Genomic DNA, 144,179 nt, shown 5'->3' on the forward strand with positions numbered 1-144,179 from the left:
AAATGTGTGAATTTCAAAAGCTTCTCATTTGACACTCTCTGTGGTTAAGAGACAAGTATTTCAAAGCATGTACGCAGATGCTCAAACAGTCAATAGCCTTGAGGTGCAGCTACATGGTGAAATCTTTGCGTTCCATTGTTAATTGCAAATCAATGAATGAAGCACAGCTCACACAGAGGTCTTTCTCAAACCAAGCAGCTTTCTCTTGGTTAAACTGACGAATCTGCCATTCATATTGAAAGGACTGGATTTCATCGTTGATTAATCACTGAATGTATGAATGCGTCTCTTCAAACTGGGTTATTCAGTATCAGCCAAATAACTATTAGCTGTATTTAGCTGATTATCACTTGTTTAAGTGCACTACAGTATCTATTGCTTAGTCTAACCAACCAGATCTGTATATTATAATGGAAACCATTTTGGATGAAATTAAGCACAAATAAACCCCACCAACAAAAGCTAGCGAGCCCAGTCATGTTCAGATCGAAGTGTTTATTCACACAACAGACCTTTTTGTGCTTCATGGTCTAAACACGTTCAGTCACCACCCTCTGAAACGCGCAACTAGAAAACAAGGCCTGGTTTGAAAACTCACATATTAGTGAAGATTTAGTTATGTTATGATTTTCATCTTAGCAGAAGGGAGCAGAATACGTGCTGTTGGAGACAAGCACCAGGGGCCAGAAATCTCTCTCAAAAACAATTATAAATTTTGTTTTGTTTTGGTTCCTAGCCACTTTCGGCCTTGGTTTGCTTAGTTGAGGAAACTTAATTTCTGGCAATATTGTCAAATTGATTGCACAGACACTATTTGACCTGAACTGAGCTGGATGATGAAATCACTGAAACATCAATGAACTGACTTTAACTCAAAAATCTTGTGTTTACTATTGTCCTCCTGCATTATCGACAAACTATTTTCCTGTTTAATACTTTAAAGCTGCTTTGACACTATCTGTATTGTATAAAGTGCTATATAAATAGGTATAAAAAGGTGACTTGATTTGCTTTGTAATATTGAAGACCTCATGGGAAAAACTGTCGACCTCTTGTGTAAAAGCGATCTAGACCTTTGGCAAACATGGCTAACCCTTAACCCAAAATTAGTTAGGGCAAACCTTCAGAAAGGGCAGCTGAACGTGGGGCAGTGAGTGAAAACACATCACATCCTTGTCATGTACCTCCTTAGGGTACGACCTGACCTTTAACCTTCAGTCTCCACAGAGCAAGCTTTCATTTCTCTCCTCCTTTTTCATTCAGCTTCTCCAAGATGTTTGATTTTTACACACAATATTTTCGTCTGGTGAAACTGACCTCCACAGGTATATTCCAAATGACTACAGGAATGTGCACTCAGAGAAAGAGCTTTTTGTTTTCTTTGGGGGATGACCTTTGACCCCTAAAACAGAAATAATGTCAAGTAAAAAAAAAAGAAACACTGCATGAGGCTCTACTTTAGTCTTGTCAGTCATCCAGGCATGTCCCCTTCACTTAAGTGCTTAAGAAATGTTGCCTTCACATGATAAAACACCAGAGCGAGCCGTACAAACACACAGCTGTCAAGATAAAGCTGTTATTTACAAGACATGATAGATTACTGAGCTAATGATGTAGCGTTTGTGTGTTTTATGAACGTAAATGTCATGTTTCATAATAAGTACCTTGAAGATGTGGCTTTGACAATTCCGTTGACTTACAAACCGAAACTATAATTTTATATATTGCTTTTTATATTGCCCAGATAAAAGCTGCCGCACTGTTGAAGGGTTGTGAGTCATGGTGTACTGATACAGGACTTTCAAAGGTTTGAGGTCAGTAAAAGGATTCATTAAATTCAGTAAAGACATTTATAATGTTACATGATTTCCATTTCAAATAAATCTGTTAATCCTGAAAAATGAAATGTATCCAGGTTCCACAAAATTATTGTGCCACACAACTGTTTCTAACACTATAATAATCAGAAATTTTCTTCAGTAAATCAGCATATTAGAATGATTCCTGAAGATCATGTGACTCTGAAGACTGGAGGAATGATGCTGAAAATACAGCGGAGCATCACAGGAATAAATTACATTTTACAACATATCCACATAGAAAACTATGGAAGCATGTTGACTTTTTTTTTTATCTCTCAATTCTCAGAATTACGAGATATAACTACAATATAAATTGTAACAAAATATTTTTTCCACTTAAAATTGGACTCAGTTGTGCAATTGCAAATTCAAAAAAGTCAGAATTGTGAGAAAAATAGTTAGAAATGCAAGTTTCTATCTCAAAATTCCAGATTTGTAACTCACAATTGCAAGTTTATTTGATGCAATTCTGAGAAGAAGAAAAAAAAAATCAGAATTGCAAGAAAAAGGTCAGAGTTTTGAGATAAACAAATCATTGTTTTTCAGTTGCAGAAAAGGTATTCGATATAAAACAGTCATTTTAAACGTCATTAATACTCCACAATATTACTTTTTTACTATATTTGTGATCAAATAAATGCAGCCTTGGTGACTGGAAGAGCTTACTTTCAAAAGAATTACACATATTACTGACCCCAAACTTTTAAACAGCATTGTAAGTCATTGTTTAATCATCCAATAAGCAAAATCATTAGTTGGATAGCTTGTGAAAGTAACCACACACCTGCTCTCAATAAAATGCATGATTTGATTCATTTTTCATGTCTATATCTGTGTGAGTGACACACAAAAGTTTAATGCTTATGCTGAAGTTTTGTTCTAACTATGCAGGTATTAAACTCACTATTGATGTTTGGCGAAGGAAGAGTCACTAACTACTTGACCAAATGTGCTGTGTGCCCAGATATAATGTTAAAATCAACACTTCTTTCAAAGTGACAGAAACATAAATAGGCATTGAATTTCATCCTACAGAACCCTATGTTTCAATGACCTTGAAGAGCTGTAGAAAATGAGAGAGAAAAATAATTCACTGGCAGAAAAATTCTGAAGGTGTTGGAGAAAATGAAAGAGAAGAGGGGGCATTGGCTGTATCTATGGTTACCTTGGCTTTATCAGTGTTTGTCTTGGATTGCAAGAGCAATAAAGTGAGAAAGAATGCTGAAGTGAGAGCTGTTATTGCATGAGCATTCTTTCACACAGAGTCACCAGGAGACAACATGGGAGGTCCTGCATGTCCCATTCACTCTCTCTCTCTAGTTCCATCTGCTCTACGTTTCATTTACTAATTTCTCATTCAGATGTCACATTTCATCTGTGTTTAACAAGGTCAATATGAAAATAGAGTGCCCCAAATTATGCATATTTGTAGACCAACCCAGAAGATTGCATCACCCTGGTTACTTAAGAAAAAGACAATGCGTTTTGCCATCGTGATAATCTTCACAATTTTATGAATCTTGAAACCTAAATACAAATTGCCAGAAGTAAAAAGCTAACGTATGGGAATAAGTGAAGTGAAACACAGTCACATGACATGAATCTTTATTTTAAATCTACAAGTTAGTAAGTCTGAAGAAGAGTTTGCAAGTGCACAAGTATAAACACAAGGTCTAAAAGCAGGCTAGTGAGTAAATGGGTCTACCTGTTCAGCGTGTTTAAATGTCATGTTTAATCAGAGGTATTACTGATGTATTTCATGTCACAGAATAAACCCCAAAATATGTTGAACGTGTTAACCAGACCTTATTTCAGGCAAAAAAAAATAATAATAATTGATTTCAGGATGATGGATTGGATTGTTTCCTCTTCTTCTTCTTCTTCTGCTTATTTGGGGCTGGGTCGTGGGGGAGCAGTCTAAGCAGAGAGGCCCAGACTTTCCTCTCCCTAGACACTTCCTCCAGCTCTTCCGGGGGGATACTGAGGCATTCCCAGGCAGAGCATGTGCGCGGGGAGTGGGATGTGCAAAATATGGTCGGAGTGCGGAGAAGGATTTTATCCAAAGAGTCTAGGGCATGCACAAATCCACGCAAATTTTTATAGGTTCATGGTTGGCTATTCCTTCCACCGTCCGAAGATATCCCCTGTTGAGGTCAACAGCTTCCCACCTCCAGAGGCACTGTATGGTTTTCCAGGATCTCTTTGAGGCCAACTGATAGTTTTTCTCCATGGCTTCACCAAACTACTCACAGACCCGAGTTTTCGCAGGCTCCAGCCCGCTTGGCCTGCCGGTACCCATCAGCTGCCTCAGGAGTCCCACAAGCCAGCCAGGCCTGCTAGGACTCCTTCCTTCAGCTAGACAGCATCTCTTACTTTCGGTGTCCACCACTGGGTTTGGGGATTGCCACCTCGACAGGCACCGAAGACATTATGGCCACAGCTCTGAGTTGCCGCATTGACAATGGAGGTGGAAAACATGGTCCACTCGGACTCAATATCTCCAGCCTGAGCTTGTGTGGGAGGTTGTGAGGTAACGACTGGAGATTCTGGCTCACCTCTACACACAGCTTGGGTTCTGGAACCCGTCCCTTGAGAGAGGCTGGACTCTCTACCACTCTGGAGTTGCCCACGATGAGAGGCGGCGAGCTGGTGTAGGCTTGCTCAAAGCTCCCCAGCTCAGCCGCCAAGTGTTGGAGTTTACCCCGGTGAACGAGAGGGTCGCTTCCTTGTGCCTTCGGGTCGGGGATAGGTCTCTCACTGTCATCTGTGCTTATGGGCTGAATGGCAGTGTAGAGTACCCGGCCTTCTTGGGGTCTCTGGGAGGAGTGCTGGAAAGTGCTAATGGGGTACTACATAATATTATAATTAGGGCCGGGACTTTAACGCGTTAATTGAGATTAATTAATTACACAAAAAATAACGCGTTAACTAAGATTAATTAATTACAGAAAAAAAAATTCCCGCATTTTTAATAACTTATTTTTGCACCGCGGAACGTTTCTCACTGGACGCATTTCGGCGGACCGATTATACTGGAGCACCAGCTAGCGTTCGCATCACAGTTCGCATATCACCGCAGCAGCACATCGAGCCTCAAGTATCATCTAAACGCAAAACATATAGCAGCTAGCGTGGACTTTACACTTTATGTTGAACTATGTATTATTTTGTTGGTGCAACAGTTTATGTTGAACTCTTTATTGTTTTGGCCAAGGTTATTGAGAGTTGGACTTAGTATGTTATGGCCTCTGAAGCAACAGAGAGATGTTTTCTAATAGTCAGTGTTTCCAATGTTCTGAATGTAATTGACAGTATTGTGTTTTACTTAAAAAACTCTTTACAGAAGGTTCCAGCACCTATAAGCTTCCTGAATTTCTGAAATGTACTATTTCTAAATTGTTTCTAAATATGCTATTGCTACACTTCATGGCAAAAATTGCACTGGTCTGCTAGACTTGGCTGAACAAAAATAAACAATATTTTGTTGCTTAAGCTTATGTAATCAGTCATTATTCAATGGTATACTATAAATCCATGTGAAAAAAATTATTTCTCACTGTTCTCAGGTCAAATATTTATATGCGATTAAAATGTGATTAATTTCGATTAATTAATTGCAAAGCCTCTAATTAATTAGATTATTTTTTTTAATCGAGTCCCGGCCCTAATTATAATCAACTTTTTCAAATGTCTGTATAAAAATAAATAAATCATATATATATATATATATATATATATATATATATATATATATATATATATATATATATATATATATATATATATACTGTATATAGACGTATATATATATAAATAAAATATTTTAGTTTAGTTTAGTTTTAAAAACAAACAATAGCACATACATACACTAAATAAGATAAAAAGAAAACAAAATACAAAAAAATATATAATTATATCTCAGTGATACTACAATAACTGCTGCAGATCAAATGCTTCCATTTGGTTACTGTGAGAAATTGTAAATCCTAGATCCTATTTTGTACGAAATGCAACATTAGAATGTGGCTACAAAGAGGTATTCTAAAAGCCTTTGTGTACTTGTGATGTTTTAAAAATGCTGTCTGGTTAGGCAGCTCACTAGTTTTTGGAGCAGCACAATTTTGTTATTCACTACAGTTGTATGATTCTTTTCCATCTTTTAAAACAGCATAAAGAGTGAGATGCATTCATCTCCTCCACCAGCCCCCCTCACAAGCTCTCTAGGATCTTGTCCCACAATTCACAGTGTGATCCTCAAGATGGGGGGCAAGTTATTTCCTGTGTAACCCCCTGCTCAAGATGTATCATCCCTACACTCGAAGACCATCATCACCGCTATCGCTCCCTCTTTCTCTGTTTCCTCTCTCCCTCCAAAGAGCCTGGAGAATTGAACACTCAGCTATTATTAGTCTGTGAAAGGACAATGTTTGGAGGAGCCATTTGGCGAGATATGGGGTGAGGAGGAGAGAGCGCAAAGGGGTGCCTGCAAGGCTTTTCTTCTCCATTCCTCTCCTCCATTCTCCCTTTCTATTACCCTCCTATCAAGGAGCACAATTGCTTCTCCCTGCACAATAAGAATGTTTTCACCATGGAATGGTAAACCAGGAAGAGTCTTGTGGGACTGTGTTTTTAGTCAACTTGTGTCAAGATAAATTAATTCTTAGATTCTAAACTAAAATCTTCACTTCTCTGGGAATCATAGCTGTTTTTCATGACATAACTGCTCTCATAAGACATATAGACCCCTTACATCTGATCTTATTCAATATAGCCTCAAGCGACTGACTTTGTAAAGTAAAAACACCATCAGAAATATCATAACACTCAGGATTGGTAATGACACGTAGATGTATTTCCTTATGTCATAACATATGAGGATGCTGTTTCAGTGGAGGCATGCCAACTTGAAACATTTATTGAACATTGCACTGACAAATACAAAGTAGGCCAAATCTTTCCAAAAACTGCACATGAGAGAAATCACATGAAACTACAGCCTGTACACTGAGAGAGTGTGACCAAGCACAATGTTTTCGCCCACATCTCACTGAAAACGCAGAAATATAATCTGAGCGAATGCTTGCATTTGTATACATTCTTCAAAGGTGAGAACAGGATATTTATTATCAAACAAATACTTTTGACTCTAAATATACTGTATGTAATACACTGAGACTATTAAATATTGAATGTTCAATTGTTTACTGCTTATTTTTAAATTAAGATCGTCATACAGAACTAATGCACAGACAGAGAAAGATTAGAGATTTAGTGAGCACTATTTCATTAAGGGAACTCTCCCTTTGCTGTGCACATGCTATAATAACAGAACTGTATGCATTTGTACATCAAAATTATTCTCTTTTGAAAAAAAAAAGACAACCTTTATTAACCCTGACATAGTGTTCTGGTGCGTATTTTATTTATTTTTTTTATGCTAGTCAATGCTATTGCGTTGGACTAAAACGTACTGATTTTGCTCACACAGGTTATAACAACAAAACAATTTAGATATTTGTAAAACATTTAAATCTCAAACTAGTTTCCTTTCAATCAGTATAGGTGATATGAACATTGCCAAAATTATCCACAGATAATGTTTTGTTGTTGTTGTTGTTGTTGTTTATTTATTTATTTACTCAAAAACTGAGGTGCATTAGCTCAGATCAATAGGCCTATGATCAAGCAGTTCCAAAAAGCAACACACACTGAAAGAAAACAAGTTGACAAAATGTTTGAATCCAAGAATTGGTGAAAATATTGCATAATAAGAGATTTAAAAGCTTGTTTATAAAAGGCTGGTCATTTTTGACCAGGAACACAAAATGAGGTAAAGGATTTTCAGCACAGCACAAGGGTTAATGATAGTTTGAAATTGATAATAAAAACATTCTATTATAAGCACATTTTTATCCCTAATTCTTTGTAGTTTTGATGTAGTGATGTCTAGATTTACTTGTAGTATACAAGACTTTATTTATTTATTTATTTGTTTGTTTTAAGTAGTATAAACTTATAAAATAATATAATTCACAGTTTATTGGTTTCTACCAGAACTCCCATCCCTACCAAACGGTTTTATTTTGCACCAGGCTCATGTTTCAATGCCAGCCTCTTTCGATCTCATCACCCCAAGGTAGGCGTACAGTGTACAAACAGATGTGTGAGCCAGGGACCCTGATATAGCACCCAGATCAATTTGAGATTGACACAGATACATTATGAGAAAAAATACTTGCAGAATTTAACTCCAAGATTATTTTAGATATTATCTAAACCACTTGTCAAAATCCTGCCAGCCCATAACTGAGGACTGAGATTTGAGCTCAATGCAGAATTTTCAAATTTAAGAAAACCCACAGAATGAGCAAAACATTGGTAGCAGAAAGCTGCTATTTTAATGTTCGCCTTCAAACTAAACACCTTCAACATCCTCAACACTGAATCAACATTTCTCCGCCCTTTAGATAGTCTAACTCCCAAAGCAATTGTTTCTTACATCTTCAGGTTATTTGATGCCTATACAATGTACAGTTGAAAAAAAATCCTCTATATAAAAGGTAAGTTGAGGAAAGAACCTGAATGTTACCTAAAAGTTCAAAACATACTGCAGACTCTTTCATTAATTTATCACTCACTTTTTTCTCTTCATCTTATATGAGGTCCATAGTAGCATTGATTTTTCCGCTACATGCTGTAGAGTTTGTATCAATATCCTCGGGTCCAGAATCAAATCAAGTGTAAGTACTGCTCTTCAGGGGTGGTTAACAATGAAAAGGTCTCTTTATTAGAAATACCATACCAGCCTAACCATGTTCAATCCCAGTCAGTGCTCTCTCATGATGTACCACAACCAGCACTCGAACGCCTCTCTCTCATCAGCAATAATACCGACGTTCCTCCATCTAGTCCTCCGACCAGTCTTGTTGATGGAATGGCAAAGGCCAGGATTATGGGATGATTGTCACATGGCTTTTAAAATCACACATCATGTCTCATGAAATATAAGGATATTCCTGCCTTATGTTGTGTTCTGTTAAGCTCAAAAAGTTGGAATTTCCAAGTTCCTACTAGGGCTTATGTTACATTCATAATAGAATTGAGACTGCCTTTTTATTGTAATTTTAAAAAAAAATGTTTCAAAAAGTTTGAATTTTTATAGAATGCTGCAAAAACAAGTTCTATAACCCAGAGCCACATTTATAAAATGTTGCATATAAACCACCATGATTTATCAGATGTGCATGCATGTGATTCAGAGAAACAAATGTACACACAAAAGAGTGCTCTTACCTCTCTTCCAGAAGTGGAATCTATAAATCACGAATGATTTTGAAATTGTGCACAGCTGAAAGGTTTCAGATCTGTGCTTTGTAAATGACCCCTAATTAATGTCATTAGCATATAAAGGAGGACCTATCTACAGTACACTAACAGAAAAACATGTAAAGCAACCAATCACAGTTTATTGAAAAGTCAGTGCTCTTACAATAACAGACCATCATGCAATGAATAAATCATTAATTCAGGAATATTGTGTAAGTTTACAGCAACAATGGCACAGATCTTGACATCCTTTTGAAAATTCAGCATTTAGTTGATAAGTGATCATCGTAACAGGTGTAAACATGATGGCTTTGAAATCCTATAGAATTTAACCAGTCAAGTGCTTCCTATTTTATTTGCTTCATGCATGGATGTGACATCTGAGGGTGAGACAAAATTCCTGTATGGCCTACAAATTTTCCAACATACTCTACCTGCAGCGCTCTTACAAATGGTGAGACCAACAGACCAACAGAGAGTTCTTGATCTCGAACTACTGATTTTTCAGGCAAGCATTGGATAACAGAAAGCTTTTATATTCTGAAGCTACCAAGTAAAATTTTCCACATCTGACTCTGGATAGAATGCCACATTTGCTTATGACTACCAGTCCTTCTCTGGTGCAGCTGGTTTAAGTTGGATATATTTCAGGTTCTGAGGTGGCAAACATGTTAGCAAAGACCCAGCAATCACCCCATGTGACTGGCTTTGCAATTTTAAGCTTTAGACATGGAGTGAGATAAGCGTGATGTAAACTCTCCTCCCCTTGCAAACCCTTCCTCACGCCGAGCCCAGTATGGCATCTCCAGCCTCATGTGGTGCGTGGACTAATTGCATCAGGCGAACACTTTAGGCCCATTAAAAGGTGTGAGACCCCCTCTTTGGTCCCCAGTTGGAACAGATGGCTTTGGCAGCCTTCAGGATTCTGTTTAACTAATTGCCAGCACTCAGAGGACCCAGAAAGGGGTCCATAACACCGTCACTCCTTCTCGGCGCAAGCCAGGCACCTGGGGGGGAAAGGTCAAGGCCAAGGCTAGGAGCAGGAGGTGGTGAGGTAAATATAGGTGTAGTGCCTAGACACCCGTGGTCCTCCCAGGAGGAAGAGAGGAAGGAAGACTGTTTCAGGAAACAGAGTGCTGTCAATACAGAAACTGTTTTACGATGACACATTGTGATCAGTATGAGGTGAAATCGAAGGCAGGGAGGGGTCATTGAGTTCATATTGTCATACAATTTGAATGGACCATGCATATGCATGTGATACAGCACAAATATACAACCAAACCTTACCAGTACTATGATTCATTAACACACTGCTGTTTGACATCTACTGATGGACAAAGTTATCCTAAAGAAGTACAGATTATATATCATACTAGAAATGTTGTTTATGTCTGAACTGCAATGGTGCTTTAAAATTAAAATGAAATGGAAGTAGAGAACAATCTTTTTCATATGGTGATGTACATAGTTTAATAGGAAAAGAAAGTAGGATGTTTTAATAATAATTTGGTTAATAACTTGGTTAATAATAGTTATGCCATTCTAAGCACCTAAGGTCAAGCAAAATTATAAAAAATATATATACAACAAGAATGAGTAACAAAAGACAAACAGATCCTGTCAGCATTACAAAATTCAACTGCATACTGTACATACGGTAGAGGTTTAATAAGAGCAAGTCATTAAAAATCCTGGGTATAGAGGTGAGTCTTAATACGAGATTTAAAAGTGTCTGTCACTGTTGCAAATATTGGGATGAAGGGCGTTCCATAGGCGAGGGGATAAAACTAAAAGGTTTGCTCCCATGGTGCTTAAGTGTATACGCGGCGACACAAGAGAAATCAAGAATGATGATCTGAAGGAGTGTGTATGTGGAGATGGTCAGTGAGGTATGGTGGAGCAAGGTTGTGAAGTGCCTTAAATGTGAAAAGCTATTTTTTTAATTACTATTATTTTTATCAATGAGATACTGGGAGCCAGTGTAAATGTTGGAGAACTAAAGTGCTGAATAGATGTATCCCTAGGATGAATAAGAATCGCAGTATTATTCATTGCAAGAGAAGGATGGAGATGATTAATATTAAAAAGGACAGATTAATGTTACTTTAAAGGACAGTGTGCTATCCAGAATGACACCTAGACTCTTTTTTACTGTTGAGTTTTAGAAAGTTGGCTGAAGCTAATCTTTAAATTAAGTTAATATCATATTATATCATATTTCCTGAAAATATGGCCAAGAGGGAATAAATAGATTATGAATAGCAGTGGGCCCAAAACAGAACCCTGAGGGACACCAGTACAAACTGTAGTAAAATAAAGTCTTACTGATGAGACTGATGAAAAGAAAAGAAACATTTTGGTTAGTACTGTGAAAGGAATGTTGTGTGGGATTTATATAAATTAGTGATTGCAGTACCATTTAGAATGAACATCCCATAATAATGCCACTTCTACAGATAATGTTGATTAACGATATCAATGTCTATTAAATGCAAGTCATATTCACCCACACATGCATTAATATAAAACTCGATGTGGTTGCATAATGCATTCAGAAATTGACCTCTGAGTGTGTATTTGCAAATGTGTGCATGTGTAGCTGGCTGGCTTTGGGGGCACAAAATGCACAGATTTATTCATTGCCTAATGAATGTGACATTTAGCTGATATTTGCATGCCAAGTGCTGTTGCTTTTGCATGCAAAATGTTTAGCTTCAATTAAATAAGTTGTGACAATTACATACAATGATCCATGAAGTTATATAGTGCAAGTTGCCTGCAGTGGCCTGGATGTTTGTCCACGGAAATTTAATTACAAAGTTGCTAATTAACCAATACAGACTGACCTGCAAAACATTTAAAACCACAAAAACAGAACTTAATATCCAGCCTCTGCAGATTCCCAAGCGATGCCATTTTGTTAAAGTTTCTATGACCTTGAAAACAGGATGCAGGTTGTCACGGTGACCCTCTGTCACATTCTATTGGCCCACTGCTCATCATTCGAAGAGGGAAGATTATAGTTAACAATTTTACCCGGTAACCAGGAGAGTTGCTTGGGTGCACTCCCAGCAGATTTGCTCCTGCTGGCGCAATGGACACATGATGAGATTGTAGGTCAGTCTGAGATGTCGACTTGTGCTGGATCAGATTCTGAGAGCAATGGCATTACTTGTCTAGTGTATATGTCACGGTCACACGGTTGACTGGCAGGCTGCAGAATTACCCACATCTGCTGGTTTCATTTAAGAGGTGTTTAACTTTGTAACTGTGCTAGCCTCCCAACCTGAGGCCTGGATGATCATTTAACACTGAATGAAAAGGGGAAAAAAGTATGTAAACGAAACACAACAAAAAAAGTGACTTTTTTAATGCAAGATGAGTTTGATCATAAAATGAAATTTGTCAAAATGTCAGAACAATTATGAGCAGTATTTAAGAATTCATGCCAGCTCACCTGAGATGGCATGCCTCCTTGAGTTGGTTAATTAATTTTCACATGCATAAATAAACAATATAAAGCCCAATACAGTTACCGAGCTGGTAGCTATTATTCCTGACATTTGGATCCTATTAAGGTACTAATGCCCATGGCTGTGTTTCTTTCAGACTTTCTGCTAAGATCACATTCATTAATGGAAAGGTCTGTCATGACAGTTGTAGCATGCCAAGCTTGCAAGCAATCACACTAATAGGATTTCAGAAAAAAATGTTTCAGTTTCTGTACGTAATTAAATGTGAAGCAAAAAACATTCTGTCAAGACCTCAGGGACACATCTTTGTGTTCAGCTTTGGCTGTGTAAAGAAATATTAGTCCTTGTAGGAAGACAAATTATTATAACTTACTTAGGTTTACACATCGTAATTCATCCATTTCTAAGAGTAATACAGGAAATTGGGTATTGGAATGTGGTATTGGACTTTCTATGGTAGGGAATATGGTAGCACTTTATTTTACAGTCCTGTTCCTCATGTACATACTATGTACTTATTATAGTAATTACAATAACTATGTAATAACTATGTAATAACTAGGTAATAACTAGGTACTAACCCTGAACCTACCCCTAAACCTTACCCTACCCCATGTAGTTACCTTGTGTTACCAGAACTTTCTTAGATAAATACACTGTAAGTACACTATAAATACATGTTAGTACACGTACTGTAAAATAAAGTGCAACCGGGAATATTATGAGACCCTTCCTCATCGCTAAAAAGTACATTTTCGTGTTTATTTTATTTTATTCTATTCTATTTATTTATTTATTTTTCAGACTTCCACAGGCCATATTTAATAATTAACAGGAAAACCTTTTCATTTTCTAAGTACACTTGTTAGTATTGCTCTCATGGGCAACATCACATATATACTCCAGGTGTCAGATGTTCTTGCCAGAATAAATGCTAGACAGTGTTGCACTATGGGCCCATTTGTAGGCCTGTCTCAAGAGCTTTGATATGTGTGTGTGTGTGTGTGAGTGTCTTTGTTAGAGTGTGTGTTCGTCCTCTGGGTGCTGTGCATTGAGTCTTATAGTGTCTCTAATTATCCCTGACCTTCTGGGACATTCTCCACTTTCAATCCTCACCCCTCTGGCTTCTTTCAAAATGTCCTCTTTCTTTCTTTTCATCTCTCTCCTCTTCCTCTTGTTTTTCCCTCATCCTTAAAAATAACCCTCCAATCCCTGCCATCCATTAATTGGTAACATTTTTTTAGGAAGACAAAAGAAAGGGGTTAAGGTATAAAACAGTCCCTCCCAAGGTCAAGGTAGGACACGGGCAGAGAAACACCTGGCTGTTTGGGTGAAAAGTGCTTTTTAATAACACTACTGCTTGTAACGTGTTTGCTGCTGAATCTAAATCCATTATTAGCAACCACTCAGTGCAAATTAATGTAATTACATGTTCAAAAGATTGCAGATTTTTCTTTTTTATATTTCCTTACCGGTTATTCAGTCAGACATCAAAAGCTTTCGGGTTCTGTAGTAAATACATCAAGATGACTAGGAATGGAAGATGCTTCCTTCAATTCCAAAGCAGATGTGCTTCCCAAGACACCCGAAAGGCTAAATAGACTAAACATTAGCTTGAAGTGCTATAAACAAACAGTGCTATTGTGTCTACATTTACCCTTTGCCCCTTCTGCAGGGTTCAAAAGTTCACAAACTCAAACAACCCTTGCAGTGTATCTGAAACATGGTCATGCAGAATAAGGGGCTGGTCACGCGGAACACATCTGTTTTTTGTTTAAAAATGTGAGTGCTCAGGATTTTATTTTTATTTGTAATTTTTTTTTGTGAGGGTCTCGAGAAGTGCTTTTGAGATGTGATGCAATAACAAAAACACACAAAATAGCCAAACTGCATGATAGATAGATATTTTTTTTCATTGGGTAAATTTGTTGTAATTTAGAGTATCCGGACACAGCCACTATGAGTACGTCCTCCCCCATGTTGCTTCTGTAGACCAAACCTGCAACGCTTCCCCACTTCTTGGGTCTTCTGATTTCTCCACTGTTTTGGAGCTGACACTGATCGTGTAAAAGTTGAACTTTTCTTAACTTGACACAGGATCTTAAAAACGTGGCACTCGTGTGTGAGATGCTGCATAAGATACAATAAGAGAGTGCAACGATCATCATACAAATTCATCTAGTGCATTTACATAGAAAATCAATGGAAGTAGCACATTGGAATGGAAAAATGTGTTTTGTGTAAACGGCCCCTAAGGCATTAATATGTGATTTATAAGTACTAATAAACAACCAATATGCTAGTAATATGCATGTTAATAAGCAGCTAGATAACAGTGAGAACTGTTCCCTAAACTAAAGTGTTACCATGCATATCTGCTTCTACACTAGTTTGGTAATAATTGATAGTTAGATGAATCTTTTAGCTAAAACTTTCAGGCTAGAACAATCATCTAGTCCTAACAACAGTTTACTGAGATTGATGCATTTAGAGTGATTCAGCACAACTAGGGACGTTTGGTCATAAAAAAAAAATAATAAAATAAAATGGCTGGCATTTTGATGTTTACTTTTTGTTTCTGCTGTGGTTAAAGGAAACTCCTGTGTTGAACATAAGTTGTAATCAGCACTGAAATCTGACATGAACACAAGCCTAGATTTATCTCCCACACAGTCATGCTGCCCTGAGCAACATTTGATTGTTTAGAAGTTGGTCTTTTTCACCTAAAGAGACTTAAAGGAACAGTTCATGAAAAAAAAGAATTTCTTAAGTTCTATACAGGTAAGATTATAATTTCAGTAGAAATGGTCCAAATTATGCAGAATTGATATCTTTGAGTTTTAATATCTTGGAAAATATGAGAACACTGAATATAAGTATTGAAACAGGAGACTTCAACAATTTATTATTTTACTAATTTGACATTTTGACAGAAGAGAGGGATGATGTGATGAAAATGTGCAGTTGAAGATGTGTGTACTGTACTGTTGAACATGGTTATTTAACTGAAGAGGAAAAACACTATAGTCTGTGTATTTAATGCAGTGTCTGAACATTACAATATAGTTGTACACAACCATGGTATAACCATCTGAACTGATGTTTTCAGAGAACTGCATCCATTATGAACACAGCCAGCAATCCATTAAACACCGTTCATATGAAAATAAATAACCACTGAGAAAAATGCAAACAGAAAGCAAATTGCTCAACACAGATGTTATTTTCTGATATATCTGCCTATGTGAAAATTATGTTTGAGTGCACATGAAGGCAGATGCCCTGTTGAAGATAATAGTCATAACTACAAATGTTCAGTTCCAAAAACAGAGAGGAGAAAAAAAAAAATCATAATGACATTGCCATGGAGACTGTAATTATCGCGATCTGTCTCCACAGATGTGAGGAGAGCGAATGAGTGAGGGCGTTAACACACACGCCGTTGGAAAAGCGGTGAATATAGTGGCCCTCGCTGCCTGTAAACAAGGCTTTCCGTGCAACAGCATCCCGCTCCGAACCACAGCATCCTTCTCACTGGGTTGTCATGGAAACCAGAAGGAGCAGAATACTCTTGAAAGTGTGTTGGAGCTGCTGCATTACAGATGGGTCACGCTGGCCACCGCTGAGTTAGGTGGCCTTCTAACAGTGCAGACTGTTTATGTGCTAGTGTAAAGATATGGAATGATCACTCACAAGCAGACTGAATAATGAAAATGACCAGCTTGTATATACACACACACACACACACACACACACAGTGGCATGCGCAAGTTTGGGAACCGCTTGCAGAGTGTGGATACTTAGGATAGAATATACAATATATATATATATATATATATATTATATATATATATATATATAATCAACACAGTAGCGTGTGAAACCCCTTGCAGAATCTGTGAAAATGTGAAAACATTTTTTTTTTTTTTACAAAATAAGAGAGTTCATACAAGATGCATGTTATTCTTTATTTAGTTCAGTCCTGAGTAAGATATTTTCCACAAAAAAAAAACTATGTTTACATTTAGTCCACAAGATAAAAACAATAATAATAATAATAATAAAAATAAAATAGAAATTGCTGAAGATATTCAAATAACCCCATTCAAACCCTTGGTTCTTAATACTGTGTGCTGTTACCTGATGATCCACGACTGGTTTTTTTCTGTTTTGTGATGGTTCATGAGTCCCTTGTCTGTTCTGAATTGTTAAACTGAGCTCTGTTCTTCAGAAAATCCTCCAGCTCCTTAAGATTCTTCAGTTTTCCAGCATTGTTTGCATATTTGAACCCTTTCCAGCAGTGACTGTATGATTTTGAGATCCGTCTTTTGACAATGAGGAAATTTAAGTGACTCAAACACAACTATTAAAAAGGTTCAAACATTCACTGATGATCCAGAAGGAAACACAATGCTCAGTTTAACTGTTCAGAACAGACAAGGGACTCATGAACCATGACAAAACAGAAAAAGACAGTCAAGGTTCGTCCTGGTAACAGCACACAGTATTAAGAACCAAGGATTCTCAAACTTTTGAATGGGGTTATTTTAATAATTTCAGCTGTGTATTTCTTGTGGACTAAATGTAAACATATGTATTTATTCTTTCTAAATAACTATATGTGAAGCATAATAGAATTTTTTTTTTTTTTTTTTTAGAAATTAAAGGATTGGGTTACTCCACCCAAAAATGTTATTTTTGTCATTAATCACTTACCCCCATGTTGTTCCAAACCCGTTAAAGCTTTGTTCATCTTGGGAACACAATTTAAGACTGTTCAATGTGAGCCAAAATCATCACAATTAAAAGAACCAAAGACTTAAAGTACTTCAGTCTGTGTGCATCTAATTTATTTAATACATGAGTTTTACAATTTGAGTTGAATTACTGAAATAATTGAACTTCTCCATGACATTCTAATTGATTGAGATGCACTGATATGCCAATGCTGTGAATAGCTCAGAAACTATGGGTCTCATTCATAAAACAAATCCATTTATTAAAAACTCATTAACCTCATTTTTTTTTTTCATTACTACATCAAGTTGACAAATAGTGAAACGCGAATAGGTCTGACTTGAGTCTATACTGCCATTTCTACAAGAGCACACAAACAAACTCCAAAAAACAGATGTGTTTTCTTATAAAGTCTGAAATAATATCTCTTAAAATATGTCTGAGCAAACTCAACAGATTTCTCATACAATTTCTCATAAACTGTGATTACACTGACACATATTAGTCTGTGAAAGCTTCAGGCTGGTTTTAACCAGCGGAGGAATATTCCTGTCAGCCACTGCCATTGTGTCAGGAGGCAGCTGATGGCTGGCCTTTTTTTTTTTTTTTTTTTTTATTGACAGGTTGAAAGCTGTGGCCCTTGTGTCCTTAATCACTCCACCTGCATTAATTAGCCATTTCTCCTCTCTGCCAATTAAGCGTGCAAAAAGAAAATAATTCTAATAACTCCGTCTGGGTCCCATATGTCTGCTGCATTCACAAAGCACAAATACTGTTCCTGTTTTCGCTCTTTTCACCAATTAAGAACTGATCAAAGTACTGCTTCATTTGACACAATCAGATTTGGCAGGGGAAAAAAAGCAACTTTTCTGAATAAATTATTTCCTCAGAATAAATAAATATATCATAAAATTAATAAATAAACGAGTGGAGCTCAGTCTTATGCTGCCTTCAAATCAATAATAATAATAAAAAAGTGTTTGGATGCTTGTTTATTTATTTATTTATTTATTTTTTTTTTTTTTTTTTTTTTGCATATTCTTGTATACAAACAAGAAAAATTATTTGCAAATGAAAAAAAAAAAAAGCAAATTACTCAGTTCTAGTATATGTATTTGTAAACTTTGACTTAAAAACGTTTCATATTTTGGGATACTGACATGAATAATCACCTAGAAAGTTATAGAATTCTCTAAAACCAAATGTAACACCTTAACAACTGATTTGATATTTGAATATCTGCCTTAAAATCCCCAAGTTGATTCTTAGAGACTTTCATAACAGATTCAACATGTTTCAGAATTCTCCCCTGAATCGTGAACTCACACCCACATATAAACATTGTTATAAATTGATAAATGTCGACGCTCACACACGTCTGTCTCAGACCAAGGGCAGGGAAGCACACACTTAACCTCCGAATGTAGATGCACCGACGTCTTTTGTTTCTCTGCATGCAGATGAAAGGAAAGACCTCTGAAGGACTTTTAAGACGCAATAGAGCTCCTCCAGGTTACCTTTAATCAAATGCACCAAAGCAAAATGTCTGAAGTTCACACTCAGCCTCATGCTCTTCTACAGTCTGCATCCATCATCTCTAAATAAGTTACTAATAGGCTACTCAATCACTGGAAAATAAGTTTATGTCTGTCAATCAAATGATGCAACCAACAGCCTATCAACTCTTTCATGTATGCAATAATTTGACAGACCTCAAATGCAATCTAGAATACAATAAATCCACATCATTTTCATCAGTGAATCTGACATGCATGTCATCATCTTTCATTTAATAAAAACAGAGCAGCCAAAATGCATTGCTGTAAAGTGTTAGAAACTGTATATGTGGAGGGTTAATTTCACACAGATCAGCTCAAGGCCGACTATGTAAGTGAGAGGAACAATTCCAATACTATGAAGTACAGGAAGTTCTGTCTTAAAAAAAAAAAAAAAAGAAGAAGAAAATGAATTAAAATATTGAAGATTCATTGAATTATTTATTTATTTGTTTATTTTTTACTTTTGATTAATTAATACCTAGAAAAAAATCATAATCATTAAATATTTGATTGGTCAAAATAATATTCTAGGTTAAGCTTAATAAACAGTATCTGTGATGATGTTGTTGATCACAAATATATAATTTCAACTTGTTCCTTGGTTTGTTTTCTGAAGTAGAAGAAGAAGAAAATCTGTAGAGGATTTAAAAGTGCAAAAATGTAAACATTATATTTTATTATTATTATTATTAATTTTAGTTTTATTGTTTACATTTTAATTCTAATTAAACTGGCGCACATGAGCTGTAAAACTGTATAAATACTTTTTAGTTCATTTTAGCTTTTTAGGTGTTGCCATGCCAACAAATAATTAAAACAAATCGTGCCAACAAATTGTTTAAAATGAAATCATGTAAGCACATTTTCCATGTCTTGTCACTATACTATTGAAAGTTTTTTAGTATTTATGAATTGGCCTCATTCCATTATAAGTGCCTCATTTTTACCCAGAATTTTGGCTTTAAAAACAAACTGATGGTTAAGAGATTTGTTTGTTTGTTTGTTTGTATGTCAACATTATGCCACAAATGCTGTTTACTGATCTTCACTTGTACTGAACCTGAAATAATCCTGTAAAACATACATGAATTTGTTTTGAACCATTATGGTGCCTGAAATCTAGTTTTCTAGAAGAAACCTTAAAAATGTAGTCTGACTGGGGAGCAAGGCAGTAACTTGACTGCTTTCAGTTTCAAACATCTTATATGTTTCTTTCTCTCTCTGAGTTACAATACAGGTCCATCTATCACTAGTTTTTCTAATTTTCGAAGAGGATAGAGGAGCCCCAGTCATCTTGCAGAGGCCCTAATAAGAAGCAATGGTTTCCTTTATTACTCCCATGTTTAGTGGCCCAACGTTATTGCATACTGGCCCTCCTCTGTGATGAACTGTCAAACTGACTGCATCCTTCATCCTCTCCTTTTATCTACATGATGGAAGACAGGTCCTCAGCTCCACAACATCTGTGGAAAGCCATACTTGGATATGAATAGACCATAAAAGAGTTCCTGTACCTTTACTGGCCATGCCACTTAAAAATCTGTGATGATTTTAATAAATCAAAACATGAAATGAAAATGTCATCATTATTTACTCAGAGTATTATAGACAAAATAATAATGTTTAGCAGCAGTTCAGAGTCAAGTATCATGTTTGCAATACAAAAGAACCGTAATCAGTCCTTTATGGGAAATGTGAATGTCTCATAGTCTGTAAAACTTTAGCATGATGTGGAAAAAAATATTGGAGTCAGTTTGTTACTTTATTTTATTAGTGTTCATTTATTATATTAAAATTTATAAATTGTTACACATTGTTATATTTTATGTGGTGTCATGATTTACTTTTGATAAAAACAAAGGTTTATTATTGTATGTTCGTTTGGTATTTCATTTATTGTATACACTTTAAATTCGCTTACTGAAGCAGTATGGTGTAACATTTATTTGAAATACATTTATTTGGTAATTTCTACCTTTTGGGCCCTATTTTAATGATCTAAACACAAAGTGTAAAGCACATGGCGCAGATGCACTCAAGGCGTGTCCGAATCCACTTTTGCTATTTTAACGACAAAAAAACAGTTGGTCTAAATGGGTTGTCCCTTTTCTCTTAATGAGTAATGGGTGTTTTTTGGGGCGTAACGCGCAATAAACCAATCAGAGTCTCATCTTCCATTCCCCTTAAGAGCCAGTTGTGCTCGTGCCATGATGAATTTGCTATTTGCACGGCGGAATTTGGCAAGCGCAAAGACATAACGTGTCTCCAAGATGAAACAGAGCTGCTCGTGTGCGAGCAAATAGATCCATGCGATGACTATCCATTATGACATGTAGGCATTTTTATATTTAATTAGCCTACAAAAATTATTATGCATTGCAGTTTTTGAATTTTTTATATTTGCATGTTTGTGTGCTGCTGTGCTTCCCTGTGCTTAATAAGCAGCGTGTACGTGTGTTGCGGACCTGCCTATACTAACACGCTCTTTAAATAACAAAGAAAAAACCTTGCGCCAGACTTTAGACCAGGTTTGAGTTGGTCTATGGCACAATGTATTTTCAGCTCCTTAAAATAGCAATGAGCCAGCAATGCGCCTGAACACACCTCTTTTTTAGACCAGCATGCCCATGGGCGCACAAATGGGGGCAAATGCATTTGCTAATTAAACAACGTGGCGCTGGACTGAAACTAGCAAACACACACGTGCTGTGCCTTACGTCTCATTGCGCCGGGTGATAGGGCCCTTAATCTTTACTCTTTCCTTTCATTCTTCTCATGGCTTTGGAAAACTTGTCTCGGATGTTTCTCTACATCGCTTTTTGTATAACTCCTGGTCGTCGACACCAAGCTTCATTGCTATTTCTTTGTAGGAATTAATGCTCTCTCTGAATCTTTAAAATCTGTCCACGAGTGATCTTACAGGTGTGGATATATCTGTGTAGCTCAACTATTCGACACTCCAGTGTATTTATGTTGCTAGTGACAGAGATGTTGTTCTCTCTTGCCTGACCTCCGTTGAATGAGAAACATACCAGGGGAAAAAATAGAAATAAATCGCATGTCAAAGAAGGTGGAGTTTCAGAACACACCCACCGATTGCGTAACCGCCATGGACCAATAGAAACTCAAAGGTGTTTAGGAGCCGAACAAACTTAACAAACTTATAACGAACTTCGTTTCGGCCTGATTTTGTTCATAATGAGGTCATATCAGTTCGTTCTTTGATTTCGTTTGATGTATATCAGTGCCCTTAATGTGTTTGGAATAGCAATGGGGTGAGTAAATTATGAAAATGATGTCAATTTTTATTCCTTTAAATCTAGGCTCTATGACACATTCTCTCTCTGTCATCCTCTCAGTCTTTCGGATGTGTGCAAATGTCCTTCTTCCTGGTATAAGGTCAGATCTTGCAAGACCTCAGGGGGAGAACCGAATAAAGTACACAATGCAGAGGATTTTAACATGGGAAATGCATCTGCTCCATTATCAGTCTCCTTTGTGCCATGATGCTCTGCCCTCGGTCAGACACACAAACTCCATCAGGGCAAGAGGAGATGCAAGAAGTTTCTCTGTCATGATTGTGCCATTTGAAGAGGCGGCTACACACATCCAATTACACACACACACTCTTTGAAATCTACAGGGGAATGAGAACAAGTGCAGTAAAAATCTGCTCAACATGTTGTTTAGAGTGGCTTGCATTTGGGACCAGATCTGAGCAATTCAAGTTCTGATTAGAGCATCTCACACTTATTCAGTTCAATTCAATTCAAGTTTATTTGTATAGCGCTTTTTACGATACAAATCAATGCAAGCAATTTTACAGAAAATTAAGTTTCTACAATATTTAGTAGTAGCTTATAAGTGGTGATCAGTTTATGTGCAAATGACAGGAATTTTCAACAAAAAAATTATACAAGACATAGTCAACCAGATGATGAACTTTATTAACAGCAATTATAATGTGATTGCATAGTAAGTAGCAATATTTGTTAGTTCTGTTTGCTGATTCATGTTAAGCATCATCTGAGGTCCTCTATAGGTCAGCATCATCTCTTCTCAGGTGTTCTGGATCCAGACTGGAGCTTGTGTAAATCCTAGTTACCACAGGATGCAAATGCTGTGGCAAAACAGAGAAACAAATAGAGACATAATTAGCGCAGCTGCTGTTCCAACAAAGTAAAATTAATTAGTTTAACCCAAGCTATAGAATAAGAATGTGCATTTGATCAGATACAACTGCAGTCACAAATTATGAGATGCATTATTCACAGAGAGTTAAGAGTGAGGCTTTCAGAGAGAAAGAAGGAGTCGAGGGATGACTTGCTAAGTTAGTGGCCACTAACATTTAAGGACTGCATGCAGAACTTATTCTATTGAACGACAATGATAGCATTGTATTGTTATTATAAAATGTGATTATAGGCGTTTGTATTTAGTTTTCCCTGCATTGCTTCCCTGAAACCTATATAATTATCACATGGATCTGTGGAATTCTTGATTCTGATTGGTCAGTTGCGACATTCCGAGGTACTGTATGTTATCACTCAATAAAACCGGTAAAAGCTGATAAAACAGGCTCATCCGGGTAACTGAAGTCAGCCCTGTACTCTTGCTAGGAACAGTTTTTCTTGGTGGAAGCTTTGCTTTTGTTTAGCTAATAAAATTGTAAAACTCAAAATGGTGTGCAGTTATTAAATTATGTCATCCTAGAATTGCGGATTCATTTTCTCATTTCATACAAAAGCTGCTGCTGCCATTTTGCTATTGTTGTATAACACACTGTAATGTATTATTATATTTTTTTTTTAATTGTCTTAAATCTTGTATTGCCTTAATTATTTATGTGGTGAAATGTTGTGTAATAAGTGGTTTGACAGCACCGTTTCCCTGAAATGTCTGTCTAGTTTGAACTTGCTGCTCGCCTGCAACTGCTGTGTTCATGAAAGCTTTGCTTTCAACTCAAATAAACATTTACCTATTTTGACAATATAATGTTTTTTTTTTTTTTATTCTATGCAATATCTTGTGCCATATTCAACTTATTTTGAAGGGTTTCGTAACTCAAAAGAATAGCATGAGAATAGTAAAAACTAGGAATTAATTCTAAAAAGTAAATTATACAGTAATTCATAGTTTTTACTTGCAGTAAATCAGTTGCATTTTTTAGCTTGTATGAAAAAGTAATTTACATTTAACAAATTAGTCTTTTGTTGTTGTTGTTTAGTTTTTACGTTAACCTTTTATGAAAAATTTACATTGCCAGTCTCGGAGCCTGGTTTGCTTCAAATTTTAAATGTATTTTTTTACAGTGACTTTACCCACACTTATACTTTACAGTCTTAAATCATCATAATTTACCTAATTAAATTGAATCATAAAAAAGTTATAAACAGTAAATTTGAAATCCGGTAAACAACACCATAGGAGTTATTTTCAACACTTTGAAAGTGTATATATGAGAACCACCCACAAAGTGTTAATTTAACACTTTCAAAAGTGTTGCCTCATCCAACACCAATACAGTATTAAAATGTGAACACTAAGAGAGTGAAATATCAACACCGATGCAGATAAAAACAACACTATTACAGAGCTGGGTGTAGCTTTGTAGCAAACACTGACAGAGTTAAAATTCTACACTATTCCGGTGTTGACATGACACTTTGAAAAAATGAAAATCACAATAATATACACAATATATAAAAGGGTCAAAATTTACACCATCCTGGTGTTGATAGAACACTTTTACGGGAGTTATTTATGGTTCTGCATTACCTACTAAAAAAAAACCCTAAAAACTAAAATAAACTAGAAAATCACTATGAAGAAAACGTCACTGTCAAGGTTTCAAAACTTTATTTCAGCACAGAGCAAGAAACCATAAATGCCATGAAATTATTACAAATAACAGTCCACGACAATGTAAAAAAGATGGTCATTGCCATAGGACATTTGTAAATCAAATGGCTTGTAGTACATCAATTCCTCAGGTTTTTTGAGTACAAGACAATGCTCTTGTTCAACAACACTGAAAGCATGAAGGTGTTCAATAAACTCTGATTCCATACACGATACCAAAAAATAAATTCCATCCTTAATAAAAATTTTAACAATCTTTCCAAAAACAGGTGCATCATCAACAAACTCTAAGAAAACAACAAGACCACTGCGATACTCAGTACCTTGACACTTTACCCACGGTGTGACCATTACCTCGCTAGAGATATCAATCTGGAGTTGCTCTGAAATAAAATCAGAGTTTTCAAGGTCAGACAACAGCTCATTTGAAACAGGCCCAGACTCAATGCCCCTGATAGTACAGGACTCCCAGTGATAGGCAATGGCTAGCTGGTGTTTTTTTGCAAGCGATTTGGTCAGGTTTTTGAAATTTTTCAGATTTTTCTTAAAAAACCTGTGTTTTGCCTCATACCTCATGGTCCATACATGAATCAATGGGCCAATTTGTCTGATGCATTCAGGGTAGTGAATCATAAGGTGGTGTTTTGGAATTAGATTCCTAGGATACAAATCCTTAAACAACTGATGATGCTCTTTTATCAGATGCTTCAAAAATATTATCATTCCTTCAGAGATGCAAGGAGAAAAGATAATATTAACAATATGTAAGAGCAGCAACATCAAATGCCAGTGCTTATCTCCCACTGGGACTACATCTCCAAATATGAGAGGGATGTTCTTAATGAGACACCATGTCTAACTTGCATTGAGACCAATGTTGTTTCCTGCTTGTTGAAGGCTGACCTTGGTTGGGCGGTTATTTCTTTCTAAAAAGCCATAGTTGAAGGCATACAATCTTTGAGGAATGGAATTGCCAGAAATTAGATTGCAACTCATATATTCAAAAAGCAGTTTCACTTCATACTGTGCAACTCCCTCCAGGATATCATGCATAATATCCAGCACAAAGTTATTAGATACATTAAAGTAAGTCAAGGTATTGAGTATAGAATTTCTTTTATTGTATTGTATTACAATTTAAATTGTTCTCACTGTGCATTTATCTGATTTTTAAATTGTTGAGAAGTGGTTAGGTTTAGGCTCAGAAATGTTTAAATAATAGAAAAAATTAGCAATATATTTCTGTTTGCAATATAAATATAACAGAAAGCGTTCATGAATATGTTTTCATCCATCTGCTGCCCTTCCTGCAGCTGCCAATCATCTCAGACAAACGTTCCTGACCAGGAGCCTGCAACCTCTGATGGACCAGTGCAGCATCATGCTAGTTAGCATGCTAATTACTTGGTTTTCCTACCTCATTATGAAAATGTATATTTTTTCTTGCAAAATAACCAGTTTAACTGTGGTTTTTGTACAAAGACCATAGTAACCAAAGGTAAAAATATGCATGGTCCATTATTATCATGCATAGTTTATTTGAACTATGGTTTCCATACTACTAATCGCAGTATGATTCAAACATTGCATTCGATGTAAAGTTTCACTTAACAAATGCACATAAAAAGTGTGGATAGCAAAAATGTCTTTGTGGTCTTGGCTAGTTTATGCTGATTAGTGATGATTTGGTGCTGGTTTGGTAAATTAACTGTAGCTGGTAAACAAAGATAAATAGTAATACTGTGAAATATTATTACAATTTAAAACCGCTGTTTTCTATGTGAATTTCTGTTGAAGTGTAATTTACTCCTGTGATGCACAGCTGTATTTTCAGCATCATTCCTCCAGTCTTCAGTGTCACATGATCTTCAGAAATCAGAATAATATGATGATTTACTGCTCAAGAAACATGAAGATTAATTTCTTATTTTTCAGAACGTTTCAGATTTTTGATTAACAGAAACTTTAAAAGAACATAATTTATCTGAAATGGAAAATGCATTTTTAATGTTATAAATGTGCTCTCACTTTTAATTAATTTAATACATCCTTGCTGAATAACTATACAAATAAAAATAAATAAATAAATAAAACCAGTAGTTAAAAATGGCAGGTTCATCATCATGTTCAGGGTTCCTTGGCATCAAAAAGTTAAATAATTCCTACAACTTAGCGATGTTAAGGTCGGTCTGAAGATGTTTCACCTCATATCTGATTAACTTCTTCAGGAAAGACATTCCCTTTACTGTAGATCCAGCTGTATGTCAGCAGCTGTTTTCAGAAAAAAACATGCGTGGCAATGATGCACTCATGGACAGATGAGGGTCTGACACAGAGTATAATTAATTCTGGAGTTTTCAGTCAGTGTTGGTCGAGAAGATGGCAGTGCTGATTGGACTGATGACATTTTCACTATATATTACGCTGTCTGCTGTCTCTCTGATAAAACCCATCAATATCGTTAGCCTCTCCATATAAACAGACAGCATCTTACCAGGCTATTCATTTTGCTGTTCGTTTCATTAAAACGGTATACAGGTTGTGTGTGTTTGTTGCACTTTTTAGACCTTATATGACATTTTCTTTGACATTAGCGGTTAATCAGCCAGGCACAAGGCTTTTGTCTCTGAACTACTGCTATTGATCATGAGTTCAGTGAGTTCTCATGAAACTCGTGTTCCTTTGATTCCAAGAAAACATTCTGAAGTGACTCAACAGTCTCACTTAGAGAACGGTTTTCATGGTTTACCTCATAGTGTCTCTCAGTACTTGAAAAAGGTATGACACAACCGGAAACCCATTATGGAAAACACTTAAACAGACTAAAAGGATGGATCCACTCAAACTTATCAAAAGCAATGGGTGACTACTAAGCTATTTCTTTTAGAAAACTCAAACCAGAGTTTCTGGACTTTGGGGAAATGACAACAAGATGAATGTTGCTGGCCTTGCTAAATCTGCCGTTGTTTAAAGGTTGAACCCAAGACAACATGATAAACATCTCATGAAAGATCACCAGCATTCTCCTTTATGTGAACTCCTTGCTATGTTCACACTTTACTCCTTGCTCTGTCTTTCCCCAATCGCTTCTCGTTTTCAAATCATCCTGTTTTTCTTCTAGTCTTCAAAGCAAAACTTGACTCTGTGCTCCAGACACTGCATGGGGCCTATCATCTACTTCGCTAACTGTCTCCAGTAATACATAGCCTCTTTCTAGCGCAGTCTGAATTCAGTCAACAAGATTTAAGAATTGTCCTCGACCCAAACTATGGCATGCATCAAATGTCCCTTTCTAGCTTTCCAAGAGCCCATTGTGTGTAAATGTACGATACAAAAGAGATTTAGTGACTCCATTCATTAGCTTTCCTCATGAAGCATGGGAAAATACAGCCAGAAGCTGCTCTGTAGAGTTTAGGGAAGGAAAAATAAATAAAAAATTTAAATTTAAATAGAAAAATCCAGGTCAAGTGGCAAGCTGGTAATGTTCATCTCCACAAACTAAGTGTAGGTAGTCTACCAGCTCAGACCAAGGTGGTCTTCCAAGTCAAACTCAGCCTTACAAAGTGCTCAGCCAAAGCTAATTAAAAGTCATTTGCTCCTGCTGGCAGATGTCAACAACATCATCTGGTTATCCATTGATGGCCATTCCAAATTATACGTTATGACTAAATTGCATTGTATATACAGTTTTGTTCAAAATAATAGCAGTACAATGTGACTAACCAGAATAATCAAGGTTTTTAGTATATTTTTTATTGCTACGTGGCAAACAAGTTACCAGTAGGTTCAGTAGATTGACAGAAAACAAATGAGACCCAGCATTCATGATATGCACGCTCTTAAGGCTGTGCAATTGGGCAATTAGTTGAAAGGGGTGTGTTCAAAAAAATAGCAGTGTCTACCTTTGACTGTACAAACTCAAAACTATTTTGTACAAACATTTTTTTTTTCTGGGATTTAGCAATCCTGTGAATCACTAAACTAATATTTAGTTGTATGACCACAGTTTTTTAAAACTGCTTGACATCTGTGTGGCATGGAGTCAACCAACTTGTGGCACCTCTCAGCTGTTATTCCACTCCATGATTCTTTAACAACATTCCACAATTCATTCACATTTCTTGGTTTTGCTTCAGAAACAGCATTTTTTATATCACCCCACAAGTTCTCAATTGGATTAAGGTCTGGAGATTGGGCTGGCCACTCCATAACATTAATTTTGTTGGTTTGGAACCAAGACTTTGCCCGTTTACTAGTGTGTTTTGGGTCATTGTCTTGTTGAAACAACCATTTCAAGGGCATGTCCTCTTCAGCATAGGGCAACATGACCTCTTCAAGTATTTTAACATATGCAAACTGATCCATGATCCCTGGTATGCGATAAATAGGCCCAACACCATAGTAGGAGAAACATGCCCATATCATGATGCTTGCACCTCCATGCTTCACTGTCTTCACTGTGTACTGTGGCTTGAATTCAGAGTTTGGGGGTCGTCTCACAAACTGCCTGTGGCCCTTGGACCCAAAAAGAACAATTTTACTCTCATCAGTCCACAAAAATGTTCCTCCATTTCTCTTTAGGCCAGTTGATGTGTTCTTTGGCAAATTGTAACCTCTTCTGCACATGCCTTTTTTTTAACAGAGGGACTTTGGGGGGGATTCTTGAAAATACATTAGCTTCACACAGACGTCTTCTAACTGTCACAGTACTTACAGGTAACTCCAGACTGTCTTTGATCATCCTGGAGGTGATCATTGGCTGAGCCTTTGCCATTCTGGTTATTCTTCTATCCATTTTGATGGTTGTCTTCCGTTTTCTTCCACGTCTCTCTGGTTTTGCTCTCCATTTTAAGGCATTGGAGATCATTTTAGCTGAACAGCCTATCATTTTTTGCACCTCTTTATAGGTTTTCCCCTCTCTAATCAACTTTTTAATCAAAGTACGCTGTTCTTCTGAACAATGCCTTGAACGACCCATTTTCCTCAGCTTTCAAATGCATGTTCAACAAGTGTTGGCTTCATCCTTAAATAGGGGCCACCTGATTCACACCTGTTTCTTCACAAAATTGATGACCTCAGTGATTGAATGCCACACTGCTATTTTTTTGAACACACCCCTTTCAACTAATTCAACTAATTGCCCAATTGCACAGCCTTAAGAGCGTGCATATCATGAATGCTGGGTCTCATTTGTTTTCTGAGAATCTACTGAACCTACTGGTAACTTGTTTGCCACGTAGCAATAAAAAAATATACGAAAAACCTTGATTATTCTGGTTAGTCACATTGTACTGCTATTATTTTGAACAATACTGTACCACTGATATTACGTTATAGAAGTTTCGCCAATGTTTGCATATCCTGAAAGTCTCTTAACAGTATGTAATGGATGGTTTTTTTGTGATGGTATCAGCATTGTCATTGCATTTTCCATTTGATTGGTTATAGCTCAAATGAATGGCTTGAAAAGTTCTGACATATCAGATGGCAGCTTTAGCATTTGCTAAATTAATTTCGTTTCTTTGGGGTCCTTTTGGAAAATCAAATAACGTACAAAAACACCACCATAATGCCATTATTAGGAATGGGAAACTCTGGATTTTCTTTTGGACCTTAGTTTCTGATATTTTGGGGAGTCAAAACTTGTTGGATTAAATTAGTTTAAGTAAATGATCAATATTATTTTTCCATTAACTATAAAAACAGTGTAAAAATGGGATAGTATGGTGCAATTATGAACAATTAAGTTTTCAGCATGGTCATGGATTTAGTAAAAACAAAGCAGAAACACACCTGAAACACCTTTTTTTTTAAGGGGAGTAATGCAATTATGACTTTCCAACTCCCTAATGCAAAAAGTGTACGGTAAAAAAGTCAAAAAGTGCTTTGACCATGTAAGATAAGCTACCACCAGATGTTATCCAGCAGGAATAAAGTCAATCCATATGTTTCAGAAACAACACAACCGCATTAATGTTCAAGATGATACACTCTCATGTTTGCATGCATCTCATTTAGAACATCACTGAAGAAACTTTAGCCTCCTTGGGCCTGCATCTTATTTCCATCTTCATTTTTTTTTCTGCTGTTCTAAACACTTAAAGTACAGTATCTCCACCGCAGAGATAAAGAGAGAAGACATACACAGTAAGATGAATGTCACAACACTTCCCATTTTCCTCTCTGTGCTCAGATAAGACCCGGCACAGATGAAAGCCCACGCTGAAATAAAACAGGGAAGCATATCTGCTCTGTTCTAGATAGCATCTGCAGGGATACACACAGAGGACAGAGCTGTTTAAGATCAATATGACAACTCCGATGGAGATTCTCACACATCTATTCAAAGACGTGAGATGTGACGCCTCATATTCATCAGTCCTCATTGTCAAAATGCATTCTTCAAATCAGCTCAAACACGTTTGCCTTTCAGGAGAAGAAGAAACGCTGCTGAGGGGAGGAAAGAAGAAAGCACAATCCAATGAAATTAAACCGTCCTCTTGTGTGATCTATATCTAAACAAGCACATTGATTTAAGAAATTAAGATATGGAAAGCTATAGAGCTCTTACCCTTTTATCAAAATAGCCAAGGGGGGATTCTCTCCCAATTTCAGAGGAAGCGCAGGAACAATAAAAAGACTCCACCCAATAGAAATCTTTGCCAGAAACTCTCAAAAAAAAAAGTGTTGGAAATGGCAAGAGTTTCCTTGAGGTGAGAAACAATCTCTGGTGATTTATTGCTCTTTTAATGCAGACTTTCAACACGACTGCTCTGCAGCTGAGAGGAAAAACACAGGCCTCGCAGCACTTTCCCTTCCATGAGTTACATAAAAACACTAAAACCCAATCAGGGAGTTATCAGAAAGAGAAAGTCTCACTCCTATCTGTCGTTGGTAGCATATTAATCTAAATTTAGTGGATACCCTGCTAAAATCATCAACCTTAAACCAGTCTGAGCTGGTCTTGGTCCGGGCTGTTTAGGTTGGTTTGTTTTGTTGATTTTTGAAGGACTTCCAGGTTTTTGTCAGCTTGACCGGGGCTGAGAGACCAGAGATCCCCAGTAGACTGATTTAAGCTAGTTTTTCAGGACGGTAACTGCCAGAATGTTATCTTATCTGAGGTGATTTGTGGTCTCGTGTCTGTGTTGAACTTATTAAACACTGGGAGGGTTTTAATTAAAAGTGTTTGACTAAGAGGCTGGAGAAATGAAAGAGAGATAGCAGGTGTTTTGACAAGCTGTAATTATTAGTTTTGGGAGTGAAAGTTTTGAAGGACAAACATTCTTTCAAAGCTCATCTGTCTCTTACTCCAACGCTGATGTGAATAGAGTTGAGTCTTTCCAACTGTTTGCTTTCCACTGGTTATACCGCATTACTGCACCGTCTATTCATCAATTTTCTTCTATTTTTTCCCCTTTTAAAGTAATTGTATACACAAAAATTAAAATTAGAATAGGAAATATTGACTAAATTGTTCTTAAATTAATGCTTTTACCAAAGCATTTACATTGCACTATAAGTATGCGTTTTTATCAGCTTGTGCATTTTCTAGAAAAAAAAAACTAAAGTTGCTTGCAAAATGCTCTACTGTTTGAGCTACAGCATTGTGCTTTTCTTTCTCCATTTTTATAGCTTCATACTCCATGTTCTCTGGTAATATGGAAAACTGCAGTGCGAATTTGCTCCATAATATTTTAGATTATGCTCCACAGAAGAAACAAAATCATGTGGGTTTAAGAATAATGACAATGAACAAATGATGACAATTACTATCTTTGAACACAATACCCATGTGCAAAATAAGTATATTGTTTAACATTTTTTTATTGCTTATAATTACAGAAATACTATGCTTTAAAATTCTGTATTGAGGAACTGAATATCGAATGTTATTTACAATTAAATATATTATAGTTTCAAATCATATTATGTGCAATTAGCTCTTAAATCACCCACTTGAGGATAAATAGTATGATCTTTCATAATTACATCTATTGTCTTTGAAATACGGTCCAAGTATTGTTAAATGTACAGACAAGCATTTATAGTAAACTAATTACTATTGAAGCTTGTACGCCAGGTATTTTAATATATTTGAATATTTAAATTTGTGATAGTTGCAATTTAGTCCACACATAATGATCTTTTGAAATGTAAAGACTAATAGAGTACATTTTACAAGATTATTACTTTTTTAATAAATCCTCATTATTCAATGTGTTATTTGCTGTTTTGCTGTTATGTATATATACACATCAAATAACACATTACAATTAAAATTATAATCAAGTACTTACCTGCTGCATGGTGTGGTTGTAACTGAGTAAATGAACTTTCATGAACTTTTGTGCAAAGTGCAATTTTATGTACTTAAAGAGTGTACTCTCTTGAAGTACATGTGACTGGCCTAATTATTATTTTTTTTTTCCTAAATACATTTTTATGATTTGAAGTACACTACAACTGTTAAACTGTTAATTAAACACAATTAGTGAACAGTCTGGTTGCTGCTCTTGTGTGGGATGTTTCCAGCTCATTCATTGGTTAATCACAGCTGTAGGAGGGACTGAGCTCCTCCCACTGAACTAGACACCATCTGTTTTCTAGTGCCCTATAAAGCTCTCTGAACAACAGAGGGTGATTCAGGATGCTCTGCTCGTCAGTACAGCATCACATGACATGATGCCATAGGAACTCATTGGTCTATGCTCGTCTCCATGGCAACCACAACAAATCCACATTGTTACACTCCCTGCATGAATCTGCAGGAATCACACGCTGCACTAATGTGCTGTTAAATACAATCCAGTGGCAGAGTGAACACAATGAGCAAGAGTTCAACAGATTCACAATAGCTCTGTTAGTCAAGTTGATTGGTTAAATTGCTCTTGAACTTGTATGTGTTTTATGGGATGTAAATATTTCCAAAGAGAGATGAATGTATCTGAATCTTAATTCAAATGAAGATATTATTGTTAGTTCACCTGTATGGAGTAAATGAACAGTAAACAGAATATTATGGACTGATGGATCTCTATCACATACAAATGAGTCAAAGACGTAAATGGGTTTTCAACACACTGACATTAAAACATTATTTACGGATCACTGTTTAGCCTCTAAAAACATATATATATATATATATATATTACATTTTTTTTACAGGTTTTACCGAAGTTTTTTTAATAATTTAAAATAAAATAAAATTTAGTAAGATCACTTTTTTATTTGACATATTTTAATAAGTGCAGCTCCTTTTGTGTTGTTTCATTTTTACATAAATATATCTGTTAGACTGAATGACGATGGAACATTATTTCACCTATATTTTGACATTTTATTTTCACAAAGGTTATTTGAAAAATTAAAGTAGACAATTTATACTGATTTGGTCTGGCCTGGAGGAGGATGAACAGTCTCATAGAGAGGCTATGACTACAAAATCAGCCTCTCCTTGCAAATGACAAACAGACACAAGGACACTTCGGGTAATCATGTGATCATGTGAACATGCTCTTTAGATGAGCCAATTTCCTCTGTGTTTTGCTGCATCTCCATCATACCTGATAACATTTAAACCAAAGAGACAAATAGACAGGCTAGTAATATGGCATATATTCCTCGATCTGTCATTGCATGTATTTGAGCGTATATCTAACCGCCGCTTTGCCTAAAAGAGAGACTGTAACCAATGCACAAAAGAACTTCACGGATTCTGCAATGATTGGCTCCATTACTCTGATATAAAAGCCAGCTCTTCATAGAGTGAAGAGCCACTAGTGTGGCAACACTGTAACAACGCTTAACAAAGCACTCATTAATACCTGCTGCATGTGCTTAATTAGCTAACGCATGGAAAGTCATTTTTAATAGGGAGATATGGAATAATTGTTTCTTTTGTGCGTATTGTCATGCCAGTGAAGAATAAATATTTCCAGGCTCAGGGGAGTGAATTACCTCCACACCTCCTTTTAGTTTTTTCCTTTATTTTTATTATTTAAAAAAAAATAGTTGGTCTAAAAAAAATACTTTTATTTAGACTACATATATATAATTTACAACCTGCTCAGATTTATTTTTTACCCACTGTCCACCAAAATGGTCATATTTACTTGTATTTTGGACATTTTTTTTATTTTTATTTTTTTCATTAAACAATGATGTAACTGACTGAATTACTTCATAAACTGCCCACAACATTTAAGACAAAGTCATTTAAACATCCAAAATATTTTTGGTCAGCCTCTCATCACGATTTTTGTCGATACATATTTAGATACATATTTAAATACAAAATGCATAACATTCTTAATTCACACAATATTGTGAGTATAGCAGAATATTTTGTTGTTTTCTAAAAGAATAGGCTACAGATTATTTTAGGACATAATCCCACATCTCTCCACTGGGTTAGGGTTTCTGGTTCAAAACAAGATTATTATCTTTAACTAAACCTAAAACTACTTATGCACACTATTAACGTTAACTGTCCATGTAAATGTTTTTTGATTTTTGTTTTTTTGCAAAATAAAATAAAAATGTATTCTTAAAAAAAAAAATACTATATATATATATATATAGTATATATTCCAGCTGATATATATATATATATATATATATATATATAGGGCCTGTGTGGAGCCTATTTTTCCAGTCCAGACCTGCTTTTCCTCCGTAACATGTGGAACAGGTCCAGATCAGAGAGAGAGAAAAAAAACACTTGAAATTGTATACCACAAACAACATGAACAAGCCAAACTGGAAGCATGAGTGAATCTGTTGAAGATGTACTGTTGAGAGTCTGTGAGTGTTTTCTTGAGACAGGTGAGGAGTGAAACAGAGGAGAATGCTAATCAAAGACAGGATTAGCAGGCTTTTAAACTCATGACCGTTTCCAGCTGATAATTGTGCTCTGCTAAAGAGTTCAGGACGTGGCTGAACACCTCCTAAAGCAGCTTTCCCCAAGGTTCATGCACACAGGAGCCAAATCACTGCAGTGCATTAAAAACTCTGTCCAAACTCTGTCCAAAAGCATGATAGCTGGGAACAAGCGTGCCTCACATACGCACCGTCTGCATGGAGATCCATATTATCACTTCATGTGGCACCTTTACCTTATGGTGAGGAAGTCCTGAAGGCTTTGCAAATGGAGGTCAAGGGTTAATCTGGAGCGGAGAAGGGCGATCCCTACTCCATGACCCATCATCCTCTGAGTTTTTAGTGGGAGAATAGAGAATCAAGAACTTCACTTCTCTGATTACGTTCAGGAAAATGGTATTTCTGAAGCCCATGGCCAAAACCTGGAGAACATTAGCAAGAAAGTCTGAGAAGAGGAACGGGAAAAATGTGAAGCAATCATCAAGTGGAGGCAGTGTGTGTGTGTGTGTGTGTGTGTGTGTGTGTGTGTGTGTGTGTGTGTGCGTGTGTGTGCGTGTGTGTGTGTGCGTGTGTGTGTGTGTGTGTCAGTCAGGTCTTGGCTCACACCTGCTGGAGTCTGGCACAGATGGGCTGCTGATTATTAAAAACTCATGACACATCTTTTATCTGGTCAGCTTCACAGAAGTGTCTTTCAGCGGCTCCTCAATGACAGTATAATTAAAAACCTGATCAAAGTTTGGACAAACCAAAATAAACAAGATTTGCGCATTTTCCCAAGAAAATGTTAGTGGTTTTTGTCTGTGCAGATGTTGTTGCCTTCATGCTCCAGGTTTCTAGTGCATTGTTATGGTTTTCTGGCTGCTTCTTTACACTGTAAAACATATTAAATCCCGATGTATATTGGTGTCTCTAACAACTAAACTATAAAATGTTAGGTACACTCTCATTAAAACAAAAACTAAACTCTCTTTAGAGTGGTACATTTTCAAAAGGTACTATATGCACTTTTAAGCTGTAAATAAGATGGTTGTTTGTGTGTGTGTGTGTGTGTGTGTGTGTGTGTGTATGCATACACAAACAAGTCTAGAATAATAGGACATAATGTAGGCCTACTTAAAATGAAGGAATTTTCTGAATTGGGTTTTACATTGGGTTTTAGAGTTTATGTCTGTTGTCTGTTAACTTAACAGAGTGGATAATATCGGGGCAGAAAATGACCAGTTACTCTCTACAGATTTGTTAGTGTAAGTCATAAACACTTTAAACGAGAGTTGAAGTGTTCACCTTTCTTTCTGAAGTCGCAGGTAAAAGGCAAAAAAAGGCCAAAAGAAACAGAGACATGCAAATTAAAATCCCTCTCATTCAGATGATTTGTGATATTTCTCAAGAACAGGAGAGAAAGAAGCTGAAATGAATTGCACATTAACAGTCGACCCGAGCCCATTTGAATCGGAGGCGGCGAACGAAGAAGAGATTAAGAATTTTAATAATCTGCTGGAACGAACCACAATTCATTCCTAATGCCACAACACAACAGCACAGGCCTCAGGGGCCAGAGAAATGATCTCCATCAATACACCACCGAGAGAGAAACATGTGAGGAATTATTCTGTTCCTAATTCTTTATTTCTGAATAATATTGTCTAATATTGTGTTATGGGTGAACTGACAAAGTTGAAAATTGAAAACCAAAACATGAAAACCAAAGTTTGCTTTTAAAAGATTTACATTTTAATTTAAAATCTGTCATTATTTCCTCCCAATCACGTTGTTCCAAACCCTTCTGTCTTCAAAAACAACAAGGAATGGGTGGAAGACAGAATATGTGTGATTTTCTATACAATGAAAGTGAATGGAGAAAGATGGTATCAAACACCAAAATTTACAAAGCGCACCGATCGAAAAGATGCACCAAAGATCGATGTCTTCTGAAGCCAAAATGGCAATTCTGTCATCATTTACTCAGCCTCATGTCATTCCAGATCCATCTGACTTTCTTTCATTCAAGGAACACAAAAGGAGAAATTATGAAGAATGTTCAAGCTGTTCTTTTCCATACAGTAAAAACAGTGCTGCTGATTAAAAAAATAAAAAATAAACATCATAAAATGTTATCATATGATATATATTTAAGTCCTCTAAAGCCTGTGAATGATTTGAGTGGAACTTAAACTTTTTTTTTTTTTTTCTTTTTTTTTTTACATTAAAACATTTTCTGCATGGCCCTCAAATCTCAATTCTGCATATTCAAACTTGTCTAAGAGTACTGATTATGGAACATACTTGGAAAACAATATACTAATGTGTCAACTGAATGTAATTTTAATTAATAATTATTTCCTTGTTTTATTACAATCTGTTTTTCCCTTTTTTAAAGCCCACGTAGGTAGGACATAAGTTAAATTATGATCAAATATTTTACATATTTTACTAATACACCAAAATAACTATATAATATATTATCATCAAGTACTTTGTAAGTGCGCTTCTTTAAAGTATGCCAAAAACTGACATGACAACTGATAGAATCTGTGTGTGTGTGTGTGTGTGTGTGTGTGTCTGTTTGTGTGTGTGTGTGAATTGGAATACAGTGATTGAGTCATATAGACTAATCTTGTGATGCTTTTTTATAATTCAAGTTGGCCAGGACCATTCACTTTCACTGTATTAAAGACAACTCTTTGTGTGTTCTTGAGAAGAAAGTCAAACAGGTTTGACACGAGTGTGAGTAAAAGATGACAGACGTTTGAGTTTTGATCACTATTCCTTCCAGTGCCCATGATAAACCTGAAGCCACAGAAATAAATCAGAGTGCATCTGCATGCGTGTGTTGTGTGAGACAGAGTGAGGTGAGACGCTTGAGCTATAGATGTATACTGCAATCAAGCGTGTGTTTCTCTTTCTGTGACACTTCCCAGAGGAGTCAACAGATGTGTCCCATTCAAAGTGGCACTTTGCATTACCCACACAAATGTTATGGCTCCACAAGATCCATGAGAGCCATTCTCTCTCTCTCTCTCTCTCTCTCTCTCTCTCTCTCTGGAGGGTCGTGGAGCAAAGAGAGAGACAGAAGAGGAGAGGAGAGCGCTGGAGTGCAGTGAGAGGTCAGGCCAGCTGTTCTTCTTCTGTAGCTTCATTGAGAAAGACTGAGGAGTCCGTGAGTAAATTGCATCTGACTCAAAGCGGCAGTAATTCGGTGCACATCACTCTATGCATACAGGGCCACCAGAGAAACACAATCACATCAGTAACGTCTGCTGCGTTCAAGTACCAGACTCTAGAGGAAACAGCAAGTGTACTTTATGGAAAACAAATTTTGAGTAACAGAGGACAGAAATAGAAATACTATTTTATATAATGTGCAGTGTTTGTGTGATATTGCAATGACTTTAAAGAATTAGTTTTTCTCATCAGACACATTAAATTGATCAAAAGTGTCAGTAGAGACATTTATAATTTTACAGAAGATTTCTGTTTCAAGTAAATGCTGCTCTTCTGAACTTTCTGTTCATCTGGGAATCCTGAAAAACTAAACGTATCACAGTTTCCACAAAAATATTGAGCAGCACAACTGTGTTTAACACTGATAATAATCAGAAATGTTTCTTGAGCAGTAAATCATCATATTATTCTGATTTCTGAAGATCATGTGACACTGAAGACTGGAGGAATGATGCTGAAAATACAGCGGAGCATCACAGAAATACATTACACTTAACACAGATTCACACACACAATATTGCTGTTTTTATTGTATTATTAGTTGAATGAGTTCATCTTTGGTGCGCAGAAGAGAATGAACCTTTTTAAACCGGGTTTAAAATCCTTTTGGACTGTAGATATTTGTAGATTGTTTTTGGGAAGCTGGATCACATGACATTTTAACATGCAAACTAACCTTGCCTTTTCACAAAAAGACAAAGTTTCTGATATTTTAAGATTTATTGACAGCATTGGTTATTGGTTGGAGCACATGACTTTGCATTTATGTTTAAAAATTGTTCATTAATTAAGCAGTCATAGATGAAAGAAAATCTTTCATGAGTTGACATGAGCTGCAGTTGATGACGAGTTACATCGTTGGGTGAGCTACTCCATACACACATACAGTAATAGAATAGTCTTATTTGTTGCTTGCATGCACTCAGGAGAAAGAAGAACGACAGATCCTTGTAGAAGAATAGTGAGACACCAATATTCACCCAGAGTCCTGAAAGATAGAGTCTGCCACAGGCTGCGGCTCATGATGACATCGTGTGTGTGTGTGTGTGTGTGTGCACGCGCTGGGCTTATCAAAACAAAGACAAACAAATTGACGTAATCATGAAGTTGCTGGTAGGGTGTCATTTGTGTTGCAGAAGTGGATGGGAATATTTGGAGTGATGAGACCTCACCTCGTCACCCATCCACCACCTGCTCCACACACACACACACACACACACACACACACACACACACACACACAGTCACGTACAGCCGTAAGCGCACTACAAATGTGTGTCATTCATTTCTCTGACTCCACCAGTGGGGCTTTTGTGCTGTGATACTCAACACTGGGAAGACAAGAAGCATCTCATCAAGGGATAATCTTTTTAGATTTATTAAATAATAAGAACAAACTTCCTCGTCTATTCCCTTAATATTCAAAAATGTTATGGATCTCTCTGATTGGATATCTTTTAATGAGCTGATTACACACAATGTAGAACACACTCCAACGGAGTCCTATACTATTGCACATTGTTGCTTGAGGACTGTGAAACTGGGCTTAAAACGTGCATATAATTTTAAAGAATAACTAATGAGGAAGTGAGTCGCATGAACAATTCAGTCCATGACTGATTCAGTCTGATTTACTAATTGGTTCAGCTGATTCATTAAAGAGTGCATCAGTGTAATATGTTTATTTATTTATTTATTTATTTGTTTGTTTGTTTGTTTGTTTGTTTGTTTGTTTACGTAGTAAATCTGTTTCAACATTTAAATATTTAATATTTTGTAAAAAAATGTGTGTGTGTGTGTTTTAGTGTTTGTGCAGTTATAGCTCAGTTTAAATTAATTAATGTATTATTTGTTTATTTATTTATTTGTTTGTTAATTTTTATTTTATATATTTTAATTTTTAAATAATTAAAATATATGAAATTATAAAATAAATGTAACTTATAATAATAATAATAATAATAATAATAATAATATTAAAATAATATTCACAATAAACATATTTCTACGATTTAATACAGTTCCTATTTTGTTAACCTTACAAAGTCAGAAGAGGCCATGCATTACAGTGATTTTACCGTGGTTAATCGGATTGGGTTTATGTTGTGTCTTACAAAAAGCTATAACCATCATAAAACCTTGGTAACAAGTCCCTGTTTGTGTTTCAGGTGTAAAATATGTGAAAGTGTTAGCGTGTCTTTCTTTTTCCATGCACTTTCCAAGGCCAGGTTATGACGTATCTGCCTCCTATCAACATAAAAATCCAGATCTGTCTCCCAGAGGCTGCATGTATGGAGCTATGACCAGGGTTCGGCTAATAGTGTCCTGAGGGCTCTCCCAGCCCTCCATTAACCATTAACTAGTGACTGTGTGATGTGGGACACGTAAGAACATGTTCACGAGAACAAGATAGAGCCGACAGCCTCCTCACAGGAGCAGAGAACCGCCTCAGATAAGGACACAGAGACAGGACAGATACGGCACGAGTAAACAATGCTAATCACCGCGCATTGCTAAATCTGTCGCTAGCAGATATGAGTTTCAACCCCTGTCATCTTATCTGGAATGAATATGTGTCTAACTGCTGTGAAAAGATGCCTGTAGAGTAGGGGAAGACTTGTTTCATATATGTTCAAATATATTTAGTCACACTTCATTTTTAAGTCCAATTCTTGCCATTAACTATGACTTTTGCCTCAGTAAACTCCTGCTAGTTAATATGTGATAATGTAGCTGTTAAGTGTAGGAAGGATTAAGGATGTAGAAATATTGATATATTAAAAATATGAAAATATCATTAAAAGCGTATATTTCAGCCCTCCAAAAAGTACATTTAGGTCCCATTTTAAGAAATAGCTCAGAGCTCTAAAACGCGTGTGAGCACATAATACATCGGGATAACATTAAATAATGAATAAAGTGTAAATGTAGGCCACTGTAAGACTGGAAACTATTTTCTTGCCCCTGAAATACATTTTGAGATATATTTTGGCATATTTAAGCTTGAAAGTAAATTTATTTTTAATTTCAAAAATATATGTTATTGAGCTTCACTGTTTACAAAATATTTTTTTAAATATTTCTTTAGCAAGATTAATTTTCATATACTTTGTTTATGCATACACATACACACACATACTGTATGCACAATATTTAAAATAAAAATAAGTTTTACATTATGCATTTTAATGTATATAATTGGAAGTGAATGAGACTAAACAAGATCAGCACTAGGTTTTTTTTATTTATTTATTTAATTTTTTTGTGTGTTGTAATTGACATCTTATGTTTCCAATTAGAAAAAAAAGAAAGTTGTCTTGGAAATGAAATTACATTTGTTTCTTCATCTTTTCCCCTAGATTCCGTTCCCTATGTAAATAAATCTAGATCATATCTGTCGAACAGAAGATCACACAGCTGCACTTTATTATAATATCGAAAGGAAGACGTGTTATTTAAAATATGTTTGTGGAAAGTCATTATTGCTGTGTGGCATTGAAACTGAGTGTGAGATGGTGTTATTGTGAAGCTGTCAGTGCACACAGGAGGATCCAATCAGAAAACACTATACTGAAACAGAGACTTAATATAGAGAGTGCATCAAATGAAGGATCAATCACACACACTCCTGATTGGCGTTTTCTGTTCTCCTGCATGGATATTTAAATAAAGTCAAGTTCACATACACTTTATTTATTATTATTATTATTGCTGCAACATAAGAATATCTGAATGAAAATACAAAACATATGACTTTTCTGTATTAATACAATTTATTTGTTTGTTTGTGTGTTTGTCTCTCTGTGCCTGTACCCGTATTACTGAAATAAATGTTTTTATGTATAATATAAAAAGCTTTTAGTTATGTGGACACGACCACAGCTACTGTATATAAATAAACATGAATGCCATCTTTGTTAAAAACTAGTATTTTGAAAAGGTTGTGGAAAAGTACTGTAGTTCTGGGGTCAAAGTTCAGAGGAAGGAGAGTTTAAATGCAGAAAAGGACAGCTATGTTTCTTTTTCATTTTATTTTATTTTGCTTTATAAATTTGAACTTTGTTTAGTGTTTTTTTCGACTGAAGCTAGCTTTAATTGTGAAATAATGACATATAAAAGCAAAGATCTTTAATGGTTCATAATAATGCCAAAATGTGAATAAATACTTTAGGAAGAAACTGAACTAAGTCAGAAATCAATCCTTTTTAGAGAATGACCCACAAACCCCTTCCATCATCGATGTAACATGAGATCTATTTTTGCACTTAGTTTTTATTCATAGCTACATTTGTCCCCTACAGCAAAAAGTAATAATGCCTAAATGTAATAAATACTTACAATCAGCATTTCGGAGAGACTGTCACCTAAGCAGAATGTGCAGATGTTAGAAAGTATCTGCCCAGACGACAAAAGCTAAAGAAACGCACTTATCCCACACCGCTTCCAGCATGAGTTAGCATCCCTTGACCTCTTTATCTGCTTCTCCCAGCAGTGTGGTTTCACCCAGCACAGCATCACACTTTATCCTGGTCCTCTGACAGCGTCTCATGGCATCTGACTCATTAGACGGGGTGAGACTCAGTCTGCACGCACACCATTCAAACACACACCTTCATGCACATTCTTATCCTATCTGAGCTGTTGCATGCATGAACTTGTGTGATTGTGATGCAAACCAGGTCATAAGGGGGTTTGGGAAAGCTATTTGTCATCGTTTTTGCAATTCGTGACAGTTATTGTATAGAAATGATAGCTCTGAAAGGTGTTTAGTCTGCTTTTTGGAATGGTTTGTTGATGGTTCATTGCGGTCTGTTAGCTTGAAATGACATCTTTGAGTTGTTATTCCAGCTAATCAAGCCGGGTTTGGCTTGGTTTTCGGTGGATCTTCCAGCAGGGTGCTTTCTGAGTTGTGAGTGAATTCAGTTTCCAGAGGCTCTGCATCTGTTATTTCCCCCTTATTTTGAGTCGGTGTCGTGCTGTACAGCAGCCCTGGGTGACTTTCATCATGTACAGTAATTGTGACAGCACATGATAATTCACTGTAAGAACGTAGCACAACATGCGTGAACAGGACTTCACGGACTTCACTGCTAACTGTCGGGCGAGAGTCTTTCACACTCAATTAGCGAATGCTATCTATCTTTCAAAACTCATTAGTGGTTTTGCAGTGGATCTAGTGTTTGTGTTTTAAAAACACTTTAGTCTGTCAGGCCAACATTAGCTTGTGTAAAGAACACACGCTAAAAACTAGCAGAGAAAAATGAGCCTAGTCTCATGAAAGTGTGTATCAATAGCACAATTTTTCTGTTTTTATTTGATGTGTGTTTATATGCAGAAATGGACTTTGGTGTGCATATGATCAGAGATGTATAAAGTACTAGAGACCCATACTTGAGTAAAAGTACAAGTGCTCTATCAAAAAAGTGACTTGAGTAGAAGTAGAAGTGCTCTTTAAGCACCACACTTAAGTAGAAGTACTAAAGTATTCAACATTTTTTGTACTTAAGTATTGCAAGTAGTCTATTTTAAAATTTACTACTCAAGTACTGAAAGTAAAAGTAGTATTGTGTTATGTAGCTATTAAAGAAAGTAGTCAAAAGTTTGAACATATTGTTTTTACTATTTCAAATGATTAACCTAAAGGACAATCACAATTCCTTTGACTGTAACTTCTTGTAAACAAAAAACGGTTACTAGGGTTAGTTAGCCCAATTTGCTAAATTATGTCATTAATAACTTACCCTCGTGTAGTTTCAAACCCGTAAGACATCAGAGGGTCATTTACAATTTTTTGAAGAATCGAAAATACATTTTGGTCCAAAAATAGCAAAAACTACGACTTTATTCAGCATTGTCTTCTCTTCCGTGTCTGTTGTAAGACACTTAAAAACAAAGCAGTTTGTGATATCTGGTTTGCGAACGAATATAACTGGATCTTTTTGAAACAGTTCACCAAATCGAATTGAATCATTTTAAACTGTTCGCGTCTCCAATACGCATTAATCCACAGATGAATTAAGCTTAACTTGTTTAATGTGTCTGACACTCCCTCTGAGCTCAAACAAACCAATATCCCGGAGTAATTAATTGCCTCAAACAGTACACTGACTGAACTGCTGTGAAGAGAGAACTGAAGATGAACACCGAGCCGAGCCAGATAATGACTCGTTCACGAGTCAAGAACCGTTTCTGTCAGACGCGTCCGAATCGTGAACTGAGGAGCTGATGATACTGCCCATGTGTGATTTAGCGTGAAGCAAACCGACAGAGCGTCTGAACCGAACTGATTCTTTTGGTGATTGATTCTGAACTGATTCTGTGTTAATGTTATGAGCCCATGTGCAGTCAACGCCAATGACGCCATTGCATCGAGCGCAAAAGAATCGGTGAACTGTTTTCTTCAACTGGTTTATTGAATCGAACTGTCAGAAAGAACTAACGTTACTGGTCATCCGAGAACCGATGCAACCGGTTCTTGACTCGTGAACGAGTCATATCTGGCTCGGCTCGGTGTTCATTTCTCTCTTCACAGCAGTCAGCACACGCAGTCTTCTTAATCGCTTGATTCGCTCAATGATGTGCCAGCTTCATCAAACCTGCCATCTACAGTTCTGGCAGTGGTTTGTAATGGAATGATTCGTAATATTTTTATAATTGTAACGAGTAACGATGCAGCACATAAAAAAATATTGGAGTAAAAGTATTAAACTCAACGAAAATATGTACTGAAGTAAAAGTGGAAGTAGGAGATAAAAATAATACTCTAGTAAAGTACAGATACCGCCTTTTAGTTACTATACATCTCTGCATATGATACACAGTTTCTGTGTGCTGTCAATTTCTATGTGTAAATAGTAATCACAAATAGAAACCGAAAACCATGCTATTAATTCACACTTTCTTGAGATTGGGTTAAGAATAATGCAATGGAAAACTAGTTGTAAAATAAATAAAAAAATAAAAATAAATAAAAAAATTAAATAACAGTGAGGCTCAAATAAATATGTTTTGAAATTGACAATATATTTATTTTTCAACCATCATATACTACATTTATTTTCAGTCTTACAGAAACAATTACAATTATATAGATAGATAGATAGATAGATAGATAGATAGATAGATAGATAGATAGATAGATAGATAGATAGATAGATAGATAGATAGATAGATGGTCCATTTTTTATTTTTAAGAAGCAAATAATGTTGGATTCCTCAGCTCAAATACATCTATAGCCATTTGACACTAAAGGCATAATGGCTGTAGGCTGCATTACGCCAGTAAGGTTACATCAGAAACAAATTATTCATTTATAGCTTGGCCGAAAATCTCATGACCTTTCGACTTCAATTCCAGGGAAGACAGTGTCTTGAAGGTCTCGTCTCTCCCACTGGTTCTCCGCTGGCACAAGTTTCTGACAGCGAGTTTATTTCGGCACCGTCGGGCAGGAGATAAGCGGGGCCCGGTCCCTGGAAGGCTGACAATAACAAAAGCCCTCTGTCAGTCGGGTCCCAGACCGGCCCGTGGCGGTCAGAGAGAAATGTCCAGCAGATAAGCTGACTGAATAAAGGAGCATCCCAACAACTTCTCTCTCAGCTTCTCTCTCAGAGCCGGGCGACTGAGTGCGAAATGTTTGCGTCCAGTTGACATTTGGGTTTCCACATTTCAGGGTCAGCATCCCAAATGTCATTTTTAATTGTGCCAAGCACAACATCCACTGCTTCTCAAAGCCAACGGAGGTTTAAAGACGCCTATGAGGTGCCATTTTAGCTCAATTTCGGATGTTATTGTGCAGAAATCATCTTTCAGAATATGTCACTGTTTGAATGATTGGCAGCTTAATATACAGTATGGCATTTCTCTGAAAATAACGTTCGCTGACATCCATCGTAAGAAAACAAACTTCAAGGCTATGTTCGCCCTCAAGTAATGTGCTCAAGTTTTATTTAGAGTATGTTCCAGTTATACGAAAAAAAGGGTAACCAAAACTATTAGTTAGACATGTTGCATCGATGCTCTCTTAAATGTCCTTTAGCTGACTCACAATAAAACTGTGTGAGAAGGATTTTTTGTGGCATTTCAAGTTTTTTTATGCACTTTTTTGAATATTTATTCATATGAAATGTTTTTCACAAAAATATTGAGCAGCACAACTGTGTTCAACATTGATAATAATCAGAAATGTTTCTCCAGCAGTAAATCATCATATTATTCTGATTTCTGAAGATCATGTGACACTGAAGACTGGAGGAATGATGCTGAGAATACAGCGGAGCATCACAGAAATACATTACACTTTAACACAGATTCACACAGAAAACAGATGATTTACACTGGAGTAATATTTCTCAACGTTACTGTATTTTTGATCAAATAATGCTGCCCTGTTTAGCATAAAAGACTATTTGAATTTTGAGCTGGAAAAGATGGATTTAGAAAATATATTTATTCATGGTGGTTTGGAGAATTTACAATATATTTGCATTGAAAACAGCTATTTTAAATGGTAATAATATTTCAAAATATTACTGCTTTTACTCCATTTAAATACTTACACACACCTAAATCCACCATTTAAACAATAGTATAAATATATATTTGTCAGACAAGATATTGTTTAGCCTTCAATTACAACCAATGTTTTTCTTCCTTCAAATAAAGCCAGACAAAAGTAGTGCTTAGCTTGAGTTGTGTGAACAGTTTTGGAGGCACTGATAATTACAATAGTAAGTGAATATAATAATGCTTATTCCCCTAACATTTTCCTTTATTTAATACAAATACAGGCTTTGCCATTATAAATTCAAAATGAAAAATGTAATTCGAACACAATGGCATTCAAGGATGACAAATGCACATCGTACATTCATGTATGTCCTCATGAAACAAAACAAGCTCGCATCAACGAGAGCATCTTTCAGTTTCTCCAGAATGGAGGTCAGCACATCCATCACGCTCGTCCGCAGCTCATCAGACATGTGTAAGACACACATTACCGTGCCTTGTGTTTTCCTTTTGCCAGAATGATCGCGGCGGGGCCATGTGTCACTGTCAGGGGCCGTGCGATAACTAATCAATAAAAGCCATGTTTGGTGGGTCATTCGATGGCCGGAGTACCAATGATGACGAGAAAGATGAATTAAGAGACCGTCACAGCTGATGAGCGTGACATGGGCTGATCTGCAAACAGAGGGTCACATTTCTCCTCATGTGTGATCGATTCTGAGTATATCTCTTATGGAAAAGATAATGCATCGGTTAACAAGGCCACTGTCTCAGAGATCCCTGCAAAGTCAACACTACACACACACACACACACATACACACACAAACACACACACAGTCAGATCATCTACACACAGACACACACACAGTCAGATCATCTACACACACACACACACACACACACACACACAAACACACACACACACACACACACACATACACAAGTCTAGACAGATAACACAGACAGAGATGCATCACTAAATCAGAGAATGATGGGCAAAACAAATGGGGTCAAAAAGGGTCAACTACATCACTCTGTCAATCACTAACGACTTTAAACGATCAATTAATTTGATATTATATACATCCTGAACATAATATATATATATAACTTGTGTTAACATATATGTATGTAAAACATTTTATAATGTGACAAATGATTTCTATTTCAAATAAAAGTTGTTCTTTTGAGCAGTCTATACATTAAAAATAAATATTTCTGGTATCGCTGCCAATCGCTGTCGTGTGATCGCTTCTCTAGGCCCTGATCCAAATGATTTGTCAGCTCTAGAAGTCCTTCTCCCAGTTTGAGGCAATCAAACAGAGACTGTTGGCTTGTAGTCTTGTGTTTTGCAAAAGGGCACATTGTAGATGCAAATGGGCCTCATGAGCACCCTTCTCAACCATAAAATTGTTAATGGGACGCCCTACTGTCTTGTTCTCAAAGGACAGGACAGACAGGCAAGTGTGCCATTTGGGACAGAGCCTTAGACACACTGTCTGAGCTATTATAATGTAAGTCTATACTGTTCTCAAAGTCTCGATGCCAAGTGCTTTGACAGACGCTCAGCAAGACCTTGTACCAGTTTCTCAGACCACATGGCTTCCCTTTGAAGACAGCGACGTGGCTCCTCCTAATCCACTCCGGCTTTCCTAAAACACCTCACTTGTCTCAAGTCTCATAATCAGGCGTAAAATGTGACGAGGGGACGGCAGAAGGAGCTGTGGCGTTTGGTCCAGAGTGTGTGGGTCAGTCAAACAGAACATGGACAGAAAGAGTTGAGAAACAGGCCGAAGAGCCTTCACTGTGTAAATCACATCAATTGGGCGACCTTTGCATCTAATCCAACTTATTCTACCGCTCCCTCTTTTATTTTTGCTCACTCATTTGAGCCATCTTTCTCGCATTCTCCTCAACCTTTTTTCTTAAAGACACCCTTATTAGTATTGCAAAGTAATCCATGTGGGAAGTCAAGCGAGGCTGAGAAGAAAATAGAGCGACGCCGAAGCATATTCAAACCTCATCTGCTCTGACATTAAACTTTGACATTGAATGTGCCTTAAAACAGCACACGGTGAGCGTGCAGACGGAGGGAGATAACCTGATAGCCTGATAACCTGTGTGTGTGTGTGTGTGTGTTTGCCTCAGCTCGGCCGCAGTGACAGGAGGGTCTTTATTTGTCTATCTGGGTGTCTTATTTGTCAGGGCGTTGTTATTTTCTCTCAGTCCACTGTGACAGTATCTGTAGACGTGCTGGCAGAGAAGCTGTTTATGTTTGAGGAACAGCTTATTTTGTGTGTGATTTTTAGAGCTGTCAGTTTAATCTCTTCTGATCTTCTAATATGGCTCGTATAAATACTAAAGTTATCTGAATGTCAGACATTACCTTTGGGGAGATGCATCTTGATACACTGTAAGATATTATGTAGGGGAGAAGAAAAGATTTCCAGTAAATATATTCTATTTTAATCTTAATGAACCAGCAATTTGTGTTTTTATTATTATTAATAGTTTTATTGAGCATGGATGCATTCAATTAGTCGAACGTGATGGTAAAAACTTTTGTAACGTCACAAAAAGTTTTCGATTTTAAATAAATGTTCTACTAACTTGCTGTTCATTAAAGGATCCTAAAAAGTCACAGTTTCCCCAAAAATATTGAGCAGCACAACTGTGTTCAACATTGATAATAATCTTCATGTTTCTTGAGCAGTAAATCATCATATTATTCTGATTTCTGAAGATCATGTGACACTGAAGACTGGAGGAATGATGCTGAAAATGATTAAATATAATTTAATATTCCTGAAAATGCCAGGAATAAATTATATTTTAAAATTGTACTGATATTTTCAAATCAAAATAGTAATGTTTTTACTGAGTTTCTGATCAAATAATGCAGCCTTGGTCATTTTAATGCATTATGTGTGAATATACCATACACTTTAAAATTGTATATAAATTAATTAAAAAAAGAATGTTTCATTAATTTGTTTATTTTATTAAATATATCATCAGTACACTTCAAAACCAAATGTATATTATGTATTTTTTAACCATTGTTGTCTAATGCAAATCTTAGTTATTTCTTTTCGAGGTCCCCTTTAGCTTCACTCAACACACACAGATGATTTCCCATGATTTCATCAAGCTATCTTTCTCATCTCGTGTAAGTGATCTCATACTAAAACAGTGGCTGAGTCACATGAGCCTTTGACATAAGCCTGACAGGAAGAGATCAAACATTAGACCGATACCTCAGACCTTAACACACCCACACCCATACCCACACACACACACACACCCACACACTCACAGACACACACACACACACACACACCCACACACCCACACACTCACAGACACACACACACACCCACCCACACACCCCCACACCCACACACTCACAGACACACACACACACCCACCCACACACCCCCACACCCACACCCACACCCACACACTCACAGACACACACACACACCCACACACACACCCACACCCACACACACACACACTCACACACACACCCACACCCACACACACACACACAGTTTGTGCCCCACACCCGCGGTGAAGGGGTCTTGTGTTCTCATATTCCAGCCTCTAATCTCTGCTGTATCTGTTAATCTTCACTATCTGAGCTGTGCCTCTGTTGTAGGGGCTTTCCTGTGCTGGATGCTGGAGACTCTCGTCTCTGTTTGGGCTGTGAGCTGGTCTCCGGCAGACCCCCGTCTCACCGTCCCGTAGGATGAGGTCAGCAGGGGGGTCCTATAGCATCACCACCTGTTGAGATAATTATTGACCAAACACATGCTGAACTGAGACAATGGGAGCTGTCAGTGCTTACACTAGTCCCTTCTGATATTTGGACTGGTGGTCTTGAGTTTTAAAACTACTCAGGTCTGTGTAAATGTGCTCTAGGTCTCATTACTCATTAAATGTCTGGGTCTTGGCTTTTGATCTAGACCAACACAATCACAGGTTAAGAATTAACAGTAAAATGGACTCATGTTTTTATAAATAAATGTATTTAATTTTATTTGCATGTATATTTTATTAAAATATTTTTGTATATTTTACGTACGGTATATACGTATACTATACACTGTTTAAATACGAAAGCAAATATAACTGTATATATATATGTATATATATATATATATATATATATATATATATATATATATATATATATATATATATATATGCACGCGTATATATAATCTTTCTAAAATAAGACCAATGCATACTATTAACTAGTTTATTATTAGCATGCCTATTATATTAACATATTGGTTGTTTATTACCATATTCTTCTTCCTTAATCTAAACAATACCTAAATTTAACAACTGCCTAACATACTATTAATGAGCAGCAAATTAGGAGTTTATTGAGGCAAAAGTCATAGTTAATGATTTGTTAATAGCAAGAATTGGACCTTAAAAAAAGTGTGACCAATTTTAAATATAACCTTTATATGTAATATATAATCTCTCTCTCTCTCTCTCTCTCTCTCTCTCTCTCTCTCTCTCTCTCTCTCTCTCTCTCTCTCTCTCTCTCTCTCTCTCTCTCTCTATTATATATTAATGTAAAATATCATTAAGAAATGCATGTGATGATATTTACAGTTTTTTATAATTTTTTTATGTAAATATTTGAAGCTCTAAAGATACATCTCTTTCATAAACTCTCGTCTCAGTCCTAGAAACACTAAACTGTTTTATTTAAAAAGGAAACCTATTCGTTCTGTAATGTCTCTTTCATCTCTGTTCTAGTTTGGCTGAGCTAATTTAAGACTTTTGAAGTTAATGTTGTCTTACGTGTCACTTTGGATATGGGCATCTGCTAAACGCATAAATGCACATTTCTGGGTTATATATTCTAGCACCGGTCTGGCTCTTAAAGGCTCTGGTATCTGTCCGGGTCTTGGAGGGTTTAGTCTGATATGATGCCAGAATACTTCTCTTGCATAGTGAAGCAGATAAGTTGAGTTTCTCTATTTCCAAATATCATTTCTTCCTCACATGAAGAAAGATCAAAAGAGGATCCGTCTCATTTGCAGCCTGATTCTGTCTCCGCCATGAGGGAAATGTTCAAAGGCCGATGCTCACAAAAGTGATGTTTCATACTCTGAGTCGGACGGATTTGCTGCAAAACCCCAGCCATCCTCTCAATCTGAGCAGATTCTGCTTCATCTCAGCACAAATCCAGCGACAGAGCATTTCTCTCCGAGTGTTCGGTCGGGTGCAGCGCTCGAGCTCTCATATTTAACTTCCTTTTGAGTTTTAGCTCTTGCATATGGTTGTCTAACTGGGATATTTCATCCCGTCTGCCTCTTTTCACATGCAGAAAATGTCGATGAGTGTGTTGAAATGTGGTGCAATGAAAGCAGTCTCCGTTTCATGTAAGGTTTTGACTTGGTGTGTCTGCAATCCAATTAAAGCGAGGGTGAAGCTTCTGCTGTGTAATCCTGAGATGGATCCTTTGAGCGCTGATCATTCCTTTCAGGATAATTCATTTGATTAGGCATCAAAGTTTGCATGAGCATCAACCTCCTGACGAATTTGGGTCATTTGAGTCAGTATTTGAGAAGCTTTACTGCAGTGAAACGTGTGCCTCTGTGAGATCCATGTAAACTCCTTATGACAATGGCTCTGTTCTGTGATGTAAAACAAAGCAGATTCTGCTCACACTTCCTTCATTTCAGATGCTTTAATCACAGGATGCTCTGGTTTTGTGATCACATCTTCTCCGTCTTGATCTTTCGGGGTCCCAGTGGATCAACAGACTCTGTAAGTTTTAGTTTGTTTCTTCTTGTTTCTAATCAAGGGGTTCTCACTAGACGTTGCATCTACACTAAGAGCAAAAAGCTGAAAGGGAACAGCAGCCCCTGTGTGGATTTTACTGATGAAGCACTGGGCCTTGAAATAGCTCTTGGAAGTTTGTGATATTAAAGAGTTCCTGGGATGTTTGCCTTAGTCGGATCACACAGATATGCACATATAAACAAACCTCTCAAAGTGTTTTTATTATTATCAAATAAAGTGCACAGAACTCGGAAGAAAATGATTTGGATATTTCCTGGAGATATTATTGTGAGTGACGTTTACACACATTGCTGTGTGTATTATGCAGAGCAACATCTCAGTTTTACAATCTTATTATAATTTGTAAAGATGTTTAATTTTGTCGAACTTGTCTAATCTCATTCGTACGTTTTAATACAATCTGTTTACGCACCACTGACATTTTTGTATGGGTGATGTTAGGGGTGCTCTTCCATGCTTACTCTTTTTTAATCGTATGTTTTGGCATGTTTTCATGAAATCACCACATTGTTATTAAATAGTTATATTGTCCCATGAGATCGGGTTGGTCATAAACCGCACACATATGTGGAAATGTCTTTTAGATGAAACATCTAAGTACACAATTTGAATAAAAAGCTTCACTTGGTTTAATTTATGCATTTATGTATTTATTTGTTTAGTACAAAAGTAATGAATGAATCGTGATTTGTTTTGAATCATTTGCACACAGATATCATTGACAAATTTGAATGTTTTGTTTTGTTTTCAAAAATCATGGAAAGTATTGATTTAAACACAACTTGGCAACGTTACTACTCAGAAAGTAATCTAATGGATGTATTCAGTAATGTTTTAATTATATATCTAGATTGAGAAATAGATTGATCTAATCATGAAAATAGTGATAGTTGCTGGTATGGCAATATAAACATATAGAATGTGTTGTTTATTTGCATAGCGTATTTAACGATACATGTGGGGTTTTAAACTGGTTACAGAAAGTTGTTCTTTAATGACCCACTGAGAGAGTTTTGTGCATCACTTAGGGTGGTTATGTAGGTTTGTGCACAAGTTCATGTGTGTGTGAAGTGTTCTGAGGCAAATAATCACCTACAGCTGGCAAAGGTGGGAATTATGTAACTAAATTATGATTGGTATTTTGGATGCATAATTACTTTAACAACATGTGCAGACATAAAAAAAAGGCTTTAGTGCCAAATTTACAAGTCAAAAAAGCAAAGTATGATATCAAAAGCAATTGCCCAGACCATGTTACCCATAGTTTCTGCAAAATGTCATAATTACTGTTATCAATGTATTATTAATAAACGTGAGATCTGCTTCACACAGTGTAAGAAGTGTTTATAATATTTACCACTGTTTAAGTGTAGTAAGAGTGACTGTGCTATTTTAAATAAAACGCTGATATTTTATGAAAGATCAGGAAAGGTTTGTCTAAAATTGGTCATGTCTAAAAAAGGTCATGCATGCTGATCCAGCTCGTGCCAGTGCCACTTACATTAGCTTTTATGGTGGCGTTTCATCTCAGACGTAAGTGAACATTAGAGACTTCATGCGGTAAATGCTATTTTATTAGCAATAGCCGTCCAAAACCTCAAAAATAAACAAACCCAGTCTTTAGCATTGGCAGAAGAGATATGAGAAGCAGCACACCCTCTCGTTTAGAGGCAAGGCTAAAATTATCATGACTTATTAAGAGGTTGAAATCAGAAAATTGACAAGGTTTCAAATTGGGTGGCCGTATTGCAATAATGGCAACTTTACTACAACATATTACAATTAATATGCAAAATGCTATATTAATACTAGGTTCATAGTAATCAAATGAATGGCTGTTTTTGCCTTTTGAATGGTTACTTGTGAAATGAAAGAAAAGATGCATTAACGAAACCCAAATGCACTCAGACAAACGTAATGTGTGCTTTTGTTCACTGCTAATTATTCCTCAGGAATGCATGAAAGATAACTCAGGACAGGAAGGAACACATTTGTTAAATGGACTCTCCATTGTTCCTGCAAAACCACCATCCTTTAAGATATGGCAGCCGTAGACTCTGTGAAATTACTCAATCTCATTGTTATAGAGTCTGATTACCCCCTAGAGAATAGAGTCTAGTCAAATACAATTTTATAGAAAGGCAGCCCCTGCACCATCCGGAGAAGTGGCAGGGATTCCTAATAGTGATTGGTCATAAACTGATAAGATGCTTTCGTTTAAGAAACTGATCTAAAATTGTGGAATGCTTAAACTGATGCGCTCTCCTAAATCTTATCAGAAAATGGACTAAATGCACATACTGTGTGTTCTCCCACTTGAATACAAGTTGAGTTTCTGCAAAGAATGCATTGGTGAGATAGTCAATATGACCCTGATGCAATCACAATGGATGCTGATTTGTTTATAACATCTGAGTTGCTTTCAGTGGCGCCTGATTAGCATATGCTGAGCGATGCATTTACACTTCCTTTCTGTCAGAACAACAACAGGTCAGGGAACTGGACAAATGTGGCCACATCTGATCTCTGTAATGGGTAACCAGTGAGGTCAACACTTCTGCCAAACATCAACCAATAACAACATTCCTTTAGCTCTGAAAACAAGATAAGCAGCTTTCTGTTACTACAATAGCAAGATTGATGTGAACAAAACCTTTTGTATAAGTTTAATCTTTGCACCTTCCTAACTTTTTGTAGTCCTGTCAAATAATGAATCAAGACATAGTACATGAGGCCATTTTTATTTGTAAGGCGATAACCTTGAGGTTATGTGACCGTGTAGCATACTACTGTACTGTTGGATAATAATGTTTTGTTAATGCATAACATGCAATCTATCATAAATCATTTTGAACAAAAGCAGAATACTGTGTATTTTATGGGAACCTATCCATCACATAAGAAAAAGTACTTTATAATTATGACATACCTAAGTCAACATTTTTGTCATAATGATTTTTATCTCATAAATCTGACTTTACCATCTCATAATTATGAATTAGTATTTTAAAATTGTGTAAAATTTTTAGTAGTATATTAATTTATTTATTTTTATTTATTTTTTTATTTTTTTTTGGACATAGCAATAACATTGGACAAACAAGATGCATTTTTTAAAGTGTTATAGCACATGTGGTAATTTTCAACACCTGTCCATTGGGGCTTTTACAACAGAAAAAATACATTGTCAAAAAAAAACAAAAAAAAAAAACACAGCACAATTTACAAATGTGAACAACTTTGGCCCGTTTTAAGCCACTGTTTGAGCTCTCTGGTGAAGATGTTAATATTGTTCTGCAATTTGAATCCAATTTGGGAGCACACAATCCCCACTAACTGAGGCTCTGGTGGAAGAGCCCTGACGCCTCTCCATGAGCCAGAGAACAGTGGTGACACACAGTTGTTCAAACATTAAAAAGTCAATTTCAAAATACTAAAATTGACCAAATTTTCAAAAGTAAAAAGCTTGTGCTTTTGAATGATATCACAATGATGCCATCTCATAGTTTATTGTCAAATATCTTAATTGCCTGTTTATATAGAGAAAAAAAAACTGGTTTCAAAGTGGACGCTGATGTCTGTGACCATGCAGTTATAGGGTATGACAGATGTGAAAAAAGCATTGTGTGCATAAACAATAAAGCCATGTGATGTGACAACTCTCCTCTTATAAAACGAAAACAGTTCAGACTTGATTTGACTTTCCTGCAAACATGATTTACTTGACTTTGAAACTTCAGGTGTTTATCCTTGGATTTATGCCCAAGTATTTCGTTTCATGAACCTCATGAATGGGTTCATGGTCTAAATGAACCTCAAAGATGCTGTCAGGGGACCTCTGGTTGATAGAAAAACACTTTGAAGAGGTTTTCTGTGTGTTTAGAGTTAAATGGGACAGCTGAAGCCATTTTTTAACCCATAATTAAATATTTGTATACTATAATTATTAAAATGTACTTTTCAACCCATAGTTTCAGCTTTTTATCTCATTATTTTCTCATAAAAAGTCTTTCTAACCAACAATTTGTCATAATAATGACATCTTAACTTTCTAACCCACAATTTCTACTCTTTGTACTTTCTACTTTTTATACTTTCTACTTTCTATACACTCATAATTATGAATCAGTATCTAATGATTTTGATATAGCCCTTTCTCATTATTTTAATCTAATGTTGACTTCTGTAGTCCTGTCATGCCACAGTATGCAGTAAGAAGTTCGCTAGTTTCTTTTACTGTCTATGGTACTGCTTCCCTTGCAATGTTGAAGGTCTTGGCTCATGAATATTAATTAGCTTACGTGACTGGACGCTGCAGAGAGTTCACCAAGCAACGTCAGCGTCACCTAGTTAATATTCATAAGCTAAGCCCTTCCACACAGTGGTGAATAGTGTGAGCTGGCCTTCTGTTCTGAATCATGCTGCTTTTGTAGAAATGACTTCAGTTATAAAGTAGGAAAGAGTGTGGATTGTTGGAACACTATCAGACTAAACAACTGTAAACAGGCTATGGGGTAAAATCACTATCCTACATGTCTGCCACGATCTGTAGCTACAACTGACTGTAAAATAAATAATTTACAAAACAAAACTGAAGTAAAACCATGTCATATTAACTTTAACTGGGACGTTTTGAGGTTTGTTACTGATCCACGGTCTACCTTCTCTAACCAGCTCCTCAGTTTTGGTCATAATAGGTCAGTTTATGATGATAAAACGACCAGCAAAGTCTAGATAGGAAACATGGAAAATCAACTACAATCAGCTGCATGTGAACATCTTGTTCCATGTAGGCAGGAAATATCCAAATGTTGTATGTTTTATGATTTGTTACAGGTGTCCCACGTTGCATGTTCAGCTAAAGTGAGATGGCACAAACCCTCACAAACCTCAGAGTTTTCTACAGCAGCCTACAGACCTTTTCTAATCCAATAATCATTTGAAAAGCACCATAAATCATTTGTAGGATGGTTCTTCCATCATGTGCTCGCTCAGCATCACAAAGAACCCCGAGACAATTATTAATGACTGTTACATTTGATTATCTTCAGAGACGGGCAATCGGTCATAAAACCTCTTTGACCCACTTTAACGGAAGGTCCACTTTTGCTAAAGGTTCAGATAGGCATGCAATATAATCCGAGACGAAATACAGTTTAGTATGAACTGCAAGCTTTGTTGAGAATAAGTTGCGATGTGATCTCCAAACGATTGCGACTAAGATGTATTTAAATTCTGATTATTTTGCATTCAGTGTGCTCAGATTCTGTGAAGTGGAGAGTGTGGATGTGTAGGCGGTTTGCCGGGGAACAGGGCGTGCATGAGGCTCTCTAGATGGACTCGCGTTCTCGCGGAGCCCGTGGCGCGGCGGAGCGCAGGACTTCTGGATGAGTGCACGAGACAGCCCACGTCCACTTGAAGACTTCAGCCTGACTCTGTAGGCTGCGACAGCTGTCTGTGACTCCTGGTTGCTGCACAGAGCCAAATGAAGGATAGATAGAAGCCTACACGCGGAGGTGGAAAGGACTGACTCGTTTTCGGAGAGGGAGACGCGATCGGCTCCGGAGCTGATGTTTATGGATTTGAGGAGACTGTACAACACGGATTTTCTCGTACTTCACGGAACGTTAACGGATTTGACAGCTTGTAGGCAAGTGCTGACTGTTTGTCTAAGCAGAAAGGATTCGGTTGAAGTGACAAACATATTCCGTTTAGAATAAGGACGGAAGCGAAATCAACGCGACCGTGCATTTCATCTGTCCATATGCTCGTAACGCGCAAGTCCCCTCGCGCAACGCTCCTGTTCGTATTTATGGATGAAGCGCGCGCTTTGACGCACCATGCAGTGTAACGAGACTTGGTTGCTTCATATTTCAGTGTGATAAACCCTTTAAAGGAAAAAGCAGGTTGCCCCATTATGCACATATTTCCATATATGTGTATAATTCATCCTCCTGTTGGTCAGAACTGTGCAATATTGAACAAAGTTATGGATTAAATTATAAAAACTATATTCATAATAATACGTCTTGCGCTGGTAGCTGGTGGAACTATACTAATGTTCGTTCGTTTCGTCTTTAATTTTGTGTTTGGATGTGTACGAATACGGAAAGACATAAAATATGGAGAAAATACATACTAAATTAATATGAATTAAATACGATTCAAATAAGAAAAAATGTCGATAAAAAATAAATGGCAGATTACTTTTTCTCCTTATTTGAGACGGTTTCCGTATAGCTATAAAATCCATCCAGTGGCTCGTTTTGAGAGCTAAACGTCGCTGCTGTTATTGTACTGACTGTAGTTAGTTATTTTGGTCAGCAAGTTCAATTGTCGCTTGATGTAAAGGACAGCAGCCGTGTCACCCTTCCACGGCGCGCGACTGCGAGGGCTGGAGTGTCTCACAGAGGTCTTGGGCTCTTATATACGAGAGGTTGGGCTCCGTGTAGGTCGGGCTTTGCATATGTGTAATCAAACCAATGAGAAAGCCCTGCGCGTCTGGCACACGGCAGAGCAACACACTCTGGGAAGAAGGGAAGCGTAATTTAGGGGGTGTATCCCTTGTTTAAGACGCTGTTATGCCAAAGCCAGTCGCCAGATGTTTGTGCTCCTCACTCAGATTTTGAGACGAAGCAGAACGCCGGGTTACTACGCGCAGGCTGATTCGCGTCTCCAAGCCACTTTTAGCCAAAGTCTATCTACACGCGATCTCTCTCTCGCTCTCACTTTACGCACAGGATTACGCACGTCTGTTCGTCTATTTCGCGGAGCTGCAACGTCTTTTCTGTCATTCTTTAACAGGCTGAAGGGAATGGCCAAGGAGAGAGGAGCGCGGCTGGGAGAGCGCAGAGGAAACCAGAGCTGAATGGCAGGATGCACGCGACCTGAAGACGCACAAAACCCCGCATTTCATCAGCGCGCAGACCTTTTTACGCCTTCTTTTGGTCTCCTTCCCAGCGAACGAGAGGAATTACCCCTGTTCAACCATTTACGGATTTTCTTTTTCCTTCATTGTTCACATTTTGAAAATTTTCACACGCAGAACTCAAGGAATCGAGGATGCATTGTGGATTAGTGTTGATCCTCTTCACGGGAATCTTTCTCATCGTCAGTGCTTTCAAAAACGGTGAGTGTCAACAGAAACTTAGAAATGACTTTTTCGTGGGATTAGATGGGGAAAGCCTATAAAGGAGGGGTTTCCTCTTCAGACTGGTCACCTGCTCTCACCTGCTGCTGTTTCTGACACTGGAAACATGTCAAATCATTTTATGCAGTTATTCCCGCTGTTCTATAAAAGCACAGACCGTGGACAAATGTGTTCGCAGGATAAGATGTGTTTTATAATCATTTAAATTACTAATAGTAGCTATTGTCCGCAAAAAGGTGAATATTTATCAAATGTCTTATTATTTTACATTATATTATTCATTGACATTATTTATTACCATCAGCATATTTAGGCGTATTACCTTATATTTCTTAAAAGATGAAAGTGACGTGTGCTTTGAATTTTACAAAATGTAATGAAACACATTTCCGTATATACTCTATTCATATTTGAAAATAACTTAATTACGAATTAGATGGTTAAGTTATATCATTCTATTAAGATAATTAATAACTTTTTTTTTAAGTGCTACCTAAAGTTTTCTGTTCGTCTAATAACTTTAAGCCCAATTAGTCGTGAATAAGTTTAGTTAAATACTAGTATAACTAATTATAGTTATAAACTTTGTGAAAATTATTACTGATTGGGCCATTTTGGACATTTTATTGTAATAAGTCATGTATTTTCCAGTCCAGTATTTTGCTAAAGTCACACAATGTGAAGTCTTGAAGGATCCAGGTGAAATTTCCTGGGCTCACTTGCATGTGTTTTTTGTCTCTTTAGTCACTTAATGTGTAGATTATCTTATGTATATAGTAGGCTACAGTCTAGAATTAAAATAATGATTAAAAATAACAAATTCTGAGCGTTTAGAGTGATTATATGGACACAATTCACTCTCAGCAATATTAACCTCAACACAAAAGCCTCAAAAAAGTAATTTACAGGTATTTCTATTATTTTTTTGAATGCATTAAACTTGCATTGAGAAAATTATTGACACTTAAATTCTTGAGACTTAAATATCTTGAGTCGTTTTTATAATTGCATAAATGTTATGCAGGCAGTTTTACACTGAAGCGATCATATTTTCTGTCTAAATGTGTTCATGTTTTTTAAATAAAAGTGAGTGTAGATATGTAAACATGTCCGTTATACCGTGAGCCATGTGGTGCTCCAAAAGTTTGTGTGTTGTTTATGGATATGATTAAAATTCAGTGTTGATCAGCTGTAGAGTGGTTGAAAGAGCAAATAAATAAAATATGAGAGAGACAAAGGTCATGCTTCCCTCCCACATAATGACATTAAATGTAGGCGAAAATATCAAGCCTTTATTTAGAGCTTAGAAATAGGTCAAGAAATGACTAGAGGAGCTTTTCTCTATTTTAGTAAATGTCTGGAGAGAAATGGCATAGTCGTTCTTATGTCAAACTACAGTAGTGCTGCTGTATGAGGTGTAATAATAAACCATTAAGACGTAGAATGAACGTAGAATGTGTTTGCAGCATGGAAACAGTTTTTATTTTCACTTTCTCTACAGTAGTTGTGAGGTGTTGGTTGGTGTGACTGGCCGATCAGAATGATCTTTCTGATAAACCTGGTTCAGCTATGTTGGTGCCCAGAATTTCAGCATGTTTTATTTGTATTTTCTTTTCTTTCAGACAAATGTGGGGACAATATCAGAATCAGTAGTGCAAATTACCTGACTTCACCCGGTTACCCGGTGTCTTACTACCCGTCTCAGAAGTGCACATGGGTGATTACAGCTCCAGGACCGAACCAGAGGATTTTGATCAACTTCAACCCACACTTTGACCTGGAAGACAGAGAGTGCAAGTAAGTGTTCAGTGTGCAGTATTTGGTGTGGAGGTGCGCCACCTGCTGGTGCTGCTTGAGTGTGTGAAGACGTTCAGCTGGTGTGGAGCAGACACCATCATGTGTGCTTGGCTTCCTTTAGTGCTGATTTCATTTACAATTTCTAAAAATATTTTAGATGTGTCTGTAAATGTGTGAAAAAAATAACACTTGTATGTGTTGGAGTTTCCCCTACACATTGTGCTGGCAGATGCCAAAAGGTGAAACAATAAGGTATTGACAGCTAGTTTTGTATTTTAACTTCATGATTCAACAGTGGACACGTGGTTTGGTTGGTGCAGCTCTCTCTCTCTCTCCTCTCTTTCTCCTTCTCCATCCGTCTGTTTCCTTTGTTTGTGCTGGCGGTCTGAGGGACGTCATTGTACTGTCAGAGTGTGGCTGACTCTGTGACTGTATCCCCTCCACCCAGATAGTCTTCCTCCTGGAGTGCTTTGTGTTCGCTGAATGCCGCTTATTAATGACACCGTTTATCAGGATCTTTACCTTTTCATGTCTCTGTAAACCTACAGAGATTTACAGCCCCAGATGACCCCGCGCTGTCTGCTCATAGGGGGTCCGTCTCTTCTGAGAGTTCAGGTTTCACTGCCCAGAAACGACCAGACACACACACACACACACACATTGGAGCGAATGGAGCATGGATAGACACATGGTGAGGACATAATGAGCCCTCCTAATGATATTATCCAGCAATGGTTTGTCTGTGTTCGAACAAGTCAAGCTAAAGAATTGCAAGTTTAGCTCATGAGGAAGTCAGAGGATATAAATGAGTTTAATGTGAGCTCTTGAAAGTGTACTGGGAACTGTTTAGGATTGGAAAACACTTCATAATTGCAATTTGAGATCGTTGAGTGCTTCTAACTTTCTGCAGTTTTTTGGACAAAGTGTATACTAGCCATTTTTTCATGATTCACTAATGCTCTTTAATCCAAATATCTTAAAAATCAATTAAAATATAACAGCTTGTTCCACCCCTGAAACACATCCGAATACCTAATTAACTATATAAGTGAATTGTGACTGTCGTTTTGTGCTTGCTTTAAATTCTTAAGCAGTCATTTAATGCCTTCATCTGTATCTCCAAAATGCTTTTTTTTTATCATATGGTTTTGCATTATGACTTTGCATGTGTTTCATAAAACAGCAGTAAAAGTTACGTTAAGTGCTAACTTGAAGACACACTCATGCCCTTAGAACTCAGCTTCAGGGCTTTCTTTCCCTTCCTAAAACGTGCTGCGGTTGTACTTCCCCCTCCGAGGCAGCATGTGCCATTCACCAGCATTCAGTGCCACTCTATAATCTCCCCACTTACATCTATCATTTTAAATTGCTGTGGAGAACAGCCATTCAAACAAATGTAAAGTTATTCAGTAATTTCGGTCGTGATAGGCTGAAAGTTATGAGCGACAGAGATTGACACCCCACCACCACCACCTCTATCGCTAATTCAATTCGGAGACCAGATACACATCTGTTTGGTGGATCTGGTTTCTGCAGAATAGGTTTTTTTTTTGACTCCTAGATTCAGCTGGACACACATTAAGGGCCTCCTGCATAATGGAAACTGTTGATGTCCGAAATGGCTTCTTTATCAGATGGACTGCCGAGCGAGGGAAGCTACAACACACGCTTCAGTGCACCGCTAGCAATCTAATTAGCAACAAATGGAACGCACATGCTCAGCATAACATGTCCGTTATCAACAAAGCAAACAAGAAATGCTTCGTGTCCACTTGTGAAAAGAAACAGCTGCCGGATCAGACTCAACACTGGGTGTTGCATGCATGTGATGATCTCTGGCATGTTTTGTTTCTGACCGGAACAAATGGACAGATTGAGAGAGGGTTTTTTATTTACTTTTGATTGAATACTTAGATAAATATAATTGACTATTTGTAATATTTGAATATATTTATTTTCTGTTCTGATAAAATGACCTGGATGGACTGCAAGTTCATTTTACAAAAAAGGGGAGGACAACATTGTAGATTGTCACACTGGTGTATTTAATGTTGTTAAAGTAGATGGACTTCAGTGAGGTCATAGTGTGAGTGTGTGTGTGTGTGTGTGTGTGTGCACTGTGTTGTGTCAGAGGCCTCCCTCTCCTGATAACACATTTCTCTGACAGCACTATGAATCATTGATGCGCCCCAATCCGCTGACCAAACAGAACCGTCAAACATTTCCTCCCGATTGTTACATTCCTGTCTTGAAGTGGTGAGGGGATGCATTGGATGGAGGAATTGTTGAAACGTGGCAAAGGAGTGTACCTTTGCTCTCAAAAGAGATCAGCTTTACTGCTTGAAGCAGTATTCTTTGTACCTAGTCAGAGAATGCACAATAATGGCCGGTCTGTTTGGATTTGTGCATGTGTTTGCTCTTGTGAATAGTCAAGATGGCATTCAGAGAATGCTTGCTCAAGATTGGTCCCAAAGGAGGCCAGTAAAAGGCCCTCGGCTCACCCTAAGTCAGAAAGCACAGCTTTACAGTGACCAACCTTCAGCGCCGCCCTGCTGGGTCAGCCCACAAAGTGCCACATGTCCTGCAGAGAGAGCAAATACAGTCTTTGCTGGCCAAACAAACCACACATCCTGGATCTGTGCTGCTCGGAGACTGGGACAAAGCTGATTAGTCATGGAGACTCTAACAGTAGATGCCTTTGATTTAGTTCATAAAGAAGATTTAGGGTTAATTCATATACAGTAGATACACGCTCAATGGCTCCGCTACCATTCAGTTGCTCGGATGCCCTGCTGTTGATGTTTAATAATGGTGTGTCTGAGAAACCGAGGATAAGAAGAGAAAGGGTAAAATAGTAGATCTCACAAGTGTTTGAATATCAACACGACTCTTCCACTCAGGCAAGGTCTTGATCCATTGTTTGCGTGGGCTCCATTGGAGCAGGGGCCCCGTGAGTCTCCTCTCCCCCACTGAGAGCTTCCATAGCCAGGCTGGGAATGGCCGTAACTCTCCCTGCTTCTTCCAGACACCTAACGCTGGCCCTCTCCACTCCTCCACAACGAGTAAACACAGAGAGAGCCGTATGGCATGAACATTCATCAGCGGTTGTCACGGAAGGGAAAACCAAAGAAGTATGGAATGCAATGGACCTCCTTTCATCCTAAACGATGAGGTTTTTTAGAGGGTTTAGGGAATGCTTTGACCTCTGGGCAGTGGAGGATTGGGCTGACAGAGATTGTTTTAAATACTTATGGCCCCTGTTAACAAACATAAGCATGGCGATCTATTCTCAGGGAGGGTCAGGGATGCAATCGTAGGATCAAAACCAGCAGCGGGTCATTAGTGAGCTGTTGATGAGAGGTAGAGAGTTGTGCCCGACTCTGTGCTCCTAAAACAGGTGTACCGCTCCAAAAGATGGCATTTTTTCTCTTAACGGTTGATGTGCTTTGTGTCACCAAACAGACAGAAAGCAGACCGCAAAGCAGGGATTTTTGTTTTGCTACCGCACTGAGTAGTTCGCTGTGTTGGGAGGTTGTTTCTTGTCTCTAGACTGCTCCTAAATCATATTTGTTCTGGATCTGTGCTGGATTCTGGGTACAGGGAAAGGAGGCAGCAGCTGTCATACAAAGCAAGAGAGAGGTGGTGTTACTAAAGCCAGTCCAGATGGAGAATGAGGCATAAACATTGAAAAACATACACAATAGTGCCCACATAGGCTAACGTTTACTGTTGAGAACAGGAGATTTCAAAAACCAAACTAAAAAGATGTTGAAGATTCTGTCGAGCTTTCAAAACATTGCTGTTTGTTTGAGAATCCTGACCAGATTAACATAGCAACCGTTTTAACCAATGGCATGAGTTTGGGGTGTGGCTATGTGTCTGGTCGACCAATGACATATTTTTGTAAAACCTTTTTGAAAACAGTTATTGTTAGGCAATCTTATTGAAAAATGCCTTCTTAACATACAATTTAATCTAGAAGTAGGACCTTTAAACCATTGCTTATGGAAATGTCCCCAAGTGCAACTTTTTTTTTGTCTCTGTTGTTAAAGCACAATGTTCCTAAATGTCCTGAACTCTGTATACTAAATATTTTCCTGTGAATTGCACTTTAACTAGCTCTGATAAGAAAATGTTGATATTCTATTATTACAAGTAAAACTTATAGGGCCCTATCTTGCACCCAGCGCAATTGACTTTGTACACCGACGCATGTGTCATTCCTATTTTGCACCCGTGCAAAGCGCGCTTTTCCCTCCACAGAAGCACGTCGCTAAACTAGTGAATGAACTTGCGCTCCCTGGGCGGTTCAGCGCAAAAAAGGAGGCGTGTTCCGGCGCAAACAATCCCTGGTGCTATTTTGCTGTTCCATTAAACAATTGCGCCACTGACCAGAAAAAACCTAGTCTAAAGTCAGTGGCGCGTTGCGCATTGTTCATTATGCTATTTTAAGGGCGCATGCTTGACCATAATGTATAGCGTGCACAACGCGCATACACTTTGCTCATATAATCTACACAGATGCAACAGTTATTTTTGCAAATCATAAATTGTTACACTAAAAAAATATTAACACATGAGATGACGGAAATCATTGTGGTGTGACACGAAGATGTGAAAAAAATAGGCATAAATCTAGCTTACAAATTATTCAGGCTAATTATTCTCCCATCCCCATACAACACAACTTCTCTGTCTTTCACTGCTCTTACAAGAACATCAGTCTCCTCGGCTGTGAACCGCTCCTGGCGTGCGCCTGGTAAATACGCCATAATAATAGCAATCTATAATGGAACTTGCGCACCTGCTTTTAAAGGGAATGTTGGATGACGCTCTGATTGGTTTATTTCACGTTACGCCCAAACCACACCTATGAATAATGAAGCTACTTCAGACCAACCCATTTCAGATTTGCGCCGGGCGCAAGAGCCATTTATCCCGCCGGGAAAATAGCAACAGCGCCGAGACCCGCCCACAAACTTACTTGCGCTTCGCGCTTTGACACTTGCGTTTCAGATCGTTAAAATAGGGCCCATAGTAGCTTGTCATTGGAAATACATAAAAATGTATTTATTTTACACAATGATTACAAGAATTGTCTCATTGCTTGGCTCTTAAAAAGATCACATATATTGTTAAGGGAATTCCTTAGTATGGAATCCCTTTATATGATTTTAAAAAGAAGCTGATCCGAATCTATTTTCTGTGTAATTTGGTTTAACATGCATCACTTCAGGATATTGGTGTATACCATTGTTTTGACGTGTATGTGTATTGTATGTATATATGTGTTTTTATATTATTTTATTCTTATTTTTTATGTTAAACGTTTCTACAAATCAATAAAGAGAGTCTTCTCGAGGAGATCTCAACAATGTTTCAGACTATGCTCAGATTTGAGATAAAATCAGATTTTCAATGTGAATTTTTTCTCATCAAATTCATCCAGTAGCGTGTTATCTGAGCTATGTTATGCACATTCAGTTTATAGCTCTGAAATAATTGTTTGTGTTCTGCATTTTCCACAGTCATGCATTTTCCCACTCTTGGGCAAGCATTTCATCACCTCATTTTCTCCTTGGCCCTCTAACCCTCTCACATGACTCTGAGAAACTTGAGGTTGTAAAGTGTTCCGGCTAATGAGAAAGATTAAAGCGGTGTGTATATTCCTGCATGTGTGCGTCAGGGCAAGGGGTTTTCCGCTGCTAAAGAGCTTCACCTTGGCCCGTGTGTTGGAAGGACAGGCTGATTGAAACTCTCTCTCTCTCAGTGACATCTGCTGTCCTCCCTGCTGTTCTGTCACTGGCTTGATTCATGTCCTCCTCGTTCTCTTGCGCTCCGTCTCTCTCTCAGAAAGCCTAGGCACTTCGCCGCTCGGCGTGAGCTTATCAATGAGAGGTGGAGAGAGTGATGGAGTAGGGAAGTGGGGAGAAAAGGGAGAAAGTGTTAGAAAGTGAAGAGATGGAGGAGGCAGATGGATGGATAGGATGTAAAAAGTAAAAGATTGAAATAAAAACACGACAGGATGTGCGAGCTATAGTTGGATAAATGCAGCTTAGAAGCAGGAGTAAGCCAAATCATTTATGACCAAAGTAGCTGCGAACCTCCTCCCTTGTTGCAGTAAAGCACAGAAGCAAATCTCAAAATTCTCTCACTTACAAAAGAATGATGAAGTTTCTAAAGAGAATTTGGCAAGGTCTCCCCAGATTTCCACACAGAACAGATTTCCCAGAATGGAAATTTCTGTATTCTGCGGTGAGCCGTCAAAGCTGAGAAAATATTGCTCATTTCCATTTTGTTCCAGCCCAGATGTTCTTAAGTAGATCTTTACATGATTACAAGTTACATGATTAAAGAAGAATTTGTTAATCTCACCACTGGATTAAGATTTGAAGATATTACTTTGTGATATAATAATAAGGAAATCTGTTGTCAAAGAAAACCCGTTGATTAGTCAATTAGCTCTGAGGCCATACAGTATGTGTGCTAGTGTATGCCAAAAAATCATAATGTGCATAAATGCATGGGCGTATACATTTTTGTCTAATAAAATGTAACCTTAAGTATGAAATATCATTTAGCAATAGCAATATGAAATATTACAGCACAGGAAAAGGATTAATACAGAAAGTAAAAGTTCTTCATGTCTGAACTGCTGCATTACACGTGTAAAGATGCAGTGGAACAGAAATCCCTGAGTTTGTTTAGATGAAGCTCATTAGCAACAGGGCAGTATGTTTCCATGCAGGGGCCCAAATATGGAATCCAAGAACTTACGAGAAACACAGAGAGAGAGTGAATGAGGGGAAATAACCACTGCTTAGGAACCAAGAGTTGAGGTTCTCAGCAAGATTGGTTAAAGATCTGATTTGAGACAACCTGGTTTTTTAAGATCCCCTAGAGAGAAGGACCTAAGCTTTAATTGATGTGATCCTGTTGTAGAGCTAATGCACCATGTCTGCACATGCTGGCCTTGTTTAGTTTGCTGCCAGAGCCGCAAATGGCCCTTTATTTTTGATTGATGGGGCTCCTGCCCAGCTATGGTTCACCCCACACCGCTCTGAGCTTAGGGGACCAGTTGGAGGGGGATTTGGGTTTGATCAGGTTCAGCTCCACTTGGGCCCCACGCTAAGGCAAATTTAGTTTTTCAGGTTCTGTTTCTGAAAATGTTGTGTTTTTTGTTGTTGTTAATTTAGGCTGTGAGATCTTGTTTTAAGAACTTAACTTTCATCTCATTGTATTTGTTTTGCTTCAGTTTGAGAGCAGCAGAAGGCAGTCCGTCTTCGTTTTCTCTGCGACGGTGCTGGTAGTGAGTTTGATGGCTGGAAAGAGACAGTGATGAATGGGGCAAAGGCTCTCTCTGATTGAGCTGAGGCAGTTCACACACCTCTCGCCCGCCCCTTTTGTTTGCTTTTCTCCTGGTCTTGTCTTTCAGCAGGCTGGTGTTCGTTTTAGGAGGTTTGTTTGTGTGCGAATGTGGTACTTTTCTCACACTATAATTCGTACTTAAATAGCACATGTCCCAAAAGCTGCAAACTGACCTGTTTTTAAATCAACCCCTTGGTGGGATGTTTGTGGTCTTGTAATGTTTCAGCCTCGATGCCAGCTTAAGTCTGTCAGTCCCTCCTTTCCTATCCTCTCCTCCTGTTTCCAGCAGGTCCGCTGGTCATAGCATGCATACTGAGCTAATTATCTTTCACGAGGTCTCCAAGTTGGCAGTGGCAGTGTGGGTTTGTGAATGGAGAGGTCATTTTGCCCTCTAAACTTTGGCATCATCTTTGGCATTGGTACTTTTATTAAACTGTCGCACGACAAGACACCACACATATGCATGCACACACTTTGACACAAGCACATTTCCCGGGCTACAGAAGAATGCACCGGAATTGCAATGGAAAGAAAACAACACACCACCTGCCCGTCTCAGTGTGTGCCCTCTAAAGTGTGTATTTCCAGGAACTTGCATTCCCTTTGAAGATAACTGACAGGAATGATATCATGTGAAAATGTTTGTGATAATCAATAAGAGTAAGGAAACTAGTCAAATGGCAAGATGTTGAAACAAATGTCAGAGAATTGACAAAGAATATTTTTGTTGTTGTCCTGATTCCTCTTATGTAATAAAAAAATGAGGTTGTGTGTGTTTCCCAATTCCTTATGTCACTGTTGACCATGACACTGTTCCCATGCCATGAGAAATGAGACTTTTCCATTCCCTGCCCCCATCTGGCATCATCACTGTTCAAGCCTGGATGGGGAGGAAGGCAAGGAGGTGAATGAGAGGGGGGGGGGGATGGGGGGGGGGTTCAAGACTTGCAAGGAAAGCAAGTCAATTGAATCACTCACAGTGCAGTTATAAGCAAAGTTTCGTCTGGAAGAAAGAAATTAAACTGGACACGTGACAGTTGGGGGAACTCCAAGTGTCCCAGTACGTAGACCTGGGGGACTCACGTCCATAAGCCTTTAGTTCATTCTTTCTCAGTCTTTTTCTTTCTGCCTACCTCTTTCACGAAAACCACCCACTGGTTTACCTCTAGTTGACCTCCCTAATGTTTCTGTTAATTACTAACTAGAGAGCACATATTAGATTGCAGTATACATTTGGTCCTGATAGTATAGTAATGGTTGTTTTCTTTACACAAACTCATTGTTTCATACTGTATGAGAACAGTCATTATTTGTGCCTGATTTTAACCCTACTCTGAAAGTCACTAGGTCGTATCCATGTAATCAGTTTATGTCTATGCCGAAAGTTGATTTATGGGTTATTTTATTTAATAATGGATTTATATATACATCCATAACAATTGTCTGTTCTTGACCTTTTTTGCTGTTGGACTAGTGACATGGGTCAGACATTCTAGCTCGTGGGATCTTGTTATATATCTCAGAATAATTAGTATTGTAATTAGCATAGCAAAATGTATTACCTTAAAGCTGACCCTGATTCTCTTTACACATAATAGGAATAAATTTAGTCCTCATTAGAGGAGGCTCATGTCACCTTCTACCACTGCCGAATCAGCGGCAGCCCAAAGGTGGGAGACACTGGCTGAAAATTGCTGAGAGGGGGGGTGGTATTTTTAATAGAGGGAAGTGCTCATGTGCCCCTGACCCCCGCCAGCTACCTCCCTCCACCTCAAACTCAATCCATGTCCTTACTATAGCTTGACTTTTCATCTTCTTGACCATGGACCTATCTCCCGAGAGCTGGGGCCACTCTGGCTCAGTAATAATACCCCCTATCAGATGTCAAGGTGGGACAAATGCTGGCTGTTCTCTTAGTAATGGCCACTGACAGAGACTGAATAAAGACCTGTGTCCCTTGTACACCACATAGTGCAATTTCTTTTTCCATTGTCCTGTTCTTGTACAAAAGTGGATTTTTGTTCACTCTTTCTCTCCTATGTACAACAACTGTGACTACTGATATTATTTAGATTGCATTTTTAGCTTAATTCCATGTAGGCCTAAATATAATCACACAGTACTGTTTCTCAAAACATTTGGACATCAGCACATGACATCAAGTGGCGACCTAATTTAAGTACTGCCTTTGAATTCATCTAACTGTATACTTATACATTTTGCACATAAAATTCTGCAGTTAACTTTTAACATTGTTTAGCTGTAGCCAAGTTAATAATGTAATCTTCCTAAATTGCAGCAGGTTTGCAGCAGCTTCCTCCACCATGTCATTGCTACATTGAGGTTAAATCTCTGAGGTAAAGTTAAGCCAATTTAATGCAGTTCCTCATCATATCCTGTCAGTGGATGATACACAGATATCCATCCTGCCCTGCTGGTTGAAGACAGAACTTCCTCAAGCTACTTCAGCTGTGTTTATATTGGATCATTTGGGAATTGTACATTAGCAAAGAAGTGAGGCACTCTGATGAAGCCTAACCGAGCTCTGTGCTGTGGCTCGCTTAGTGTATGTGTTTGACTTAATCAGTAAATGCATATTTGCCATTTTGCCCCCCGGGCAGAACTCTAATTAATTGCTCTTGCTCCTTCCTCCAACGAGAACAGGATGTTAGATTCTAAATGAGGGCATTTTAGGATCTAATATGCCTTCTGTGATTCTTTGAATACTAAACCATAAAGCTTTCTGTTTTCCAGCAAAATTGCTTACATGGATAATGACAGATGATGGAACGAGGGGAAACAGAATTGTTTGCTGACATTCACTATTGTGTAGGAGAATTAATAATTTAGTGGTAGCACAGTGGCCTCTTTGTCTTTTATTTCGTGGCAAAAATGAATGGATTTGGAAAAGGAAGGACAAGTGCTTGTCTCAGAGGTGTAAACAAGAAAAAAATGGAAAGCTTGCTATGTGATTGCACATTTCAAAACTTTTCCAGAGCATTATTGTATCTTATGGTATTCTCTCTCAGCCTTTACTTCTACTTCTTTTATCTGGTTATTTGCCTATTATTAAAGACTGTAGGGAAACTGCTAGTAGTACAGTATGCAATAATCAAAATTCTCAAAATCCTCAAAATACTGGAATTCATTAATGTGATTGTTGGGAATGCGTGTCTCTCTGAACTGCCTAATTAGCAGTGCTAATGAATGCGGACACGCTTAATCCATCAATGTTAATAATAATTGCCATTTATGATAGCGTGTTGCACGGTCTCCTGCACTGCACCCATTCAAAATTGATTAGCATCTTAAAATATGTCTCATGGATTAAGCATGATGCTTTAGACCTCTCTGTGATTGTGGCCACTGTGGATGGGATGGAGTAATTTACTCTCACAGAATTGAAGAGTATTGAACCGCTTGACATGTCCACACCCTTCACCAGCCCTACACCACATGTGCTCTGTACCACCCATTATTAAATGGTGCTATTCTAATCACTTGGTTTTGGGGATGAAAGATGAAGAGTGGATGTTTGGATAGACACATCTGTCACTGAGGAATAGGTATTCTTTGCACCTGTTTATTCTTTGCAATTTTCTATTAATTCTGATGTTGGCAAGAATTTGGGAACAGTTCAGAAGACAAAGTCTATTTAAGGCCAACAGCACAAATGCATTTTGTAAACGTACTTTCACACTCAAGTCTCATTTCTCATTTTTCTTTGTGTAAATATTATTTTGGCTGCTCATAGAACCTATTTCAACCAGCCATTTCAAAAGATACAGTACAGTAAAAAAATCAACAAAAGCACCACTAAGCTCAGTTATCATAAAACTCAGGGCTAACTTCTTAGCCATGGCCTCAAGTCATGGTCCCTCCCTCTACACGCTGCAACAGTCAAATGTAAGCTAATAACTCCATCAGGGAGTGTTTTCATTCTCTGTACTGTTGTAACAGACTCTGGTCCCAACCCCAGTTCCATTTTTTTTTTTTTTTGTCTGTCTCACCAACATTTTGAGTGACAGCAATGAGGTTATTATCGTTCCAAAGGCAGCTAGCGGCTGCAGGAGCCCATTACAGTAGGATTGGTTAGCGCTTGTCACATACTATGGAGAACGGTAGACAGTTATGGTGAGCGAGCTGCTACCTTCTCCGCCTAAAGGCTTGAGGTGTTAAAATAGAAAAAGAATAAATCCAGCTTCCTGCATGGAAATGTTAGCCTCGTTCAGTTTGGTGGTGTTTTTTTTTTTTTTTTTTTTGCACATGATGAACTGTTTAAGGCTTTACTTGTTTACTCTTTCTTGAGGACAATGATGACTTGAATATCCTCTCATCCATCTCAAAGGAAGAGATGAGAAAAGAGTGATTGTTTTGAAAAGGGCACATCGAACCTAATCTTTCCCTATGGTGATGGATAAAGTGTTCTGCTCTATTGTAGATCATGCTGGAGATTGGCGTCATCTCGGTCATATTTTGTTACTGTGAATGCTTACGGGGGGTGAACGTATCAGTGTGTTCTGGCTAGTAACAGACACTATAAATTCCAGAACCTATGATAAATTGTTAGCTTGTGGTTGATTGTTTTAACCCCAGGCGTGCAAGTAAGGGCTACCTTTCTGAACGTTCTGGATTGTGTAGTCATTACTATCCCTGCGGACAGGGTTGTCTGTTAACATCACAAGGCAATGAAGCAAAGGTCTCTGAGAATTAGATTCATCCTTTTTGTTTTAATTTCCCCTTCGGATTGGCAGGCTATTTTCATCACTATTATGGTTGAAAGTGTGTGTATGTGTGTGTGTGTGTGTGTGTGAGCGCGCGCACAAAGGGCCCTTAGAGACTTCTTGGAGGTTCACAATCCCTAACAACAGTCCAGTGGCCAAAAGGTGGGGAGGGGATGCATTAAAAACAATCTGTCCGCTGTCTCTTCTGGGGTCGTAAAATGAAGCAGGCGGAAACCTGGAGAAGCGAGGAGGTGGTGTAAGACCTGGGGCAGGTGGAGTGGTGTCTGGTCTGAGAAATTTGGATTCTACCTCTCTTTTTGGCTTCAGGGTCCAAACTCCATTTTAAAATTGGTCCCTGCTGTTTTGTCTTGATCTGTTAACAAACTCCATTTCACAGTTTCAGACCCCCGCAAGTTCCCAAAGAAATGGATTAGCAAATACTGTTCTACACAGCGCTCTGGGAAAAAGTCTTTCTCTGAATGCAAAATGGCCTCTGCAGTCAATCCCACAATGCCCTGCAGATGATTAGCAGGGCCAAGTTGGCACTGAGGATCCACTGAGCTTGTGGAATGGAATGAAACTGTGCGCAGCCTGTGCCGAGTAGTCTTTAAAAACAGAAATGAGAATGTGGCTAGAATGCTTGAAGACATTTTTTCATAAGCAGCACTGGCCTTGAGGCGACTACTGCAGTTCCATCTGCATCTTATTCTAATACCTCCCACTCCAGCTTTACAAGGTCCATCTGTGTTAGGGAACAAGTGCCGCGCCAGACTAAAAAATGCCAAAAACAAGATCTCTGAAGGTGCTAAGACTTTACGGGCAGGGAGAAGAAGCCTGCCATTTTTCAAAGCTGCAGAAAAAAGGATGTCTTGAGAGAGCTTGTAGTACAGTATAATGTTAACTCCGCTGGTTGTGCAACAGTGACTGTGATTCTGTGACAGACTGTTGAAATCCGATAACACACCTTTGATTCTCACCGCACCACTGAGGACGAAACGACTTCTTAAACCCACAAATCTTTGGATGGATAACGCTTGAATCAATTTTTCAAAGGTCTGGTCACGCTTGGCTTTGCCTAGGTGGGATTTAAAGTAGAGAGAAAATCTGTGCTTGCGTGTGTGTGTGTGTGTGTGTGTGTCTAGGTGGAGGCATCATTCAGAAAGCCATAAGAGCAGGGAGAAATTACCAGCTGAAAGAGGAAGGAGAAAGCAGAACCGAAAGATCTTAACAAGACTGATGTTCTCCATCTTGAGCTTGGTGTGACACATTACCACACCAAATTATCTTCACAAGCTGTGTTCAGACCAGTCTCTGATCAGCTACAAAGTGCACTCCCTTTTTAAAAGAGTGAATTTGGTTAGGATATTCTGCATCAGTATACTTGTTGAATCTGGAATAACATCCCTATCAATCGAATATAAGCCAAACCTTACCCTTGCAATAATCTAGACCTAAAATCTAGGCCCCAAGAAGGAAGCATTAATCCCAGTCCTAACCTATCCCAAACAAAGGCCCTGTCCCGAATGCCACCTTAAACCATTGCAGTACACTTTTATGTCCACACTTTTGTAACATAATTAAATATAGACTGTTGGGTAGTGTGAATTAGTATAGTCTCAGCAAAAGACCACAATTCTTATAATGGCTGTAATGAGTGCAGTGAAACCTATGACAAATGGGACGAAATGTTACATTTGAGATAGGACCTAAAAATCTAGTTTTTCTGGCATCATCAAGGAAATTATGTCTATGTCTAAAACAACCTTCCTATCAACCAGTCAAATACGTCTTTTAGAGTCAGGGCTAGGGCCTTGAACAAAATTCTCTCCAAACAATGATTTCTTCCTGGGTTTTAGTGATCAGGAAAGTCTATGTTTATCTGCGGACTAAGGATGTTGCTCCAAGAGCATGCTTAGACTTGAATGTCCAAAATGCACAAAAATGATGTTGGTGATCAGCATTACCATCACTATAAGCTTTTGTTCTCTTCGTCTTCTCCTTTTATCTTGATAAAACAGTCTCTCAGAGCATCATTTGACCTAACTTAAGTAAATCAAGCTCACCAGAAGGCTAGGCAAGCCAGAATGATGACAGAAAACAATAGAAGTCTTTGGGAGAGTTAATGACTGCTTTTTATGGCCACTGTGCCATAAAGGCAGTGAGTTAAAAACGTAAGTGCATTGGCTGGATTCCTGTGTAAATGTACCATGATGAGGCTGAAGGTAGACTGAGGTCTGATAAAGGAGAAAAGGAGAACAGAGCTTGTTTGTGTGGGTGCAGGAGTGATGTTTCCACAGCTGGCCTTAAGAGGAAGAGGGCAGGGAATAAAAAACAGAACAATGTACAAAAAAAATGGCACCAAGCACAAAACAGCAAACCCAAGCCAAAGAGAGTGAGATCATAGCCCTGCAAATATCACGTGAGCAGCAAAGACTTCAAAGCTGTCTGAAAAGAGCACTGGGTCTGTTTATGTGTTTGCACATGGGGTTATTTAGATTATGGTGAACTGTGTCACTGACAAATTAAAAAATGTAACAATCAAACAATAAAGCGCTTAGATTTATTGTTTGATTGTTACATTTTTAATTTGTCAGTGACACAGATATCAACATAAAAACCTTACATAATATTGAGCCAACCTTACTTTTTCATACACAAACAGTCATAAAGGTCTCGAAGGGTCCTCGGTTTTCCCTATTTTTTTTAATAATTAGCATTTTCGTGAATTACTTTCTTTATTCACATATGTGCATGACTGTACAGTTGTGTGGCATTTTTTTTGGCAGAGGGTGTAGACTTTCTTTACCTGTCAGTTTAAATGCGTTTAATGTGTTTTCAGTGTATATATAGCATTACAGCGGCGGCACTCTCTTCTGCTGTGACTGATGGAGTTCTAGGCCTCTTCCATCAGACCAGCCAAGCGGAGAGACACGGGTGAAGTCATCTCTATATTACCGGCCCCTCAGGGGACCCGATTTCAGAGAGCGGCACACTTCTCATATTCCGTCCCAACCTTTATATCACTGAATTAACAGTATGAGATGCGCCCCAGTTTTAACACCTCCCATAGCCGCCCTGGACACACTAACACACAGACACACATTCTGCTGTCTGCGATACCTCCATTAAATTTTCACACATTTCCTCCTGTAATGTGTGGCAGGTGGAATATACCATTTTCTTGAGCAGGGAGGTCTGCTGTTGCATATCCACGCTGTTACACAAATTAATATATATATATAGAATTTCAATACTCCTCTCAACATGAAATGAAATTATATTATGCACAAGCAATACTTTGTTTTATGCATCCCTAATAAGCTTGGAGAAACCAAACTGCGATTCTTTGAAATGAAATAGAATGTTCTACTCCCCATGATGCTTTGCTCTCCTTTCCTCCCATCGTTCATGTGGTTACAAGTGTCAGGGGTGATTAAACGCCATGGAAACAAGACCTTGCTGTCAATCATGTTCCATGCTGAGCCCACCCCCAAATGAAATTCACTATTATTATATCAGTATGCAGAGCGTATCGTCCAAACAGACTTAAAACAGAAGAGAATTCACATCAGCTTTAGTTGTTCATCCGATCTCGCTCGCTAGCTGAGACAGGACCTCCCACCCAGTACCGTCTTGTATTACAGACACAATATTAGTTCATATATGTGTGTGCACGGGGGGTTTTGTGTGTGCATGTGCTGCCGTTTGTGCAACAGTGTTCCAAACTGTCGCAGACTCAATTATGCGGCAGCACAAGCCAGTAGCTTTAGGGTCGAAATTCTATTTTGAGGAGAACTGGAGCATCTGTGTGTGTGTGTATGTGTGTGTGTGTGTGAGAGAGAGAGAGAGAGAGAGAGAGAGAGAGAGAAAGACCTGTTTTTTTTCTCATACTTACTGTACATACATACTGTTGGTCCACTCACATACTGTCAAACGGACATGTAAACAGGATCACAATCTTATGCCATTTTTAGCTCTATAACATCCACACATCATGATACATTTTTGTCGATGTAGATTATTGTGTTAAGTGTCACTGTGCATCATTTGATATATATATATAGTAGTATATATACTAGTTCATTGCACATCTTTTGTTTGCATGTTGATACTGGGTCATTGACAGTATTAAAAAAGTGAAAATACTGAACAAATCTAATATAAAATGCATGCATCAAGTTCTTATTAGTATTATAATTTGTATTATCTTTTTTTATTTTCCTAACAAAATGTGTACATATATATCTACACATTTTCAAGTTACTAGCACCTAGTCATTGTTTTTAAAGTAAAAATATTTATAAGTTATAAATGGAAGGAAAGATATTTAGAACCGGTTTACTAAAGCAAAGTGAATCTGAATTAACTAACCTGCTAAATTATGTAGAAAAAGTGTTAATAGTTTAGCTGAACTTATCTTTGTGTTTCTCTCTCTGTGCAGATATGACTATGTGGAGGTGAGAGATGGAGTGGATGAGAGCGGTCAGCTGGTTGGGAAGTATTGTGGGAAGATCGCTCCCTCTCCTGTGGTCTCCGCTGGGAACCAGCTCTTCATCAAGTTTGTGTCTGACTACGAGACTCATGGCGCTGGCTTCTCCATCCGCTACGAGATCTTCAAAACGGGTGAGTAGAAAGAAAAAGAAAGTGATCACCTACAACGGCCCCAAAGTGGCTCATCCAATCATATTTCTGAGCCGTAACAATCGTTTTATAATAAGAAGAATGCATACAAGCTAGGAATTTCCTGTAGGAGAGTACAACGACCATATAAGGAGAGATGTAAGCGAGGGAGAACACCTTCTGTTTTCTCTTTGTGAGGCCCAGTGGGAAAGCTGCTTGAGGGGGAAAGATCAGTTGATAATGTGGACTTGTAGACCTTCAGGGTCTATCGTTCTGGCATTGTCTGGCTGACAGGGACACACACTGATACACACTGAGGGACCGTTGGTCTTATCTGGAGATGCCACAGCAATAAGCAGAAATTTCCTGTTGTTCAGATCTGTTTCCTGTGTTTGAGGTATGGCTGGAGACTAGAGAAAGCGTGTTTGCGTAACCTCGGACAGGTGCAGTGCACATCATGGCCAAACACTGACCCCAGGATGAGATGGATGCTCCAGGGGGGGGTTATTTTCATCTTTATTGTCCATTTGTGTGTTGTCATTTCCATAAAACAGAAAAAAATTGGCAAAGAGATCTCTTTAATATCTCAACTGTTATTGGTAGACAGCAATGAGATTATATGGAGAGCAAATGAAGACTTTTGCACAAATGTCAATAATGTCACAAACTGTGACTTTTCAACATATCAAAGTATTAAAAAGTGTTATAACTACAGTACAACTGTGAAATATTATTACATTTAAAAATAGCATTTTTCTATGTATTAAAGTGTAATGTATTTCTGTGATGCTCCGCTGTATTTTCAGCATCATTCCTCCAGTCTTCAGTGTCACATGATCTTCAGAAATCAGAATAATATGATGATTTACTGCTCAAGAAACATTTCAATTAATTTTTTTTTTACACTTTTAAGAGACAAATCAGAGACAAAGTTGATACTTCACACAATGCAACTGAGAACTCTTGAGCTATAAAAGAGCAACCCTGGAGCAATAGACGTTCCTCTGGGTTCCCATCCCACTGTTGCACCTCCACACACTTTGCCTCATCAATAACATCAATAAGTCTCCCACAGTATTCCATTATCTCAGTGCTGCTTTTCCTAAACTCGTCTTCTTGATGTGTCTGATTGGAAATGAGGATCCTCTGGAGAGAGCAAAGCCGTCTGAAACGTATCGACTCAGTGCAGTCAAGGGGTCGAGCAGACGCTCTCGGCCGGGATGGGCGTCCTCGCCCTGGGTGTGTTCCTCCAGAAAACCCTCTTAGTTTATCAGCATGGGTGGGCCACAGGATCCTGTGTGAAGACAAATACTGTTGTTTGCAGTCCAGGACATGGGAATTTGTTGTGGCTACGCAAACTCTGCAGAGCGTACGTCAGCCTTATCAATTAAAGACAGAGAAGGACGGTGAGAAAGCAAAGGAAAGAACGTGAAAAGCAATAGGAAGAGTGATAAAAGGTAAAAAATAAAAGCCTTGTAAACTGATCTGTGTGCTTATGACATACAAGTAATGATTACACACAGGTGTTGAAACAGGTGTGCAGGTATTCAAATGTGTGATGATTATAAGAATGTAACAGCGCTTAAAATGAGATAATACTCATCTCAAGCTGCTGCTACATTTGGAGAGGTAAGCTGTGGATTAGAGCAGGTTTCACACACATCCGCAGTGTGTGGACTGAATCGCTGGAAGCAGCAAGTACAGCAGAATGTCTAATTACTGATACACAGTGTATTTTCTGAGTTTTATAGTGCTCTCAGATGGCAAAACTGATATTAGAATAGACATCTACAACATTTTAGATAGATTTCTGAATGCATATAAAGTAAAATGGGGGAGAAGGAGAGAGATTTCAGACAAGCAACGAAGAGGAAAAACGCGAAGTAGAGATTTAATGTGAAGACAGGAGAGAATAAACAGAGAACACAAAAGGAGAGAAGAATCTATTCAGGAAAAAAGTGTGAAGGTGACAAAGAAAGTGAGGGAGAGAAGATGAGGTGAAGAGAGGGCGAGAAAGCCTGGGAGCTACACACACACACACACACACACACACACACAGATGAGAATCTCTCCACTGCTATCTATGAATGCAATCAAGCCTGACCCAAGCACTAACCCACACTGGACAGCATGGATCTCTAACGAAGAGCTGTCCTCAGGGGGCTTTCAGTTTCACAGACACCCTGTTCTTTCTCTCAGAGTTCCCTTACACCATCCTTAACAAGGGGCTTTTAGATGATTTTTAGAAACTTGCGAATCCCATCCGTAAAGAAGAGGAGTCTGTAGTTATCACTTCATCCTGTCTTGCCATGGCATCCCCGAAATGGCCTTTCTTAGGGCTGAAGGAGACGTGCGTTTTTAGTTAACAGCTCTGCAATTTTCAGAGCCACATCAAGATGTTTCGGGAGTGTTGATGAAGGCGTGGGTGTGGGAGAGAAGGATGGAGAAGTTACCCTCGCTCAGAGTCAGTGTAGTACTGTAGGAGGAGACTGTAAAAGCCTGTTTCCACCTCGGAGGAAAAAACCTAAGAGGATTAATAGGAAATAACACATCGTAATTGACATAAAATCACAGGTACCTTGTGGAAACAAATTAGGAATTAAAGTTAAAATTGATGTAACTGTTGCATATTTTATTGATCTTTTGAAAAGGATTTAGGTCTTTAGAGGAGCATTTATTGCACACCGAATCCATGTTCTTTGAGAAAACATGCCTGTGGTGAAACGGCTGCACAATTATTTTACATTGGTTCTTGCATTTTTTCTCGACACTTTTAGAGCGGTGCTAAAAGAGTCTTTAAATTTATCTGAAACATAGTTTTATCGCAGTGGTTATTGTACCTATCACATCAGTTCAGAAATGTTATGTCCGGTGAGTGGCACTAAAAGATTAATACTCTTATCACATTTAAAAAATAATGTATCATAAAAAAGTAATTAGCTGAAGTACCGTATTTTCCGTGACTATAAGTCACACTTTTTTTCATAGTTTGGCTGCTCCTGCGACTTATAGTCAGGTGCGACTTATTTATCAAAATTAATTTGACATGAACCGAGAGAAATGAACCAAGAGAAAACATTACCGTCTCCAGCCACGAGAGGGCGCTCTATGCTGCACAGTTCTCCTGTAGTCTACACTGAAATCATAGAGCGCCCTCTCACGGCTGGAGATGGTAATGTTTTCTCTTGGTGCTTGGTTCTAAATAATTGCAACTTATAGTCCGGTGTGACTTATATATGTTTTTTTTCCTCATCATGACGTATTTTTGGACTCAGGTGCGACTTATAGTCTGAAAAATACGGTAACCATGCAACCTTATCTTGTTTCTACAAGTCTTTTAGTCCCTTTATCATAACTAGTGTTTCAAGGGACTTGTACCCAAACACTCCATAGTGCAAGTTCAATGCTGTACCATGTGCACAAAAGAGCAAGTTTACTACATCAAAAAAAAAGTTATAGAGTACATATGGAGCTGGTTATATGATGCAAATATCAAAATGTATTAGTTTACAAATCATGCACTATTATAAAAGTGTTTTGAGTTCATTAGTTCATGCATAGTATTATGCAAAGAATCATATGAAAATAAGTATTCATTAATTGATGTAATTATAATTTATGTAAAAATGAATAAAAGTTCATTTCAGTTGTGAGTTGCTGGATAGTGCTAGATAGAGGCACATTTTCCCAATGAACTCATACAACTGCCTTAAAATCATGCTGAAAGTGTGCGTCATCATTGCTAACTCATGTCTGGCTAGGCCATTCATCATAGAGATGTTATCTGAACGTCTTTACGATGGCACCTGTGTCAACACAGTAGGACAAGGATTGCGTGAGGAGGGCAGCTTGTTCATTGTGTCCAGTTCAGTTGTCTTTTACAAGTTTAGTTGCTTTTTAAAGGCCAGTGGCATAGGTCACATCTGGCAAGGCAAGCATGTCATTCTTCAAGCCCGTCTTCTAAATAAACCCCGCTACATTAACACTCAGAGCTAATGAAACCCTAGGCAGAAACTATCTTTCAGTAAGTTGCCCCGTCTCGTTCTCAAGGGGAACCATCAGCGGTGCTGGCTGGCTAAATGATGTGTCAGCCACCGTAGATTGTAAGTGTGTGTGTGTTTGTGTGTTCAGGGTAACCCCACAGCTGTGACTCCAGATTAATGTTTGTTGGAAAGTGTGGCCAAATTTTGCTTCTCAAACTCTCATCGCGCCCGTTAACCGGTCTTAGTGTAGCCACAGGGGTAAACGGCAAGGAAAGGTGTGTGAATGTGTATGTGTGTGTCCAGATTAATTACTCTCCCTGCAGATATATGAAATATAAACAACAGCGATTAGCTCACTAGACCCAGAACACCTCCAGCCATTTCATTTCTGCTTCAGCGTTACACAAACTTTGTTGTATGCCAAAGGATTTAGTAAAACACATCTCTTAGCATTAGCATAGCTGCGTCAGCTCAGGATTACAGTATTGTGTGCAGTGTAGCTAACAAATACAACATAAAAATGATAGCGTTTATAGAGAACCTAGAAAGAAACTGATCTGAAAACTGATAATATTATGCTTTTGAAATTTGGATTAGTGTTTGTTTATTTTAGATATTTTATTTAGGTCAGAAGAACTAAAGATAAAAGGTTAATTTCTAAATGACAGCAATGTTTAGATGTGTTGTATTGTTAGATATACATCAGTGAGGTCTCATGGGGAGACCCCAAACGTAACGACAGTAAAGTTAATCTCAACAGAACATGAGGATTAAATCTCGGACACTTTGCTGGGTTTGTTTGCACTGAGTGTAGACCTGCAAGCGATCATTTTAACAAGCGTTGCCTCTGGCCTGTTAAATAAACAGCATATTCCATGGAGGACTTCACCGCATTGAAAAGATAAGCCATGTGTATACGTTAGTCCGGAAAAACAAAATAAATCCTACTAAAGCTAGCCGTTAATGTCAGCAATAGTGCTTAGCTGTTATGAATCAAGCTTGTGTTTTTTCAATACCATTTCACTACTATCCCATAAATTCTAGTGTTTAAGTGTAAATTTAGTTCAGAAGGACTTGAAAGTATTTGTGAGAAGGAAAGCTGGGTTGCTCTCACAAAGCTTTATTTGTTTGGCTTGAGTTTACAGGCTCAAAGCTCCCTCCCGTTTCTCATCTAAGCTTTCCCCAGTTTTTTTCTTGTGAAGCTTTTATTTTTTATTTTTTTTAGCTGCTTGCAAATTACTTCAGAAACAAACCAAGGGACATGGGAATGTGTGGAGGTTTTTAGCCTTTGCGGTTAGTACAATTGCGACATGTCTCTAAATCCTTATGAGACACACGCATAATCACAAATGCAGACACACACAAAAGACCTAGAATCCCACCGCGATCTGTAAACAGCAGTGAAGCATTACACAACCAGTCACAGTGAAGAACCACGAAGCTACACAGTTCCTGTTAGACAGATACATCTACTGGTGGACCCACAACTCTCTATTGTATTTCACACTATATTTCAGCCATCCACAGAGAAGCACAAAAACTACACAAGTGTGCCAATAACACACACATTAACACATTGTACACAACACGTAATATGCATTCTTGCATTAGTAATCAAGAGGGTGATATAGTAATTGTCAGATAGCTTGCTAGCTACCGGAGTAAGTGTGTTGACAGTTTAGCAAACTTTAGCTAATTCAGGTTTTCTGATCTGATTCAGAAATCTGATCACTAATACCAACTATAGCGCCCTTTGTGGCAATGCAATTAAAATGGATTCCGACATATTTCGGAATTCCAATGCATTTGCTTTAATGTTCTTGCTACAAGTATGTCGTTTTTTTTTCTTATAAAAAGATAATGTTATAGCATGCACTTTATAAATAGAGTGAGAAATAGTGCACAGGAAATGTGTTCTTATCTTGCGAAAGGAAAATGTAATTCCTTCTTGCCCGTGGAACAGCCACAGAACATTTTTGTCTGTCGGAGGATTATCTTAAGAATCGTTAACAGAATTGAGTGTGTCTATCTGCTTTTGCTTGAATATGCACAACTACCAAAAACTAAAGATGAAAGTTGAAAGTTTTTGGCTCCATCATCAAATAGTTATTTTGAATTTCTTTATAACCCTGCCTAGTAACTTTTATTTCATCATGGAAAGGTTTCAGAGACACTCATTGCTGGTCATTTTCTTTAGAGCACGGGAAAAATTGAAAATAAATAAAAAAGAAAAACAAAAAGAAGCAGTTAACAAGTTTTTGATGACATTAAATTACGCACCCAATTTTTTTTTTTCAACCATTCTTCCATCCTTTTGTTTGTTAGGCTTTCCATTTTTTTTTGTCCTAAAATAAGAATGACTTCCATTATAGCAAAACCCATATCTTTCTTCCATAGAAAATAATAGGAGACATGTAGTAGAATGTCCAAGCTGCTCTCTTACACATAATGAAATTGAGTGGCTTTCAGTGACAAAAGAGTTACATTTCAAAATGTGTCTTTAGAAGATGATTTAGAACAGAATAATATTGTGCACAAGATGTACAGAGCACTTTTATGACGCACACCTGCTCCACATACAGACTTCATGAAAGAAAGCAGTTTGAAAATTCTTCAAGACTTATCCTTTTGTCTTCTGCTTAATAAAGAAGTAATATGGGTTTGGTTTTTAGCCACAACCTCATCATTATTTGTCATCTTTGTTCTGGTTCGTGATCTTTAAACTTTTGCACCCGCAGTAATTACCATGAGTTTCCACACTACATTAGGTACAGTGCTAACGTAATGTTGACATTTCTGTGTTGATGATCCAGAGCTGATCCTATAAATGCATCACTCTTAGAGCTCACACACCAGCTTTAGTCGAGCGACTGTAGTGTAAGTGTAAAGCAGTGATGTATGTGTGAACTTCAACAACACACTGCATCAACAAAGCTAGTCCACCAGAGAGTTCAGGGTAAATGTTTCGACTTGCTGATAAAAGTGTGTGTGTATTTATAAAGTGAGTTTTATGAAGCTATATTTAGCTATTTCTTAATTGTGTTGTTTTAAGCACCAACTGTACTGCACAGAGTGCATATGAAACATTTAATATGTAAAGGCTCGTATGAGCTTTTACTTTCTTTTTGCTCTCGTTTCTTCTTCATCATTGGCCTACACACCCAAGAAATCAGGCAGCAAGCATATCCCGAGCAGGGTGGGCCTCCACCACGGCCCATAAACCATGCAATCATCGAGCAAAACAACACAGACCACCATGTTCCTTCTCCAATGTTTTTTTTTTTTCTTCTACTACATCTGACTCCATGAGCATGCAAGAAATCCTAATTTTTGCTTCCTCTCGGTGTCCACTTCAGGTCCAGAATGTTCCAGGAACTTCACCTCCAGCAGTGGAGTCATCAAGTCGCCCGGCTTTCCAGAGAAGTACCCCAACAACCTGGATTGCACGTTCATGATCTTTGCTCCTAAGATGTCGGAGATCGTTCTGGAGTTCGAGAGCTTTGAGCTGGAGCCAGACACGCAGCCACCCACTGGAGTGTTCTGCCGCTACGACCGCCTGGAGATTTGGGACGGCTTCCCTGGAGGTGAGTCATTGGAGAGATCTGCTGCTCCAAACAGGAAAATCTGAAATGTTTGAAACAATAGATCATTTAGCGGATGATGTTAGCACATAGATCCTCAAATACTCATGCTTCAAAGGACCAGCAACAAGAAACTCTAATAATTCCTTCTACTCAAAAAAAAAAAAAAGTATAGTCAAATTTTTTAATGTAAAATAGAGTTTCCCATGCAAACCATACAAACAGGTGTTAGTTTAAGTGAAAGGAATTTTTTCACACTTTGTCAAAAAATGCACAAAAATTTACTTTTAGCGATACAGCAGCTTGTCATTCGGGCAATTTTGTTTCTGCCTTATCTTCCTCTAAAATATACATATAAGGACCTTAGAGTAGTAATATGAATCCTTAAGGTACTACTTATGAACCTTAGATAATGTACAAAGTTGTCCCTTTAAGCGTTCTGTTAAGCTGTTGAACACCTAAAGGTACAGTTTTTACACATTCTGTCGGAGAAGGCAGCAGTTTTATTATCTGCCAGGTGAAAATTGTAAATCTGATCATATAGCAAAGTAATAGCACACCTATCCTCAACAAACGGCATGATTTGCGACATAATACAGTGCTGAAGTGCAATACTAAAGAAGAGGTGGTCTGGAAAAGGAAACTAAACAGTGGTCAGAGTTGAAGAAATTGAGAGGGTCTCATCTTTGGCCTTCTGGAAATGGCCTTTATGACTAAATAACAATGCCATATGATTGAGCTCTAAGGGAGAACAGATGTGTTTCAGAAGAAAAACAAACCTCTCCTAAGCATGGCCAAGTGTCAATAAGATATTCCGGACATGTACACATTCTCTAACATCCACAAATGTCAGTAAAAGCTCTTTCATTAATTCTCATTGGTTTCCCAGGCAGTTCGGGGTGAGGGACTCTGGAATGTAGACTGTTATCATAACATCAAAACTATTCTGTTCTCCAAGATAATTACAGTTTTTATTTGTGTGAGTTTGAATTGCATATATACACCCAGAAGCCCGACAGGAAGATTTCAGCTCATAGCGGGAAGGAAATCTGCTTGGACCAGAGGTCTTATTCAGTTTCCACTTCATTATCTACTTTGTTTAGTCTTGATGGAAGAGAGAAGCTGTGAACTAATGACACCTTTGATCTGAGACAGAGTCTTCTGAACTTTCTCATCAGTTACAATTTTCTAAAATGAGTTTCTGCATCTCTTCCGAGGATACGCTGTGAACATTGTTGCAATTATGATTAAAGGAAGTATGTTTAACTGATTGTCTTTGAAAGGTTACACTGTCATATTTCAGAATATGTGGAATTTTCTGGATGGATTTTGAGGGAAAAACATGTATGCTGTTACTTTTAGGATTTCTTAATTTGTGTGTTCCAAGGGGGAAAAGACTTTGGAACAAGATAATTATGATCAATAATGACAGCATATTCTTTTCTAAGTGAAGTATTTCTTTAAAAAGAGTTGAGAATGCTGCACTCGTACGCAAACTCAGGAAGTGAGAGGTGTGTAGAACTTGATGCATGATGCTGTCCCAATTCTCCAAAACTCTATAGAGCTTTTCGTGTATCCAAAATCCATGTAGGCCTGAGGGGAGTGTAGAACCTGGGACTAAGGTTGCATGCTTTATTTTAGACTTGGCAGCCTCTGTTATAAAATCTACAATAAAAAGGTGTTCCACAAGTGCACAGTGACAGAGAGAGGGAGGCTGAAGACAAGACTTTAAAGGGAAGGCCCTGGTGCCTTAGGGCCTCAGAGTAACTCCTCTCTATGGTTCAGACACTAGCTGCATTACCTGTGGAGCCACACCAATCAATAAGTGCATTAGTGTGGAAAGGCTGCGAGGCGTGAGACAGAAGTCTCAGTGACTTCACCCACTGGACGCCCACTTTGATGCAGTCCCAGCCTGGCACAGGGTTTGTGAAGCCCCCCTCCTCCTCCACCAGAGCAGACATACTGGATGGGTTCATGGAGAGGCTCGTTAAAATTTCATAGCCCTGTTGAGTCATGCAGATAATCCGGACGGTTCACCACACCCAGAGCCTTCCCAGCACACAAGCGCACACATTTATACACACTTGTGTGCACCTGTTTCTTATGAAGATTAAGATTCGTGTATAACCCTAGATCTGTTTTATGTAATCACACACACACACAACACACACACACACACACACAAAGCTGGCAGATCTGTTTAATCTCTTTCGGGCCGTAATGGGCATCTTCTGAAAGAGCCAATCACAGTTTATCTTTAAAAAGCGAAGCTTGAAAAGGCATGTCAGTCCTTAAGCCAATATTTCAGTCATTTGTAGGAAATTTTAACCCCTTGGCATTCCTGCAAAGATTTACATAATAAAAGCATAACCAAAGTAAATTGCATGCTGTTCTTGGAGCATTTCTTGGAGTACTGTACATGCATGGTTTTGGTCTCTTTTGCAAGGTGACACTCTGAGGTTTGTTCTGTTTATGAAACCTTAAAGTTTCACTGTCTTACTGGTATTGAGTAATAGAACTTTGAACACACTGAAAAGGGAGAAAAACATCCCGCCTCCAGTTTCTTTGAAAAGAGATGCCTGCAGATGACTATAGCTGGGAGCTGTTAGCTGGAAAACACAATGGGATCGCAGCATGACGTCTGACAAAAGACACTGATTTTACCTGCTGTGTGGATTGTATCTTAAAATGCATCATTCAAATCACAAGAATCTCAGCTTTCCAAAGATATGTGACATGCTTAGGTTTTTTTTAGTTGTTGTTGTATGACACAAAGTTAACCCTTAAAACATGCAGGGTACTGTGGGCAGCACAGATCCCAAATCTTTCATGTTTCACATGGTTCATATTTTGCCTTGGGTCAGTAATTAATCCTTTTACACAGGTTTTGAGGTTTCATACTTTATATTTAACTTGGGTTAATCTTGCTATTTGCATTTTTAAGAGGTTTCTTTTATTGACTGGACAGTCCAGTAGGTGAAAAATGCAACAAAAAAAATTCAATTTCAGTGTAATTTGAGTTTCTGTAGCTGCCCAAAGCTCATGAATGATTAATAAGGCAAGCACTAGGGCCATTTATAATTGGTTGTCTGTTGCCAAACAACTTGCTGTTACATTCTAGCTCTGCAAATCTACCACATCTTGCCACTGTAAAAGTTTGAAACATTGTTTAAACCATAGTTTAAAAGTGGCCTTAACCTGGAAAGACGTGCACAAATAGTATGAAAAGCCCTTTTTCAATACAGTTTCAAAGCATTTCCTTTTCGCAGCTGAATGCACTGCATACCTCTTAATTTACTGCCTTAGTTGTGTTCAGTTCCTTCCTACTTGTCCCCTTCAACTCCTACACGTTTTTTTCTTTTAAAGTGGCTTCTGGGAAGTCACATTAGACTGGCCCTGGAACAAACAATAAGTGCTAGAATTTATGGTTGCCAGTGAAAACAGAAACACAAGGTCATAGACACTTACAAAACAGACACTGCCCTCTTCATTTCCATCGACAACCAGGTGTAGAGAGAATGTTCTGTTCTGTCAGTGCAGTTATTCAAGGTCAACCAGTGTCACTGTCCTTGACGTTCACACACTGCAGCATCAGCTGTGAGAAAATGGCTTGAATGGTAGATTTCTAAACATATCTAATCATACTCTATCTTTGTCTGTTTCCACAGTTGGTCCATACATTGGCAGATACTGTGGACAAAATACTCCAGGACGGATCGTATCCTACACTGGAATCTTGGCTTTGACAATCAACACAGATAGTGCTATTGCAAAAGAGGGATTCTCTGCTAATTTTACTGTGCTGGAAAGGACAGTACCAGACGGTAAGTCATTACTGCAATGTTTAAAGTGCACAAAGGAATTCACAAAATCAGTACAAAATCCACATGAGGTGAAGTTTTAGCATCCAGCATCCTCATATCTGCATTCTAGAAGATGTTGTTTATTGTGTATAACACGGGTCACCATGATGAGATCACACGACCAGTTATACTGAGATTAAATAATTCAGTATTTCAAGATTTAAGATTCAGTATTTACACAAAATTTAGATAAATGCCATGGGTGTTCGATTGCTGAAGGACAGTAGAGAGGCCAGTTCTTTGAGATTTAAATGTTTTGGAAGATGAATGAAGGCAAGCAAGTTAACAGGAATTACTATGAAAACCCAAAAAAAAAATGAATAAATGCAGATAAACTGCAAAAAATTTAATTTATGAATGCTGATATCATCTTTTAAAAATCGAATTCTGAAAAGGTTTTGATCTAGGTTTGAACATCATGAAAATGCTTGTTCCTTACATTTGCGTAGCCTTTGCATTACGTGAGTCAAAGTTATTGAAACATAACCTGTTGATTGAGGTCATTTACAACATGATGTAACATGTGAAGTTATTAAATCACCACATCCCGCTCAGCTGTGGCCCTCTTTCATTACATTATTGTGTCATGACCCGTCTGCCCTTGCTTTGTGGGCTTGGGTTATGTTATGTTTTTTTTTTAACCAGCTCACCAAGAGGGTTCACCTCTTCACCCCAATTTGGGAAATGCTCCAACAAAACATTTAATTTCAGAACACACCACCAACCCTCACCCTCAATCACGCATTCAGATCTATCCCTAGATATTATCTTACCGCTCCTCTGTCTGTCTTTCTCACCTACTCTTGAAAACATATGTGTCCTGGAGCACAACCCAGTCTTGAGCCTCTGGGGTATATTTATAGCAACAGCCAAAAAAACATTGCATGGGTCAAAATTATTGATTTTTCTTTTATGCCAAAAATCATTAGGATATTAAGTAAATATCATGTTCCATTAATATATTTTGTAAATTTCCTACTGTAAACTGTAATTTTTGACTCCTAATATGCATTACTAAGAACTTCATTTGGACAACTTTAAAGGTGTTTTTTTTTTTGCACCCTCAGATTCCAGATTTTCAAATAGTTGTATCTCTGTCAAATATTATCCGATCCTAACAAGCCATACATCAATGGAAATATTTTTTATTATTTATTCAAAAAATGTAAAACATGCACAAACAGACAGAGAGAGAAAGAGAGAAAATAATCAGTATCATAGTTGAGGAGGTGAACCCTAATCTAACCACTCATATGTGTTCAACACGAAAGGTAGTGGTGCTTGTGATTCGACACAACTGTCCAGTATAATTAAAGCTAATCGCAGCTCATATCAGTTTAAGGTGGATATCTATTGTACATATTATTATATTTCAGCTTGAGCTCTCAGAACACATCAAGGTGTGTACTGCATCTCTGTTGTCCCGGCTCATGCTGAAGAATACATTCGGTGTGTTCTCAGCTAGGGCTTTGCCCAACAGTCGCAGTCTATCAATTATTTATTGGCCCCATAAATTTACATTCTGTAGCAGCTTCTCTCACAGTTCGACATGTTTATCAGTATATTGTGCTTTGCAGGAAGGAAGGAGATCGCCATTGGCAATAAGTCTTTTTGTAGAGGATTTTGTCAGAGATCCGTCATAGATTTACAGTCTCTGCAGAGTGCGCCCAAACAGTGACAGATGCCAGATGTAATCAGACGAGAGATCTGGTTGTTTTCAGTCATTCTTCTAAAGAATGGAAGGCTGGAAAATGGATAGATGGCTTGAAGAGTTAGAGAGATAAAAGAGAAGGAGTAATGTTAAGATTTAGTTGAGCTGAGGTTTCAAGGGAAAAAGAGGGAAATTCATGAGAAGCGCATAAAAGACTCCACAATCCCTTTTGATTTTGAGTTTAGTGTTAGCAAGAGTTGCTATGCTAAAGAAGTGAATAGGCACTTAAATACCTTTGCATATAATATTCTACAACATGTTGGTATTTTGAAAAAAGTATATAGGATATGGAAGGATATATAAAAGGAAATTGGATAAAATATGATATTTCCATCTTAAATTAAAAGCTATACATTTATAGAACTATTAAATGTATAGTTATATATTAACATTTCTCTTGACTTTTCATTTTGCAAAATGCATTCTGTGACTGGTTACTTTACACTGAATAAAATGCAACGCTGGGCAAAATTAAGCATCTTAAAAGGTAGCAAAAATGTGATGCCTTCGAGTGCTGTGTAGGTAGACAGATCACTAGGTTTCAGAACAGGGCTTATGGCTTAGCGTGAATAAATAAAACTAATGTCTATATAACACACATGCTTTCTCCATCTGCTGTGTGTGTTTAGACCTGCATGTTTGGGCTGTGTTGTTTGTGTATGTGTGTATGTGACTTGCTTGCAGCTCCCGCTGTTATATTAGGTAACACGAGCTCACCATGTTTCAGTGTGCATTTCCCTAACATTTAAAACCACAATATGTGTTTGTTTGGAGTCTGTGACCTGTTGTAAATAAATTAGCATGTCTCCCACCTCAGGCTTCACAGTTCCCCATCCTTCACTGTCTCAGAGTCCTAAATTCTGTGCCGAAAAGTCTGGAAAAAAAGATCCTTGGGGGTCATAGCATGCACTTTGCTTGTTTTAGACACACGGCCAGCATGCCCTCATAACGTCACAAAACAATCAGCAATGAGCGCATCCTGGGTGGCACGCCATGAGGAGTGATATACAACCTGCTCTCCTTCCATCTAAAAACACAGACATGCCAGAAGCGTCTCTGACTTTCCATTCCTCCAAATGCTGACGCTGGGGAAATGCCACTGAACTGTGCACCTTTCAAAAGGCACTTCTTTTATGAACCTCAAGATTTCTCTTAACGCTGGACTTAAGAGCTTAAACTGAATGTTTTATGTATAAAGGTTTGCGTCTTAATGTGGTACACTTCCCACAGTGCTTCCATTAAACTGTGCTTAGAGGTACACGAAGAGAGCGTATGTTTTATTCTGGTGCTAAGAGATGGAAACCTATGGTTCTTTGAGTGGCCCGTTCCCAAGAGGAAGGCCTTAGTTTGGGTCATGATCTGATGTATTCTTTATTTAGATCACAAAATGACACTGCCCCCTTTTTCCTCTGTGCTTTCTCCAGACTTTGACTGCACCGAGCCTTTGGGTATGGAAACTGGGGAAATCCATTCCGACCAAATCATGGCCTCATCCCAATACAACCCCAGCTGGTCTCCGGAACGATCTAGACTCAACAACCCTGAAAACGGTTGGACCCCTGTGGAGGACTCAAACAAAGAATGGATCCAGGTACTGTATGATTCACGCACATATACTGAAGATTATGAATGAGTAATGGAGAAGGGATTTGTCTTTGGCAGAGAACAGACAATTCTGTGGTATTTTTTGAAGAAGAGAAAAGCCGGGTCTATAGAAGAAAAGTCTGAAACTCCCTCACGCTTTTATGATTTTTGAGTTCGAAATTTCTCTAGCTGAATTCACATTCACAGGCTGATGTTTTTGCCACTGGCTTGCTGTTCTGTATCGAAGACCAGCAGCAACATCTGTTGAATTTTCCCCTTTGGTCGACAGCCATGGAATGTTAAAACCCAAATGTACTGGTTTGCTTTGGCAGCAGTGAGTCTTCCTGGCCAACAGATGCTTGTAATCTTAACAAAGACTGTCTATGAGATGCATCTGGGTGCATCTAACATGATCTTAATGTCCGAGAGACAATGAGAAACCTGAAACTTATTCTAAGGAATGTGACCACACACAAGGACAGTGACAACAGATTATTTAGTCGCATGAATCTGTGAAAAGCATTGCAGCACCTCTGCTGGCCTCTTCTTGCACTTTGGGGCTTTTCTGTGACCCAAACCCCAAGGGTACCCTCAAAACCCAGACTTGTTTTATAATCTTTGCCTGACTGGAAAGTTGGGGCCAAAGAGACTCCTCAGGAGGCTAATAACAGACGTGACCCACGGACAAATATTTGCTAGGGGAGGTCTGTTAAGCAGATTTTCCTTATTGCTATCAAAATACTGTCTGTGTTCTAAAGCAGAAACTAATTGAATTAGGAAAGGTGCCTCAACTTAGCAGAGAAGAGGAACCAGGATGTTTAATTCTTAGTTTCATTGTAGAAGTGAGACGTATGCATTTCCTGTGGAACTGGAGACAAGTTGCTACAAATTCCGCTGCACATTTTAGCAAGAAATTTCATCGCTTAGTAGAATATGGGGATTTAATGTGGAATCGAGTGTCTATCCGTTGCCGATTTCTCAAATGCTTTTGACCATAGTAATTCAAAGTCTTTCTTTGTTTATGCTTATAGATTACCAGTCTCTGTCAATATGGTATTGATCGGGCCTGTTGTAGAGAGCACAATGAACTATCCTAACTCTCTACCAGGATGTTCTTTGAGAAGCAGTCGATAATTAGCTTCTACTCATTTTACAGACCATCACTTTAAGTGAAGGATTCTCATGTTCGTCAGATGACAGTATATTTATCAGTGCTTGGGATGTAGTGTTGACACGCTTTTGTGCTACTGAGTTTTATATAGTATCCAACAAATGGGATGTCTTCTGAAAAGAAACATTCCGCTTATGTGACTTAAATGAATCTAAAGATGAGAGAAAATGTATCTTCTTGCACCCAAACCAATCGGTTCCACATCATTTCACAGTTGCCACTTCATATTTTATTCAGGATAATTAAGTAGACTTTGCAACTGTCTTGGCTTTGCTGAACTTGTTTAGTCATTTCAGATATTAATGAAACCCTAACAGACTCGCCTCCCACAGTGCAGTATCGAGCTGAAGAGAACACAATTTTGCAGCCGCCTGGAATTCTCTAAAGGGTATTGATTAGAGGAAGGGTACTCTTTTTGGTGGGAGAAATTTGAGCAAATCAAACGTATTCTGTTTCAGCCCCCATGTACCGTGCCCCTGTAAATCCCTTTCCGCCAATCAGATGTCAAAGATGAACCCCGCACATCTGTTTCCAAGGGAACAAAGGCGGAACCCTGCCGAGGATGAATGATTTATAATTTGGAGACGTCCTGCGCTCGTTCTCTCTCTCGTGCCCAGCACTTGTGGAGGAGTTTAATTATAACAAGCGTTATTAAAAGAGTGGAATTCTTCATTTCGCTTCCATTAAGCAACATGACCCACCACAACAGTATTTCTCCATCTAATGGCGCAGTCCACTTGGCACGCACAACTCGCTCACTCCTGCGTCCTCCAACGCATATGATCAGTTCATTATTTATTACATTTACACTTTCAAATGTCACTTATATTATTCATAGAAGCCTGGTTCTTCCCAGGCATTTTTTTTCCACCCAGAAGGTGTCAAAAAGACAGTGTTTGTTAAGCATTTTTATGCAGCTTCAAATTAGATTCGGGATCTTATGCTCCCAGCGTTCCACTCCTGATAATTAGTCGAGGGTCAGGAGATCTTGAGCTAAGCCAGTAATCTACATAGGCTAGTATTTTCCTTGTCCATTTACAAGGGTTTGTGCAATGTCCGTTAAGGTCTTTATCAGACGTATAATGAATGAAAGAAGCGGTGAAGTCTTGCAGAACAGGGGAATCTGGCTCTGAAAACTTCCAGTATACTATGTTTATGGATATGGCCTGGTTTCAATCGGAAGACTGTGTTAAAGCGTGACAAGCCGAGATACCTACATCTGTACAACACATTTCAACTCTCTCTCAGGGAAAGACTTCCGATTTATAGAAGACCGTAACCTAAAACAAAAGAAGCTCTGAAAGGTCTTATAGATGGCAGATTTTCAGTACCATAGAGAGCTTGGTGTAACAAAAAACAGATCCTGTTTGGTAGACATCAGTGCAATGTGTGGCATATTGCGAGTGATGCAATAAATGCACGCTCATCCACTCCGGCAGCACCAAAGCACTTTTATAAATTATGCATTTTGATCTGGGAAAAAGTCAAGTGTCAATATTTGAAAGCTCCTGTCTAGCATTAATGGATGAATAGAAGTTGCTCATAGATCTTTTTCTGTTTCATTTATCTCAGCCTCGCAATCGTTCTCATCCTCAGGTCTACAGAAACACGTCAGCCACTTGCATTTATGCAGCAGTGCTTGGAATACACAGTGGGTCATTTATAAACCGCTGCATACGTCTGTCCTGCGTTCAGCTGAATGGTTTGATCAGGACTTTTCTCTTTCGCATCACAGGAGAGGATGTTTACGTTCATTTTGTTCATTAAAGTATCTCTGACAAGAGGTCAGAACGTTCAAAGCAATAAGGGCAATCAAGTTTAAAAACCAGGTTTTGTGTCGGCTAATTGAACATGGAAACAAGTATTTGAGACACCACCCCACCCTCTTATTCTTATCCACTGGGCCACTGCCTTAAGTTGCTGACCCATTTCCTATAAAAACAGGTCGGAATGGCCATCAAGCAGGCACTAATTACAGACATCCTCTGAGAAAAATATTCCTCTCAGGCTCTTGTCGAGGAAAGTTGAATGTAGCGAAGGGAAAAAGCGAGAATGAGCAAGACTTAGGGGCGAAATGTCCCTCCAGAAACAATGCACTTGGCCATGTCCTGTTTACCTTCGCATCATCTACATATGCTTTCCATTAGCGATGGTCATCTAGACGCAGCTATGTCCGCTCTCCATTGTTTTGCTTAGATTTTTTTCTCTCTTCAATCAAAGGACTAGCTGTTGCTATTTTGAGACGGGTGCTGTTCTCCTGCCAGCTGATGAGTAATTAGACAGTGGGACTGTAATTAACATGAGAGTCTCTACTGACAAAGCCTGCAGAGCTGGTGTCAAGCTAGGCCACCCTGCTAGCATCACACCTGCGCTAGGTACATTCTTATGATTTCGAGTTTAAACCATGCCTACATGTAATTAGCTTGAACACTTTTAAATCTTCTTTGATTTGAATTTTCTAGCAATTAAATATGAATCCAGGTGTATGTTGGATACATTAAGCTCTTCTGCTAAAGTGAAAGGGGTCCAGAGGCTAGCGTTATGGAATTTATGCTAATTCGTGTCAGAGGAAATCCAATTTTAATTGTCATTGGTGAGCTTGTGTCTAATATGAACAAAAAATTTAATGATGTGAACCATGTGATAACAGATCTGTAGCCTGACTCATAAATTCTCCCCTTATAAAAGTTATAAATAAAACCAAAAAACATGGTTATGGTTAAATTAACAGTTTTTTATTTTATTTTTTTAGGTGAGTTGATAAGTTATGGTTCATCTCCTCAACTATGATACAAATTATATTATTTTCTCTCTTTCTCTTTGTCTTTGTATGCGTGTTTTTAATATTCGTCCCACATTAAAACACTCCACCTCATTAGATTGGTTTGGGAAGAGAAGCAGTTGATCACCATTCAGGCACATGCATAATTTTAAAAATGTAAAAAAAGTTCTAAAAATAACCCTAGCTAATTCCGCTAGGTAAATTGCATGATGAATGTGGGGTCTTCGAGGAGCCTATAGATCTCTCAGCTGGCAGTAATACAATTTTCATGAAAATGTGAATTAATTATACCTGTGGTTAATGGAATTTTAGAGGAGCTTTCGGAGCAACCAGGTGTCGTGGGATGGGATGGTGGGAGGAAGCTGGGGTTTGATGGATGAAGTAGAGCTTTGCCCTGCGAAACCTGCGTCCCACATTTGTGTTTGCTTTGACTGGGCCGTCGCGCATCTGTCTGCTCAACGTCTTAGTTCCTCCTTGCTAACCTGCACCAGATGGCGTTTGAGCCTTAGATACACAAGAACAGTTGTGGTTTTAACGATGGACCAAAAACTAGTAGATTTTTTTTGTTAATATGCAAGACAAGGGTGAAAGAGGCAAGACAATTGACAGAACAGAGAAAGAAATATCCTTTATTTTGGCAGACCAGAAAATGAAGAACTGCAAATGACAAATAGTTTCGGGAAAGACACTGAAAAAATTAAATAATGTAATCAACTTCCTACAACCGCACAAAACAAAGTAAACATTCTGTCAAAACTGTTGAAATAGCCACCAAACCCCATAATAAGACCATGCTAGGATGAACACGACAGCTTTGGGAAACAGACAGACATGGATGACACATGTTTAACACAATTAGCACAAGAAGCTTCAGTGAGTTTGCACTAGGTTTAGACAAATGAGATTTCTGCCACTTCCTACTATGCAGGCCAAGGACAAGGCAAGAACTGTGCCTTCCAATGTGCATGCACACACACACAGACACACACACACAGAGAGAGAGAGAGGCTCTGATGTAATAAAACACACACTCTCTGTAAATTCAATTAGTTCTGAAAAATTAAACTGAGGTCCATACTTCACAGATGGTCTCTGGGCAAAATGAGCAAGTTTTATCATACCGGAATTTCCCATTACATAATTATGAAAAGAGTTACATCTGGGTTCTAGCCAGCAATATAAATTAATCAAATGTTTAGTGTTTGTTTTGTTTTTTTATGTCATGTTATGTCGTGTAGAGAACTGCATTATTGTATTAGTCTACTAAGTAGGATATCTTCGGACTCTTAACATAACCTCCAGCATCCAATAAAGAAATGAAAGAATGGAGAAGAACACAAAACAACAAGCAGAGGACATGATTTGCAGAGTTATCTGGCTTGAGGACACATTTTCCTCTGGAGACGTATGGATTCCAGTTTGAACACTTTCTCACAGTGGTTGCAGTAGACTTTAAATTGGCTTGACTATTATAAAACTGCATAGTCACACTAGTGAGTAATACAATGATTTGGCTACTCCTGGTCTTTGTGGTTTCAACTGTACAAATATTTTCTTACCCGAAAATGATATAATTCATCATTATTTGTGCTTGTGTGGTCATGATATTTCAGGTGAAATGCCCACAGTCAAGTCTGGCCTGTCTCCTTATAAGGAAGTGTGATACTCTTTTGGAATGGCTTGTTTTCTGAGAGCCAGAAAGTGGAGTTTCTCAGCCAGGGAGTTCCCATGAAGAACTGGGGCTTTCCCTTAATCTCCAGTTGGTACTGTTTGCTTTTAAAGATGATGTGTGTAATATGTTTTCTGATGTTAAAATATTTCTCCTATCCTAGTTTAATGAGCATAGACAGCTATAAGTAAACCATTTTATAAGTTGATTTCTCTGGAAAGGATGTTCTCCGTGACTTTGTGTGGTGCTTTAAAAACATTATTATGGTCAGAATCCTGACCAGACTGACATAACAGCTCAACCGATGCTGTGAGTTTAAGGAACTGATTTTCTGGCCAATGGCATACAGAGAAATTCTTTAGGCAACCTGTTTGAAAACAGTCATAATTTTTGTATACATTCATATTTTAATGGTTATAATACAAGAATATATAAAATAATGCATGTAAAATATGTATGCAGTATATTAAATAATAATTTCCATATATGGGAAACTAGTGTTTATATATTAAACATATTTTCTAAGTTTTAAGTTAAGAGTTTGCGATTAGCTCTTTCTACATTAATTGAGTTTGGAGTGTAGCAAAACCATAATTTTAGTTCATGTTAAGTACCAAATGAATATGATATGTAATGAAAAACTGGTATTGGTGATGAGCAGGTGCACTACATGGATGCTATCCTGCATTTTTAGCTCGTTTTATCTCTTTGACAGCTGTGTACCACTGACATTGTCTTAGCACTACTTTGAATCTACGTTCACCAGTGACATTTTGTGAAAATGTTGTATGGGATGACATCAGTTTCAGGTTATGACAGGTTATTTTTCCGAGCACTAAAGCATCTCGCTAAAAACCACAGCTTTGCACAGTTCACTGTCAGTTTGCTTAGTATATGTTCTCTGTGGAAGCGTATTGCTGAATCCTGCTGAAAGAACACCGTTTGCTCCATTGTTTTCTTTTGCGCAACAACAATTTTCTGTCTTTATTACAGCTCTGATAGTCCTGGTTTGACCAGATCACCCACATCTCTGTCCACAATGTTTTCTCTTCCAGTAACCCCTGACCACACTCTCCTGACCGCCTCTCAGACGCACTCAACACACACACACACACACACACACACACGGGAATGACATCACAACTCATGACTTCTTTATGAAGCATTCATTTTTCAGTACAGCACACGTCTGAAATGCACGTTTCCTTTCTCCTATTTTTTTTTTTTTTCTGGTACAGGCTCTGTGAAGTTAAATATCCTTCCATAAGCTCTGTCTCTCGTTCAGGAAATTAAATTGTCACATCGACTATGCTTTATTAAATTGGATTCATTAAAATTAATCTTTCATTCTAATATTCACCTTGGGTCTCATGAGCTCAATATATAACACCCGATAAGCCACTTTTAAAGTGATACTCCCTCTGTTCAGAGTAATATAGGAGTAATAAAGTCCGTCTCTCCTCAGGTTGATCTTGGATTCCTGCGCTTCGTCTCGGCGATCGGCACACAGGGAGCCATCTCTCAAGAGACCAACAAGAGATACTATGTGAAGTCCTACAAGGTGGATGTAAGCTCAAACGGAGAAGACTGGATAACTATTAAGGAAGGCCCAAAACAGAAGGTGACTTATTTGCTTCATTTCATGGTTTTTCTTAAAGGTGCAGTGCATCCCTTTTCTAATTTAACCCATTGCTTCTTACGGTTTTTTGACTCCAAGACCCTTATTGTCCACATCAATATTCAAAGCCCCATGACTTCTCCACTTGTTCATGATTTACTGGATTGGATTTTTAAATATAATTTTACTGTCAATTTCAACCCAGTAAAATATTTGAGAGCTTGGCACAACTAGACAAAAAAATAATATTTAAAATGCCAGGAAACAAAAAGTCGTATGAAAAACTACTATAAGCACTTCAACAAAAACACAACTTGCACATTTCGGCTTTTAAAATTTCCAAAATCAATTACACTATAGACTTGCACTGTATACTAAATATTGGTTTGTTTTTTGAAACTAAGGTATTTTCTGTGGTAATAAAGCAGTCGAAAAAGCTTAACTTGTTTTAAACCTGCAACACAAATGTTACAATTTCATGTAACAATGAAATACTGTTAGAAAGTCCTGGTAGAAGACCAAGTTTGGTTCTGTACAGCTCACTTTCCACTAAACAGCTCCTTGGCAGGAAGCCCTGTAAACATCTTCCTGTATTGTAGCGCTGTCACTGTGTGCCTCCCTTACACCAGTCCATGCTCCAGATCCAGACGGGAATGCCACACTCATGTGTTCCACAGGGCTTGTGTTTCTCCGACTCCATTATGTGCCCAGAGTGGTATCTTAATACGCCCGCTTTAAAGACTGAATTTGCAAGAACTGTAAAAACTCCAACTCCAGAGCCACCACAGTAGTCTGACTGATATCCTTTTTTCTCTCTTTAAGGAATGATGTCAACATTTGTGGTAGGGCTGTTTTTCTTTGAAAGGAAAAAACAAACAAGTTAATAAATAGAGTGTGGCAAATGGAGACCGTGAGAGAAGGGAGCATTCTGGGAAGGTTTACCAGGTTTAGAGTATTTAATCATGCACTTGAGGATGCTAAGGATTAAATGAGGACTGAGGAGACGCTGATCGATTAGCCATCGGTTGAGACGGCTCTAACATGTCTCTCAGCACAGAAAAGTTAACTGCAGGAAGACATTACATTAAATATTTTTATATAATTACTTTATTGTACTTTTTTTTTACTTCATTAAAATATGTCACAATGCAAATTTGAAATTCATCTCAAATAACTTTTTTGCAAAAAGCTATGTCATTTTAATTTTCACCTGATTCCTGTCAGAAATGTGAACTGGATATTTGTGAGATTTACCTGATCCAAAGATTCTGTCTCTGTATGCAGCGTAATAAAAAATTGAAACAGACCTGTCAAGCTCAGGAATCCAATTAGACGTTATATATGTGTGTGTGTGTGTGTGTGTGTGTGTGTGTCGTCATGCCTGGAAGTAACAGTGAGCTTAAATGTACCCAAAGGCCCAATTTCTGTGTCGACCCTCAACTAAAGTACACTGTTCTCTTTTTAGAGCTTGCATTTTTAAGGTGCGGTGCCTTGTTTCTGTCTGCCTGGCTCTAAAGTGCTTTTGTGAAGTGAGGGCCCATTTACAGACTGCTGAAACTGCAGTTCGGATGTGTGGTTGTTGCACAAAGGAAAGCCTTTTTCTACTTAGAGCAGTAGAGCAGAGCATTGGCATGACATTTAAAGATAGTGGATGGCTCCTCATGTGTCTCCCTCTCAGACACACACGTTTTGACAAGTAGTGCCCAGGGACACGATTAGCAGCATGGATTCTGGGATAGACGGATGGCAGTGTGCCCTGACTGGGCCTGAGCAACACTTGGCCATCCTGTACGGCTTACAGTTTGACCTTGTCTAGTTTACAATTGAGTTGAACATACTGATCTTAAAGCAATATTCTGAGAGAGCGGCTGTGCATTACAGTGATTTCATCATTCTTAGAGCATGGTTAAATCATTATAACAGGTGACCTGTTGCTTTTAAAAAATGGTGGTAAACCTGTGGTACCTAGTGACCTGTGAAACAAGGTACTATAAACAAGGTTGCCTTTACTTTCATTCATCTTCTTCTAACAATTTTACATCCTCCCTTCACAGAGAACATCTGCTAGTTGTCAGTAAGAATCAGTGCCCATGGTCATAACACAATCTGATTCATCGTTATGTCTGTTGCAACAACAACAGAAACCACTGTGTAACTGAAGCGTCAAAAACATTCAGCTCTAGTTGTAACCCAGACTCTGACATTACAAAGTGGCCTTTGTATGGCTACCCAGTTGGCTCCAGAGAAAAATAATAATAATTCAGGCACTATTTAGGTTGTCACATTTGAAGACGCTGCTCTAAACACTTTCCTGTCATTTATCTCTGTTTCTTGGGGTGAGTGTTAGGTAAGTCCCTGGCCTCAAAGGTCTGTCTTTGCTGAGTTCCTTAAACAAACCAAGTTAATAATGAATGTGTTTGTTCTTCGTTTGTCAGATTTTCCAAGGGAACATCAACCCTACTGATGTAGCGAAAGCCATATTTCCCCAAGCCCACATTGACGCGATACCTCCGGATCCGACCCTACTCCTGGGAGGCCGGCATCGCCCTGCGCTTCGAAGTGTATGGATGCAAAATCTCAGGTTGGTTCCAAGAATCTGCAATTTGTTTATTAATTTTTACTGGCTTCAAAACAAACTGTCAGTTATACAACTGGCATGCTTCAAAAATATACATGTATAGAAGAGGAGTGTTAATTCCGATTCAGAGGCAATGTTTTGTCAACACACCACCCCATCATGATCTTTCAATTAAATGGTTTAGGTTTTGCTTGCTATGGAGGAAGGTGTTTATTCATGCCTCTGAAAGCCATGTGCATGTGCAATGTTGGAGGAGCTATTGCGTAATAGACAAGTGTTCATGTCAACTAAAAGGACCGTGTATTCATGTTTCCCCACATTTGGATGTACTTTATTCAAAATGAATGGCGTGCTCAGCGTGCACGGATGCTGCTGCAACCTCTCCACTTCTACCCCAATTCTGCCTCTACCCTCCTCACCCGTGCGCTAACCTCTCAGCCTCTCTCGAAAACACACAGATGTTTTGTCCAGAACTATTGACTTTTTAACATTAACACAGATTAATAAATGTATTGTTCCATGTTCACTTGTATACCGCATGCAAGCTTTATTCGTGTAGCCCAAGTCTTCTCCATTTTTAGTGTATCTCTGTGGCAGAATTACAGCACCACATGCTGGTCTGGCATGTATACTACATTGTCTTGTGTCAGTTTCGTTGTTTCGTGTGGACATAGATATTTCTTAAGAGGAGGTGAAAAAAAATGGATAGGGAAAGCTCCGGCTGCCTGTGGATGTAGCCACAGATGTACATATTGCACATGCTATTGCACACGGTGAGATCTACACCCACCAGCCACAGTCAGGCCCAGCTGGCTCTGTCTTCATTTGCATACTCATCTGCATGTTTTGGCATGGCTCCACCCTACAGAGCTTGGATTGCAAAGGCTTTTATATCATCAGCGCCTTCCTGCTGAGAACATTTCCTCATATGTGTAGAAGGAGGGCAAGTGTATTCGGCATTACGCGCCATCTATCAGCTTTATGTTCAACATGCCTAGTGCCTTATTTTTGAGTCTGCGTGTGTACACAGATTTAGCACTGGTTGTATATTTGTGTGTGTATATGTGCGGTTCACCGCAGTTCTGGAGAGCAGCTGTTGTAGTCGTGTTTTGAACGGGTCAACAGACCGCTTTCTAAACACATCACAAGAGCGGAGGCCTCCCAGTGACATCATCAGTGTGCATTGGGCTTGTGATGATGCGGTCAAGTTGGGCGAATGATCAGGAGAGTATCTCCCTCTAGTTTCACTTTCCAACAATTGCAGTGGCTTTACCACTGTATATTTTTGGACAACGTTAAGCATGTTTTAAAAGATATAGTTAGAAACTTTTTGCACATTTACCATGGTACTACCAAGAATGTCACAGTACATGTCTAAAAACGTTAAAAGTACCCTTTGAGTAGCACATAAACTCCATTATTTTAGTAGAAAGTTATGTAAAAATACCAAAGTATCATCAAGTGATACTATTACCATTTTACCATGGTTGCGCCACAGTACTTTTTTGCAAGGGCATATACTGTACCATGTACCATACTGGTATTACCATCAGATGCCACTTCAACAAAGTACAGTACATACCACTTTACCAAGGTACTGCCATAAACACTATTCCTGGACTCTTAGTTTGTTAGCACAGTATCTTGATACTACCCACAGTGGATGCCTGCCAGCAGTTAGGAGGTGGTCTTGTGCACAGTTCAGGTCTGATAGGCCTTTCCACTTCAAAACACAGCCATTAAAAAACTTCCTCCCGCTGTTTGTAAATAAAACCATCTGTGTGTGGTCATCCAGCCTTTATGTGCTGTGCACAGACCAAACCAACAGACAAAACAAGCAATGCACATGGACCAGTCCACCCTCAGGGTGTGTCTGTCAGGGTCTACCACACCAGGAGCTTCTACCATGCATCCCCATCTGAGATCCATAAACAGGTCCTGATGACAGTGCCAGCCAGTGGATTGAAAATAAACTTGGTTGACTTCCAAACTTTGAAGGCCAACCACCTTCGTGCAGAACTTTTTCATTCAAGTCCCAATATAATTTGGCATGCATATATCAGAAATTATATGCAGACACATTTTGAAAATTTGGCAAGGGTACAAAAAAACTCAACCCCAGGCTGTACATCCACAAACAAACAATGGGAAAATCAAACACCCAATCATTTGTTGTTTTAGAAGGATGGAACTCACATTTGAACTCTCCAAAGGGGTCACAGACAAGTGCTCTTTCCGTTCCAAAACTACAGAGAAAGTACTAAGGCAGTGTTATGAATGAAAACTCTGTTCTGGTGGTATTTCACGGGACATTAGGTTCATCTATGACTCGTTCAAGATTGTCTCTGGCGCTTTCCTGCTCCACGGGTGATGATTGTAGATTATGGTATCGCTGGCAGGTCACAAATCCCACTGCGCAGGAGAAGGTACAAAAGCTGTGACAGGCAAGACACAGTCAGTTGGCCAGTGCTGCATGTCTGATAATTTCCCTCAAACTCAACCTGCTTTTGCCTAAATGTAGCAAAGCATGAAAAATCCAACAAAGGAAGTCAGTTTGAAGAGATGAAGATAGATTGATTGCAAGATAAATGAAGGGATAGCTTTGAATGAGGTGAATAAGAAAGCAGATGAAAAACTAAATTAAATGAAGGTATAAGTGGAGCAGGACTGAAGAGGAGGGTGACACACTGTTCAGAAATAAAAGGTAGATTCACTAGAGAAATGTTTAATTAAGTAGCTTGAGAAAAGAGGCAGAGGAGTTAATGCACAAGGTCAGTGGTGAAAGGAAGATGGAGAGAGAGAAACAAAAAGAACAAGGGGTTTCTAATCTCTTCTGTCCACTTCATCTGTCTTTCCTGTGCAATAAATGTCTTTCCTTCTCTCTTTGTTCAGGCTCTTTATGGTCCGTGACCATTTTAGGTTGTTGGTAAGAACGTTTCCCAGCTCATTGAGATGTGACCATTTCTACCAGGTTTATCAACCAACATCATTGTTTTTCCTTTCTTCCTCTCAGACTCACCCACACAAAGCTAATCTAATCTTTCATAGACATGTTGCTTTTCCAATATGTTCTCAAACAGCTCTCTCATTCTCTGCGTCCATGTGTTTTATTGGCATGACAAATAAAGGTACATTTGTTTTGCCACAGCCATGGTAGGTTAGACAACAGTCTCACCGAGGGATTGAGGTTTGGCTAGTTAGCATGAACCTGTTAGCCCCTGCTAGTTGATCCCAAAACTACACAATCTGGGTCCAAAAAGTATCTTTCTCCTTTGATGGCCAGTCCAAGGTTTTTTGAGGGCTTTTAAAAATATTAGATGCACTTATATTTTTCTCTGTCTGCTGCTTTTCATGTAACAGCTCAGGATCGTCACTAGGGTTTGAAACTTCCTTGAATCTAATACTCTCTTTGTCCTTCAACAGAGTACCCATGTTCTGGAATGTTGGGAATGGTCTCAGGCCTTATCGCAGACTCTCAGATCACAGTTTCATCCCACACCGAGCGCACCTGGGTGTCAGAGAATGCCCGTCTGCTGACCAGCCGTTCGGGATGGTCCTTGTTGCCGCAGCCCCAGCCGTATGTGGATGAGTGGCTGCAGATAGATCTGGGTGAGGAGAAACTGGTCCGAGGTTTGATCATCCAGGGAGGTAAACACCGTGATAACAAGGTATTCATGAAGAAGTTTCGGCTGGGCTACAGCAACAATGGATCCGACTGGAAAGTGGTGATGGATTCTACCGGCAACAAGCCCAAGGTAAGATATAGGGAAGCTGTTCTTGGTGTAATTAAGGCTTTAGACTAATGCTTTGAGCACAATATTAGGGAAACATCCCAAGTGCATTCAACAATACTACTAATCATTTTAATCCAAAAAAGTCATAGTATCAAAACAGAATAACAGTATAGTGTTCATATGAGATCATAGTGATACATGAGCAGACAAATTTAAAAAAGAAATGCTGCAAGAATCACATGAAATGCGTGGCTTTCTTGTAGAGCATAGACTATGTGCCTTATCTTCTATCAAAAAGCTGGATTGGAATATCAATCCTAGGAGGCCACTTTTAAAACCCTTATATCTCTTTCTTAGTTTGAAGGACAAAAGGAGACACATTAGCTCCAATGGCCATTAATGCTCTTTCATGATTTCTTGTCTTGTTCTGTACCTACATTACCTCTGGCGAGTGTCTTTTCGTCTTTCCTTCCTTTTTTATGTCTGCCTCCTGTGGTACATCATGTCTTGGTTTTAAGGCTTTAGAAGTTTATGTCAAAGGTGGATGCTTCTGAAAACCTGTGCATCCTGCTGTCATAGACTACAGTGTTATCCCACAGCCTTTCTTTTTTTGCGCTAGCTCAGCCGTACAGTTTCAGAAGTAAAGTTGAAGAAATGCTTATTTGCGTTAGGAATACAGCAGTGCCCAAGTTAAGATAGGTGTGAGCTGTGTGCCCTCTCACTTGTTCTCTTTCATTAAAGCTCTGTTCTTTGCTTTCCCTGTCAGACAAACTTTGGGACACTCTTAATAAAGCTTTCACCTTTATCTTTTTCCATTTTTATCCAAGTTCATTTTCTCTGCTTGACTGCTAACTTTGTCTCTGACTCTGTCGTTGTTCTTGGCAGATATTTGAGGGGAATTTGAACTATGACACGCCAGCGTTGAGGACGGTGGAGCCTATATTGACACGCTTTGTTAGGGTGTACCCAGACAGAGCCACTCCTGCTGGGATGGGACTTAGATTGGAACTCCTGGGCTGTGAAATGGAAGGTAAGTTGAAAACTCATTCACGAGACACATACATAACCCCACATTCATATGACTACTGAGGAGTACTCAAGAAGGGACACTATTTACTTAACTACATTTTTCAGTCACATTATAAGTTGCTCTGCTGTTTTCAAAGTCTGTAACTTTAGGCTAGTGTAGCGAGTTGTTATTCCAACAATAATTTTCAAAGTAACAGTGATTCATACACATAATGAACAATCTTGCAGCAAGCCAAAGACACATAGTCCAAAGCAAGTGAGCAAAAGACAAAAAGAATTATAGACCTTTGATCTAAAAGGAATTTGACGGTCCTCAAGTGTGTGGTCTTATAGTACAGATGCTATTTGATTGAATTTGGACTTATACCCTCAAGAGAACAGGATAGGGTACGGCTTAGCTTTCTTCATAATTACTTGTCCTGCAGATGCTGCATCAAAGGATGTATCCTACCCAGAAAACCAGGGGCCTGTGACACTCCTAAATAACAAGGCCCATCACAACTAGAGATAATCTTTAGTCCACCTGCCTAGAAGGATTATCGAATGGTCCTTGATGTCTTCCCCTCTGTCTTACTTTCTGAATTAGTTTAGCTCTGATGGGTGTGTGTGTGTGTGTGTGTGTGTGTGTTTTTTTTCTGTTGAGGCAGCGTTAAGTGGATTTACATATTGGATTTCTCAGCGACTGTGAGACTTGCTTGTGTAAGCCACAGCATCCCAGAGGGAGCTTTAGTCAGATGATAATGCTTGTTTTCACTTTTAATGCCAGCACATGCACACGCAGGTCACTACTGTGTATATAAATTCACCCGCTTTCTTTCCTTGTCTCACCTACAACCCTCACAATCAAACAAGTGACCCTATTTATACACATATGCATTCCTCACAGCAGGACACTAAGTCCTAGCAGGAGCGTGCGATCAACATTGCTGTCCAGAGCCAGCACGGTGACCTCGCTGTGACCCCTCTGCTTTAGAGACTCTCTCTAAAATACCCCCAGTTCACTCGCTCAACTTCCACTACAGCTCCTGTTTCCCCCTCTCCCTCCCCGCTCATTTTTCCCTCTCCTTCTATCCCGGGAAAGCCCAACAGGCTTAAGGGCAGCTCATTACAAGCTGAGAGTAAACACAGGGCTTTAGGCAGATGTAGGAAAAGGCCACATCCAAAGGGGCACAGGCAGCCATAATGAGAGGACACAGCAGTTTCAGCGAGCTGTACCGGCCCAGGGTGGAGCATAACATCCTCAAGTCCTGCACCCAGAGTCACGCACAGGCCTGTATCAAAGAGCTACAGACTTGGAGAGACTACAGAAAGAGCATAAACATAAAGATGATTGTGGAAGGAAACATTCAAAAAATACCATAATACTACATGGTTTTAGAAAGTCAGTGATCACCTTGAAAACAATGAAAATGTACTTTAGTACTGCCATTGCTGTATCGTGTGGCAGCTACAGGTATGTAACAGTTTGTATTTTCATGAGTAATGAGTATCTGTTTTTCTCTCTTTCTCTGATTTTCTCTATGTAGTGCCCACAGTGCCCCCTACTATGCCCACATCCTCCACTGCGCCATCAGACGAGTGTGATGATGACCAGGCCAACTGCCACAGTGGAACAGGTGATGACTACGACCAGACAGGTGCTAACACCCGCCTGCTGAGACTGCACCCTTACTTACTGCATCTTGCTCCCCCAGTAAACTAACTGCCTCCCATGCTTCCACAAATATCAGCTTCTAGCCTTTTTTTGGGAATGCTTTTACTAATCACTCCTCACGCTGTGACCCTAATCGTTTCTTTGCCCATAACCAAACTAACCATGCTACTCCTACTAGAAGAGAAGCATACTGTGCATGGTATGCAAATGTTCTGCATGCATCTAATATTGAAATAACCTACTACATTTGCCAAAAGCGCTCTACTTGACCTTGCATTTCATTACAAAAGCCAGACAGTGATGAATGAACGGCGAGCAATATCAAATGCAATCTCAACTTCAACTGTGTGGACTGCCAAAAGTTAAGATCGTTTTATACAAAATTGGATTAAAAATGCAAATTTACTGTGTTTAGTCTTGCGATGGTTACTGGATGTAAAACTGTAATGTAGCAAGGTCATGTTACAACATTGCAGCATACTACAGTTTAAATGGTTAATTATCAATGAATATTACAATGCATTTGAAAATGGTAAGAACTAGTATACATTATATACTGTGTAGTATGCAGAATTCAGTATGTGCATACTAAGATCATGTATATAACTGCTGCTTAAATTGCTAAATTTACTGTTTGCTCTAATTCAAGGAAACATGTATGCAGAATAGAGTATATACTGTGTAGCATATAGCATTCATTGAGTTATTATTCCATTTTACAGTTCATACTGTTTCACATACAATAAAAAAATGTTGGTATTAAACAGTAACAGTACTACTAAGTATGCAGTATACAGTAATGTAGTACTCCATTCCAAACTAGCTTGCACTTACCTTGACTATTAAAGTGTCTTCTGCTCTCCAGCTGCTAATACTAACAGCCCATTAAAAAAATCTGCCTCTAATCTCCTCTGTTCACTTCAGTGCAGTCTCACAGAGTGTGTGTTACACAGAATTACACCCCCCTCTGCCAAATGATAAAAGTAAAGGTTCCACATGAACAGAAACGTATTTGCATGTCGCATCTGGCAAAGTTTTAAAAATGCTAAGCAAATACAAAGAGGGGAATTAGCCCAGTCAGATTCTTACATCCTGATAACACTCAAATAAAATATTAGCCAGTATCTCACTTTAACTTTTCATCTAATGGCCTTCACTGTGTCCACACTACAGGTGGAACCGCAGCGCCAGAGATGACCACAGAGACGAGCACTGTTCCAGGTGAGAAAGGTACCTACATCTAATTATATCCATGATTTATTTAATTATCCAGGACTTTTTTTTTTTTTTACTGTACTAATACTTACTCCCTTAAAGGTGCGGCGTGTCATTTTTGCAATCTTAGCATACTTTCTTCTATCCCAGTTCAGTGTAAAAGGACAGCTATAAGTAAGTCAGTTGTAGCTCATTTCCTAGAATAAAGTAAACCATGTAATGCATTTAAAATGTTTATGTCAGTCCAACATGGGTTTGGTGCAGGACTACCCGTTTTTCTGAACAACAGAAAAAAAATATATAAATTATGCAATTTTCTTTAGAAAAACATAATAATAAACATTTTTGCAATTCTGTTTGGTGTCGCTAGCAGCACAGAAATTACACACTGCACCTTTAAGAACCAAAACTCTTATTGGATGTTTTCTTTGTTCGCTGTTTGGTTGTTGAGGCTATTTGATTGTTAGTGTGTAAACTCAAAGATGAGTATGTAATCTCGTTTCTGAAGTGTTCTTGTGAAAATCTATAAAGAGCCCCTCTGATTTGCTATTTCAGCGTAATGACTGATTAGCCATTCAAGACTGCTCGCTAATGGACAAATGAGAAATGCCCCTTAACTGACCTTGTCTAATTAGCCAGTGTGTGTGTGTGTGTGTGGCCCTGGCTGAGGCTCATCACGACAGCGAAACAACTGAATAGATTGAAGGTCCTAATAAGCATGTGTCCTTGTGTGTGGGTATGGTTTTGGTTGGTTAACATTGAGTAGAGGTGTGCACTTTCTATTATTGGATGTGGTTTATTTGATACAGTATGAGAAGCATTCGAAACTGGGAGAACGTTCTGGACTGTAGTGAAACGTATTCTTGCACTGTCCTCCACTGCGACAGCCCCAATCCAATTAAAGATGGAAATGAAGAAATAACTTTTAATTGGAAACTAGCATTTTTTTGTATCGGCAATGGCTGCGCGCCTGAGCTGCGGCTTTTAATGGGAAATTCTTTCCTTTGCATTCAGTGAGCAAATAAGCTTTGAAACTCGTGGAGAATCCTGACATTATTAAGGGAGCGGAGCGCTTGGCTTTATTAAACTGTCTAGAAAAGCAGCGCTGAGATTGTGCAGGCACCAGAAGCTGACATCCTAGACATGCTTCTGCTTTTCTATCCGTTTCAATTCACTCTGCATTTCATGCTTTCTCTCTCTTTGGCTTTCTATCTCTCACTCAATCTAACATTGTTAAATCCCTCCCTCATTCTTTCATGTCAGTTTCAATTCAAAGCTTCATTGTTTGGTGTGCTCCGTATTCTCACTCAAGATCTAGTTATGTTTATATATGAATGTGGATTTGGTTCGGGTGCAACAGAATTTGGAAAGGATTTGGAAATACTCATGCTTAAATGTTGGTGTTTTCTGAATGGTAAATAACTCTTTATTGCCATCAAGTGGACGGCGGATATAAAACATGTTTCTTTGGCCCTCTGTGGAGTCGAATCAATCACACAGTAGCTTCAGAGCGTTCGAATGTTGTTATAGACACAGCTTTTCAAAAGTGTGGGGTCAGTAAGATTTTTTTTTTTTGAGAGAGAGAGAGAGAGAGAGAGATATTAACACCTTTGTTTAGCAAGGTTTTATGAAATTTATCAAAAGTGACATTAATGACACTAATATGTACTCTTTAGGTATAAATATGAACCTTTAAGGTAATAATATGCATCTCTTAGGAATAAATAAGGTACAAAAGAGTACATTTTTAAAAGGTACCATCAGAGTGACAGCTTTTGTACCTTTTGTTTCCACGAGTTTTCAAATAAATCCTGTTCTTTTGGACTTTCTATTCATTAAAGAATCCTGGGAAAATATATAATGTTTTAATGTATAATGGTTTCCACAGAAATATTGTGCAGCACAACTGTTTTCAACATTAATAATGATTTTAAAAAAAATTTGAGCAGTAAATCATCATATTATTCTGATTTCTGAAGATCATGTGACACTGAAGACTGGAGGAATGATGCTGAAAATACAGCGGAGCATCACAGAAATAAATTACAATTTAACAGAGATTCACATAGAAAACAGTTATTTTAAACTGTAATAATATTTCACAATATTAATGTTTTTACTGTATTTTTAATCAAATAAATGCAGTCTTGGTGAGGAAAAGAGACTATTTTCAAATACATTAAAACATTTTTCAAACCCTAAACCTTTGAATTGTGGGGTACAGTAAAAAAAAAACGTCATCATATTTACTCATATATATTATATTTGTTGTAGTATATTAAAATGCAATTAATTATATAAAATATAAATAATATTCTGTATGTGTCACTGCTTTGGCTCTGTTAATGATCTTCTCTGTGTGTGTTCTCTGTGCAGCGTTCCTGTGGTTCGCCTGTGATTTCGGCTGGGCCAGTGATCCTTCATTCTGTGGCTGGATGTCGGAGGACAGCGGTTTCAGGTGGCAGATCCAGTCCAGCGGCACCCCGACTCTGAACACCGGCCCAAACATGGACCACACTGGTGAGAAACTGACCTCACAGCACGGAAACTGTGAGACACCCGAAGCTCACGTGGTTTCTCTCCGTCTGCTGCAGGCGGATCAGGGAACTTCATCTACACCCTGGCCACAGGTGCTCAGGAGACAGAAGTGGCTCGGTTAGTGAGTCCATCCGTGTCGGGCCAGGACTCGGACCTGTGCTTGTCCTTCTGGTATCACATGTTCGGCTCTCACATCGGCACGCTTCACATCAAACAGCGCAGAGAAAGCAGCCAGGGCTCAGCTGACGTCCTGCTCTGGACGGTCAGCGGTCATCAAGGCAACCGCTGGAGGGAGGGCCGTGTGCTCATACCCCACTCCAACAAACCCTACCAGGTGCTGAGAGAAGGAGATGAGCGTGTGTGTGTTTACATTGATTACATTTGAACTATATTGAATGTCTGTGTTTGTGTTTATTTCAGGTGGTAATTGAAAGCGTAGTGGAGAGGAAGAGTTGGGGAGACATTGCTGTGGATGACATCAAGATCCTAGACAGTCTGAACGTGGATGACTGCAAGGGTGAGTCTTTACAGAGCAGACTACACTGAGACAAATCAAGCCTGTGTCCAACATCCTGGGGCTTATGGATGTTTCTGCTGTAATTGCAAAACTGAATACTTTTATTTACTGGCATTAGATTAAATGTGGATGAAAATGAGGCTGTGAGGGACAAACGTACAGTTTTGTGAACGGTATAAAAGTCCTACATCGTGTGATTCTCACAACTGCCAACCTTCAACACTGTTTTATGGAGGTTTTTTTTTTGTTGTTGTTGTTTTTGTATGTACTTTAAGTTCTCACATCCTCATTTTAATTCCTGTCAAATGTTAAATATGGTGTGACACTGACTTAAGGTCTATGTATTAATATATTTCAATAATATATTTATAAATCATTAAATAATTCCAGAATTTTCATAATCCAATAACTGGGTTTACACTTTATTACCAATTAATTTACATTATTTTTAGTCAGTTATGATTAAAGTTTTTTATTTATTATTTTTAATTTTTTTTGTATATTATTATTATTATGTTTTTTTTTACTCCTAAACAGCAATTTTAGCCCAATATTTTTTTAAGAGCTTGACAAAACTATACAAAAGAAATAAAAGAAATAATAATAATTATTATTTATTAGTTTCTGATACTTCTAGAAATCTTTTTTTCTTTTCTTTTTTTTTTCTTTTTTTGTTACTTCTCTCATATATTCGGGTGTTCCAAGACCAAGACAAGCATGGCCCTTAATTATAACAGCATCTGAGGGAATAGATTAAAATAAGAACTATATTTTGAATTCATAGTTCGATTTTTAGCTGTTGTAGCTTTTAAAGCTTATTCTATGAAGTCTTATATTAAAGGCAGGGTAGGTAAAAAATATATAAAAAACTTTTTTTCCAAATTTGTTTAAACTTTATTTATATATCAATACATAATTAAAATGTAAGTACTCTGAAAAAGAAAGTATAAAAATCGAGTGTCTGTAGACCTCTCACGACTGTTTTAAAGACAGCTCATTATTTCCATTCACTCCACCCCCTCCCTTCTGGGCTCCTTCCAAAGCCACGCTATAGCTATCATCTTGAGCTAGGCCTATAGATTATTTATCGTCTCTACTACGGCTCGCTAAGTAATGTTATGTTAGCTATATTATGCAGCTACGTGTGCTAATGACACATGCTTCATGAAAAAATAAACAAAAAAATATGTATGATCAAAATACAAAAATAAAGATTTACCTGTCCAGCAGAAATAAAGCCATCAAGGAGTCACTTTTCAGCCCCTTGAGTTCCCTCAGTTCTCGCATCGCTGGAAAGCCACGCCGATATTAACTCACATTTTATTTCTTTGTTTATCCAAAGACTTTTTGTTCATTGCCTTTTCTTGTACTGTTACTGTCTTCCTTTTTTTGCCTGGTTTGCCTTCACTAACTGCATAGGCCGGTACTGTGAATTTTGCTTGCTGTTTCTCTACAATTGTTTTGGTATTCCTAGGATCCGTGCCTCTTAAATTTCCTCAAATCAAACGTGCGTGCGCAAGTGGGCAGGTCATGTGTGGCAAAAGTGTGGTTGCCATGGTTGCGAGAGAGTGACAGTCGCCTAAGCCAATCCTGTGTTTCGTGCCGAATGGAAATAATGAGCTGTGTTTAATACAGATTAAACGGTCTAGAGTCACTCGATTTTTATACTCTTTTTATCAGAGTACTTACATTTTAATTATGCATTGATATATATAGAAAGTTTAAACGAATTTGGAAGAAAGTTGTTTATAAATTTTTTACCTACCCTGCCTTTAAATCATTTTAAGCCATATTTTGGCCCTTTGGAAGTCTGACAATATGACAATACTGGACAATATTCATTTCCTGACTGTTTTATGATGTCCATTTACAGACCCAGAGCCAATTCTACCGGAGGACAAATTCAATGACATCAGTAAGTAGCTTTCTCAGATGTGATCCACACAAACACTCACACAATGAGTGCACTGTAAACAAACATTAGATGAAAGAAAAATTGTATTCAAGTCTTTCCGCTTCACAGTTACTTGACATTTCCTTGTGAAATTTACGAGCAATTTCTACATTTTTTCTATGCCATTTTTTTTTTCAGTGTCTTTGTGTGTTAGGAGGGAGTTCTAATCACATTGTGTTATACAACAGCACACAACAATAATGTAATCCAAATCTTATAAAATCCAAAAACAATATCTAAAACAGGTTTTCTGGTCTGTTCTCTTCCAGTCGTGGACATCACAGACTTCCCTGAGATCGTGGAGAACCACGAGATCAGCGGCGCTGGAAACATGCTGAAGACGCTGGACCCCATCCTCATCACCATCATCGCTATGAGCGCGCTGGGGGTCTTCCTCGGAGCCATCTGCGGGGTGGTCCTCTACTGCGCCTGCTCCCACAGCGCCATGTCCGACAGGAACTTATCCGCTCTGGAAAACTATAACTTTGAGCTGGTGGACGGCGTCAAGTTAAAGAAGGACAAGCTCAACTCACAGAACACGTACTCAGAGGCGTGAGACCAATGAGAAGGGACCTCTGCTCAGGGAGGGCGGGGCTAAACGGACTGCCGAAGCCTTCTGATTGGAGGAGGACAAGGCTCTGTGGTTCAGTGAACCAATGAGAGGTCTGGACTGAGCCATGCTTTTCTCAGGAGCTGCAGTGAACAGAACCTACCAGTAGGGGACACTGTGTACAAAACATTGAATTCATGGGAAAAAACTCAAACTAAAACAAAATGAAAAATAAGAATATGTACAGATGATTGAAATTGTTATTTTAATTTTTAATTTTATCGTTTTGTATTAATTTTGGTTGATCATTTTTACAATCGGATGCTGGTGTTGAGACCAATATATAATAATGTTATAAAGTATTTATCTTTTTTTTTTTCTAGGAGGAAATTTATTTTTTATTTTAAAAGATTGTTTTGCGCTTTAAGGAGATGTGAATAAAAAACAAAAAACAAATGAACCATATATGGCCAAGGGAAGGTAATTTTGAAGGGCAAAGATCAAAGGGGGTGGAGAATCATCCAGCCCTGTTGCATTCTGGGTATGGTTCAGTCAGTGCCTTTGGTACATCTTTTTTGGCCTCCTCTGTTGTTTTTATGGTGTTTTCAACCCTTTAGTTCTCAAAATAGCTGTCAGTCGAATCTGCAAAACAAATCCCGGTAAATTCATAGCGCTTTAACGTTATAATCATGCATATTGTACATAAGTTTTAATATATTTTAATGCCGTTTTTCAGAGAAATTAGTAAAAGGACAAAAAAGAAAGCTGCAGTATCCTTTTTTTCTTGGGTTGTATGTTGTAAATACAATCGTCCGACTGTTTTGTGAAAGTGAAACGTGTGCTTTTTCCGTCCTGTTTGGTTATTTTGCTACGTTCCCAAAAGATGCAGCCCTCGTTCAGAACAGATGCTGATACAAATCATGAGAACAGCACTCGCACATACACTAAACGCATTTCATCTGCAGTGGCTCGACTGAGTTCACCTGGATTACAGATTTATAATCATCATAACGTTCAGAATGTCTGTTTATCCAGCATACCAAAAAAAGAGAGAAGAAGAAATGAATGCTCATCCTTGCCTTGATGGCTTTGATTTGAGGATTCATCAAAGCGCTTCTGTCTCCATCCGTCGAGCTTGAATGCATGTGCTCTTGAATAAAACTCTGATTTTAAGAGTGGTGCTATTAGATGTCCTCACGCATCGTTCTGTCGTTGGCCTTGTGTCTGTACCAAAGGACTGTTGCCTCAATCTGCAGGGTCCAATCACAACCAGCCCTTCTCTTGAGACGTCTGGAGACCATCTCATCTCATCTCTCATTCATCAGATGGATCTGATGTTAGCAATGCCGTACACACACAGTTTAACCGATAACAGGGCTTCACTGCTGACAATACTAATGTTTTCTACAGGTTTCTGGGTATGTTCATGTACTGTGCTGTATACTGTGGCCAACACTTCTGTTTTCCCCTTTCTCTCCGAGGACGTGGATCCTCGAGTCGATGCTACATGTGTGTCAGCTGAAGCTGATTCTGTGAGAAAGCATACTGTAGCATTAACGAAAAAGAAACATTGTTGCACTGATCGATATATTTGAAGAAGTTTATGTGTTTATAGCATTCATTTATAAAAAAGACAACTGAAATAAAAAAGACAGTGTTCATTTTATATATATATATATATAAATATAGTTTCAGAAAATGTAATCCGATTCTGAAATGGTCAATTATGGAGATGTTTTCATTATTGAAAAAGCTCTACGGATTTCCTAAAGTAAAGCTCCCATTCTCTTTTGGTTTTTGTACTGTCGTTGAAACTCTGTGCCGATTTGTTTTGTTTGTGTTCGTTGCGTTTTTTTACAAGAAGATGCGGAAGCAAAGAAAACGTTTATTTTCAATACTGCCTCTGTAAGTTGCTGTTGAAGGAAGAGGGGAAAAAATGAATAAAAACAGCAAGGCCTTAAAATGGATATCAATGTTTTGTATTTGAACATCTGCATCACGGAAGAAAAGCTCAGATCGACTGACATACTCCAAAGATTCAGCTCCAATAAATCTGTTCAGAAACCTTTGCTCTTTTTATAATGTAGGTTTCTTTTGTTCATTAGAGTTTAATCAGAAAGACATGCAAAGAGCATGCAGGTGTCAAGAATGAAGACAACATGAAGACAAAACAAGCACACGTGCTAAAGTGTTGGACTTTTGACATGTACATCATATAAATGTCCTCTTTTAATAAAACATGTCAATTATGCATAACTCCAAGTAACTAACCCTAAACCAAAAGGTAATTTAAGTGAACTCAAAGAGACACTTTCAAGACAAGTACACTTTGAAAAGTTTGTAATAATGTCAAATTAAAAGCGATTGGAATATTTTTTTGTCCTGCTTTCAAGAAGTACACTTACAGTTTTTCTCAGTCGCTTTGGTACATTTCTCGAATCATTCTTGAGATTTGCAAAACAGTCCATGCATTTCTCAAAACAACACGTACAAATAGCAACACACCATGGATTACCTGCTAAAGCCAATCTCTTTCTCACAATCCTTAGTTCATCTCTCAAAAATAAATATCTGTGTCAATGAACATGTCAGTGCCATCAGAATGAAAAGTCCTTGTGTCATCGTTTACGGATAAGACAGTCAAATTGCTTAGTCATGTTGTCAATATAACTGATGTATGTTCTCATGTAATCTACTACTGTCTTGAACAGTATGCCATATGCTTATGTATGCCATATATCCATTTCAAAAGTAGAAATTTACACATTACTGTATGTGGGATATTGATTGAAAGAGACTAGATAGAATTCACAATTACACTTTTACTAGGTCTGACCAAAAAAAAAAAAAAAAAATATATATATATATATATATATATATATATATATATATATATATATATATATATATATATATATATATATATATATATAAATCATTTACAACCTTACTCAACCTTTGAGCGATTTCAGAGAAATGGTTTATCATTGGTTTATCATCTAAATTCTCTTCATTAGTCAAGATTCACTTGCACAATTCATGCCAAATTGACAAAACGTCTAATAATAATGTGTAAAAACTAAAATAAAAAAGTTTGCTTGGCAGTTTGTGACAACTAGATTAAACATTTTGCATTTAATGACTTATACGATGAACTAAAGGCTAGATGTTTTGAAGGGTAAGACTATTGCACAGAAAACTGTATAATACATTTTGAGCGACATGACATTAGCAAAAGGAAACTGCAGATAAATGTGCGTAATCAATTGAATAAATGTACAAAAGCAATCGCAACTTGTTCAAAAGAATAAGAAACTGGTTTTATGATGTGCACCAGTGACAAGATGATGTGGAGGTTGAACAAGTAGTTTTGAGAATTTCATTTCTGTTTTGAAAAATGCACCAAAGTGACTGAGAAAAACTGTAATATATTGACCTAAAGCACAAATAAAGTTCTAATATAAATCTAAACTTTATTTTAATTTTAGTGCAAGTGAAAACATTACATCTGGTTTTTACTTCAGTGCATTATTTTAAAGTATGTTATTTTAGTAATAAGTACTCTTTTAAATTAGATTCAGGACCTATGTACATGAGTAATGTTTCTTCCCTTTCAAAACAAGATTTTTTTTTTATTATTATTTTTTTTTTTGGTATGTCCTTACAGGTTTTGCTATTGATTATTATTATTATTATTATTATTATTATTATTATTATTATTATCAGCATTATTATTATTATTATTATTATTATTATAATACACTTTTTTCAAAAAATTCTAACTATTTGGGCATGTAAAAATATTATCTTTAAAAAAATTATAAAACACACCATTGTCAAATAACATTTGATATGTTTATTGTGGCAATAAATCTTAATATGTAAGTCACGTGTCACATCATTGTCACTACAGTGAATGAACACTAGATGGCAGTGTTGTGTTCGCGATAAAAACTACAATCTTCTGCACTACACGAATTCTCTAAAAATAACCCTTCAGAGCTCTATCATCTTCAATTTAAGACATCACTATGGACCTTATACATGATAAATAGTATATTAAGCTGTTGTATTTTAATGAGTTAAACTGGCTCAGTAGAACTGATCTGATAGATAGATAGATAGATAGATAGATAGATAGATAGATAGATAGATAGATAGATAGATAGATAGATAGATAGGTAGATAGATAGATAGATAGATAGATAGATAGATAGATAGATAGATAGATAGATAGATAGATAGATAGATAGATAGATAGATAGATAGATAGATCGATAGATCTCTCTCTCTCTTTTGGCCGTCTCTTTCTCTTTCTCTTGTGTTTATAGAAACCAAGGTTTTCAGGGGCTGTTTTTTTTTTGCATGTGATACAGGAATTTTTATTTTATTTTTCCATTTTAATAAGGCATCCACCCAATACTTTCAACATGACATCAGTTCTCCCCCTTGACTTTCACTTCTCTTCTTTATTTCCTTTTCTCTAGAGAAATCTTAATATAGCAGTCTCCTCCATAACTGTGTACTGCTATAGATCTACTTTATATTATTTGGTGTGTGTGTATAAATGCTAAAACTGTAGCATGAAAATAGTTATAAAAAAGACATGACACAATATTTCTGCAGGAATAGTGATACGATGAGGAGGTGATGGGAACCGTAGTAACACTTACACATACACTACATATAATACTAGTGATTTTAACCAAATTAAATCATCATATTATGAGTAATATATTTATATATATATATATACCCAGAGACACGAGAGACCTCAGACAGCCCTGGACTGAAGGGACATTATTTTAAATGATAAAATTTTAATAGATGACTACTACGTTTTCTTTTGAATGAATGGAGCAGAAGGTTTCCTCAGTCATGAGAGTTTTATGAATGATTATTAATGGTGTAAAGAACTGGTTACGACCTCGGTTCTTTCTAAACTGCATCAGTATCTGCTTTATTATAATAAAATAAAATGGAAATTACAGTTTTAAATAAAATGTTCTCTGGGATAAAATATGTAAAAACGTTTTATTTCAGAAACCAAATAATTAACTAACAACATAGATAACTAAAATAAAAAAAACTAAAATGGAAAATAGAATTAATAATTTTTATAATATATTATTATACAATATAAATTATAATAATGTAATTAATTATAAAATAGTATTCGTAATTTTCTTTACGTATAGAATTACAGCCTATGTAAAGATTTAAAAAAAACTTTACATTAATTTATTCAAAATATAAATAAAAACTATAATAGTATATCGTTGATATTAATATAACACTGATCAGGACAAACAATAACTACTTGTTTCTGAATCTCATAAATGTGGACCCAACAGGGAAATAAATTAATAAAAATAAATAAATCTTTTTTTTTTTTTTATCTCAAATGAAGAAAAAAAACGTACAGATTTACTTCAAAGATTAACCTTCTCGTCAAACAAATAAAATAAAATAATGATTATAGAGATTACACTTTAATGAATTCTAAACTTTAATTCTAATTCCTAATCACATTTTTGGGGGTTCTTAAAGCGGCTTCGTGGCGTCATGCGGCAGAGCGGATGACGTCAGGAGGTGTTTCCTGTGGGCGGGGCCTGTCTGCTGACGTCACACTTCTTCTCTCTCAGTCTGTCTGTGATAAACGCTGCACGGACTCTGAGGAATACTTCACTCCACAGAATGGGTTGTTTGCTGTGATTTGTTTTTGGCTGAAGGATTTAAGAGAGGCTCTTCTAGGGTTAAAGAGAAACAGAAGGATACACGTTGACAAAAGACGAAAGTGACGAGAGAAAACTAGTAATAAAAGCCAGAAGGTAAAGTTACCGTCTGAATGCCATCCTCCGAGTGAAAGGACGCAGTTTCTCCGGGGCTTTATATGCTGTTCATATAGAAGTGATGAAGTGTTTTCTGAATCAGATGTGAGTGTGTGTTAAAGTTGTTTGTGTGTCTCGAGGAACGGTCCCTGCGCAGATATTTGAGGTGCTTTAGAAAAGATGTTGTTCTTCTGGTAGGTTAGTCCTAAAGACAGCTCTTTGGATGTTTACCTTACTTATTCTTTATTGATTTATTCTTTTGTAATGTCTAACACACAACAGGCTTTATTTTAGATGCCCCATCTGTTTCTATAACAATATCAATGCAGCACTATACATTTGTTGATATTCATAATATTCATAAGCATTATGTACCTATATACTATTTTAATTTGAATCGAGGGTTTTATTTAAACTGATTATTTATTTATTTATTTATTTATTAGTCTAATGCAAAAGGGAAAAAGAAAAGATGACTTGTAGAAACGTTTGAAAGTATAATTTTACATTAAAATCTAGAGCTCAAGCGTGATTTGTGTGTGTATATAAAGGTCAATACTCCAGAAAGCAGACTGCATTGATAAACTGGACGCGGTGACATCCTTGTAATCTAAGAAAGGACGTCTGGCTGCTCTGTCCTTTACAACAACCTTGTGTCTGACAGCAGAGGGGCTTTTTTAATCAAGAAAATGGGCTTAAGACTCAGTGTAGGTGGAATAAATCAGGCGTGTGGTCAGTAGCATTTGTTTACTGATGGTACATGACCTCTGACCTTCACAACAGCTGCTGGACAGAAGAAAAAAGCCTTTATTATTGGATCTTTAACCAGATAAGTGCGGAGCAGTTGTGCCATCCCTGAGAATGACTATGCAATCATTGTGTTGTGTTTCTGCTTTGTTGGTAACTTAAAGATGCTTAAACAGTTCTGCATGAAGGTATCAATCGTGATTAACTTTAAATAAGTGATTAGTTTTTCTTTTGAAGTTAATGTGCAAATGTTTGGTCCAATACTTTAAAATCATATGCACTTATGTTTCTACAAAACTAATTTCAAGCATTTGAGATGAAGGCTTCGGATCAAAAGCTCTTTGAAGATCAAGAAAAGCATAAATGTAGTTGAGTCTGTCCAAACTTTTCATTGGTGCATTTCTCGTGTGTTATGTATAATAATGCTTTAGTGTTGAGTCTTGTTCGAGCACTCTTGTCAGTTCAAATCTTAGCAAATATAATTATAGGAACGGTTCCAGTCATTGTTTTCCAGACCGTGTTTGGCAGTCGTCCTGAACCAGGCTTTGGTCCTGAATTCAGGGAGAAGACCAAGAGTAAACCACAAATATAAAATCCAGATTAAACGCCTAAAAAAAGGTTAAATATCATTGTTGTAATTTATTTCTACATTACGTAACGATTAAATCTGAAAGCTTCTGTGTGGGGGAAAAAAACCCTTTAAAAATACGTCAGGATTTGGGGAGAAAAATGAGACATTCTTAGTGCATTTCAGTTCATTATTCATGGTATATATTGCAAATGGGAAGAGCAGACCACAAATGCATAGTATATGTTGTCTTTTCTTTTTTTATTGTTATAGCAGAGTAAAAATGAGAATAAAAGAAAGCAAAAGAATGCAGAGAGTGAAAAGAGCTGTTGCCACAGATATTCATGTTATATCACGTCACATTAAAGTTATTCTCCCGAGTTCTGACAATAATACATGAAGAACAGTGTCCAGCTCATTCGGTTAAACTGACAGAGAAGGATTGTTTGTAGCACTATATATTATTTGAAACGATTTGTTTTGATCATTTTGAGTGGAATGTCCCCAAACTGACAGAGAAGGATTGGTTACAACTTCTACAAACCAGAAGTGCCTCCCAGAGTTTAATCGCAGATGGCTCATTAGGGAGAAAAGGTGGATAATTATCATTCATGGAATACAAAATATTTATTTCAAGGTTTTTTTTTGGCTAGTTTTCTTTCCACTATGAGTTGTCAAACTCCCCAAAATGAAAAAAAAAGCACTATAAAAGTAGTCTATATGTCCCATGTGCTGTTATTATTCTAAAGCTTGAGGAACAGACTGAAATATATTTATTTATACCCTGGACCACCAAACCTTAAGTGTCATTTTATTTAATTGAGATTTATACATCATCTGACGTCTGAATAAATAAACTTTGCATTGATGTGTGGCTTGTTATGATATGACAATATTTGCTCGATAAACAACTACAGTATTTGAAAATCTGGAATCTGATGGTGCAAAAATATAAAAATACTGAGAATATCATTGCAATAGTCCTTAGCAATGCATATTACTGATTAAAATTATGTTTTTATATATTTACGATAGGAAATTTACAAAATATCTTCATGGAACATGATCTTTCCTTAATATCCTAATGATTTTTGGCATAAACAAAAAAAATAATTATATATTTGACCCAGACAATGTTTATTTTTTTGGCTATTGCTACAAATATACACCGAAGACTTAAGACTGGTTTTGTGCTCCAGGCACGATATATATATATATATATTCACACATTTTTCCACTTTAGCTTATTCTGTATTTTTATTAAATATGCTCATATTCAAATTGAACAAGGTATGATCAGTTATACACTATACGATCAAAGAAATGTGTCATCATGACATCAAACCTGGAGTAACATGTCTTGCAATTTCTTATCTGAATATACAAAAACAAAACAAAAAAAGTTAGACATACGTTTCACACAAAGCCCTGTCTGTGGTTCTGTGGTTCTTTGTCAAGTTTGGAGATTTCTGATCACTGTTATTATTGGTTGCTTGGACACTTCGGAGACACATTTTTAACCCATTTTCTGATATTGTTTCTGCTTGCAGACCATTTTTATGCTTCCTAAAATGTCTTTTTTTCACATAGGTTGTACTTTGTTCTCAGGGTCTGTTTCTTTATTATTGAGTCTGGACTAAAATCTTAAAACATGTTTCTGGAAGAACTCGACTCAAAGCAATTGGCTGTTTCAGAGAGTTACTCTACAGCAGTATTCATCAATGCATATTTTCTGGCTTATAAAGGACTGAAATCTGTGACCGTGGGCACATTTCTTTTAAACCCCTTTCCTCAAATGTCTGTTTTCATGTCCAGATAAAGGAGGTCAGAATGTGTCTATCTCATCTCCACTCGTACAATCTCTCGTTTGATGCTGGTCTGGAAAACAGGCCCCTGTCTAATCTGATCTGTTTCTGTCCCCTCCCTATTTTCTTCGAGCGTCCGCTCTTGTCTGATCTCGGTTCTCATTGCTCTTACCGGTCAGCCAATGAGAAAGAACCTTTCTTTGCCGGTGTACAATGTTAGCATGATTCATGTGAGCCAGCGGAGGTCACAGCAAATTAGCTTGATATTGCACTTCAGTGTCATGTGGTCAGTGCAGGAGTGTGTAGATGGTCTCTCGTCGTTTAACCAATCTTCTTGCCTGTAAAAATGCTGAAAACAATTGTGAAGGGAATAGAAAAGAAAACTATTTTACCAAAAATTGTACTATGAGCATGAATTGGTTTGCTAAGGTCTTTGGGGTGAGTAGATGGGAAAGTTTTGAATCAGTTGTCACAGTGAACAGCTGGTGTTGTACAGCTGTGGGTAGAATGCAGAACCATAAAAAAAGAAAGAAAACAAGATATGAAGTGAAACATTATATTGTTCCTCATCTGGGATAGATTCTCACCAAACAGGAAGGTTAATCTTAATTCAGCGGCACTCATGCGGACTACTTTCAGATCAGGTAATGTTGCTGGAAGTCACTGATGTCACATTGAAACTGATTGGAGAGAAATCAATCTTCGACCAACAAAGCAAGGCTTTTTTACTTTGTATGTATATTGGGATGGATGAATGTGTTGTATTCGAAGTGCTCTCTCGTGAGCGGGTCAGAGCAGAAATGAAGGTGTTATATGTTGAAAATCGAATGATGCTCTCTGTGAAGGTGCGCATGCAAACTTAAATATGGAGAGTCACGGTAATGACATAACAGCATTGGTCATTGCACGATCTGATGGTGAAAGTCACAACTGAGGTTATAGATGAAGATCGTTGAATAAAAACTTGATATGCTTCATGTGGATTCTGGGATAATAAAATAATATTGTATAATAAAATATTTAATAAGTAATGGTCAAATTGTTACAGAATTTAATCAGAGGTTCAGTCTCAAGTTTGGAATACTTTGAACACTGGGTTAAATAAATACATGAAATTAAAATTACAGTTATTTCTGTTGTTCCAGGAAACCAATATCCTACATCTTTCATCTTGTAGATCTTATATCCTATTTAGCCATGTCAAAAGATAAATAATGGCTTTATATATGTGTGTGTGTGTGTGTGTGTGTGTGTGTGTGTGTTTGTGTCACAGTCCTCATCTCCTGTTAGGTTTATTTTGTGATAATAACCTGCTGATAATTGGACCGACCAAGACACCAATACAGATCTGAGATAAAACCGTCCATTTCCTCTAAACTATTACAAGCCTCGCCGTCTACAGAGATTGGACAGCTCTGCCCACCTGTAATGGTAACACTAACAAGGGTCTGTAGGTTAACATTAGTCAATGCAATAATCTATGAATTATGAATAAACGTGAATTTACAATAGTGTTTAGCATTAAACATCAACATGCATTAGTAAACGCTAGACAGGTTGTTGTTTCCAGTTAATTAACACGATACCTAATGCATAATCTAAGTGTAACTGTTTAGGGTTACCACTGTCATCCCCTCCATTATAGTGAATTATTAATTCATATCCAATAATAAAAATGATAGATTAGCGATGCATCAAGCACAGTTCAACCAGGAGGAATATGAAGCAGATAAGTTCGAGCCTGAAGGGGATTCAATACGAAACAGACACAGTGCATAAAACTGTTCATTTGTTTTTTAATTGTACATTTCTTAATATAAGCATGTCCATATGTTCAGTGCTAACCACTCTTCATATAGTGTGCATCACTAAGGTCCTGGTGGGGGTGTTTTTATAGGCAGGGCTTCACCGCGAGGGGTTTTTGGATGTTTGCCAAGCTGCTGGTTCCTGTGTGATGGGGAGATTCCTGTAAAGCCAACACAACGGTTAAAAAGGGACTAGTCAGGCAGAAACAGTAACGTTACGATGGCCCTGAACCCTTTCAGTTTCAGAGGCGTAATATATCATGCTCAGTGAAGTCTGTGCATTATGTGTGCGAGCTTTTATAGAGGGCTAAATGATTTGGGGTGCATTTGATTGATGCTAGTGGGGATGCTGGGAATAGGCTGTAAGAGACTTTGTTCTGGTCGTTGGGAAAACAGATCTCAGGGATTCCTGGGATGTTGTTTTGGAGGATGGTAGAGTTCGTGGTTGACTGCAGAGGGTGGAGGAGATGAAATGAAGGGGTTGGGCTTAGGGTGGAACCAAGCTGAGTTGAGTTTAGCCATATATTCAACCCAGGCTCATTGGAAACATGTGCCTATGCCTACACTTTTGCAAAACTCCTAAAAGGATCAAATAAACACACGTGGCATTCCACATTGTTGCTTTTCACACAAATTATGATTACAAGGGCAGCTTATTGATTAATAAAGACTTATTTTCACGTGGTTCCTTGCACACTACTATTTTATGACCTTAAAGCATTTTTACCATAGTGCTTGATTTGTAAACGAATACATTTCGAAGTTTGCATCTCATTTATGCTTCCATATGTTTGGCTTTTCTGATGTAGTAAACCTGCTCCATAGCCCACCCGGTACAGCATTGCACTTGCAGTGTGAAACGTTTGGCTACGAGACAATAACAATAAAACACTACTGATTTGTTATTCTTAGTGGTGTTTACTAGGTCAAGACCTTGCTAATGCTTCATTTACACTGAAGGAGGAACCCGAGCCTCATCACACTGACTTGAGCCAGAAACACCCTGAAACATATCACAACGTAAAAAAACTGAACACTTTTAGCAATGCCCAAAACACCCTACCATCAGGGTGTTTACAATTGTGTGAGTAAAGGATGATCACATTATATTTGGAAATGTAAAAATGGAGTTGCTTTTTGTAGTAGCTTGCACAATATCTTATGTCTCTCTGCTGCTTGAAGATTACATACATCTTGTTCTATTTGTGTCATTGTCGAATTGTGGTTGGCTAAGAAATGTCCAGTACAGCAGAAAGTGGTATTGATCCAGTCTGACTGTGAAGGATGGGCTTGAACTCAAGCATTAGCGTGGTCAATATTCCCCTAAAGGTCCATCTATAGAAAGAGCAGCATTTCTCTTTGATATTTAGCAATATTTATGATTTTGTAGTTTGAAAGTCAAGCAAAATGTTGGTTTTGCGAATGCATTGTTTACAGCATGGATTCCCAAAGTTTTTGTCAGGCAGACCAATTTGACCTAAATTGTGACCCTGGACCACAAAAGCAGTCTTAAGTGTCAAGTTGTGGAAATGCCATTGATTTATGGTTTGTTCAGAGGACAATATTTGGCCAAAAACAACTATTTGAAAATCTGGAATCTGAGGGTGCAAAAAAAATCTAAATAATGAGAAAATAAACTTTGATGTTGTCCAAATGAATTCTTAGCAATGCATATTACTAATCAAAAATTAAGTTTTGATATATTTACAGTAAGAAATTTACTAAATATCTTCATGGAACATGATCTTTACTTAATATCCTAACTATTTTTGCCATAAAATAAAAACTGATAATTTTGACCCATACAATGTCTTTTTGGCTATTGCTAAAAATATACCCCAGAGACTTAAGACTGGTTTTGTGGTCCAGGGACACAAATATTATATTTTGGCTATTAATTTTGCTTTACGGCATGCATGTACTTAATTGTATTCACAAGAAAACTGAAACAGTCATGTTTCATTCAAAGTAATGATAGCACTTTATTTTGAGGACAAATTCTCTTACTATTAACTAGCTGCTTTTTAGCATGCATATTACTAGCATATTGACTGTTTATTAGTACTGTTTTATAAAGCACATATTAATGTCATACAACATATACTTACTATAGGGGTAGGATCAGGGTTTAGTTTAGGATAATGGCATGTAATAATAAGTAAGTACATGTAATCTATAACAAAAAATACTGCAAAATAAAGTGTTACTCGTGAGCACCAGAAGCAGTCAAGAGAGACAGGCGGATTGTTAAACCTGGAGCTCATTGGATGCTCCACCGTTTTAAAGGGATATGGCATGGCTGTGTTTGGCTCTCATTTCAGGACAGAGGTTGAATGGGGGATCTGTGGGCATTTGTTCTGATCCCTCTTTCCCAGTCCAGAATGGAAGAGAGCAGAGAAGAAAGAGAGTGGTTTAGGGGTTTGACGTTTCGGTCTGAAATAGAGGTGGGATTTCAGTGTCCTCCCTTTCCTGTTTTTCTCTTTGCTCCTTTTATGTATCTCTGTGTTGTTGTTGTTGTTGTTGTTGTTGTTTTTTTACATTTGAATGCATCTTTGTGTTACCTTCTTATGCCAAAAAATACACTAGGATCAGAAAAAAAGTTGTCTTCTGGCCAAAAAGAAAGAGTCTTGTTGTGCACACTTTTTCCCATGGTGCTCTTTGTTCGGCCTTCCCCCAGCATTTCTGAGTCTAGAATGCCTCATTAAACAGAAAAATAGCAACAGCTTTGTTATTATTATTATTATTATTATTATTATTATTTCAGTTTACCTCTGATTCACCACAATGTCCAAACTATCTTGAGCGCGTTCTGAACAATCCTAATTGAGATTGTAGATAGAGTGTCAATGGTCTATTTGAGAGATAGGTGGCGGTAATGCACTTATAAGTTTGCGATCCGTCATAAAGCAAGAAGAATAAGATGCATCAGGCACTGGCTGTTGAGAAAGTGCTCAGGACAGTTCGGTCACTGCTGTGAAAATCAGAGGTAAAAAAAACAATATAAATACTGTTCAGTTTCCAGCACAGACCGATTGTTTTGTGTATTTACACATCAATGTATCTTCACGAGCCGCAGGGTTTAATTTGGTTTTGTTTGTGTATGTTTTTGTGACTCTCAAAACTGTGATTCTCATCCACTTTCATTATAAGACTGACAGACTGCAACGGTTTGAGTTAAAAATCTCTGTTTGTGTTCTACTGAAGAAACAAAGTCACCTTCATCTTGGACGCCCTGAGGGTGAGCAGATAAACATCACATTTTCATTTTTGGGTCAACTATCCCTTTAAGCAAGTAAAGTAAGTAAATACTTACTTTACCTTTAAATAGGCTTATGCATATTTTATTTTTGTATTAAAGACACACAGGGATAGTTGTCACAATTGCTGTTAATTGAAACTGATTTGAAAAGAATATATTTTCTTAATGTATGAAATACCTTTTTTGTAATTTTGGAAATGTTTACAAGACACCGCTTTCAACCTAAAGGCAAAACTTGGTCAAACTTTATTTTAAGGTCCAACTTTCACTATTAACAATCTATTAACTATGACTTTTACCTTATTAAACTCCTAATTACTGCTCATTAATAATTATTAAGGTAGTTGTTAAGTTTCGGTAATGGGTAGGATTAGGGATGTAGAATATGGTCATGCAGAATATGTACTTTATAAGTACTAATAGACAGCCAACGTATTAATAATAGCATTCTAATAAGCAACTATATAATAGTGAGAATCGGTCCCTATACTAAAGTGTTACTAAAAACTCTTAATGTGTCTTGGACGTTCATTTACACAACAATTATTTTTAATTTTTTTTTAGCCTGACAATGCAAACTTTTGAAAACATGTCTCAAACTGCAAGTTTTTAAAAACGATGCCATTATCGTCTCTGTAAACTACAGAAATGCTAATTTGGGAAAAGCGTTTTGTTATACGCATGTGTATTACTCAACAGTAATGTTCTTTACAAAGTGACATCGCCACCTACTGGCCTGGCATGAATAACACAGCATTTTTAGTCGCTTTAATTGCTCTATCTGACCAGGGATCTTTTTGACAACACTTTTCAAAAATTGTGAAGGAAAAACTTTCCATTTTTAGCACATAGTTGTCATGTAAACATACCCTAATACTCAGTGTAACTAGAAGCTTTTCGGGAGTTTGGGTGTGACCTCACAGAGCTGAACCCTCAATGGCACGTGGTCAATCAATGTAGATCTGCCTGAGATCTAACACACACACACTTATTAACTCACACTGACCGAATTACCCAAGAGTTAAACTCACAGCCTAACAACTTTCAGACGTGTCTGGGCATCCCCACAGCTCCCACAGTGTCTCTCTTTAGCACTTAAAGGGATGAATTCCTATAAACCATCTCATCTCTGCCCATTGAGTTTAATGGAAACCACATGCATTACATTCGGCAGGGAAGTAAAAGGCATTTCAAGTTTTACCCTGGACGCCCGCATGAGCTGAAGGGTGTTTTTGATCCAGTAAGGATTTGACAGCACTGGTTGTATTTGTGATCTCTTCGGTAGAGTACTAGCATCAGACATTTCTTACATCAAGCCAGTATCAAATTTATTTTACAACACGTGAGGCTTTTTGGGGAGAAATTTTGTATCGCTAAAGATAATGTGTGTTAGCTTGAGGACATTTACATGCTAGTATAATAGTCCTAAAACCTGAAAAAATAATTTAACTGAGGACACAAAGATCTGTGTAATAGAGTTTACTTTCCCTTGTGAAAAAATTATAGTTTTGAAAATAGCACTTATTGTGAAAAAAAGGGAAATGCATGAGTGCAAACTGAATGTAATGTTTCAGACACACTGTTTTATAAAACATTTAAAACATTTAGAGTTGCTGTGCCTCAGTAGTAGAGCATTGCGTTAGCGGTGCAAAAGGTCTTTTTTTTTTTTTTTTTTTTTTTTTTATTGTGAATGCAAACAATACAAAGATGACATCAATTATATACAACTTTATGTAGAGTACACAATATGTATCAACAATATGTCATCTGAATATACTAAACAAACATACAATTTAACAATTGCTAACATGAAAAATAAAAAAAGAACATGAGGGTAAGATATTGATTTATATTTCAAGTAGAGTATACAAATTAAAGTCATTACAAATTGAAGTTGTTTTTCTAGCTTTCTTATTTACAGAGGATGAAATAGTATTAAGATACATTTTAAATTCTTTCCGAAAAACAAGAAAAATTGGTTTGTTGTTGGTGAATTTACATTTATGGATATAGAATTTGCCAAGAAAATAAATTAAATTTATAACAAAACAAGATTTGTTGTTATTTGAATCAAAATCAAAGTGTCCAAAAATAATATCTTTAAAAGTAACAGATATGTCTTTTCGGATATTATTTTTAATAAATGTTACCACATCTTTCCATAGATGTTCAGCATAGGAACATGTCCAAAATAAGTGAAAAACAGTTTCTGTGTGAACTTGGCAGAATGAGCATCTTGTCTCAATATTGTTTTTATATTTAATCATAAAATAATTAACAGGGTAAAATTTATTTAGTATTTAAAATGATACTTCTTTCACTTTATTGGTGAGAAAATATTTTTGTTGTAAAGACCAAATCTTTTTCCACTTTAAATTTTTAAATAAATTACTCCAGTAAGAGATTGCAGGAGATATTGAGATAATATCTTCAGTAAAAAGGGATCTAACTTTCTTATTTCTATCTTTTTTTCCTGAAAAACATATTTGACCTATTGCAGTGTCTACTGGCTCAGGGAAAGCAATGTTTATTGTAGTAGATTGTTTGTAGTTTTTAAAAAGCATACAAATTCCTGATGGTATTGCTCCCATAACTATTGCAAATTCTTTGGGAGTAACTGGCATGTTGTATTCTGAAAGAAATTCTGCATAATTCATTAGTAATCCTTTGTCATTAAATAATTGACAAACTAAAAGTAATCCATTATTAAACCACCGATCAAAAAATAAAGTTCTATTTTTGTATAAAATATTCTGGTTGTTCCAAATAAAGAATTTATGGGGAGTGAAATTATGTTTATATATTAAAGCCCATGCCAAAAGAACCTGTTGGTGGAAATTTGAAAGTTTGATAGGAATTTTTGATAAGTTATAGTTGCACATCAATAAAAATTTTATACCTCCAATATAAAGTTATATATTAACATAAACATAAACTATAAACATAAAGTTTGTTGAGGGAAAATATTCCAGATGGAGTCTTGATTTTTCAAAAATCGATGAAGCCAATTTATTTTGAAAGTATAATTTAAGGAACTAAAATCAATAAAGTTTAAACCACCTTTGTCGTAAGAATTTAAAATGACATATTTCTTCATATAATGGCATTTATTTTTCCAGACAAAATCTGTTAGAGCTCTATCAATCAATTTACATGTAGGCTTATCTACATATAGAGATTGTGCGGCATAAGAGAGGCGTGAAAGTCCCTCAGCCTTAGTGAGCAAAAATCTTCCTTTAATAGATAGATCCCTTTGAAGCCAGCAATTAAGTTTTTTCTTAGTTTTTACAATAATCGGATTAAAGTTTGTTGTACATCTATTTTTTTCTTTAGTTATTTCTATACCAAGATATTTAACAGTGCTTTTAACAGCTATGCCACATATTAAAGAGAGATTACAATTTTTAATGGGAAATAATATGCATTCATCAATATTGAGATTTAAACCAGAAACTTTAGAAAATGACTGAAGGATATTTAAGGCTACTGGGATTTGAGAGGAATCTTCCAAAAACAATGCTGTGTCGTCAGCCAACTGACTAATGATTAATTCTGCATTTCCAACAGTGATTCCTTTCAGGTTACTGTTTTTAATATGTAAATTGAGAAATTGCACTGCAATTAAAAACAGATAAAGAGACACTGGGCATCCTTGACGAACACCACGATATAGAGAAAACCTGGGAGAGGTGCCGTTTTTCAGTTTAATTGAACTATTTCCATTTACATATAACATTTTAACCATCTTACAAAAATAATCACCAAAACCAATTTTTTGAAGTGCTTGAAATAAAAAACCATGTTCCAAAGTATCAAATGCTTTATAATAATCTAAAAAAAAGATAAAGCTGTCATTAGAAATTAAATCAGAATAATCTAAAATATCTAATATTAATCTTATATTATTAGATATATGTCTATTTGGCATAAAGCCAGATTGTGTTTCATCAATAATAGAATGGTAACACTCCCTTTAATCTTTTAGCCAGTACTAAAGCAATTATTTTATAATCATTGTTTAACAATGTTATTGGACGCCAATTATCTAATAAAGTAATATTTTTACTTGGCTTGGGAATTAAAGTGCGGTGCAAAAGGTCATGGGTTCAATTCCCAGGGAGCACACATACCGACAAAAAAAATGTCTAGCCTGAATGCACTTTAAGTCGTTTTGGATAAAAGCATAAATGCATAAAAATGTAAACATTACATGTTAAATAAAAAAGGAAAATTTTAATTAAATGCAAATGCCTGAATTTGTTTCAGTGTAAACTAAAATATACTTTAATGTAATTTCTATAAGTGTATTAGAATATATTTGTAATTACACAGGTGTAATGATGAAGTACTTTAGTATATTTAAAATATGTAAATTTTAAACTGTAAAATGAAATAATGCACTCCAGTTACAATTATAATCAAGTGTGTTGTATGCATAACACATTAGTCAGCTCATCAAAACAAGTGTACTTCTTAAAATATGACAACACATTTAAACTGATTAAAAATGCACATAATTGAACATTTGTACAGTTTATTAAAAAGTTTATTTAAAGTTACTAAAGTGCATATTTGTTATGAAAGTGTCTCTCTACTTCGATTAAGTGGCCTTTTATTTCATTTAATATTATATTAGTTTTAAGTAAATATTTTTTATATATATATACTTGAGATTTGCAGTACACTACAAGTGCACATTCTGGTATTTTCCTCTCCAGGAAGTTTTTATTTAATTATTTAATGTCCTGTTTTTTTTAGGATATGTCAGTACAGGAAAGAAAACATCATTTATCAAGCCTTTACTTCAATACAAGGAAACTTATTTTTGCACTTGATAATGTTAGCCGCTCATACTTTTTAGTAGATTTCATTCTACTGAAGACTCTGCTGCATCCAAAGTGCTATCGAGCCCCTCACTCACATGTGGAGCCCAAGCAAGGGTAATTTATTAAGCAGACACAACACACGGCCTCATGGGACACGTTTATCAATAATGCTTGCTTTCAGCAGGCTAAAGTGCTCTGAATCGAACGAGGGATCACTCTTACAGGAACTCTAGAGACTATTGAACACAACAGAGTTTATAAATCAGAGTTTTTCATAATCACTATAAATCAAAACAATCCCTTTAAGAGTCAGAACACAATAATGACATAATATATTTGGACAGAATACACATACATCACGTGAAATAAATCTCTACAGCTTTTCTGTGATCACACAAATAGTTTTTATTTACAGTGTGCTCCTCTCTGTTAAGTTGAGTTTTAAAATATATTGTTTGGCGGCTCGAGTAACACCCTTTGCCTAAAGTAGTCGGCACTATTTCTGGCAGGGCAAGAGCCACTAGGAAACGCTCCGAGCGGTCAGTGATGGCTTCTCTTACCCAGGAATGGCATCTGAGAGGCGGTGTTAGAGCCGAGAATAGATGAGCTCTGTTGGCCGATGAAGGTTTACGACCTCCAGTGAACTCAAGGTCATCGCTCCGAAAATATGAGCCGTAAAAAAGCATTAAAAAAGATGAATGGAAACCAAGATGTGCATAAATTAGAAAAATGCATATAAAAGAACGTATGCGTAAAATATGCACACAAACTAGATGGAAGCACATTCACTGAATGAATTCCTTAATGCACATTAAAAAAGTCATGTGAGTTGATGGCATAGCTGGACTAACCAGCGGATATTCTGAAATGCATGAGCCGACTCTAGTCAAAGTGGTTTGCTAATACTTCAAAGAAATGAACACAACCGTACTCCAAAAACAGCAGGGGCCCTATCTTGCACCCAGCGCAATTGACTTTGTACACCGACGCATGTGTCATTCCTATTTTGCACCCGCGCAAAGCGCGCTTTTCCCTCCACAGAAGCACGTTGCTAAACTAGTGAATGAACTTGCGCTCCCTGGGCGGTTCAGCGCAAAAAAGGAGGCGTGTTCCGGCGCAAACAATCCCTGGTGCTATTTTGCTGTTCCATTAAACAATTGCGCCACTGACCAGAAAAAACCTAGTCTAAAGTCAGTGGCGCGTTGCGCGTTGTTCATTATGCTATTTTAAGGGCGCAAGCTTGACCATAATGTATAGCGTGCACAACGCGCATACACTTTGCTCATGTAATCTACACAGATGCAACAGTTATTTTTGCAAATCATAAATTGTTACACTAAAAAAATATTAACACATGAGATGACGGAAATCATTGTGAAATCTTGCTTACAAATTATTCAGGCTAATTGTAGTAATTAAGGATCAGACCTGTTTGCCCGATAGTGGCAAGACATATATGTATATAAGGACATCTGACAAATTTGTTTGTCCGTCAAAAAAAAAAATCGATGAAACAATTGTGGCTATTTCCTCCCACGCCTGTTTAACCGACGCTATTTTGGGTGGGTTTCTCCCATCCCCATACAACACAACTTCTCTGTCTTTCACTGCTCTTACAAGAACATCAGTCTCCTCGGCTGTGAACCGCTCCTGGCGTGCGCCTGGTAAATACGCCATAATAATAGCAATCCATAATGGAACTTGCGCACCTGCTTTTAAAGGGAATGTTGGATGAAGTTCTGATTGGTTTATTTCACGTTACGCCCAAACCACACCTATGAATAATGAAGCTACTTCAGACCAACCCATTTTAGATTTTCGCCGGGCGCAAGAGCCATTTATCCCGCCGGGAAAATAGCAACAGCGCCGAGACCCGCCCACAAACTTACTTGCGCTTCGCGCTTTGACACTTGCGTTTCAGATCGTTAAAATAGGGCCCCAGGTGTCCTCCTCTGAAAGCATTAAGGTGCAAGTCATTTATTTTATATGAAAAAATACCCCCAGTGGCTTCTACTGTAGGAAATGACCTTTTCCGTAGTGATATTTGGTGCTAGTTTATTTTAGTAGTATTTTGTTCTCTTCATCTTGCTGGATGGAAACCTTTTCATTTGCTAAAGTTTTGAGCCATGTTCCAATTTTGCGAACAAGTTTTGGATGGAAACACAGCTAGAGTTGTTGAGAAGACAACGAGAGTCGCAAGTGATAAATGTACTATGATGAGAACAGACAAAGAACTGAAGCAGACTAGCAGTATAAATACACAAAATAAGGAACATGTGGGACTGATCGATTAATGGGAATAAATAAACACCGAACCGAAAGTAGAAAACACAGACAGAACTTGATTTGTGTTTTCCAAAAGCATAGCTAGACAACTATGATCACAAGTCATCGTTACCAACACAGTTAAACAATTTGGTGTTTACCAAACCTATAGTTTCAACAAAAAGCAGCGCAAAGTTGTGTGGTTGAACTACAGTTCTCGATCTGTGGTTAGAAGTGTATCTGTGACTTAAATGCACTTTCACCGTAGTTTTTCTGAATAACTGTGTAATATATTTATTGAAATGAAATGCACTGCTTATTCTTTGTCTCTTTGTTGCAGATGGACCTGAAGCTGCTTTTCATGTCGACATTATTCGGGATCATTAGTTGCAGCAGCGCACAGCATGGTAATGTGATCTCTGTCGTTTCTAATCCAGTGTATTTGTGTCCAGTGTGTTGTAACTCTGTCCGACTCCGTCAGAATTAATAAGCGCCGCGTTTCTATGAGGATAACGAATCGTTCTCTCTTCAGAGCGAGTGGTTAAATACTGATGTCATTGCGCGGTCGGAGCATTATCCGTAATGGAAAGCACAGAGTAGAGGAGTCATCTTGGCTCCAGTTGCATCGAGCCGGAGTGATGTAACTGAACGGAAGCTGTAGATGTGAAACAGTCTCCGTCTCTTCTGTTCTGCAGAGGGCAACGAGTGCATCAAAGCCAACGCTTTATCCTGTGGCGAGTGCATACAAGTGGGGGCTAAATGTGGATGGTGCACTGATACAGTGAGTATTCGGTTCTTTAACCCTCCAAACACATTGACTGACCCGGTGTATTTATGCTGAATCACACTCGCATTCATGCTGACTAATCAGAGCTGTACTGATAGACCAAGAGAATGATATCTCTACATATTGCAGACATGATATCATATACGACGCTTCAATAAACAGGAGGTTAATATCAAATAACTTGCTGCTGCTCCTGGACCAAACAGACATAATGCTGAAGAAAATGTTAATAGCTATGGCAGATTAGCCAGGAACAGTAATGACGGAGGAATGTTGTCATTCCATTCATGCTCGGAAATCTCATTCCAACTGCTTCTGCAGGGAAACATCTCGGAGATTTCTTCTGAGAGATTCCTTCAAGGAGCCCTTAAAAGAGATTTCAAGCATCAAGATGTTTCCATGCATCATCACGTCCACAAAAAAGAGACACTACTGAGATACTGTTAGCATTGCAGTTATTTTAGTACATTACGTTAAACTAAATTAAAATGTTAAGAGCTGTCTTGGCATCTAGCTGGAGAAAAAAATTGAGAATAAAAAAGTTTTTTGCATTTTATTTCGGATTACGTTTATTTTATTTTTAAATAACATTTATATATATATATATATATAACTGATATAACACTTAAATACAGTTACAGTACACATTTCACTACTGAATCTGAAATATTAAATTGTCAAAACACAATAGTTATTTCTTTAGATTAATTAACTCTAAGATGATTTTCTTTACTAAAGCTTTCTTTTTATTACACACTCTTAATATGGAAAAAAAATTTTGACCGTACATGTTTTTTTATTTTATAGTATGTGTTTAATTTCTCCATTGTTTCTATGAGTACACTAATTTAATAAATTCATATTTTTATTGAGGAAGTACACGTTAAAAATTACAGTAAACCCATTTTTAATTAAATATGAAAACTAAATTCCTGCTGTTATTTCGACATTTCTATTCATCCGTGAATCCTGAAAAAATTAAATGTAACAATTTCCACAAAAATATTGAGCAGCACAACTGTGTTCAACACTGATAATAATCAGAAATGTTTCTTGAGCAGTAAATCATCATATTATTCTGATTTCTGAAGATCATGTGACACTGAAGACTGGAGGAATGATGCTGAAAATACAGCGGAGCATCACAGAAATACATTACACTTTAACACAGATTCACACAGAAAACAGCTGTTTTTGAAATTACAATAATATTTCATAATATTATGATAATAACAACGACGTGAAACACCACAAACAAGATGTTGAGGGAAACAAAAAGCACAACAACAGTAGCAATCAAATAATGATTTTAATGAAGGTTGTAAGTTATCTGAATATTTATAATCCTTTTTACAATGGATTTGTGTTATTCATGCTTGGTTCGTGGTTATATGTTGTGTGCATCAGGAGTTTCTGAAGCAGGGAGAGCCGACGTCTGCGCGCTGTGATGAGCTGGAGTCGCTCAGGAAGAGAGGCTGCGACGCCGGGATCCAGGATCCTCGCGGGAGCCTAAAGATCCTCAAGAACAAAGCAGTGACCAACCGCAAGAAAGGAGCAGAGAAACTCCGACCCGAGGACATCACACAGATCCAGCCTCAGAAACTCAGCCTCAACCTCAGATCTGGTGCAGACTCACAATCTGAAACCTGTGATGGTTTTTAGTGATCGCTGCACGTAATATTAATGCATTTCTTTGTGAATGGATTGTAATTCCTGTAGGGGAACCTCAGAATATCAGACTGAGGTTCAAGAGGGCTGAAGACTATCCCATAGACCTGTACTATCTGATGGACCTGTCCTACTCCATGAAGGATGACCTGGAGAACGTCAAGAACCTAGGGACGAGTCTGATGAAGGAAATGTCCAAGATCACCTCAGATTTCAGAATAGGTGAGAGTCAGAGCCCAAAACATTGTCTCCTTGTTTTTTTAACATGTAATAACATTGTAATATATGTGAAGTATAATGGTTCAATTATTTACTTTTAAATGTATGCATCTCAAATTATAAATGAACCACATGCTGATTTCCAGGACAGATTTCCATAAAAAATGTAACATATAACAATCTTCACCTCAAACGTTTAACCCTCAAGCTTTTATTTTGTAGACTTTTAACTCTGTGTTTAGTCACCTACTGTATTTCTAAATGCTTCTCATTAAATGACTACAACTTAAACAGCGTAATAATCAGTGTTGGGTATAGTTACTTTGTAAAGTAGTTAGTTAGGTTACAACGTTACCATCAATTAAAAGTAATCAGTTATGATACAGCGTTACCTATTCATAAAAGTAACGCGTTAGAGTACTCATGCGTTACCAAAAATTAAAAGCCGTTTGCAGCGGCTCACACATGACAGACACAGCCCCCCATCCCCCCCCCCCTTTAAATGCACCTAGAAGTCGTGACTCCCGACAATGAATAACGTCAGTCATCCGACTAAATTAACACTGCAGGATAACAATAACAGGAAAGACAGTCAGCAATCGGCTATTCCACATGGCGTTTTATTTATTTATTATCACAGAACATATTATTAATCAAAATTCGCACCTACCCAGCCCGGGTAGCCTAGGCTACTGTATATTATGAGCACCACAAGATAACTCCTGATTTTTCTTTAACTTTAAATAATGCAGTTATCACTGATTTTTCTTTAACTTTAAATAATGCAGTTATCAAAGTACAATTATGCTTACTTGTAAACACAACCTTAAACAGGCTTGCAGATTTAAATCCATTTAGAAATGATGAACAACCAGCCAGCCAACGATCTAACAGAAATTAACAGCTGCCTGTCAAACAAAAATGATAACAAACCGAATTAAATCCTTCACCGCCACACAGGCAAATGACAAATCGCTTAATAGCCGAACTAATTATTATTAAAGTGTCACTCACAGTCACAAGCCTAAATTCGCTTTAACACAGTCATCTTACATTTACTCTTCAAAGTAGTGATTAAAACGTAGCGTTAAATTTGAGGTAGAATTTTTGGCGGTCGACAGAAGCTTTTCACCAAAGCAGAGTGTGCTTTTTACCATTATGTTCTTTTCTTTTTCGTTGACAAATTGAAAATAATGTGCGTACTTCCATAAACCAAACGCTGTCCTCTCTGCTATCTTGCCGGGAGTTCAAAAAAAAAAAAAAAAAAACACACACACACACACAGGGTCAGGCGCAGGGCACAGACGTATCACAGCCATTGACTTTACGATCACAGAGCTTCGGCTCCGCTGATACTGTACATCCGCAGGTGGCACAGTAGACCTAGGACTACTGTCTGACAAAAAGCAGGCTGCAGTCGGGATTTTCCTTTCCTTAAAATAACGGATTACTTTTTAAAAAAAAATAACGAAGTTACTGATTACTTACGCACGAAACTAACGCGTTAAGTTACAAATTTCAGGAAAAAAGTAATTAGAGTACTCTAACGCGTTGATTTGTAACGCGTTACCCACAACACTGGTAATAATCACATATGCTAGTCTACTTTGTATAGACTAATTTTCATGAAACATGTTTTCTGAAACCCTGGCTTAGAATATTACTTTTATGACCTGTAATTAAACCAAAGCTTTCCTTACACTGCCAAATCCATTAGAGACACGAGCGGGCATGCACTTAAAGCTAAGACGCAGCTTTGCTCATTTCCGGACAGGTTTCGGCTCTTTTGTGGAGAAGACGGTGATGCCGTACATCAGCACGACTCCAGCCAAGCTCCTGAACCCCTGCACAGGGGACCAAAACTGCACCAGTCCCTTCAGCTACAAGAACGTGCTGAAACTGACCAGCAACGGGGCGCAGTTCAACAGTCTGGTGGGAAAACAGCAGATATCTGGCAACCTGGACTCCCCTGAGGGGGGGTTCGATGCCATCATGCAGGTGGCCGTCTGCAGAGTGAGTGAAGGACGACTGTAAACTGAGAAGATGTGCAGTGAAATGATGAACACCGGGATTGCTCAATCATACAGGATTTATACAGTACTTGTCGAAGCAGTGTATTTAACCTTCTTAAGTAATGCTGGTCCCACTTTATATTAGGTGGCCTTAACTACTATGTACTTACATAAAAAATAAGTACAATGTACTTATTGTGTTCATATTGTATTGTAAAACACTTTTGCTGCTATTGAGGTGGGATGGGGTAAAGTTAGGGAGAGGGTTGGAGGTATGGGTAAGTTTAAGGGTGGGTTAAGGTGTAAAGTATGGGTCAACAGTGTAATTATAAATGTAATTACATAAATTAAATACAGATGTAATTACATGTCGTTTTTTTTTTAATTTTAAGTACAATGTAAAAACATGTATGTACACAATAAGTACATTATACTAAATAATTGATTAAAATATAAGTACATAGTAGTTAAGGCCACTTAATATAAAGTGGGTCCGTAATGCTTCACTTATTATTTTATATCAAAATCAACTTCAGGTCACAGTAATCCACCCTGTTATTATTTTATCAAAGCATTTTTTTTTTTTTTGTACAATATTTTCTTAATGTCAGGAGAAAAAAGTATTTTATGCATTTGTATCTCAAAACAAAACAAACAAATTATGTGTTGACAAGAAAGTAAGTGCAATTCATTCACACATGCATGCGTATATATATATATATATTTTCATGTGTGAATGAATTGTGTCCACCACAGAATAAAAAAATTTAATAAATAATTTCAGTAATGGCTTTTTATCTATCAATTCGTACTTTCTTTTTTGTTTTGAGATTGCTAGTTTATATCTCGCAGCTGAAACTTAGAGTTAAAATCCTGCAATTCTGACTTATTTTACAATTTTGACTTAAATTGTGCATTTATATTTAACAAATCAGAGAGGGAAAAAAATTAATATTTTAAGATAAAAACTACCAATTGAGAAAAATAAACTCACAATTCTGAGAAAAAGTCCGAATTTTAAGATGCAAGATACAACAACAAAAAAAGTCGTTGTTAAATTAATTAACAATTAAGTTTATTTTTTTATCCCGTGGTGGAATCGGGCTTTCATATTTATTTTTCCCGGAGCTTAACCAAAACCAGTTTTACATATCTCTGTCATAATTATACAAAGGTATTTTAAAAACAAAAATCAGATTTTCTACATTTTATGTTTTCCAAAAGGTAGACCCATGTTCTTATTTGGTTATTTTCAGACTGTCTTTATAATGCTGCAGTAATATACTCATTTGTGTCCTCAATCTTGTTTTTGGTCTCAGCTCACTCTTTGTATTCCTTGGCCTCATTTTTCTCCTTCTTCCTGTTGTTTTTTCTCTCTCTAAGGAGCACATCGGCTGGAGAAACGTCACTCGTTTGTTGGTGTTCTCCACAGACGCAGGTTTCCATTTTGCCGGCGATGGCAAACTGGGTGGAATCGTGCTTCCCAATGATGGGAAATGTCACTTAGAGAACAACATGTACACCATGAGCCATTATTACGTGCGTATATGACATCTTCAGCTGGTGTTCAGAGCAGACTATCAGATGTTTGACAGAGTAAGCAGAGCTTTCATGTCCTCTCCTGTCTAGGATTACCCCTCCATCGCCCACCTGGTTCAGAAACTGAGTGAAAACAACATCCAGACCATCTTTGCCGTTACAGAGGAGTTCCAGCCGGTTTACAAAGTAGGTTCACA

General features: G+C 37.6%; 2 protein-coding genes across 3 annotated transcripts in view; both read left to right on the forward strand.

Annotated features, from left to right (window-relative positions):
* The first annotated feature begins 59,844 nt into the window (after positions 1 to 59,844).
* LOC113066325 (neuropilin-1a-like) lies at positions 59,845 to 118,720 on the forward strand. Its single transcript, XM_026238225.1, is given in 18 exon segments — positions 59,845 to 60,390; positions 62,034 to 62,208; positions 78,742 to 78,923; positions 86,260 to 86,487; positions 90,153 to 90,308; positions 93,483 to 93,649; positions 100,730 to 100,885; positions 103,318 to 103,362; positions 103,364 to 103,463; positions 106,884 to 107,215; positions 108,080 to 108,224; positions 109,750 to 109,860; positions 111,051 to 111,098; positions 113,469 to 113,612; positions 113,687 to 113,964; positions 114,051 to 114,147; positions 116,021 to 116,062; positions 116,371 to 118,720. Coding segments are annotated over 18 exon segments (2,760 nt in total). The 5' UTR covers positions 59,845 to 60,323; the 3' UTR covers positions 116,658 to 118,720.
* A 3,567-nt stretch (positions 118,721 to 122,287) lies between these two features.
* Positions 122,288 to 144,179, forward strand: part of LOC113066326 (integrin beta-1-like) — a 27,426-nt gene continuing 5,534 nt past the window's right edge. Inside the window, exons 1-8 of one of the 2 annotated variants that reach the window (XM_026238226.1) lie at positions 122,288 to 122,482; positions 138,098 to 138,164; positions 138,453 to 138,538; positions 139,952 to 140,168; positions 140,264 to 140,434; positions 142,206 to 142,444; positions 143,827 to 143,982; positions 144,073 to 144,168. In XM_026238226.1, the coding sequence (XP_026094011.1) occupies positions 138,098 to 138,164; positions 138,453 to 138,538; positions 139,952 to 140,168; positions 140,264 to 140,434; positions 142,206 to 142,444; positions 143,827 to 143,982; positions 144,073 to 144,168 (1,032 nt within the window). In that variant the 5' untranslated portion in view covers positions 122,288 to 122,482. The remainder of the gene's footprint in view (positions 122,483 to 138,097; positions 138,165 to 138,452; positions 138,539 to 139,951; positions 140,169 to 140,263; positions 140,435 to 142,205; positions 142,445 to 143,826; positions 143,983 to 144,072; positions 144,169 to 144,179) is intronic. The other variant, XM_026238227.1, reaches the window with a different exon arrangement.

Source organism: Carassius auratus, chromosome 49 (genome assembly GCF_003368295.1).
Source record: "Carassius auratus strain Wakin chromosome 49, ASM336829v1, whole genome shotgun sequence".
Taxonomy (NCBI): Eukaryota; Metazoa; Chordata; class Actinopteri; order Cypriniformes; family Cyprinidae; genus Carassius; species Carassius auratus.